General features: G+C 28.5%; 8 protein-coding genes and 4 long non-coding RNA genes across 13 annotated transcripts; 10 read left to right on the plus strand and 2 right to left on the minus strand.

Annotated features, from left to right (window-relative positions):
- Positions 1 to 20,770: 20,770 nt before the first annotated feature.
- Positions 20,771 to 23,080, plus strand: LOC146722571 (uncharacterized). Its single transcript, XR_014925066.1, has 3 exons — positions 20,771 to 21,073; positions 21,281 to 22,571; positions 22,731 to 23,080. It is a non-coding gene; the product is annotated as an uncharacterized LOC146722571 (long non-coding RNA).
- A 9,176-nt stretch (positions 23,081 to 32,256) lies between these two features.
- Positions 32,257 to 35,261, plus strand: LOC114928728 (cuticle protein 19-like). Of its 2 annotated transcripts, XM_029300018.2 has the most exons (3): positions 32,257 to 32,449; positions 32,963 to 33,203; positions 35,105 to 35,261. In XM_029300018.2, the coding sequence occupies exons 1-3, from the start codon at positions 32,438 to 32,440 to the stop codon at positions 35,245 to 35,247; spliced, it is 396 nt and encodes a 131-aa protein (XP_029155851.2). In that variant the 5' UTR covers positions 32,257 to 32,437; the 3' UTR covers positions 35,248 to 35,261. The 2 variants fall into 2 exon arrangements, 1 of the variants encoding a protein (XP_029155851.2); XR_014925069.1 differs by lacking the exons at positions 32,257 to 32,449; positions 32,963 to 33,203 and adding an exon at positions 33,414 to 33,473 and having other exon boundaries at positions 35,105 to 35,163.
- Positions 35,262 to 50,669: 15,408 nt separating this feature from the next.
- Positions 50,670 to 54,862, plus strand: LOC146722572 (uncharacterized). The gene is made up of 3 exons (XR_014925077.1): positions 50,670 to 50,813; positions 53,873 to 53,994; positions 54,228 to 54,862. It is a non-coding gene; the product is annotated as an uncharacterized LOC146722572 (long non-coding RNA).
- A 4,937-nt stretch (positions 54,863 to 59,799) lies between these two features.
- On the minus strand, positions 59,800 to 63,407 carry LOC146722573 (uncharacterized). Its single transcript, XR_014925080.1, has 2 exons — positions 63,070 to 63,407; positions 59,800 to 60,213 (listed from the first exon to the last, which is right to left on the minus strand). It is a non-coding gene; the product is annotated as an uncharacterized LOC146722573 (long non-coding RNA).
- On the plus strand, positions 60,075 to 62,792 carry LOC114929318 (odorant receptor 10). Its single transcript, XM_029300838.2, has 5 exons — positions 60,075 to 60,307; positions 60,505 to 60,604; positions 60,701 to 60,802; positions 61,023 to 61,181; positions 62,028 to 62,792. Exons 1-5 carry the CDS (start codon positions 60,141 to 60,143, stop codon positions 62,082 to 62,084), a joined length of 585 nt encoding a protein of 194 aa, XP_029156671.2. The 5' UTR covers positions 60,075 to 60,140; the 3' UTR covers positions 62,085 to 62,792.
- A 666-nt stretch (positions 63,408 to 64,073) lies between the features above and the next one.
- On the plus strand, positions 64,074 to 68,144 carry LOC114929320 (odorant receptor 30a-like). The gene is made up of 6 exons (XM_029300852.2): positions 64,074 to 64,488; positions 65,957 to 66,363; positions 67,274 to 67,373; positions 67,529 to 67,630; positions 67,756 to 67,908; positions 67,992 to 68,144. The coding sequence occupies exons 1-6, from the start codon at positions 64,189 to 64,191 to the stop codon at positions 68,046 to 68,048; spliced, it is 1,119 nt and encodes a 372-aa protein (XP_029156685.2). The 5' UTR covers positions 64,074 to 64,188; the 3' UTR covers positions 68,049 to 68,144.
- A 3,208-nt stretch (positions 68,145 to 71,352) lies between these two features.
- Positions 71,353 to 81,638, plus strand: LOC114931285 (odorant receptor 10-like). Its single transcript, XM_029303289.2, has 6 exons — positions 71,353 to 71,598; positions 71,974 to 72,383; positions 72,905 to 73,004; positions 80,520 to 80,621; positions 81,109 to 81,267; positions 81,582 to 81,638. Exons 1-6 carry the CDS (start codon positions 71,512 to 71,514, stop codon positions 81,636 to 81,638), a joined length of 915 nt encoding a protein of 304 aa, XP_029159122.2. The 5' UTR covers positions 71,353 to 71,511.
- A 7,792-nt stretch (positions 81,639 to 89,430) lies between these two features.
- On the plus strand, positions 89,431 to 94,285 carry LOC114929336 (odorant receptor 4-like). The gene is made up of 6 exons (XM_029300876.2): positions 89,431 to 89,810; positions 91,930 to 92,336; positions 93,281 to 93,380; positions 93,570 to 93,671; positions 93,751 to 93,909; positions 94,135 to 94,285. The coding sequence occupies exons 1-6, from the start codon at positions 89,502 to 89,504 to the stop codon at positions 94,201 to 94,203; spliced, it is 1,146 nt and encodes a 381-aa protein (XP_029156709.1). The 5' UTR covers positions 89,431 to 89,501; the 3' UTR covers positions 94,204 to 94,285.
- A 396-nt stretch (positions 94,286 to 94,681) lies between these two features.
- Positions 94,682 to 99,444, minus strand: LOC146722574 (uncharacterized). The gene is made up of 4 exons (XR_014925079.1): positions 99,206 to 99,444; positions 98,967 to 99,045; positions 98,689 to 98,876; positions 94,682 to 95,225 (listed from the first exon to the last, which is right to left on the minus strand). It is a non-coding gene; the product is annotated as an uncharacterized LOC146722574 (long non-coding RNA).
- Positions 97,705 to 100,711, plus strand: LOC114931372 (odorant receptor 10-like). The gene is made up of 6 exons (XM_085484364.1): positions 97,705 to 98,444; positions 98,561 to 98,970; positions 99,216 to 99,315; positions 100,042 to 100,143; positions 100,228 to 100,386; positions 100,640 to 100,711. The coding sequence occupies exons 1-6, from the start codon at positions 98,151 to 98,153 to the stop codon at positions 100,700 to 100,702; spliced, it is 1,128 nt and encodes a 375-aa protein (XP_085340490.1). The 5' UTR covers positions 97,705 to 98,150; the 3' UTR covers positions 100,703 to 100,711.
- Positions 100,712 to 102,568: 1,857 nt separating this feature from the next.
- Positions 102,569 to 112,232, plus strand: LOC114931440 (uncharacterized). The gene is made up of 12 exons (XM_029303513.2): positions 102,569 to 102,961; positions 103,078 to 103,490; positions 103,768 to 103,867; positions 105,880 to 105,981; positions 106,065 to 106,223; positions 106,449 to 106,503; positions 109,043 to 109,362; positions 110,075 to 110,484; positions 110,780 to 110,876; positions 111,592 to 111,693; positions 111,757 to 111,915; positions 112,160 to 112,232. The coding sequence occupies exons 1-12, from the start codon at positions 102,668 to 102,670 to the stop codon at positions 112,214 to 112,216; spliced, it is 2,268 nt and encodes a 755-aa protein (XP_029159346.2). The 5' UTR covers positions 102,569 to 102,667; the 3' UTR covers positions 112,217 to 112,232.
- Positions 112,233 to 114,068: 1,836 nt separating this feature from the next.
- LOC114930964 (odorant receptor 10-like) lies at positions 114,069 to 121,526 on the plus strand. Its single transcript, XM_029302884.1, has 6 exons — positions 114,069 to 114,430; positions 114,800 to 115,212; positions 119,007 to 119,106; positions 120,306 to 120,407; positions 120,740 to 120,898; positions 121,285 to 121,526. Exons 1-6 carry the CDS (start codon positions 114,137 to 114,139, stop codon positions 121,339 to 121,341), a joined length of 1,125 nt encoding a protein of 374 aa, XP_029158717.1. The 5' UTR covers positions 114,069 to 114,136; the 3' UTR covers positions 121,342 to 121,526.
- Positions 121,527 to 122,589: the final 1,063 nt, after the last annotated feature.

A 122,589-nucleotide genomic window follows, 5' to 3' on the forward strand; every position in this document is an offset into this window, starting at 1 on the left:
GACCGATCGTTCGAGCAATAAGATAATCTATTCTCCCATTATAGCATCGAGGGAGCCGCTTAAGGGGAATCGTATAATAAATCTTATTGTTGGACATTACAATTTGAAATGACAGAGAAAGAAAAACAAGTTAATAAAAGCTATCTTTCTTTTCAATTATCTTGCGATATTGCAGTTTATTAAGAAATAATCTTTTCTAAAACTAAAACAAACAAGAGAGATCAATTTTCGCGTAATTTTTTATACTGGATACAATTCCGATATTCAAAAACTTTATTACATCAAAATATTAAACAAGTTTCATTCTATTTAAAAAATGTAGGGAAAATTGAGCATATTATTAAAACTATTATTATTTAATCTCTAAATAAAAATTAATAAAATTTTTGGAATTAAATATATATAGTCTATAAATTAAACCATTAATAGATCACACATAATCTATAGAATATTTCTTCCAATTATTTATTCAAAGAGACGTAAAAATTTTTAGGTCATTTAAATACTACTATTCTGATGTCAAAACCAATTTAAAATAGCAAAATCGATATCTATAAAAAGCAGCTGTTGAGAGTAAATTATTTAAAAATACTTCTTTCGATTTTTCTCAGTTTCCTCAAAATAAAAACGTAATAAAAAATTTCTGTTTGCAAAACCCAAATTATATTAAGTATCAAAAAAAAAAAAAATAAAATAATTCTTTTCTTGTATCTTTCTTTTCTTATTGAATCATGAATTATATTTCTAATTATAAATATTACATATTTTTATATATTTTTATAAATTATTACAATCGCACACATATTTCATTTGACACAAATTCTCAAATTTCGGTCACGACATATTTATAGTATAGTCTAATTATTTGAATCGATTATGAAACTATCGCGTGCCTATATTTGTTTTCGAGAATATTTGTAAAAGGCAGGTATATAAAAAGAAAAGAGCGCTGACTCAAAGATATTATATAGTCATTGCTTTATCACAGAAATTAACTGCTTAACCGTGTAACTATTTCTGTACTAACAGTGCATAATTTTCATAATGCATTAGCGAGATTTCCATCGGAGGCGCGATGCACCAAGTGCAAAACTGTAATCAACGGGCGGACTGCCGTGCGGTCGGCGGACGTGCAAACACGGATGCACTTCCGGTGTACCACGACGGCCGTTTCCTACTGACTGCGAATGTCGGTCTAAGCGTACAAATCTCGAAGAGTACGCAGCCGTTTACGTATACAAACAGCAATGATTCATCGAAAGTTTACAACTTTATTTTACGTCGATCATTTTCTCGCGATCGTTCCTTTCATTATTATTTAGCAAAGCATTATATTATTTTTAAAAATATTTATTTAAATATACCTACTAATTAAATAGACATTTAAATTTACTCGAGATTTTTTAATATACCTGTATGTAATAAATACAAAAATCACATTTTTTAATGAAACCATTTTCGAATAACACATTAAGTTTACTTGAACTCTTCAATTTTAACTAATACTGAAAGCACGTGATTGAAATATTTTTAAAAATATTTATTTAAATATACTAATTAAATAGACATTTAAATTTACTCGAGATTTTTTAATATATGTAATAAATACAAAAATCACATTTTTTAATGAAACCATTTTCGAATAACACATTAAACATTTACTTGAACTCTTCAATTTTAACTAATACTGAAAGCACGTGATTAAAATATTTTTAAAAATATTTATTTAAATATACTAATTAAATAGACATTTAAATTTATTCGAGATTTTTAAATATATGTAATAAATACAAAAATCACATTTTTTAATGAAACCATTTTCGAATAACACATTAAACATTTACTTGAACTCTTCAATTTTAACTAATACTGAAAGCACGTGATTGAATTTGGAATATTCCGTCCTAATATTGCTCCTACAGTCTTAGGTAGACGATGATGTATTACTTCATTTTCTCGTAAGGTAACGCTTTGAATAAAACATTCCGATATCTTTCAAATCGAATTATACGTTGGGAGAATAAGAAAAACATAAATAACGCGTTGCGATAAAAATTCAATGATCATCTCTCATTTCTCACATGAGAGGATGGAATCAGCGTTGAATCTATCTCGAACTTTTGAGACAGAGAGAAAGTCCCATATCAGTTTCAATCAGACGTCGCGACGTTAAATCATATTCTAACAATACATATCTGACGTTTACGTTTGCGTTTGCTGCGGTATTGCGGCTACTCTATATTATGAAGGACTCCCGGATCGATAACGTTCAGCATGAAATTTAGCCTTGTCAGTGCCGATATTATAGTGCGTCAACGTGGACGGCAACCAGAAATTAGTGTGTGAAATCGACTGTTTAAGAAACAGCAATCATTTCATACGTGAATGGCAAAATCGCAAGAGGCGATTAATGAATACGCCAAACGTGTACCGAATATTTGAAACTTAATGAACGTGAAATTAGTTGGGTTCAATCGTATACCCTTCCCGATTCGGCGATTATGCTCGTTCTATTTCACGGCGAGTAATAACCGTGGCAATTCTACTAATTACGACTCTGGTGACGTTTGCTTAAATGTGTACTTAGGGCACAAGTCCCATGCCACGGATAATGTACCTCGGCATAATTACGCTCCCGCGGTAATTGCGGCGGACTCTAAAACCAATAATTCATACGCTCTATCTGCGAGAAGGAAGAGCGGCGAAAATGTTACCGATCGCGAACCGGAGTGAAATATCGCGCCGAAGGGGCGTAATAGCGACAACGACGGTGGCGGGTTAACAAATACGTAAATCCTATCCTTGTAACACCTCGTAAATCTGGCGTTAATTTCTCTCGCGAAATTGGCGCTCCGCCAAAAATGCAAAAAGTTCGGTCGCTTGAATAAAGTCGGCATCACTCTCCCAATTCTCTCTCTTCCGGATCGAAGGCAGCGAGAGAGAGAGAAGAGTAACCATTTTCTTCGGCCGCGAAAACACGGCTTTCCGATCCGCGAATTCTCTACAAGTTACAACATTTTTCGATAAGAGGCCACCCATAAATCAAACCTGGCGTCAAAAGGATTCGCGACGCGTTTCATCTCGCGTTCGATCGCGATTCGCGCTCGCGTTATTATTCGGCGTCCGTAATGACGCGTTTCGACGCTTGTTATTGTTGTTGCGCTTTCGTTAAAATGCACGTCGTCGCCTGATCCGTCGTAACGATCGTTAGCGCCCGCGCATCGCATTCCGTTTAAACGCCTTTTAATGTGCGCGCGAATTCCGCCCGCATGAAAATTCAGAGCGGCCGAACGATAAATATCACCTCTCCAGAGAGAGAGACAGCTCTCACTTTTCATCAGTTTATTACACGCATTAAATGCATTTTTTCGACGACAATAATATGCGATATGCGGTCGCGATGAAGGAAAGTTTTTTCGGGGTCTTATTTGCCTCGCATATTTCATCGAAATTCAATATTATTAGAACGAATGCACTTTTATCATGCATTGCTAAAATAATTAAATATATTATACATTATTTCATGTTTGTGCTCAATTGTCACATCATTTGGACGTGAAAAAGACGCAAAAGTTGTCAAACACATGTCGCGTTCTATGCTGTAATAATATACAATTTTATATATTTTTTTAATTACATATCATTGAAATCATAAATCACTATTTTGTTTATGTTCATTATATAATAAAGATTAAAAAAAAAACACATATCATATAAACATTTCCCAGACCCAGAATATTAACCAGATCGCAACTTTTATCCTTGATCCTATCACTTAAGTTGATTGACTGCAACGACGCGATTCCTTCGGCACGATACGGTCTAGTTTCGAAGCGATATTGTCTACGATCGCCGGAGTTATATCCGTTTCTTCCAACAGTTCCTTAAGTTTTAATGGTCGCAATTGCAACTACTTCAATTTTGTACGTACATATGAAAGCAAAAAGAAATTGCCATTGCTCCTATACACTTCATTAAATGAATGTGCGGTGGCTTTCTGAGCTATTAACATAATATCGTATAAAATCGCATTCGGAGAAGAATCGATACATACGATTTCCGCATTTCAAGTTACGCCTCGAATCCAAAAGATACAGACGGTAAGCCGCAGAGATAAGGATTTGACACGTGACTAAGAGGATTTATCGCTTCGGAATCTTTCGATAACAAAATCTTTCTTAACATCAACAAAACTGTATATCACATGCCATGAGTTAGTTTCGGAAGTTAAGTAGCAAGCCGGAATTAAAGACGTGACTTCATATCGCGAACGATTATTCATGAACTTGAGGGGATGAATTGATATATTTAATAAACAATATTAAGAATATCTCTGTGATATGCATCTTTGAATGTATACTTTTAGTTTAAAAATTTTAAATAATATAATATTTTCTTTTCTTTTTTACAAATTATTTTTTCAATAACTACTAATCTCAATATATATATATATATATATAATATATAGGAGATACATTGCATCGGTAACCAATAAATATTGGCTAAAGTATGAAAAGGTATCGCGTTCTTTCTATCGAATTATTTTAATTTTTTTATCAAAGAGAATATTGCATTTTTATATTAAGTATTAATATTCAATTACGCTGGAATATTCTATATATATATATATGTATGTATATATGTATGTACTGCATTTTATATTATAATATTACATAACATTATATGTATATTAATATTTTACCTCGCAACTAGAAATCAAAGCGAGCACAGTGTTTGCAAATGATTGAGATGTACAAGAATTCGAAAAGATTGATAATAAGGAATTCACGATTGGATTTCTAAAGGAGACTCGAGATTTGCTCTTTTACCTTGCATCTTTTCCAAGTTCCGGATATACCTATCTACCTAGCTAGTTGACTGAAGCTCGGTGGACGAAGTTCTCCAGAAGTTTGAACTTCGACGGAGGGCAGCCGGGCATCTTGAGGCGAGGAAGGAGTCTCGTTGGGGATTTAAAGTTATTATCTGTTGGTAGCAGAAGGCTGAGAGCTGCCCCTTTTTAACCCCATCCCGCCTGACAAAGTATTTATTCTGCGTTTCGCAATGGCGCGCGACTCCTATTGAAACCAGTTCCACGCAAACTTATAATCGTTTTTAGCTTTTTCACTGTCCAGGATAAATGGATAGAAAAGCATCTGGTACAATGTTAGATTAAGGTTTTTAAGCTATGAATCTACTCTTGCATGTATAAGCGTACTTGATGCCTCATAAAAGTGCTACATGGATGATAAAACTGTGAAAACATTAAATGTAAGTAATAAGTCAACATTAATGTTGATATAATATTTCACACATCAATTACTTATTATTACTTGATGGAAGATTATTATTAATATTATACATGTATAAATGTTTATTCTGTAATGTAAAAATGTTATACCTTTAAAGAATTAAAAAGCTGTATAGAAATGTTTATTTTATAAAAGTAATATTTGTATTTTTGTAGGCGAAAAATATTTTTATTTTAATTACACAAAAATTTAAATTTTATTACATTAATTTTAATTATGACACGCGTGTACGTGTTTATAACGTAAAAAATGAAGATATTATCCAACACAATATTTATTAATTGTTTGTATAATATTCATGAGCGCTTTCTCTCTTTCTCTCTCTCTCTCTCTCTTTGCATGTAATATTTAAAAATTAAATCACTTCTTGATAAAAGTAATATAAAAAATTGCATTAATAAAAATATATTTATTTTCCAAAAAGAGAATGAAACATTTTTATTCATATGTTACATATTACAAAAATCTAACTGATTATGTTCGTTATTTGTAAAACGAATATATCTAATTAATGGGCTATATATAGGAAACCGGTAGACGATGATAATTACTATTCATAAAGGAGCATCGTTGTTACAAAGACCCCGAAGGAAATTTAGGCTGACGATAGTCGCGTTTCACCGAGGCTTCGGTGAAACTGACTTCTAACTTCACGCTCCCCTTTTAATAATTGCAGCACAGCATCAGCCATAGGTGTCGTCTTGCACTCAGCATCTAATTGCATTGCGCCCCATCGGTATTAATTTACAGAGCTATAGACGACTGTGTCGGGCCTTTGACCTTTTGAACAATATATATGTATATCTCTTCTCTAATTTCCCCTTTCTAAAATATGATAAAGAAATTATATTATTTTTACAATGTACATATAGGTATGTATATTTTCCGACAAAAAAATTGAATTTAATAATACGAAGCATATAAAATATCGAGTTGATTCTGTAATATTTAGAGATAAAACAATAAGAGTAAAATACAGAATGAAATGTGTGTCAATAAACTCGAAAAATTATAAAAATTACAATGTTTTATTGTCGACAGACAGGGGCTTAAGTTAGCACTCTCGTACAAGTAAATAAATTAATATTGGGATATCAGTTTTAGCACCCAGTAATTTCCCATGTGACATTTCATGTGTGTGTGTGTGTGTGTGTGGTTATAAATACGCTTACGGTAATTATTATTGCAACGGCTGCGTTGCAATATATGTCGGTTTATGTATAAAGCATTACAGATAACCAGAGTGGAAGATTAATTAATCGTGTGCAAATATAATAAAGTTAAAGTCACATTGAAGGATAATTGTTAAGATATTTATTGAAACCTGAACGCTTTAGAGAGATTCAATAGAAATTAATCGATTAAAATACTTAAATAACTATATTGACGATAATAATTAGTTTTCTATTCAATAAGAATATAATAAATAAATAATGCGTAAAAATAAGTATTATACTTACAATGATTTTATAAAGCATGAAAGTTTGTAATATTGTACGAAGAATTTTTTCGACGTATACTTAAATATGCGTTTAATATATCGCTTTTATTTAATATAAATAAAATCTAACTGATTAGACACAGTATCAGTTGTTATTTTTAGAAATCAAAACCGAATGCTAACATCATTGTCAGCTAATATAATCATTTGCATCGAAAAAATGTATATAAAATGTAGAGTCACAATATTCACATACTCATCAAAATATTCTTGATTTGATTTAATAATATAATACAAAAAGCTTTTTCTTTGTCAATTGATAAATTTGTGGATTTTTTCTTCTAGTCAACTTTACTATTCAATACAAGCCTTAATCGGGCTGTTATATAATGTTTGTTATATCATAATAACGATCTAATAATATCTTTGACTAGAGAACTGTTTTTCTACAATAATGATAATCTGCCTTCTTCTCCAATCTTTCAAGTTTCCAATAAAAGCGAGATTATATATATATATATATAAAACAACAAAAAACAATTTATACTTCTGCTCACAGTTTCTATCTTTATATCATTGATTAAAAGGTATTGATTTGAAGATAATATTTTTAAAATTTTTATCTTATACATTAAATTATATTTAAAAATTCTATAAATCTTGAGGAAAAAAAAGAAAAAGAAATTAATGAGTTATTTTATTTATATTTTATAATGCAATATTAAATATAATCAAGTATAATAATATTAAATAGTAATAATTTTTCAATTTTTCCAAACATCTTTTAATGATTCAATTATTGCAAATTGTATGCATTTTAAAACAGAGTTTTTATATCATATTTTCAATAGCAATTAATACGTTTGTTCAACAATTTGCTAAAAAATTCATTACTAATATTTTAACTTTAATATGTTAGCGGTCGTAAATAAATCGTTGATTAGCATTTTAAACATATGATGTTTTCTTATTAACTATTATTGTGTAGTCTGTAATACATATACAAACTACATTATGCAAAAGCTATATGCTTAAATAATGTTTGTGTTTGTGTTATTTTTAAATTAAATCTCAGGAAACTTGCTTTATTGTGAAAACTTCAATAATATTATATAACAGTAGTGAATCTTAAATGCTGTGCTCTTTATCTCTCTCTTAACTCTATTCAGACAAGATAGCATATTTACTCTATTTTTATTGCACTTCGATTAGTAATAAAGATTTACTGCCTTCTTTACGAATGCAATTCGTATGTAGATCATAGAAGCCAGAAAAAAACAATAAATTAAAATGTGCAATTTCACTAAGTGCTTCTTTCGCTCATCGCGTCTCATCGCGGCAAATATTCAGCCTTTCCTTTGTCGTTTCACTAAAGATTGACACAAATGTCGTTATATTTGAATTTTTATTCAAATAGCAGAACATTTTGCAAATGTGAAATATAACTATTATATAGACAGAGAAAAAAAAGAGAAGATCAAGGAAATTTTTATAATTTAATAAAATCTTAATTTAGCAGCTTTTTTTACATTTTGCATAGATTGCATCAGTGCATTAAAAAAGTGCGAAATATCCATTAACACATTACACAACTAGCATACAAATCATTTTTTCTGTCAATATTGCTCAAAGATAAATCTTAGGATTTATTTTGTCAATAAACATTTCATTCCTTTATACGGCGTTTTTATCCGTGAGTTTGCTAGTGATGAATCTATCTCGCAAATATTCCGCATGCACCGCGTTCACCTATGTAATTAAATCTTGTCAATCTACGCGCATCTCATCAAATATTTAATTCAAATATTAATCTCGCAGAGCTTTGATGATATCTGTTGATGGTATCAATAACGCATGTTTTGCCAATAATAAAAATATAATGCAATAGGCGATCTTTGAAATTCAATATTATTTATTTGTAAACAGTAATGGAAAATAAAAATATAAAAAATATTAAGTATAAATATAATAACTTATATGTGGAATAGCAAACAAGAGCTTAAAAACTTTAATGTAGAAAGCTATTTACTTTTTGTAATTAATTTTTTTACTAAGTTATTTTCAAGCTTTATTATGGAGAGGAATTTTAATTATGACTGCTTTATCTATAAACATCTCATAATATTAAAGATTTGTAATAAACAAAATATGTATAATAAAACCAATTATTTCCAGATATTAATTATCTATTAAAAATATTAATCTGTTTGTGTTTATAATATTTAAATATGTAGAAACAAGAATTTTTTTAACTTATACTTATAAAAAATTATGTTGTGTCACTATATTAATTTATATTATTTTATTTTATATCTTTCTTATATTTACTTCTTATTTAAAAGACTTTCATGTTGTAAAAATGGCGCGCAATAACTAGTTTATTTTATTATTTTTTTATTTCCAAACAAACAGAAAGTACAATATTATACTGAACATAGGAAGATAGAATCATATCAAGACATAAAAATATTTCACATTAGAAAATACTCGCATACACAAGACAAGTTTAATAGCTTTTATTTTGACATCTAGTTTCATTTGTAGGTATTCGCAAAAAAAATCAATTTAAGAAAGAGAAAGCAGTATCCGTATGCAAATACGACGGTATAATCCCGTTCTGATTAACAAACTTTTTAATACTTTTGTCAAAATACGGTGCATAAACGGCTCTTTAATCTCCGTGGAAATCTACAGGCAGAGAGATCCAACTTCCGTACCGGAACAAAACAGATCGCTCTCGGGAACAGTATATGCAACCGCCCTCAACACGTTTTCGAGTGCATCGCCGTGCATCGCTCGTGACTACATTTTCCTTAACCCAGAACGGACGTTTCTCGTCTTCGCGAACAATCGTGGCGTGGCGAATTCACGTATACGTTCGTTGTGGATTTGTCCGGGCAGCGAATAACAAATAAGAGCTGATCTTTCGCTCGTCGACAGTCATTCCGTATTTTGTCGGTATATATACATCTTCCCCATTGCATTCTCCATAAGATAGTATCTTGAGCCCCGGTATTTTCCAGTACAGCGGCAGCAGCAAAGACCCGAAGATTTCGAGTACTCCTTCCAAAAGCCCTTAGACCTTTCAGCCGATCTCCTTACGCTCTCGTCTTTATGTGCCTCCTTAAGCATTGTCAAGATGCTATCCGAGAGAAAACGAAGCCATATCAGAAATCAAACCAAAAAATCAATCTGAGCTTCAGCATATTTTCAGATCGACAGACTGAAATTGCTTTTATTATAGACTGGAACGAAAAACTCGATTACTTTTTTTAATTATAATTGCGAAGCATATTAAGTTCTTAGTTAATTTTGATAATGCAACTTATAAGGAAAAAATCGTATTCTTATATTATAAAAATAAAAACTATTAAGTTTGATTGAGAAAGCAGTAAACTGAATAGTAATCAATGAAAATCACGAGTGTTTATTACATATATCGCTTAATAAACCTATTTTAATATGTAACGGAAGAAAAATTTAATATCATTTTAATATGTAAAAAAAAATAAATTTTATATTATTTTAATATGTAAAAAAATAAATAAATTTAATATCATTTTAATATGTAAAAACTTTAACACGTAATAAGGAATAAGAAAAGGTGACGTTAATAAATAGCTAAGAATTTCAATAGCGAATAGAAACAGATTAAGTAATTGTTACTTGCCAACATGATTATCGCTTCTAATTTAATCACCGAAATTCTGGCAATGAGCAGTCTTTGTGATCCACACTAGGTAAATAATGAAGTAATCTGCGCGTACATACAGAGAGTAATTACCAGCGGCATTACTCTGCGGCTACCTTTGCGGTGTGTTTATGATAGCGGTATGCAGGATTAGTTCTTCGTCATTTACATCTCATAGCTCGTACGGGTAAACGCAAAGTTATCGTGAGCTGAAGGGTAGTAACGATCAGCTTGTAATCAGCAAATTTGCGGCCAAGCCTTATCTACCTATACATTGCCCATACAGTTTGCTCACTGAATCGCGGTATCATTCTAAACGCATTTATGCTATCCAGAAAATCTTGTGTCGCGGAAATTACGGTGACGCAATCATAATTGTTACACATGACTCCGTTACATGTATATGTGACACATAGCGTTTATAAGTATCTGTAATTTATATATGTGGGCTTTCTTTCTCTCTCTCTTCTGAGAACCATTTATTTTATTCGAACACTCTGTAATTGATTCCGAATATGTCTGTTGATAAATAATTTATATGCTAAATTTTGAATCAAGTATTTAGTTGTTTTAATCTGGTTAGGTTATTATTATTCCAACAATGAATTACAAAACAGTTCTCATTAACTATATTACTATATTACTGTAGGTATATGATAAAATATATTTGTATTTTCAATATGTTTATATATTGTACAATAAGAGATTACACGTGTATAAGTAAATATCAAATTAATTCCATTAAGTAATATTAAATATTAAATTCATAATTTAATTCTATTAAGTAATATTAAATAATATTGATATAAGTTATGAATTACTAGGCCAAAATTCTAGAATTTTATCGTCTCGACATATAGATGTAAGTGACCACTATTTATTTAAAAATCAAATATCAAATATTCAGGCTAACATATTAATTATTTCACAGCTCATTACATATTATTATTACATTATGGATTACAAAAGTAGACGTTTATTTAAAAAGACCTATAGAAATCTGATGTTTGTGTTTAGGCGTCTTTTTTATTATAAGTCTATATATTTTACATGTATGACATAAGTTCCGTCTTTTCAAATTATTTGATTTATGGATTTGTTAGCAAAGCGATATTTATATTGATAATTATCATTTTGATTGTATCATTTTCAAGATTTAAAATAAATTGTTAACACCAAACTAATCAGCTCGTTAAGTTGGCCTAGTAATTCATAACTTATTTTAATTTTGTACAAGCCGAATTTTAATTCTCATTATATATATTTAAATAATATTGATTTATTGCATATAATAGGTTATTTATATTTTATATTAATTTGCCTAACTAAGTTTGCGGAATTAATAATTAAAAGATAATTACTGCAAAACCGTTTATTGACTGACAAGTGAATAATCAACTTCAGAGTTGTTGCGTCATGTATTATTCCTTTATAATATATGTAAAAATTATGAGAGATTTTATAAAATCAAAAACGATCCGGCTACATCGATGCGAAATACTGTCTTGACTCTTGAATAGGTAAACGAGCCGACCATGGATAAGACCTTTCGGGAATAAAACCAAAGAAACCTCGACGACAATCGAGCGAGAGGATATGAACCGTTGGAAACTTATTCAGAGAAATCACGGAATGGAGTAACGAAAGTTTTACGGCCGAGTTCTATAGATAGCTGAAAATTAAATCCCACTGAGAGGTGGAAAATGTTCGATCTTATAATGCGCTACGGTGGCAATGGGCATACAATCGTTTATCATTATCATTTCTTATCTCTTTACACAAGTTGAAATGCATTGATAATAATTCAATGTTTTGATTAATTGTGCGTTTAAAAATATATATCATACATAAAAAGTGATTACATAGAAATAAGTGACAAAAAATAAGTGGTAAGCGATAAAATAATCTTATTTAATTTATCACTATTTATTTGTATAGCAATACTTTATGAATATACACATTTGACGTATATGCATCTATTTTCGAAAAAAATCAAATATTACATATACAAAACAATATAATATATTAATACACATATATATGTAATTTTATTTTCTTAATATACATATGTATCTCATTTATCATAATTTCTCACAAAGGATATTTTGTTTCTATAGTATTATTGTTAATACGTTAAGCTTATTAATTGAGTTTTATAAATTAAATAAATGAATAAGCTCGTTAATTTATAAATTAGAGATAATAAACGATCACATACGGATCACATCGTACTGGCTTAACCAACGTTTCACTATGATTTAACTAATTATGACTGAAGAGACGCAAGAGTAAGCGTCGAAACGTCTCATTGTATCATTGTAAAGTAGATTTATATGATTTTGATGTAAAGTTTGGAAATATATATGTTTGACATCAATTCACATAGCTTGTAATAGGCTCATGTTATTTTATTATCTCTAATTTATAATTGAGTTTTAGTTTAAAAATACAAAACGCAGCTTTAAATTTAATTCTGTTACATTATGTAGGTCATTGTAAAATATATGAAAATGTAAAAGGCAATTACACGCGTAAGTCATAAATTACGAAAAGAATATTAAACTATGTAAAGCCCTGTTCAAAGTAGATATATATATACATATATATATATATATATATATATCATTATGTATATATATACGCATGCAAATTTGTCCAATATAAAATATAAATCCCGCATATAGGTATATATTCTCGCGAAAAGTCAGGCAGGATTAATACGTAGGTGTGTAACACTTGACGAATACAAAGGAAACAATTGAAGTAAATATTTGATGCAGTCTCACATATAATATTTATTGCGTCTTTTTGCGCTGAACACTTGAGCTTAAATAGATCCGCACAGAATACAGCCAAGACAGGCGCAAGACACCTTTTCTCTTGGTCGCTAAATAAAACCAAGCGTGTCAAGTGCGGTATAAGAAGCGGCATGAGATGACATGCAGAGCAACACGGTGGAAATAACAACCTTTGGGCTGCCTTCATACTCGCAATGTACATTGTTGGGCACGATTCTGCCATGTCATATGAATTTAAATGAAAAAGTTACATATAAGTAGAAAACCGCTTTCTAACGAGGTTTTAATTAAAGTATTGATGTGTTATGAGCTATAATTGATTGCAAAAATGCCTCGGGTTGATATGAATAAAAAAGATTTTCTTATCCATTTATTTTAATTAAAAAAAAAACAAAGAAATTAATCCTATTTATAATAGCAGAAAGTGTATACGTTTTAATTAAAACATTTTTTTATATTAAAATTATGAGAAATATCTTGATCAAATTAAATAAATCTAGATAATCCATATTATATATTGCATAGTGACAAAAAGGTAAAATAACCATTTGTATTTTTGTGTGTTTGATTTAATGATAATACACATCTATTTAATTTATAAAAAAAATAAAAATAAATCTTGTTTATGCAAAATACAAATAATATGCTAAAGAAAAAAAATATCCTGCCCATATGTTTGACCCAAATATTCATTTTAATTTTGGAGAAGTTTAGGAAAATGTTTTTCTTCATTTCACTTAAAAATAAGTGAAAGAACTAAATAATATACGTCAGAATTATTGTCGTGCGACGATTTGATTGATTTACATAACATAACAGTGAAACAATAAATATATTCTACGTCGACGGCGCATAATCCAACGCGATGCGTTTGCGAATCGATCGTTAACGAGTACCGCGGATAAAAACTAGCCGAAAGAGAAAACGAATCGTACAGGAGAACGTGAGCAAGCGATACGGCGGCGTCGGCAATAAACCACAAATCATTGTTTTATGAATATTCAGAACTGGCCGCGAAAATAACGTCGGTTGCGGAAGATCGATCGGCATTTCCTTCCTTCCTCCATCCTTATGCCGTCGTTTTAAGCTCGCCTTATGCAAATTCATCCCCGCGTGCAATACCCTTTCTGCAATACTTCGCGAATCCATCCTTTCCACTACGAATGCGTGCACGCGTATGATTTTCAATAGCCGTGAATGAATGCGAACGAATGAGCAATGATGCCGGGCTGTCTTTCTTTCCTTTTATCCATCCTTTTTGTGCAAAAGTCCCGGCCACGTTAAAAAGATCAGAAGAAAAATGGTGGGTAACAATCTTCTCTCTCTTTTTCTCTCGTGACCCACCGAATAGCAGAGAAAACCCCAGTAAGGTATATTCGACGGAAGAGTAAGAATCTCACGGTTTTTTTTCTTGAATTTACTCGCTATACCCTGAGAATGAAATTACCGAAGTCCATTGCAAACTTTTCGTTGACTGCTAACGATAAATTCGCTTTTTGCAAACGTTCCATCGGGAAAATTCGCCGCATACGACTAATTCGTACAGTCATACATCATGGCGTGATTTCTTAGTGCGTATATCTAAAAGAAGATTTGCATTTACGTATTGCACAATTGTAATAAGAAAGTGATATAATAAAATTTTGTAAAATTTATAGTAGGTATTATTATATCAATGTCCAAGCAATCAAAAATATAGTTAGAAAGTATTATATGTAAAATTGCAAAATGCATTAAATATTATAATAGTTGTGTTTTAGTATTTTAATCAAGCTTATAAAATTATGGACAAAGTGTATAAAAATTGGAGATAATTATGGGAAAACAATAAGAAATTACGATTCAGTTTTTCTGAAATGTCTCTTTATTTTTGATTTTTTTATACCTATATAATCTAGTTAAATTAGATTTTCTAAATCTTGAATAATTAAAGTGCCATTCGAAGGTTTTCAAAGCGTCATTACATTAATTTTTCGTTAAATTCGCGCTTTTAAGATATCCGAATGGCAGCGCTGCTGTAATAAACTAAAAAACCAGATACACAATTCTTATATGCAATGTTCATGAAACGAACTTGGCAGTTTTTTTATTTTGCGCTGAAAATGTGAAATGTGAAATCTCTCCGGCATATTTTTGCGCTGGTGAACGTAATTTAATTACTGCTACGGAGGTAGCCTGATATTTGTGAATGCAGATAATTAAAAACCGTGCTTGCCATTATTTTAATAACTCGTATAAAGCTGAGCGCTCTGAAGAAGAAAGGTGGATGCAAAGTGCGTTACGTCAGCGCGTTATTTTTCAATCTTACTAGCTGATTAGCATTCGTATGGGCGAATCGTAAAACTCAAGAATTGATCCCTGATATATTCTTGACTTACTCACACTCGCGATAGACGATATCACTTTTATACTTTTGCGATATAATTTCCACGGTCGTGGAACAATAAATTTAAGTTACGATTTTTGACAGCTGCTAATCTGCCATAGTCTACTTAAATTTCTCTTTACGGGTAAATTTTTATCGTACCTTTTTCCGTATATAAAATACTATTGAAAACGATTAATACAATAAAAGTGATTTGCAAAGAAAAAGAAGATACAATAATTCCACATACTGTTATATCGCAGATAATACATATAATATTTATTAAATTTATACATTTGCGGATAATAATTAAATTTACAATAGTCTTTAAAATTGATGCGTTAATAATACATTTCTTAATAAAATTGAAATTAATTTTTATATTAAGAAGAAAAATTAATAATCAGCTATTGTTGCGCGACGTTCTCAATTATATCAAGTATTTAATTTCTGCCGAATACTACTTTTGCCAAAATAGAAGTTGCCACGAAAGCAATTGTTAAAAATGTTCTCTTTATTACTTATTTTTTGTTTCAAAGTCCCATAGAAAATATATATAAATAAAAAAAAATAACCACACAATTAAATACATAATATTACAATTTTGTTCGAGAGAGATTCCAAGTCTTCGACTAGTCTCTGTATCATAACCGGATGAAACCTAATTTCAGTATATTCAGATATACATATATTAAATATACACGTGACAATGAATTCTGTATGCCCGGACACTCGGATCTGGCTTGGATTTTCGGATCTGTTCGCGGGACAAATATACGAGATCCCCGATAAAGTAATAGTTCTATAGGGTAACCGCGGCAAAGAAAACAGGAGATGCTCGCGGGAATATTCTTACCAGAGTTCGTAGTCCCTTTGATCGTGCGGGAATCTTCCCGCGGATCTCGATGGCGGGAAAGAAAACGCGAGTATCCGATCCTCCTTAAGTATCCCCCGAGGCGGAGCGAACAAACTTACGATATTTTCCCGTCGACCGAGGGATCATAGGTTACGCAAATAACGCTTGGTATTTTGCGCGAGCGGACACAAGCGTCACTTGAGCGTCGCTCGACTTCCTCTTATCCGGCGCGTATCACTCAACTTTGCTCACGAGCAGTCTGTAAACTTGCTCGCAAACTTCACCGCGTCGGACACGAAGATCTTCAGAAGAAGAACGAGAGAAGGTTACTAGCAATGTGCGTTTAATAGGGATTTCTGTATATGAGTAAAATTCTAAAACCGTAAACATTCGCGCATAAAGGGACCAATTTTACGGAAGATTCGAGTAATTGGATTTAAAATCAAATTGAATACTTGTGGTTGAGGTGGTATTTAAAATAGGAACGATATATTTAATTCGACCCAAACTAGACAAGAAAATTTTTATTTAAAAAATATTGTAGGCCAACTAAACGAGCGATTAAATAAGATCTAAAGATTTATTAATAATTAAATAATTAAATTCTCATTCCGTTAGAGAAACAATATACAGCGTAAACGTTTCGACTGCACTACAGTCTTTTTCAATACATAAAAATCAAATATTAAAATACAAAGTTGGTTAAACATTAAAATACAAAGTTAAACGATTCTTCGCTGATGACCAATAGATGAGTAAGACGATTGGTCTGAGATTCCAAGTTTTGCGACATTTAATCATGATTATCGTATTAACAAGTTCTTCTTCTCGACGTTTCAAGTGTGTGTTGCGCAGTCTAAATAAAATTTTTATTTTATTTCCACAACGTTTCGACCATCTGTTTTTGGTCCTTTTCAAGTGAAAAATTCCTTGATAAAAGCGCAGTTAGTTGTCATGATTATTAAACAATAATTGGATTTATTTCCGTATCGCGATTTACCTCGATAAATTTAATTCGCGAATCTGATAGGTTATAGGTGAACCGATAATAAAAATAACAAAAACGTCACCTTTGAGATCGCGACCGCGTTCGATAGAGATAGCTGCGAGAAAGTAATTAATTTATCGCACTGGCTATAAATCTTACGTACACCTCTCCATGTGTCCGTGATAATACGTTGCTGGGGAATTAACGGAGTTTATAGCCGAACGTCGAGTTTTCACGGTAAATTGTACGAGAGTGAAGCAGGTGAAACGTTTCCGACGAAAGCCACGCAGCATATATGTATATTCGCAGGGCAGAATATGCTCTAATTATACACCGTCGCAACGCAATTATCTCGCGTATGATGAAGCTGTTACCGGCACGGCGAACCGGCAGAAATAATCTTTGCCGTTGATAAAACTCTTTCGTTGTCGCGTGTTTTTTTAATCCAAAATCGATTCGAGTTGGATTCGAATTCGTTAAAAATTGTTCATTGAAACTTTTGTAAATATTATCGTGTCCTTTACTATTCCTCCATAGTGCTTTCAGAATGTTAAATGCATATTTTTTTTAATATTCCGCAGAAATTAAATCTTTAAATCAATAAATTATAACTCGTAAAAGAAATAATTTAATTGTAAAATTACATCGTTTAAAATCGATGCGCAAATTTATACGTATTATGTTACATATCAGACATATCGAATAATTTCCAATTATTCCTTCAATTTCTTATAGCAAGAAATAAATCGCGACTTTAACTTCAGCAAAGAATTGTAAGTAGCATATGGTAATCGACCTTGATATTGTAAGTAAAAGCGCGTCATTTTGTTATCGTTTTGTCAGTCGAGGTCCGACACTCGAGCAGTGAAGACGTATAGTGTCAACACTTTGCATACTGTCAAATTCTTTTTCCACGATTGCGGTCGATGTGGAAAAACTATTTTATATGGGAAAGTAATTAATAAGTTATTAATTTCGCGTAATATTGCGATCTCGTAATTTCTTCGAGATCGTACTTGCAAAGTCGACACAAAAGAGTAGACGTGTGCGCGTAATAGAAAATACATTTAACTTTTTAAAACAGAATTAATATGTATAGGTATCTTAATAATAAATATGTTAATGAAGATCAACAAAATTAAAATGTCGTTTGCGCGTGCGGTTTCTTTTATGTAAAAATTGATTTAATGTTAATATTCTTTGAGTTTGTTCAAGAATACAAATCTGTCAGTGAAAATTACAAACTTATACTTTCATGTGCATCTTGGTTTGACAATATTAGTATTGAAAACATTATGCAAGTTCTTCGTGTTTCCAGCTAATGCAAATGCTGATTTACATTACATCTCCATAAATTCGCATAACAAATATGCAAATAACTATAAAATTAGCTTGTTTAATCATAACTCGCATTAAAGTGCTTAATACTACATATATATGAATTTATTTCTTTTTATCATGCAATGATGTCAGAAAATCATATTAACAGAAGAAAACATAATGTTAAATATGCGGTTTGCATTAATCCTAGTGACAGAATGATCGCGACCTAATCCGAATTACAGCCCCGTAAATTGCGTAAAAAGCTTTTCTGTGATGTGCGAGTGCACGTTAGCTCTGAAAGCGCAGAATGTGTCACGTTACATATTTTTCAGTCGCAGAGTGGTTTTGTTCATTCTGCGGAGAATCCTCGTTTTTATTATCATTTATACTGACTATGTCTATATACGCATGTCATATCGCGCTTGACAGAATAACACAAGCAGAAATGTGGACAGTGAGGGATAAGCTTGACATTATATAATTAAAAAATGTCGTCGCATTATTAAGATTGAAAACAACTCAGCTTATTCTCTTATGCACATTTCAACAAAATAAATGGATAAGAAAAGAAAAATGCGAGATCCTAAATTAATTTTTACTAAAGATAAATATTTATTTAATGATAGGAATAAATACATAAGTATGCAGAGAAAATGCGTATTATTAAAAGTCATTTTTATTACTTGTAATAGAAAAATAATTTATTAATAACTTTACGTAAATTATACATAGAAACGTGATAATATAATATAATTTATCGACTTATTGTTGGCCTCTAAACGAAGATTATAATCTTATGTTAATGCGGATCAACATTCATATAATATACCTACCGCAAAGCCTCTCTAACTCATACTAAAAATTTAAGCATGTTGAGCTTTATCATGTAACGTAATAAAAGGCTTAAGCTTTAAAGGTAAGAGATCTTGAAAAGCTCCGGTAAAGCCAATGCTCTCTCTAAGAAACTTTGAGATCTTTTTATAATATCTTATTTATTCCTAAAAAGGATAACTCGTAATTGTGCTTCTCTGTTAATTATAAATTTCTATTCTATCAAAATAACATTATTCTTTTTTCCTCGCGAAAAATAATTTAAAAAATTTAAGCTAAATGTAAGATAATTACCGTTACAAACACTATTAAAATCCATAAGGAAACTTTTATCGTATGTAAATAAAAGAAATGCACATAAATTTAATGCTAAATATATGTCTTTGATTAAAGATAAAGGTTCTAATATGCTAGCTATTAAATGATAATTTTAAGTCAATGAAAGCTGAGAAGCACAGGATGATAATGCATAATAGTTTTTTCCAGATAATTAATTCTAAAATTAATTGTATGCATAAGCAAACTTTTTTTGGTCGACTATTTGACAGAAATTGTGAATCTTTAATGTAAAAGTTCTAATTACCCCATCCCCAAATAATCTCAAGAGATGAGTTCAGAAATATTGAAGCAAGAAAAATATCGAGGATTAAAGCCGGATCTTCCATTTACACACCAATTGTTGATCACAGAATTCAATTTCTAGAATTTCTGAAAAACAACTATTGTGCATTGTCCTCCATACTTTGACTTTTATCGATTTATAACAATTATTTGATATCCATTTTCTTGCAATTGTGTAACCAAATTTTCCGCAAAATAAAATAAAAAGTGTCTTTTAAATTGTACAGCAAATTCTCGAAAATGTGCTTACTAAGAACTATCGTTGATAAATTTTCGGGGTAATTATATAGGAATTTTATAAACGTCGTTAAAGTTTACGTTTTAACTTTAAAGTGCAGTAAATATTGTGTATATATATATATATATATACACAATATTTACTGCACTTTAAAGTTAAAACGTAAACTTTAACGACGTTTATAAAATTCCTATATAATTACCCCGAAAATTTATCAACGATAGTTCTTAGTAAGCACATTTTCGAGAATTTGAATATATATATATATATATATATATATATATATATATATATATATATCAGCATCCTCTCGAAAAGCGCCAACTCTGATCGATACATGCCAACATCGTCGTCCCGGATCGACAAACCACCGTCCCCTTGGGCGCTTTTTCCATCCTTTCTGCTGCATCCGATCGTCGTAAAGCGACGACCAACTCGCTCAAAGGAATCCGGAGAACCATTAACCGATGCAAAGAGGCGACAATAGCCGTACCGAAGCGACAAAGGCGGTCGCACGCGTTCTTCCTCCATCCCTCCTTCCATCATTCATCCCTTCTTCTTTTTTTTTTTTTCATTTTGCTTCAAGGCGACAATAATGGGAACACACAAGATGTAAGATTTTTCGATAGAAAAATAGAATCTAAGATTTTATTTCAAGAGGATTTCATTTTTCGATATGTCACGAATAATAATTCAAAATTTTGATACATATTACTTGTATATATATATATATATATATATAGAATATTTTATATAAATTATTATCTCTTTTCCCCCGAGTATCTGAAATATTTAAGTAAAATATTTTTTATATTACAGCTCGTTAAAAAATTTTATATTTATGAATAAAAGAAAGTTGAATATAAAAATGATCACGAAGAAATATAAACATAAACAATGGATCTTCTATTCCATGCTTCTGAAATCAAGCACTGAAATATTTCTTATATAAAAAATACAAAGGTAAGATGAATCCAATTTAAGTTGAATTTAATAAAATGAGGAATGCAAAATAAGGCAAATAATTAATAAATTTAACATTATTTCTACTATTTGTCTAACATTACAGTAAAAAATTATTAGACAAATTGACAGCAGGCAAATGAACAAAAGTAGTTAACGCAAGTTGAAGTTTTCGCTCTTCCTTTTTTGTTTCTTACCTTTTTTCATTTTCCTGTCGGAGTTGCGCCAAGAGCAAAGGCCTGGGACCCGTTGACCGGCCCGCCGGCAGCGAGAGGATGAGTATCAATTACACGAGTACCTCGCGTTAGAGTTTTCCGGAAATTCACGTAGTAAGTCAAGCCCGGGGACACTGAAACTCCGGTGGGCGAACAATGCCGAGCAGGCCGCGGGAGCTTTCGCATTTGCATATGAATTGACGGAGTCCCTGCAGGTCGACGATGGTAGGTCTTGTAGCTTCTAGCACCTCCGGTCGACGAAGGTGGACGCATACGACCAGGTGGTTAACAGGCTCGGCTACTGGATAGTTCGAATTACCCTGAGGACGTCGGTTAGATGGCTGGATATTCGCTTGACGTTCGACGTTCAACCCAAGTACACTTATCTTTGGAAATAGCAATCTGAGTGTGCGATAAACGTCCAACGCATTTACAATCAAAATTGTTCAATTGGAAAATTAAATGTGCAATTTTATACAAGCGAATTTTTCTTTATATTTCTTCTAATCAATTTATTTTTTATATGTATATTGTGTATATATATAAATTCTATTTTGTTTTATTAAATTTGTCGCTTTTCTTCATTTTCATGATCTTTTAATAATTCGATTAATTAATTTTAGTAAAAAAATTCGATCCTAAACGTTGATGTCTTTTTTACTTAAATAAGAGATCACACACACATACATATAGATGTATGTATATGACAGCGTTTTCGAAATAACAATTTAATTGTCATCATGACTAGCAAATAAAACAGATATATATTCGATATGCTAATCTTCCGAGAGCAATAACGATGGAAATTATTTAAATCAACAGATGGGCGATCTCAGTTCAAAATCTCAATCTGTAATAGTTCTGGGATTTGAGGAACCAGATGATAACATCAAACGCATCAAACAAGAAAGGAATTTCGTAATTGCAGCTAAGTGAGTTACTTACTTAGTTTTGATTATGAGAAAACTAGTTGGAACCATAAATTTATTTAAGCAAGTCTTCTTCCTCTTATCGCTTAATTCTTTATTTTATAATGTATAAAAAAAACTTTACTTGAACTTAAATTTATTTTTATTTCTTTTGTTCCACAGATATTTTAAATTAAATATGATATATATTGATATCATAAATTGATATAAATATATTTTTATCAAACACTATAACAGGATACATGCATAATCTTTATAATTCATAATTCATCTTGATAATTTTATTAATAATCTTAAAATAATTAATAACTAGATTTTCATAATTAATAAAGATACTTTGCTATTATTTAATCTCCGTAATTCGCTAAAAAAGGTTAAAGAAAAAAATTCTGATAGAAGAACTGTCAATATACGTATAAACTGATTTAACATGATTTAACGCAAATGTAGAAACAAAATTGAATTTTATTGTAAACTAATCTAAATGAACACAAATAAAGTATTACCAATTTTGATAAAAGGCAATATATTATGTATTAATTATATCGATTTTTACGTATATAGAATATATATCTTCCCTCTACTTAAAATTTTTGTTGGAATTGAATTTAAAATCGATGTCACATGAAACTCGTGTATTTAATTTCCATTGATTATACTCACGACACTATTACGACGTCTTTAAATTACGCCCGATTAATTAAGGTGCAATTACGATTTCGTCTACACCGAGAACTGTCATGAAATTGCATCTTGGATGCTCTCTCTCTCTCTCTTTCGGCTAAGCGATTCTCCTCCAGGGCATAACGTAGGTTTATTTAGGATATATGGAGCACGCGCGCAGAGGGTCTGGGTGTTTGCGATTTTGCGAGCATAAACCAATTACACGTTACGGATACGTGGACCGCAGGAGTAACCCTGATAGTAACTCGACTGAGACACGCAGACTCTCCGATCGATTTCATCCTGACATGTATACCTACGTCAGTCGCGAATAATATTACCCTGCAACGTATCCGCGACAATTAGAACAACATATGGAATTCGATAAATGTTTCTTCATTCGAAATGGGAGCAATGCGTTCTATCGACATAATTCGTCCGTTGTCAATGCAGAAGACATAGTTATGGCATTAGACATATTGATCGATAGTTCCAGTATATTATATTTCTCGTTGAGAAATCAATAAATTATCGCAATTACGATATATGTATAATAAAAAAAAAAACGTTATGTAATAAAACGAGAATAAAAATGAAAAGAGAATATTTTTATTCTAGACAAAGTTCATTCAAAAGAGAGAAAGAGAAAAAAATTCTATTTTTAATATTTCCTCAAGAAGAGTCTACAAATTTTATGCTAAAAGTTATTTATGTAGTAAGTATGATCTAATTAATTTTATATTAATAATTTCTCGATGCAGACTCGATATTTCAGCAGTTCACAGTAAAGGTTAAAGTTTAAAATTAACTCTTCATATATCGATTACATACCCCAATACTTTCATTCTTGTATATGATCGTATCAAAATTTTACGTTATAATTCTGTACTAAATTCACGATACATTTTACTTAAAATAAATGTTAAATATATATACACTTTTATATTATTTACAAAATATTGGAAAAAATTGAAAGTCTTTTTTTAGTTCTTTGCAGAAGCATATGATAATATCAATTAATAGACATCGAATGAAAAATATTCGCTTTTCTGATTAATAAATACACTTGTCAACAAATTAGCTGGGAGCGGCTTCTCTGTCGTTTTAATCACTCGCTATCTGCGTTAAATTCACACACTTTCCCAAAGAATGGGAAGATCAGCGAACAATGAAATACCGCTTCGGGAATGCACTGCATACGTAGAAGTCGGAGGGAAATTAGTTTCATTGTTGCAGTTACTTGTTTAAAAGGAATGCTAATTGCTCCCAAGTGTAACCGATCTCCAAACACACGAAACTTCCTGGAATCTTGTTGGATATGCATATACCATATCCGGGGGTAACGTTGCCGCTACGATCGGAAACTGATGGATAAATATGGTTGCCGCAGGCTGCACGTGTCTAGCAAATTCTGTAGACTTTTTGGCAGTTTTGGGAAAATTGATTGGAATTTGCACTCGATGCGACTTGCACTTTAAAAGCGATACATAATTGTTTCGAGAGACGTAACGCGGACAGATCCGACGGGAACTTCGTCATTCATTATTCTGATACGGTTGTATAATGCCTGAGAAATCCAGACAGTTATTACAGTAGCGTCGCGAGGACTTCCTTGTCCCGCCGGATTTCGAGATTCAGCGAATTACGGCAGCGCGCGGAATGGATTTACAATGTTTAATTTACTATTCAGGCTGGGCGGGATTAAAGGTGCCACCGGAAAATTATCATAAAATAGACGGAATAATAACATCACAATTTCGTTATTTAAAAATAATGAAATTGACAGTCTATTAGCTATAAGGGTAAGGTAAACAGTTTTTTCACCAAGTTAAAACTAGCTAAATTCTTAAATCTCCGCATTTCTTCAAATGCATCATCATAACGTTGTTTATCAAAAATACGAAGATTTAAGAATTTAGCTAGTTTTAACTTGGTAAAAAAAATGTTATTATATATATTGTGTATGTATTTATATATATTTAAAAAAATGAAGTCACGAAGCATAATAAATTTGTCAATCTGTTTACCGAATATACTAAAAAAAAATGTATGTGTGTGTGTCTCATTTCTTATTTCGTTTGATTAAATATTCAAGCTTTAAACGTTTAAGATTATGGTGTTAAAGGCACAAGTAATAAATAAAGTCGCCAAGTGTAAATTAAAATAATCACGACGCCCTTATCTCTGCTGCACGTAAGTAAATTATAAATTCAATCCCGCCGTCGTTATATAACGAAAGAAAATGCAAATTTGTTGTAGCAATGCTTGCGGTGGCACCTCGCAGTATGCTCGATCAATCATGCACTTGCCACCTTGTCCCACCTTATGCGCGTTACTCTTCTGAGAGTAATTAATATAAGAAACAGGCAGAGAGATAACGCTTAAGCGGCAAACGAGCCGCAATTAAGACGGGACGATGTAAATCAGATAACGGTTTGGGTATAATGCCTTTCGAGGAGGAGTGCCGATGCGACTCGACGCATTAGATCGTCAACACGAGGTATTAACCTTTCGCCATCGAATCGCAGCACTCGCCTGAGAGTGCTGCTTACACAAAGGATGGTAATCCTCGCGACGGGTATTCCTAAACCTACATTAACTTTAGCGACGCTGTGAAAACCAATTAACCCGACGGGGCCCGGTGTGACCTCGGCCGTGTCATCACCACCGTAATCGGGACACTTGGAAAATTAGCAAGGTTCCCGGAAAATGCTCTTGGTCATTAGCGGAAGCGTCTCGCTACAGACATCGTGAGACTCCACTTCCAAGTACACTCCAAGTATACTTGAAGGTAAACTTTCTGGAAATAATGTGAAAGCAACTTTACAAGGAAATCTTCGAATTTCGATTAGGAGAGGAAGAGGAAATTTCTATTGCGACATCGAATTAATTTTTCTTCCCTTATACGAGCCTGAAACTGAATGTTACACGCTCGCTTTCCGTATGTCAAACCGATATTTTTATAAAATTATCGATTGGTTGAGTATAAGGTTTCGGAACCGACAAGATCCGATTTATTTCTTATTTACATTAACATTTCTAGCAAATCAAAATTAATATTGGACGCTAGTGGTGAAAATAAACTTGGCAAAATTTATTTCGACGTAACTAGCAATTTTATTCGATACTTTCACGACGTTTCGACCATTTGGTTGTGGTCCTTATCAAGGGAGAATTTCATCAATTAAAATGAGATTAACGCAACATAAAACCGATCTTATTTAAAATTAATAGTTAAAAGATGAACACGTCCCATCGCTATGATATTTCGTCAACGACCGTTCTCTCATTTTAATTGATGGAATTCTCACTTGATAAGGACCACAACCAAATGGTCGAAACGACGTGAAAGTATTGAATAAAATTGCTAGTTACGTCGAAATCAATTTTGCCAAGTTTATTTCTAGCAAATATTCTTTCTCTCATATACGAATAATATTTCCTACCTGCAGCGTTCGTTAACGCAGGTAGAGACGAATGGAGCCATCGCGAAATATGCAAACATCTAGTTACGAAACACGCAGGCAATTTAAGCCAAGTCTTTGCATGATTCGCACACGAAGAGATATATTCAGCAATTCACTCTGCTCGAATCCGTAACGTCTTCCCGTGATATTTCTATCGAATTTTCGCGTCTCTTCTCATGTTTCCAAACATATCCGACCCGCATCTGTATGTACGATACGGAGCTCACAGCCTCCCATCTCACCCTCTTCTTTGCCTCCTGCTCTTGGCGCGTTTCTATCTCCGCGCAATTACGCGAAAACTTTCGGGAGCGAATATCTGCCGGCAACTCTGCGGCGTGCACGAGGATGCTTGAGTTGTTTTGGGATTCCGAGCCGCAAATAGGGGTCAAGGAGGTGTCCTGAGCCGAGCTCGAACCACGCTGCATCGCGTTACATCTTCTGATATCGAGGCAAAATCCTGACCTATAAATAGATGAGCGTCCTCGAAAGCTCGACGGAGATGACGACGTATGGAGAGGATCGCTGGTTGAGAGAAAGAGAGAAAGAGAACGACTCGAAATTCGTGGACAAACAGAACTATTCGTCTTTCTCTGGGCGGAACAATTTCCTTGGAATTTATCCCGGAGACACTCAACTGCAGTTACACCGGCGTGCGGAATAGTTACGATGCCTTAGCGCGTGCGCAGCCGTGGATAAAAGGAGGAATCTCGACGTCGCGTAATCTCCGGGATTTATCCCGGGGGAAGTTTCTTACGGCTTCGTGTTGCCACGAATTCATCGGCCTCTGTAACTTCTTTGTCGTTCGGTCTTCTCAAGAATGCGTGCATTTGATATGAGGAAGATGTAGACAGCTTATTGTTAGTCGAAAAGCCATTTTGTCTGACAAGCAAAAGATTTCGTTCCCAGTCGGATAGGAAGATTTTCAAAGGAAACATTAAAAATCGCAGTGATAAGAAAGTGTAACACACAAGTGTAAGCTTGAGAAATTTTAATTTACTGTCAATACAAATATAATATACGTATATTATAAAGATTACATTGAATATAAAGTTTACGAAAAATCCGATAAGACAGCAACATTTTTAGAACGAGAAGTATTTAAATTATTATTTTAATATTAATTAATTAGTATTTTAATATTATATATATATATTTGTATTTTAAAATATATTTAATATGTATTATGTATTATAGGTAAATAATTCTGTTTAATAGTTAATGCATAATTTTTATTCATTTCATAATACGATAGTTGCGCAAGTCATCCGAATCTGTTTCACTAAGAGTATCATTATTTCTTGAAAATTTTAACGAGTATTCATTAAAACACCCGATACTTTAAATTCCGCACAAAAATACACAACGCAAGCACGACAATGGTCATTAATAATTCTGTCAATAACAGTCCGTAGTTTATTAAAAAATATTATAAAATTGAATATTGTGAAGAGATAAAAGGACGGTTTATTAAGTGAGTTGCATGGAAGAGTGGTCATTGTATAACACACACACACACACATATATATATATATATATATATATATATATATACGCAGACAAACTTGTTGCAATATTAGGGAGAAGCAAAAAAGCGAAATAAAATATACAGCTGAAAATGCGGGCGCACGAGCGGCAATAGATTTATTTTTGAAGGGAAAGGGATGAAATAAAATAAAATATGGTGATTTATCGTCTAACGTACAGGCGCACGTCAATTTGTTCCGCTTCCACGCGTGAACTGTCTCGTGTCGTGAGAATCTATCCCGCAGGATGCAGAAAACACGGATTGCATGGTCCACGCGATGTGCTCGTGCAATGGAATTACAAAATATGTCTGCACATTGCACACACGTGAGTGTGCGGTTGACGTGTCTGCACCGAAGATACGCCAATAATTGTCTGCCAAATGATATGACAATTATCGGGATCGATAGACAAGACCTCCCTGCTCGTACGGTACCATGAAATCGCACCAAATGACACCGTTAATACATTTTGCTTAAAAATGAAATATTAGTTTAGTTTTACTTTCTGTTGAAATAAATTAGTAGCGAAGTTTTGTACGATAATAAATCTGATTGTTATTTTAGTACAATATTTTATCATTTTAACATATAAATATATATATTTATTTATTTATTCTTCTCTTATAATCTGATTATTTATAATTGTTTGTGTGTATAATTTAATACTTTACAATCGTTTATTAACATTACAAAAAATATTTTTAATATAATATTAAATATGGACAATAATTTTATAATTTAAATTTAAGTAAAATTCTACTGTTATTTCTAAAATTAAAAAATATGAAAAAATTAAGATATTATTCGAAAAAGACATCTACATATATCAATTTAAATTCAGACATAAACTAGTGGAATTTTTCTTTCGCGTGCTTCCTATTTCATGTCAGTAACAAATCATATTTTCTACAATTCAATCTTGAGCCTAATGCATTGCCGTTATTTTGCAATGCAACTTGATAATTTCAAGAAACTATAAAATTCGAGAATTACACACATAATTCGCAATCGCAAATTGTCATAGTTTTTGTTCTGAAACATTGACTATTTTTATAATATTGTTTTGTTTTATGCCTCTGATATAAATTACTATACTTAGCAAGCATTAATTATTTCAGAATTAAACTTTTATGTAAATTATTGTAATATATTTGTTACCAATATTCTAAAGATTTTTTCATTTGAATAATGTTATATATGTATACAATAAAGCTATATGTGCAGTAAAATAATTATAGTTGAAAATAAGAAGTTTCCAATGAATTTACCTTAATGAAAAAACAATAGCTGACAAAATCATGTTGCTCGGTTAAGTAAACTGCTTCAACAGAAAATGATTTCCCTTGACATTTTCTTTAATAAAAACTATTATTATAAAATAATGTAGTAGAAATAAGCAAACACTTGTACCGCGTATATCAAATATTTGTACAAGAAATGCATATAATGCAATATTCAATATAAATGTATATATGATATACAGGTAATGAATTTACAATATAATACAATATATATTATAATAATAATTAATAATCTAATTAACATATTACGTACATATTATATTTAAATACAAAAATAGCAAACAAAATACAAAATTATAATTCGTAAAAGCGACATCAATAACCTTCTAATTGTGCTAATAAAAGTAATAGAAACAATTATTTTATATACATGTTTAATAAAAGAAGAATTTACAATAATTAAAAATAATATATAAAAAATATATAACATATTCACTAAATTTATTGTACATTTAGAATTAATTATTATACCCGTATTTTGAAAACAAGAAAAATTGTCAAAGAAGTACACTTTTTAACATATATGGTATTTGATAGAAATATATTTCTTTATAATGATGATAAATGATAGCATTTTTTTATATGATTTACATTATATTCCTTATTTATGTGTATAATTTACTCCAGAGGTAAAGAATAAACTTCGAGTGTAAAGGTTTGTAAAAAGAGAACTCGTCGGTGCACTTCGTCATTTCCTTTATACGGGCTGTAAGAGTCATCATGGTAGACGAGAAATTGAGGACGAAGAAGCTGCCGGTGCTGCTGTGTCGCAGAGCGCGCTCGCAATTAGGACGAAGACGAAGACTTCAGGCTACTCATTAACTCCGGCATGAACTGGCGAGCGAAGCGCATCAGTCGAGCTAAAGTCGAAGAAGTAACAAGCCGGCATCCCGCGCCGTCATTCGCGCACCGTTCCTTTTATTTCGCCGGAGTGTCGCCGGCAAATCTTATTTAAGGCAGATTTATCGCCGGCTCGGCACCGAGATCGAGGTGGGATATTACACCGGACCCGGATGCGCCATTCACAATGCGACTTCTCGACTCAAAAAGTGTCATAATTCAAAACCTGAGCGCCTCTTCGAGCACTTCCGCCGCTCCAGCACATCGTGTGCCAGAATCTGGTCCTTTCGTCGTCCTCTCCCTGCTTCGACCTACCTCTCTTTCATCTACCCCATCTTCTTCTAACATTTTACCCACTCTTTCGTATAGCATGGAAAGAGCAAATGAAGTCTTGAGTTTTTTTCTTAATATACGCGAGAACCATTTGAGTTAGTATCAAGAAGTCGGGAAATTTTTTAGCACATCTCTATTTTATCCGCACGATATTGCGCTGAAAATTTTCAACATTCAAATTTTATCAAGAGAAAAAGCATTCAATTTGCTCGATAATCTTTTTTAAAAATTACAAGTTCTAACAATATATAAAACCCTTTATATTTTTAGTCACATTAATTATTCATTGATGAAAGACTCGTATAAATTAACGAAATTAAAAGAAATAAATATTGTAGGTCTGAGATTTCAAGTTTTGCGACGTTTAATCATGCTGTGGAGATTTTACGCGAATTAATTAATATCAGAGAAAATTGAAAAATCTTGCAACTTACATTATTGTTTTAACAAGTTCTTCTTCTCGAAATTTCAAGTGTGTGTTGCGAAGTCTAGATAACAAATGTCAAGGTAGAGAGCGTGATGTACATATTTATTACCAATGTTTTTCTAAACTATAATTCAGCTAATTTTTTAAGTATGTCAAAATAACTACTATCTAGCAATTCAGTGTCTTTGTTTAAATTAATTCCATTTTTCTGTTCTTTAATATGGATCATTTCAGATATTAGCCTTTTATGGTAATTCTTTTCATGATTCATAATCTTAGTGTTATCCCAGTCAAATGTATGCTGTTCATTTAGAATGTGTTCCGTGACAACCGAATGCTTAGCAGAGTCTAATTTAATATTATTTTTATGTTCTTTAAGTCTCGTTCCTAACTGTCTTTTTGTCTGTCTGACATATGTGGCGTCACAATCATTACAATTCAATCTATAAATAACATTAAAATTCTTGGGACAATCGTTTCTGTCTTTTTGAACCCTTATGAATTGTTTCTCTAATGGAATGAGAATTTAATTATTAATAAATCTTTATATCTTATGTAAATTTTGCTCGTTAAATTGGCCTACAATATTTATTTCTTTCAATCACATTAATTATTATTCGATGAAATGTTATCTTATTTATATCGTCGACGTAAATATATAGTTCTTGCTGTCAAAGTACAACAAGCACTTCCAATTGATCTGACATAAAAGTGATGCTGCTCGACTTCTTTGTCCCGGTCTTCTCTGCCGCTACGTCATCTACGTCGATTCGATTCCCGGATATATCAAACGAGAAACTTGCGTAAGGAAGAACGCATTAAGAGAAATGGACCGTGGGAGGTAATGTTTTTCGGCGCACCGGAAGAAAATCCAGCATCGTGACGTGAGCGTTGTCGCATGGCGTGACGGAGTTCGATGCTATCGATCGCGGCCATCCTGATCGATACGCGCGCGTCGCCGAGGAACGAAAGAAACGAACGGGTCCGGCGATCCATTTTTTCGCTCTCCTTCCGCAACGAGCGGGCTCCATTAGTCCGAGATTGGCTAATGCGCTCGAACGAGCACCGCGACACTTTTTGTGCCGGCTGGACCGGTTGAATAATTGTGTTTTGCAACGTTCGCGGGAGCGCTTAGCTGAACTCCCTCGGGCATGAATCCAAAGAAGAATTAAGCAAAGGGGAAACTTGTGAAAAGCAAACCTATAAAAGGAACAATGGCACCGGCCGAATCGCGCAGTTTTTGGGACGATCGCAGGTCACGCGGATCGATTAGGCCTTTGCGCAAAGGAGGACACGAACGCTAATTAACGCCATGATTTCCGAAGTGAGTGTATATCGCGTGTTATACCCCGATCAATCCTGAACCACTCGTCAACTTTAACACTACTTCGTACAGAAGCAATTACTTGTATTAGTATATTTTGATCGTTTCATTGTTTAACGTTGCGATTAAATTGAAGCATGCAATTTTTATCTTTTCGTTCTTATATCATATGTCTAAAATGCTATTAGAGAATTTTTACGCTTTTACTTTATTTACAAAACTTTACGAAGGATATAATTGAACAATTATTTGATACAAGTAAATAAGAGTTTCAAAAGGAAGTTTGTATTATATATTTTGTCAGCTACAACCACATTCCATTACATTTTCATAACTAAATTTTATTATAGATTCTGTTCATTCAAGTTGTTTTATTTTTTTTGTTTTAGCTTTTTTGTTATTTTAACGTATCCTTATACCCTAACACGTTTGAATTCCATTCTATATTTCAATGCTAATATTCGCTTAATGAAAAGGAATTTGATTAATTGAGTTAACGTATCTATTGTTAAGCTCGTTCTATCCATATTGGTGCTTTCGAGCTTGCTTTTGATTAATGCAAAACCGGACGGATATGCACACTCCTTCCAACATTTTCACGGGCCAGTGATGGGCGACGAGCACGAAGTCAGCTGGAACGACGATCACGGACATCACCATGAGGACTACGTCGCTCATCCCCATTATGCCTTTTCGTACGGGGTCGAGGACCACCATACAGGCGATTATCACGGTCAAAAGGAGCATAGGAACGGTAAGATACGCAGTTTGAATGGAGATTAATCTCCTCTGCTTTAGGAGGATCCTTCTCGTCTTCTCGTATGTATCGCGAGCGGGAAGAATAAGAATAACCTACTTACGTACGCGGAATCGCGATGCCATGCTCCGAGGGAGAAAAAGCTGACAAATGTACCGAGGTGAACGTAGGACAGACTGATTGTGCGAATAAAAGTGGCAACGTGACCTTTGCTTGAGCAATTTTATAATGTTGCTCTTAGAATACTCAATGGAAAGCCGCGACACGGTAATTCTTTTAACTTGACTTACATGCGCTTTATCACTCGTCGAGCGATGTTAACAATATTTTATTAGTAATGTATGCAATTTTAGAAACGATTTTTTTCAAGAAATAAGAAAACTTGGACGTGGTTTTATTTTAATTAAAAATTTCAATATTCCGATGTTATTAAAAAAAAAAAATTATGAAATTGTTCTCGAAATATGATTTAATTTTCTTTTTTATTTCAATATTTTATGTTCCAAATAAAAAAGTATTATATAAATTTTTCTTGCAAATATGTATTTAAATTAAAATTTAAAAAATTGCTTGAATTTTCTTTTTAATTTATTTCAATCGCATTTATTGATAAATACTTAAAAATTTCCATTAATTAATCTCCACACTCTCTCCTTCATCTTTTAATCCGTATATCTCATTATAAAAATCGCAAAATGAACTTATTATTTTATGAATAAATTTTGTAAAGGTAAGACAAAAATTTTCGTAATGCAAAAGCAAATATCGTTTTTAGTGATTCAGTTTTTCACTGATATAATTTTGTAATAATATTTCTACAAAGCACGGCTCTTTTTTATACAAAACGAGATCATCGAGCGTCGTCAAGTTTTAAATGGAGCGAGAGATTTCGTATCAACGCGTCGAGAGAAAAGTTAGGAACGATAAAAGTGCTGCAAAAAACCATGCTTTAGTATTCCTGTCTTCAAAGGCAGACGCGCATTGGTTGAGAAATTTATAAACATATAAAGCTTATTGTTAGATAGCAGCTATTAATATTAGAATCTCTGAGCAATTACGAGAGAATGTACTGTTCCCACCCTCTCTCGCGGAAATATTAAATAAAATAACTAAGATTATATATATATATAAACAAATTCTCTTGCATTTTATCAAATCGAAATTTTAATTTAAGTTTAATTAATGTGCATTTTTTAAATTTGCCGCAACTATCACGTAACAGATTATAAAGAATTAATATTTTGATAGAGTAGAAATCCACAATTCGATGGTGGTTAAATGAACATAAATACATTAAATTGTAATTTATCAATTATTACACTTTATGAATAAACCTTGTTTAAATAATTACAGTGATTTAATGTTTTATGAGAGAAATATACATATTTCTACATTTAAATATTAATTGTATTAAATATAATATTTACGTAAAATGAAACACAAATAAAACATAAAGTATAAAAGATAAAGAATCAAAAGAAGAAGAATATTATATAATATAACTATTGTTATTGATTATTTTAACTTTTTTAATAAAACATAAAATAAAATATTCAAAGAAATAATCTTGAAATATATTATTAATACATTTTGCATTTCTCAATAATACATTTATCCAGATAATTGTTTCACTTTTTCCTCTCTTTTTCTCTGTAAGATTTTTTTATTTTTTTCAAATGAAAATATTTTAAATTTATATAATCGTGTGAAAAAAACATTAGCGAGATGTAATTATAGATTTTTGATAAGAGTGTGTAAGAAATGTTTTATGTTTCCGTATTGTACTCGCATAAATCTCAATTCGTCTCCATAAAAAAGAACGATAACGCGTGTCTCAAATATACCAACTTCGCGTGAAGTAGCGCGAGACAAATAACTTATACGTCGACATTTTGCAGGCCCAGAAGTGTTCGGGGAATATACTGTGAAGGAACCAGATGGCAATATCAGAACAGTGAAGTATCAGGCGGGAGACGACGGATTTCATGCTCAAGTGTACAACAGCCATCGACGCGATCATCATGATCACGATGATTATTAGTCTGTACAATTGAATACTATCTGCCAAACTTTGCTTTTTGTATTCTGAGTAAACTTAATTGTATTATATTCATTTTATTTAATATAATCGTTAAACATCTTACATTTATATGTTCCATTTTTTTAAAGAATAATAAAGTATTTTAATTTTTCGTTTCCATCTTTTTTAATGAAGATTCACGGCTATTTTCACGATAGCGTCATTGTCATAAATTGCCATTCAATATCGCTTTGAAGTTGTTGCGAAAGTTGATCAGTCGCACAATTATTGAATTAAATTCTTCTTTGGAAGAAATAATTATTTCTTCCGAGGAAATTTAGCCAATTGTAGCCGACAATATTGAATTCTTATTATTATGATTCAATTTCTAGATGAAACTGTTTAAAGTTTTTCAAAGAAACAATTTTTTTTTTACAAAAATGCATAATTTATTTCCTGTATTTATAATATTCTATATTAGATTCCCTCTGATTATAAAACCTGAGCTCTACATTATTGTTAGACAATATTTCATTAAAACAATATGCAATACTGTTTTGATAGAATTAACTAGATTTATAAATTATAAAAGTTTTCAATTACATAAATAATAAAAATCTTATATTTATAGAAACTCCGAAACTCTATTAATATATCTTATGCTTTCGAATGCAAATTAACACACAATAGACCAATAATTATTTTTTAATAAATATCATCAGCAAACATATATTTTAAAAATTGAATATGTTTACTGATGATATTTGTTAAAAAATAATTATTGGTCTATTGTGTTCATTTGCATATATATGGTAAATGTGTCGAAAGCATGAGATATATTAATAGAGTTTCGGAGTTTCTATAAATATAAGATTTTTATTATTTATGTAATTAAAAACTTTTATAATTTATAAATCTAGTTAATTCTATCAAATTATAAATAATTATTAATTTAATGGAACAGAACAGGAAGAAACTTTGAGAGATACAACCATTTCAGCTTACTTGTTTCAACGCTCATATAACTCGAGCGCTACTCGTAAATGATTGCAACGTACCACAATGAAAGCATATCGCAAATAGGCATTTGGCAAATAGACATAATACTCGAAATTGAATTTATAACATGGCTTATGCACACTACATGGTATTTGCTCCAAATTATTTTCTATTCTCAGAAATTCATAACTGCAATAAAAAAACCAATATGCGAAAATAGCTAAAAGTTCTAAAAAAATATAATGTATTTTTAAAGTGGCAATTTGCTTGAGCTATTGTTGTTTCTACATTTTATAACTATTAATTAACTATTGTATAATGTAATATCTTTATCTAACAATAAGAGAAAAACACATCTCACAAACGTTATTATTTAATATTAATTAATCATCCTTTTCTTTTTTGGATAAAATTATATCCGCAGAATGTTAAGAAATAAATAATATTATAACATTTTCAACAATTGTTTATACAATATGCAAAAATATATCAAAATATCTTGAAAAATATAGCGTATATGTATGCACGAATATATGTACTGTGTTCGGGAAAATACATTACGTGTATAATGTGTCTCGCATAATTTTATCTCACATATATAAAGCTTATAGATCGCATCTTTTCAAAATACAATAAAGGTCCGTACATGTCGATATTCAATTTTCGATGTCTCCACATGTAATTTACATTCGGTGCGCACGACCGCTCGAACGATAAATCACTAAACACGACTGGGAAGAGTCACGTGATAAACACCTGATAACGCACTTTCAGTAACATGTATGTACAATATCATAGAAAATAGTAAACTTGCTAAGCTTGACACATAGTATATCTCGTTAATTGACGGTATCCTGTGTTAAACATCATAAATTGAATTCCGAGCTAGTGAGACAAGCTTAATTGCATTTCGATACAATAGTCTGTAATCGACACATATATCTCTATTGCGTATGTCAATGGCCGTACAATATCCTGACAAACTTATGATGAGCTATTTTCACTTGCGATTGCGTCGATTATTTATTATTATTATTACACAGAATAGTTTTCTTGAAAAAAAAAAAAGATTATTATATGAGACCTTCAGGGAGATATTTAATTATTCGGAATTATGTAATTAACAGAATAATGCAAAGTGTGGATGTAGCAATAAGACTAGTGGAAAAACTTGTTATCGCAACTCTTTATATCGAGATTCCTTATTCCGCATTCTACAATCAGAATGACCTAAACCTCTACTTTCAAACGCTGGATCGATAGTATAAATGAACACTGTTGTGTCAATATTGCAGTCGAATTTTTATATTTGTAATTCGTTTAGTTTTGACATCATCTCTCCTTGTTCTTAATACAATATTTTAATATTTAATATTTTTTCTCGTTCTTATTTCAATGCACATACGCAGCGTATAAATATTGTTTTAACGTACACGTGATTAAATGTGTGGCAAATATGAAGTAATGTAAAAGTAACGTAGAACGGAAGAATATGTCAACGATATGGAAATTAACACGTCGACTTCCATGCAGTAGTTGTCTATTCAGGCCATTACTTATAAATGTGTTCAGTTTGTATTAATTAAAATAATAGCTTTGCAACGTGATTCACTGATGGATCACGTACAGACTTTAAAAACTTGAATACTCGTGATTCCTATAGATAGATTACATAAATTCAGTGCGTATAGAATAGCATGATATAAGTAAATATGTTAAAAAAGTTGATAATACAAAGTGTTAAAAATATAAAAATGTGTATTAGAAGAAAAGGGTATACAATAATAACAGGTGCGTTAAAAATGCAGAGAGATTAGATGTTTTATTATAACAGTAGCAGTATTACTTTCATAATTAACCTTGATTAGTATAACGTTGAAAAACCGATAGAACTGGCAGAGCTACTTATTCAGTATTTTTTTATAAATTTCGCCGTTCGCAAGTTTCCATGTAATGGGTATTTAAATCCGAAAACTCGCTCGCGCTGTAGAAAAGCCGTGTAATTTCCAGTCCCTTGGAGAGAAAGTACACGCGCACGTTTTATATTCATAAATGCGTCTCCGTCCGATTACTGAATCGCGAAAGTTAAATGGCGTTATTCAACGCGACGAGCATCGCGACGGTTACGAAGAGTAACTCCTACCTGCTTTATGATGTTTCCGGAGTTGAGTTATAGCGAGGTTACAAGATCCGGAGCTATAAAAAATAACAATGTTACCGCACGTTGTATAGGGAAAAGAAAAGGGATAATACGACGAAAGAAACATTTTATCGAAGAAGTTTGAAGATTACCGCAGCTCTTTTTCAGTACGAAGTATTAAATATTCATACTTATAATTTCTTTTATTCAAAATGATGTAAGGTATCCGAAATATTGTATGTAATATATTTATATTCTTGTACACATATTATAGTATAATGTATGAATGACATTTTCAGAGAGAAACGTCAAATGAAAACATTTTTCAAAAATATTTCAAGGTATTTTATTAAATTTTAAGAGCAATTCTTGTAATATTTTTTTGTTTAAATTAAAACGCATTTGCATTTACATTTTGTAAGGCAATATTTACTACAATGTATAAGAAACATAAAATAACGATTAGTAAATGTCATTATGTAAGTTGATTTTAAATATAAAGTTATTTAAAATTTTAAAAGTTTTCAATTAAGTATGCTATTCTTACTTATCTGTTCTAATAACTGTTGTTTTCTAACATAGAATGTAACTATAAAAGAAAGAAAATGCAGGCATTGATCATTTTATTATATAATAATTAAATTATAATAATTTTCACAAATATGTGAATGCGACAAAAAATTACAGATGCTGTTATAATATTTATTATTGGTATCAGAATTATTTCTATCTGAGAATAAACTGGGAAAAAAACGAGATATAACTTGTCAGTTATTTAATACGCTACAAACTAACTGTGTGTTGTTAATTCACCATTCTTATGAAATATTCCAACTCGGACAAAGAAAGTATCGCAGATTCTTCTTTATAATTTCAATGTTTTGTCAGAGAATGAATGGAAACTCGATGAATATAAATACTGACTTACGTAAAGTGTCGCACGGTTCTCTACCTCATGCTTTGCCGTAAAAGTCACGCTAAGATGCATCTCCGGTATGTATCAATTATACTTCCCTTCCTTTTTCTCGAATACCATCGCATTCTCGAATCGTGATCGCATTACACATAAACGCGAACAGCCGAAAGTCACGGGCCTCTTCACTAGTAACCGCAAATTACGTTAGTAAACGAAATTCCCGTGCGAACGGGAAGTTTCCGCACGCCAGAACTTCCACGCTACTGCGTTCTTCGAGTCCTTTTTCGCTTCGAGGCTGGTCGACTATACGGAAGATAAATCTTTATTTAAAGTTTTCGCGATGCGCTGCTCCATAAGAAAACGTTGCACAGGTATTTTAAATGTTATCTTAACTGTCTTTACATCACTGCAAAAAAAAAACTATTTCAGTTTACTTTTTCCTCTCCTATTCTTTCGTGTTGATATTCTTCCTGAAGAAGATAGAACAAAATTTCTTATAAAAACGAATATTAAACACATTTTTTTATAGCTAAAACTTAATATTAAATCATTTTTTTTGTTATTAAAATAGTTTGCATTAAATTATAAATTAGTATAATATTTTTTTAATATTATAATTATAAAATAAAAATTGTATACTAATAATAAATTATTAAAGTATTAAATAAGATTTTAAACAATACAGCAGCCTATTAGCAAACTGTCTTTAGCCTATTGTATCCGAGATAAATGGGATAACATATTTCTTGATAATCTTTTACCAAGGCTAATTTACAAATAAAAACATTATAGTATAATAACATGTTTCTACATTATGTATCGACATTAATTATAATAGCTTTAAATAAAAATCAATATTTTATATATATCCCAATCATTTTAAATTAACATATTATACACGAATACGCACAGGGAAGATAGTATTCAACACTCCATTTCACTTTCCGATATATGGTATTATTTATAACATTGCCGCTTGGCAGTTTCAAAATTATTAGTTTCATTCTCTTTTATTTGTTTCTCTGTAGATATTTATAAATTAATTTAATTAATTAAGTGATATGCATATGTTCGGACGATAAAACGTGTAAACGTGATTTGCATTATATGTATGTATACATATATGTATAAAATTCGATAACTTATTATTAGTTTATTTTAAAATGCTGTGATAACGAATGTGTTTTTAGATTACTCAGAAAGAAGTTTGGAAGTTCACCTCGACCTTACAATTGGATCGATTTGTAGGTCAAAACGCGCGAAAGTTGACATCAAAATGAAATTTACTCATCGCCGATATTGTATCGCCGATGAATTGTACTCTTTGCGACGTTTACGCAAAGGAAATGCAGCGCGAGAACAGGAAGAAACTCCACTTTCGAAAATTACTTCTGGAACGTAAGGATTGTTTACTGGAATTGTTTACGCGACGGACTGATATATGTGCATGTGTGCGCGCAGACGTTCCAATCCTTCTTCGCGATCAATCGTGTCATGTAAATATACATATACACGCACAAATATTGTATGAAACTTCTTCAGACATTTATAAACCTGATTTGTATCTGTGGTCGCACTTTTCTTCGAACACGACTACACCTAAGATTTAATTTTCAGTTTGAAGTTCCATTGAACTTCTTAATCACAAAACAACTATGAATTTACGTCAACTGTGAAAATAATAAATTTTCTACTTTGAATTAAATTTAGCAATATATATATGTAATGTCTTTTTATAATAATTTATAGAGAAACTTGTCAAACACTTAGTTTAAGTTTCTTCTATGACTTTTTTGTCGAAGAAAAATTTATTTATAAAATATAATTAAAATCCATTTATACATAATATATTGTACATATATGAAATAAAAAATATATTTATAAAATACAAAAGAAAATAGAAAATCATTTAATTGCTGAAGAGGAACATATCTTAAGAGTTTAAGAGTTTAATAATATATGTCGATTTTTTTCATAGTTTTTGCCAAACAAGAAGAAAAGCAATAAATACAGACAGTTTTGGACATTACACAAAATAGTTTCGTCGCCTATCATAAGAAACTTGGTCGATCATTTATCCCTTCGGCTCGAACTCCGTATCGGGTCGCCAGTAAAATGTGGATCCGAATGAAAAGTACATAGACTATGCGAACTAATGGTGGGATCCGACTTGACTCGAGAAGATTAAACGAAGACCGAAAGAGACTCGGAAGTAGAACGAGAGTGGAAGCCAGCCCGCAAAGTGAAACAAATCGCCGTAAAGAAGGCCAGGCGTGCTAACATAGCTGTTGATTTTTCCTCTAATGCCGCCATAAAAGGGACAGAGTCCTTACCAACTTTTTTTACTTGACCTCCCTATTTTCTCCATTGTATTTATTATTTTAAAGGAAATTTTTCAAAAAGAACATCGTAAAAATTTGCAACAACAAATTATCAAAATCAAAGCACAATTATCAAATAAAATAATTTATTATCTTCATGTGCGTGTACATATGTATATTTGTTTATATTGTTGTGTTCTAATATATGTATACATATATTTAATAAAATTGTTATTTAGTCAAGATGCATTGTATTCTAATAAAATTAAATTTTTTGGCATATATATTAAAATTATTGTGAATAGTTATGTAAATTTGTACTACAACCTTTAACTAGAAAAAATGTAAAAAATAACACCAATATATTTATATTTATATGTAACAGAAATATTAGAATATTTAAAATCTAAAAGGTTTAAATTTTTGATAAAACGTGAGCTGTTCTATCTTCTTAAGTTCCTTTCTTTTAAAGTTGATCTTGCATACTCGTACATTCGCAATTTTATGAGTAATTACTTCTTCATTACTAGTTTATGTTGAACGCCATAATTATACTTGCTTGTCGTCATCAGAATAAATTGTTAACTATTACGAGACACTTTTCCCGAAGAATAATCAAATGTTTATTGCAAATTAGTCAAAATCGGGCAACCTATTTTACATTCTTTATCTTAGTTCAGTAAACGTCGGCGATTTGCTAGTCTCGTAAAACTCCTAATTACAGAATACTTTATCTTATGTTTACAGCAGCTGGCATAGCCGGAACCTTTTCCTTCCCAAAAAGCAATTAAAAGTTTTCGGCGTGTTTTAATGTTTGCTGGAATGAATGAAAACTATATACATTAAATTAAAGTTTATAAACTGACTAGTAGAAAGACTGCTATTTTAAATTGCATACTTCTTAAATTGTAGAAACATGATTAAGAAACACAATATAAAATGATCAGTTAGTTATGTAAACGTAATCGCGCTACTGCCCGCGAAGATTTCGCGGGCTTATTAACTATCGAAAATATTTATATCGCGGCAAGAAAGATTTAATTTGACACTATATGCAAAGCGCGTGCGCAAATGCGCACTAAAACGCACCGACGTATAAAAACGGCGATTAAAATTATTTATGTTCGGCGACGGCAACGTTTTCGTTCTGCGCGCTCACGAAATTTGCATTTTATCGTTCGTCGCTTTTGTTTGTAGTATTATCGCATGTTGAACGTGTCAAGCTGATGTATTTTATTACGATTTATCGTAAATCCGACGACAGTGCTCTTTTACTTTCTGTTGTCCTTTTTCACGCAACAAATAAAATTGCAAGTTTTACTCGTAATTAACAGAAATTATTTTTCAAAATTAAAATTAATTGATATAAGAAAAATGAATATGAAAAGAATTTCAGAAAAGCAGAATTTCTACACAATTGTTATTTTTTTAAATAATCCGTATTAACTATATCTTTCATTAAATTAAAAAATATAATGTTATTTTTTTATTCACTATTTTATAATTATATAGCTTTAAATATTTTATCACAAGTTTTTAATACATATATGTCAAAATAAACATTTTTATTTGATATTAGATTTGATCAGTAGATTATAGAATAATTAATAGAATCATACCCTTAACAGATTTTGAAAAAAAATTGTAAGATTAAAAAAAGTATAAGTTATCAGTTTAAAAAATAGTAGGAGCTGTCTGTCACAAAATAGACACTTTATATATATTTCAGCATATAACTGTGTCGATGTTAATAAGCTTCACAAAATTGAACATGACGCTTCAACGTGTTACTTCTATCATACAGTATGACAGCTTCCGTTCAAAGCAGATGTTCCGATGCATTAAAAGATCTGGCTGTACGACAGCGACGATTATTCGATGGATGGCGGAATCGGAAGTCCAAGATCTTAATCTGTCTTTAATATCCTGCGTCTGAGAGGACCGCCGCGCTACGATCGCCATTCGATTTGCAGGCCGAAGGAAAACTGGTTGCTTTCAACCGCACAGCTCTCGAATGGACATCGCTCATTTTCTCACAAAGATAAGAAAGAGAAATCGCGGAGGACGAAGCTTCCGGCGAGAATAACCTCGCCGAACGGAAACGAAATATCGATCAAGTGTAATGCGCCAGGAATTAATGAGTTTCTATGAGTTCTGATTGCATCGCATCGACAAAAATTGATTGCTCTCTCTTGGCTCTTCTGCGCGACGATAACAGATCTATTTTCGTGAACATGAAATATCCTAATCTCTACAACGCAAAAAAAATTAGGAACTAAATGCCGCATAACTTCGCACTTTAATACTAATAAGTAATTTTTATATCTAATCCGTATAAGTAATTGAGATGCTTTTGAGAAGATTTTTTTAATATAGAATAAGCGATGGAAAGGTAACAAAAGGTTCGTGGAAATATTGCTTTAATGAATTAAATAAAGAATAATATTTCAATAAACATAAAATATTGAAAGATATTATAAAGTTTATTTTTATTGAACAATTATTTTAATTAGGTAATTAGGTAATTACATGGAAAATACAAATCAAACAATCTTTTGATATCTTAAAAAAGTTCAACTAAAGAAATATATCTTGAAATTTTCGAGTTTGGTATAAAGTGACATATTTTGAAAAATTAATGATAAGGGAATAGTGATAGAGAAAAATTCCTCGCTGTAAGTATATACTAGTTTTCTTTTAAACAGAAAACTATATATCATAAAACTTGACATTTCGCTTCTTTTTCGGTGCTATGATCTACAACAGACTTTACGATTTGTCCTGGTCTTACTTAGAAAGCACAGCTAAAATTTATCTTGAAAACTCTTATGTGTCTCATCTTTAAAAAATAAGATGATTTGGATATGAAAAACACTAACAAGAAAAGACAAAATAATGAGATATCGATCCGAATGCAATGGAAAATTAGTTGTTATTTATATTACTTGATCTTTTGACATCAGCTTAAAGCAATTTAAAATCAGTTATTTAAATGTACAAGATATATTTATAATAAATGAAATAAGTTATAACTTATATGCGCGCAGTTGTGGACAATTTTATATTATATAAATTTTTTAAATTGTAAATCACACAAACACAAAATATTTATAACAGTTGAAAATCTTTTATGTTTATGATGCAGTTAAAAGTAAATATATGTTTACAATTATGAACACAATTTCACATATCGAAATAAATATTTTGCAAATTTGTGCAAATATTGTAATGCATAATACGCAAACGAAATGGCTTGAACAATATAAAATACGTTATGTTAAGTGAGATCTGAACAGCTTTGAAAACACGGATTTAGAATTTTAAAGCTACTTTACGGACAGATTTTAATTCCTAAAGCGCCTTAAACTGTCCTTGGGGCTATTTAAACTTGCAAATCCGTTCATTTGAGTTAGATTCTGATAGTGCTTGCTTCCTTTTAAAAATGCCCTTCCTCTCAGAACTACAAGCAACGACGGTGTATTGCATTCCGTTTGCAACTGCGATTAAAGCAATTATTGATTTCGTATTCACATCGAATTATTCGAAATATTACCGAATCATTCGAGAAATTTGCCGCATTGATTATTCGCGGTTGCAATCAATATGTGACTAACATAGCAAATTCGTAATATTTCTACCATGTTTAAGACATACTAATCAGCTTATTAAATAGTAAGTATTTCTCTCTCTATTGCATATTTTTACAAAATTTTTTCAAATTTAAAAGAAAAAAGTTATTATTCTTTTTTAATGTTGAAAACAATGCTAGTCTTTTGATTGGTTTGTTATACATTATTTTTTAAAAACTTAAAAATAATAAATTGTGTATTTATAAAAGATATATTTTAACATATTTTATACCATGCTAAACAAATATATATATATATATTAGAAAATACATATTTAATTTAAAGAATTTATTTTTATATTGGAAAATACATATTTAATTTGAAGAATAATATGTGAAAAGAATAAACATAGATCTCTCTATCTCTGCTTACAAGATGATATAGACAATTTGAATAGGAAATTAATAGATATTGATATTTGAAATTTTGAACTTCTCTATAATGTTGACATTAGTGCTCTCTTTCTCTCTGTTTCTAAAAAATGTTTACTACGCTAAAAATACTATGCAGAAATCAATTATCTCCTAGATCTCATGAATTGAAGAAGAGTTAATGGTAATGTATAAATTTCCTTCGAGAATACTCGAAGAATTTTATTATTGCGAGCAAATGCGTATGTGCTTTTTATGATTTTACTGCAGTATTTTTCACTAGTCTGACCCGATCCGTTTCACGAAATAACAATATTTTCCGGCGAGATCACGAGAAAAAGAAGAAAAAGGAAAATAAGGTATTTCCTAGGATCTCTGTATGTCTTAATTTAATTTTTACTCGTGCAAATGCCTTCCGGGTAAGGAATCCATAGGGAAATAGTCTTTCATATTGTCTACCTATTCTTTTTCTCACCAGTCACTTATTTATCTACATGCAATTCTTCGATTCTCCATTATTTTGTGAAAGTAACATACATAGAGCATGCTATACGCGTAACATTTATATGTACTTCAGTTGTTTTATTAAATATTCTAATTAATTTTTAATTAATAGAAAGCCAAAACATGCCGCAAAGGAATTTGGCTACTGCTCGTTTAATCAATAAAAGCAACATGTCCACGAATAAACTTGGTACGCTTTATATTAAAAAAGCTATCAAAATACGCAAAACCTGCAAATAATAGCCTTTCAATATTATTGTAAACTCAAGAGGTAATGTATCACAATTTTTTTCAATTTTCGAAAGCAATGACGTTAAACTCGCGCACCAAACAAATAAAATTGCGCACTATTAAGTCCTTTAATATGTCGATATTTGAATTATCACAAAATCTTCGCTCAATGAATTTTCATCGACACGAAATATACAGCACATATCGAGATAATCAATTGACATTACGAAAAAAAAATAACAAATTTTAATACTTTCGCGTAATCAACTTTACATAACATTTATAAGAATAAGAGAAGAGACATAAAGCACGTGTTAAAATGTTGCTAAAATTTTAATGTTCTAGCTGGAAAATATGCGAGAAGAATATAAAAAGATTTAAGAAAGGAAAACAGATAGGTCTTCAAAGCAAAGCGAAGATTTGAGATTGCAAGAGTTTTTTTATTACTAATACGTTCATCGCAAACGTTTCGGTCTACTTTTTTGGAATTATCCTCAGCACGAAAAATTTACAAAAAAAAAACAATTTAGGTCATATCGACAAATAGTATATAAAATTACGAAAAACAAGTCAACATTGTGATAACAGTATGAAGTTATAAAATAAAAAATTTTTCAGAATGTATTGAAAGTAAAAGTAGAGATGAAAAGTGAAGAAATAAAGAGAATATTCGATACATGTCAAAATTAAATCACCAACATTTGTCAACAAGTACATTGAACCCGGAGACGTCTCTCAAATATATAAAGGTAATATGTCAAATCCAAACAATATATATGTTTGGCGTGACTCAATATAACTTATTCACCCTACAATTTCGACAAATTCTCGATAATAAATATGTATGTGTCAGCTAAATCTTCGGTGTCTGTCTGCCTGTTTAAACGATTTATTTCTTTTTAATGTATATCATTTCGGACATTAACCTTTCATTCAACAACCGTTCCTCATCTAAAATTTTAATATCTTCCCATTTGAAATCGTGACCCGTCTCTGCTCTATGGTCCGTAATGACTGATTTGTTTTCCGTATTACGTCTTATATGATTTCTATGCTCTTTTATTCTCGTTCGTAATATAAAAAGAATTACACATTAATATGCAGAAGGATTCTCGTAAATCTCGCGCAGGAAAACTTTAGAGCAAAATATAAAGCACGAAGCAAAATTTAAAAAAAAATGTTATATGAATGAGCTTTATTTTCTGAGTATATGATAACAAATTCAATAAAAATCCTTAAAGCACTCACTTTTTGCTTTAAATACAAGTCTACAAACACGTTTTTCTGTGAGAATTCAAAATAGCACAATTATTTTAGATTTTACACTTAATTATTTTAGATTTTACCTCTATAGTATTCTGCATTTATAATAAAAAAATTGCACATAAAAATATATTCTATACTGATATTTTGATATTTGATATTTTTGGTTTTTGATATTTTGGACAATTTGATATTTTCCTACGTAATGTTACAATGATATGATTGCGAAGGAAAAATAAATTATTAAAAAAGCATGCAAGAATTTAAATTTTGAATCATTATCTCAATCATTAATTTCTCGTGGGGCTGTGCTTTCTCTAAACAATTAAACAGGATACAGAGTCATTTTGCGTTAAAACCCCTTCATGAACCATGAGTGGACGCAGCGGCCATATAACATCCCTTAATACGATCAACTATGCATAATACCTTAAAAGACACTGTTAGGCGCGGTTACGCCGACAGTCTGGGTTAGCTAACTCTAAGTTAGCGACTCGTTGCGTTCCTGCTCCTCCTCTCTCTCTTCTCTCTCCTCTTTCTGGATTATAGTGCTATTCTATAATATAGACTGAGAAAGAAAATTTAGTTGAACTGGGTTAGCGTTAAACCACGTCAGTACCATCGGCTCTTAATGGCGCATCGAGGATGCGGCACTTGCAGTATAACGCCGCATTGATTACAAAAGCTAAAGGGGCTTGCGCTACATCGATATAATCGATATTCAACGGATAATCTCGTGGCTTGAACGAGTATCAATTAAAGCTAGTTTAATAAATTGAATTAAGAACTGTCTCTTATTACACGGAAATAAAATCTATAATAGATTAATAGATAAAAAAAAAAGAATTATTGAAAATCTTATATATTTCAAAATAAAAGTAATAAAAAGAAAAAATTTTAGAATAAGATACAATTTACGTGGTACATTTAATTTATTAAAATATTAATAATAAATATCAACAATAATTCATATATTGTACATTTTTTTATTTATTAAAATATTATATTAATTTGTAAATATAAAATTTATATATACAAAATATATATCATATGTCTACATTTTTGCAAAAGAAAAATTAATTAAATATTTATCTTACAATTAGATACAAGTATGAGTAAATTACACTATATTCATAATAAAATTAATTAACACTTTGTATAAAATAACAGAAAAAGATATAAGAAAGATAAAATTATTTAACATATTATTGTTTCTTTAAAAAGTGTGTCTTTTTATAACAAAATAATTATAGAATTATATATATATATATATATATATATATATATATATATATATTGTATATATAATTCTATAATTATTTTGTTATAAAAATACATACTTTTTAAAGAAACAATAATTTGTTAAATAATTATATATATATATGCAAATTATAGTTACTTTCAAATGTCTATTTTTCTGCACATAAGCGAGTAATCTTACGAGAAACTTCATTTTTTTATGGGATTAGAGCAAAATTGCGAGAAAATTTTTTTTTTTTCTTTTAGCGAATCATTTCTATTATTACTTGATGCAAGAGCCTTGTACGTAATTTTTTTTCTGAATCCGCAAGTTCCATCCACACCTACAATATTCCAGAAATTCGGAATAGCACAGTTCAAGGATTTTAATAAAATTTTATATATATAAAATTTTTATTTTTAACATATATGCACAATAACATATATATCTTTTAAATTAATAGAGAAAAAATATAAAGAAAATCAATATAAGTCTCGTTTCCTATCTCTCTTACCTCTTATCTCTTCGATAATCCAAGGTTTTAGTTTTATCTTTGATATCAAATCTCTTTAAACAAGTTTAAAAGATTTTAAGCATAATATAATTATAAATAAAATATTATTGTCTACACAAATATTTTAGTTTGACTTTTATTTTAAATTTTGATCATTAACAACCGTTATAAACAATATTACAATAAAATACATTACAGATATTTATTTTATAATACATTTAATAAGGTAAACCGTATTTCGAGAAACAAGAGAGCATGCGGCGATGATCGTGAATCAAATACGCGTTTAATCGACAGTACGTTTGATAAGCGGTGTAAACGATGCATTGGTTTAACGTCAAATATCGATTATCAAATATATCGATTGTCTCGCATCTCTTACCACTAGCTCACCATCAATATTGATTTTGATGGTTGATTCTTACATGATTAAATGATATTTTCTGTAACATCAATCAAGTCCACGTTAAATCTCTCAATTAAAAGCGTACTATTATTCATTGATCCCTTTTGATCTTTTCAGAATATTTTTGGGTATCTTTAATTATTTATAACATATAAATTACATGTACAAATATTGAGATTATAATGTAAAGTTCTTCGACTTCAAATAATATTTGCATGAATTTTTACGCGCATATAAAATCACGTATCAATCGTTTTATGCAGTCGCACTAATAGCGGATTTATCAATAAGCCATTGAAGTTTATATCGTTTTAATTTATCTTAATTATATTTTGTCTAATTTTTTTAGTTGATTACATTTTATAATATGTATATGTATATATATATATATATATATATATATATATATATATACAATTTTTATTTTTAACATATATGCACAATAACATATATATCTTTTAAATTAATAGAGAAAAAATATAAAGAAAATCAATATAAGTCTCTTCTAAAAAATTATAAATTATTACTAATTCATTTATTTAATAATTAGTGCAATAATTTGTTAATAATTATTATAAAGTTTATTAACAAAATTATTAAATTAATTATTAGCTTTATTATAATATTAAAAATTATTATTTACTTTATTAATAATAAATAAATACTTAATTTTATTCTGTAAAGAAAAGTTTTTGGACAAAGATGAAATATGTTAGAGTTGCAAATTTCCTAAACACTGTACATACATACATACATTCACAATTGGTCACATCTGTGCTTAGAGCACACATAGGTGTTACACGTTCAATGTGGCAGATAAGATAAGCATAGAGGATTGTAATACAAGCGATAAAGGCCGACGAACAATTCGTCAATCGCACGCGTTATCTTTGCCATGAGTCAGCTGAAGTAGATAATACTACAACGCAGGTAAAACTGCGCCATACTCCGTCATTCGCAGCGTTGACAACAAAAATGTTTTCGCGAGGTCTGCTGCTGATACTGCTCTTCAGCATCCTTTACTCTCACTGCTATGCGCAAGTATCCAAAAAGGTATGTGCTCGTCAAGTTCTAACATTCAAGCTGTAAAACTCGGTTATCGCTGTAAACTCTTTTTCCATTAAATCCCGTGAATTTTATGAATAGTCGTGCATATTTTATATTCTAAATTATTATAATATGCAACGAAAGATAACATGCTCAACAATTTTATGTCGGAAAATATAAAATGTTATTTAATCTTTAAGCTTGCATAAAAAATATTTTATGTGTATATATAATAAAAATATTACATTACATATGTAAAAACTTATTTACAACATAATTATCAGAGAATTCATACACACGCAATGTGTATACATTATTGTTAGTATAAATTTTACTTACTTCATGTCTTTTATATAACTGATAAAATCAATTCTTGATAACAATAAAAAAAAAACGGTATTATATATAGTATGTGTATGTGTAAAAATGTTAATTTACAATATTTCAAAGTTTATTTTACGCTTATGTAAATTGAATCCATTTAGAAATGATTAATCAAAGAACCAGATGGTGTTAAGAGAGATTAGCGATTCCAAAGGAGGGTCGAAATTGGGAGCTTGTAGTTATTTCGTCTAAGTTTTCGGTATTGAGCGTGCGCTTAAGAGGGAAGTTTGTACATTTTCATCGACTGCATAAGTATTCTCTCTCGCGTTAGGTCGTAAAGTTTAGCGACAGGCGTGGTGCAAAGTCGATGCGCGCGGTCGTCGCGCGATTAACCCGTTCACGTGGCCGATATTGCATTTTCGGGTCAAATAATGATAACGAGCCAAGTTAAACAATAAGCAGTTCCTCGGAAGGACGATGCTGTCGGCAAAAGTTTTAATGAGGATCGAAAGACAAGTCGCTCGATTTCCTGTCTGACATGAACAACCTCGATCTCCTGCCTCAGTCAACTAGATACGAATTTCAAGCGTCGGCAATTAGTTATACTAAATAGGCGTATAGATTAGACACAGACGGAAGTAGATCAAGTTTCGCAATGCAATTGCAAAATTAATTTTACTTCGAGTTTTTTCTTTAATGCGTAGCATTAATTAATTTCGGTTTACAACGATAATTATATGCGTACGAATCACCTTTTCAAATTCATTAATTTGAAAAGATTAATTTCGTTGATCTGCAAAGATTTTATTTTTTAATATATATAATCAATAAAATTGTGTATAGATTTATGCAACAAATAAATAAATATACATTTCACATTTGTTAACTAAAATTTTTTATGGACAAATAATAATAATAATAATAAAAACAATGTTTTTCATAAAATATCAATGAACATAGAAAAAAAAGATGCAAGCTATAATTATATTTTAAAAATACTTATAAATTCTGTTTTATAAAAAATAAACATATTAATGATAATAATTACTCATTTTAAAAAGAAAAAATGATCTTGTTACATAACATTAAAACGTCATACTATACAATAACATTAAACATGATTCAAAATACACATATTGTATAGGTATATATGTATATCCGTATTTATTGAACTGTGAACGATAATATCTATATTATAGGTTTTGATGCGATAGGTATAAAAACACATTTTAAACGCACATTGATAAAAAAAACATTTTATCTTTGAAAGATAAAACTTCAAATTTTTACTAAAAAAATATTAAACAACAAAAAACTGTAAAAATATAAAAAATGTAGTTTTGCAAGGTAAATTTACACCATTGTGTATATATTTTTTATTATATCATCATGATATAATTATCTTAAAGTCAAATAATAGTCTTATTTTTTTAAATTAAGTAAATTTGTTATAATACATCAATGTATTCTAGTCAGCAATACATCGACGTATAATTTATGTAACTCTATATACATAATTTAAAAAAAAATCAAACTCTTAATCTCCAAAAAAAAGCAGAATGATTTATAACGAGCAATATAAAAAATTTATTTTAAAATAAACTATCTATTCTACATATAACTGTGGCTAAAAAATGTATTTAATATCTTAGTACAAATCCTCCAGTACTGTATCATGATTGCATAAGAGTTAAATAACACCGGTGTAATAGGTACTCTGCACTCTCATCTTTCATTTCGTTTATAATACTTACGAAACTGCTTTTCACCTTCCCCACTTACTATTTCCTTCCTTGTAACTTAAAGGATTTGCCAGGACAAGCGACCATTTAAATACTCGGCGGCAGAAGATTTAACTTTCTTTCCTTTAATTAATTCCCCGCTGAGTCTTCGGATCGGAATAATTACCTGAAAAAGAAAAACAAAGCTTATATAAAAGATTCTCTGTAATAGTGTTTCAATACATTTTTATGCTTTAGATAATATCACGGTAAATATTTGTTTCTATATATTTTGATCATTTATCATATTCCAAGTACTACAAAAATTTCTCTATTTTATTTGGTTTTCCGTATTCAGTTGAATAGAACAAAGAGTGAGCTTTATGATGGGGCTACAAAAGAGTGAAAAGGGAACAGGAGGTATAGAAGAGGAAGGTCGCGCTCGAGGGAACACGCATCCAAAACTAGATTATAAAGTTTCATTATGTTATCACTGCTTAAAGGATTAACGCCTTCTTGCGAAACGCCCGTTGAGAATTCTAATCAGTCTCACTGGTTTGCACAAAATCGATGTAGAATTGAATGAAGTGGCAAACTAATTAGCCGCATTTTCGAATCACGTATATGAATTATTTTTATTTCAAAGGTTTCAATAAAATTTTACCTTGTATATTATATAAAATATTTTTAAAAACTCACAAATTTTATTTTAATATCAAATTATTAATGATAAATTGAAGAAAACTTTTTCTTAATACAGTATAGTCTTTTAAACAACAATAGAACATTTTAAAACTTCAGAAAACCATCAAAATTCTATTTTAATGAGTCTTTCAGAAAACCTATAATAGATTATTTTCATATATACAATTATATGATTATTTACTTAAAACAGACAATATTTATCATGCACATTGTAGCTGTTTTGAGAATCAATATTTTTACATATGCGTCTATTTGTATATCTACTTGTTTTATGTTATTTTTTTAATACTTATTTGTGTTACATCTTTTTAACAGAAGATTATTACAACGCAAAACGAAATAAAAACTACAATGAACGATTCGATGATCTTATCGCTTGTCATGGTTTGCACTACGTTCTTCGTTCTGATTGTCCTAATTCCTACGGTGTTATATAAGTAAGTATTTTACTGCATATTATGAAAATATATTCAGTATTATTTTATAAATTGCATAAAATCGTTTTGTGTTAAATATTTTATACCATTAATAATTCTCTAGTATATCTGTTTAAATAAAATTACATTCTTATATTTATAATATTTGTATTATTTAAAGGCATATTATTTTATGATAAAAATATATGCATATATAATGCAAAATATTTATATATAAAAATAATTGTTTACAGTAGGTACTGCTCTACGCAAATGATTATTGATGAACAATGACCAACCAATAAAATATTATTAATATATGCGGGTAATATTGTAGACCGCAATCACCTTAAATTACACTATTAAATATAAGCATTCTGTCATATATCAAGATTGAAAATAAATTGAAAATTATCGAACTTTTCATCATAGAACTACCGTACACCTCCGTTAATCCGCATATTCATTTAATAAATATGCATAAATTAACAATAGTATTCGCATGAACTAGTATGAATTTCATAATTAATTCGTCGGTCCAATTTTATAACTCGTTATTAACGAAATCACGCCAACAGACTACTCTGCTAAATTCTAATTTGATCAAATGCGAAATATAACCGAGGCTAATGCGTTTTGTAACATTTTATACCTTAACGTTTGGTAAACTCGCACGAAGTAATGAATTATTTTTAATATGTTTAATGTATAAATAGCATGTGTTATCTGCTCAACTGCATATATGTGTGTGTGTGTGTGTGTGTATCGACATATATTTGAATATATCTAATGTAGTTATGTTATAATATTTTATCAGTGACAAAATCATTATATTGTTAATATTTGTGTAATATTGTTTCTTTATTTATAAAATGTTATTTAATCTCAATCGCAAGGAGTTTTTGTCTTCCTTAAAGATTTTCTGTTTCCTATTGTTCTATTGTTCAATTAATTAAGTTCTATTAATTAATTCCTATTTTTTATTGAAGTTTAAAACGTTTTTTGGAAGTGATTAAAGCCATTTTTATGATCTCTCGTATTTAACTAGTAATGTATATAGATGTAAATTAAAAGTAAAAATAGATTATTAACATTATTAGAACTAAATTTACTATTATATAGAACAACATACGTTTTATATATTATAAATAAATGTTTATTATTATTGATAAAAAATATAGAACATTGTATAGATAGTAAAGAAATCAATTCAATTTAACTTATTTATCTGATATTATTAATATTAAAGATATTATTTATGTTAAAGAAATAAACAATAAAATTTCAAAAAAACTTAAATTATTATATTGTACAATTTAACTCTTTTATCAACTATATTTTCTTTACATATGCTGCCATCTTACACTCATTTCATCTACTAAAACGATTCACGATATGTAAATGATTGTATAGATACTGAATTTTATTATTATTTTAACTTAGTTTACATATAACTATAATTTATAATTTATAATTTTGGCGTTTGTGTTCAATGAAATGCTACTACATAATTGTTGATGTATTTCAAAATAGAGTAATTTAAAAAAATATCACAAAATTTATATAAATATACTTTGAAGTTTATAAATAGCAAAAAAATTTTCCCATTCCAGATAAAACTGTTGTAAATCTTAATATAGCTGTAACCTGTTATAATTATATAAAATAAAAAATATTAAATATTCTATACAGAAAAATTGTTGACACAGAAATAACGTATATATATCTCCATTGATTATCTCTATTACATTCTATCTACTTATCTGATAATTTCCCGTGCTAAAGTACATATGTATATTTATACTAAAATTTAAAATAATTTTTCGTTGACAAAAATAAGGAATTTGTACTTATATCCATTTAAAATATGCCTAATCTGTAAAGCTTAAATAAATAAATAAATAAATTTGAAAAAATTAATTTACTAGAAAATGTCTATAAAATCTTTTCGCAATAAAGTTTTTACTTAAAAATATTTCCAAATAAATTTTTATTGAAATTTTTTTACTAAGAATTAAAAGTTTTATATTTATATTTAGAATAGATGTTTTTTATTTAATCCTAAATTAGTATTTTTTTATTTAGTTTTATATCTTATTCCTATATATATTTCTAATATACATATATTAATATTACTGTGTATATTGATAAATCAATAATATATCAACTGAAAATAAAGAAGAAATAAATTTACAATTTACTCGAAATCTGAACAATTAATTTTATTTTAACGAATAGATTGTAAATTATTTAAGTATAATCTTTAATATTTCGATCATTCATTCTATCATATCGAATTTTATGATAAGAGCAAATCAGAAAAGATAAAATGTTGGAGTTGCGAAACGTACGAACATAGGTGGCTGATATTTCAAATTCAAACATTCGCTGACGTTGAACGATAATGAAACTACGCTCGCGCTATGTTCGGCCGGACGGTCTCGATAATTTCACTCAAATAGAGTACTTTATCAACTTGGATAACCGTGTCGTGTTTGTCAATGCGCGATTGCAGAATAATAATGCGGCGCAACAAAGTGTGCAATATACACACATGTTGCACTAAGAAGAGCATGTGAAATGCGATATAATAGAACTGCATATGTTTCATTCATTGTTATACACGTACATATGTAAATCGGCGGATGCTCGTCTCAAATAGGTTCGATTTAGACATATTTAGAAAGTACTTTTTTTACTTTAAAAAAAATAATTTTTTCTACACGATTTTTGAAAATTTATATAAAAGTAACTGATTTTTTACAGCAATATAATTACTGAATCAAAAAGATGATTAATTAAAAAAGTTAAAAAAGCTTGTAGTTCAAAATTCCATATATTTTTTCTTTGTTTATTGATTTATTCCTGAATATTTTTAAATATATAAAACATTTTATATGTATGCGCAATTATTTAAAAAAAATTTTTTATTATTCTTAATTTACAGATAAATCAATAAAACACCATTAATTCTAAACGTACTTTTATTTAATTTTATTTAGCTAATAGTAAAAAAATCAAAACATAAGTTGCTTAAAAAAATAATTTCACGAAGTGTGACAAAATAATGTCACTCGTAAAGTGTCATAACGTGAACACGAAACAGTCAACGTAAACGCGAGAAAATATGCATAAAGCTCTTCCCTCAGTGTGCATAGTAATATAAAGTTTAATATCATTTCAAACTTTCACGGGTTATGATCAGAACTACTCGGTATGTGCCAAATGCGCAAGCAAATGCGCGCATTCTCGACGATGCATTGCAAATTTGAAACGCTTCTTTAAGGTATGAAGCACAGTCGGGTTTTACGTTGTACAAAAGAGTTTATTTGAGAATTTCAAGGATACAAAGAGTAACTCTTCGAAACAAATCCATTATGTTTGCATCGTAATTTTGATGACAACGAAGCCCGAAATGAAATCGCAACAAAATATTTGGTGACAGCACAACGCACTAATTAACGGAAGTCATGAAAGTTATAGGAATATTTTTTTTCCAAAAAAGACGAAAGCATATTTATATATTAAAAAAAATGTTTTTGAAATTTTTGTCGAGAATAATCGTGAGTTGTAAATTAAATATATGTTACAAAAATTGATTATTTGCGAATTTTATTTATTACACGAATTCGTATTATTCTAACATTTATTTTAATCGTTTAATGGTAAAAATCAACATCAGAAATAGTTACCGGCAGGTTTAATATTATCTATCGTTGATATTATAATAAAACATTTTATACAAAAAATATGTATAGAAATATAAAAATTTTAATAATAAAATTATTATATTAAACTATTTTTATAAGGCTTAGACAATCATAAATTATTTATTATTTTATATATTCGTTTCTTCTATAAGAAAGCAATGATAATTAAATTATATATATAAATTATCAGATCAAATTAGCTGATATACTAAAAAAGTGATGACAGGGAAGATTCTAAAACTATGCCGTTATTTATCATAAGACTATTTACCAAGCCTCGTTAAGTATCGCTACCTGCATTTACTTCAGAGAGTGTGAGAAACTGCATGCGGTCACACTTTTCCACACAGTCGGTGAAATTGCTTTGTTCTCTTATCTTCAGTTACATATCAGTATTATAAAAATATTAATATAATATATAATAATTAATATTACAGAGCACAAAAATACACATCTCATATATGGGCATAATTAATATATTTTATATTCTATATGTATACATATATTATTATTCTATATATAATATTATATAATTGTATATTTTATATACTTTATATTTTATATATATATATATATATATATTATTAATTATATATATAGCACGCATTATTTTTTTTATTTTATTACATTTATTATATTGAAAACTTGCTATTAGTAATAAACGTATTAATATGTTGTTTTGGATATATACATAATTTTAATTCGCCGAATTTCTATTGTGTACTTAATTTTGATTCGCCGAATTTATATTATGCACATAATTTTAATTTTTGAATTTCCATTATATATGTACTTAATTTCTAATTCTAATTCTCGAATTTCTATTATATACATAATTTTAATTCTATATTTTCACTATGTATTACATATTTTAATTCGCCCAATTTCCATAATGTACATAATGTCCATAATGAATATTAAGAGCCTATTAATGTTTACAGTACAATGCTAGAATAGAAAAAATTATTTGTAGCTAATAAAAGGTATTAAATCCATATATTTGTGACATATGTGGGGTATATGTTTCTCATTCATAATTTATAAGTACGAAGACGCATCAAATAACAATTTTAAGTATCAAAAAACATGGCTAAATAATTTTGTATAGCCTTTAAAATGTAAATATACAAATTATAATAAAATTATAATACTTAACGAGGCTTGATAAGCGTTCTATGAAAAATATCGAGATAGCCACTTTGCTAAAAATGATGACTTTTTTGTTAATAGTTTCACATGTAAACATATACATTTTTTATCTTCTAGCAATAACATTTCAAAGTAGCAATTTTGTATATGTTTATTGGATTTCTTTGAAGTATTAAATTATCTATTTAATCTTCAAATAATGTCTCTTTAATGTCTTTTGCAATTAATACTCATTTTTACGTTTAAATCATTAAGGCGAAATTATGTTTGCTGGAATAATTTATTAATTGCCACTATGGAACGTAAAACATGGTCACGATAAGAAATAGTCTTCCTAATGGAGCAATTAATTTACAATTTCATTCATTTCATCTATAATTTCACCTTTCTACGCCAGGAAGACTTTCAAACACTTTTGATCTTTGCGTTTTAATATCTTCGAATGATGGCACAGTTACGTCCGACGATTCATCAAATATTTCGTTTTATACAAATAAGCAATATTATAGCGAATACGTGGCCGAATGATCCTGAAGGAAAATTAATTTTTATTCTGCAACAAATTGAGTGGAGTTTTAGCGTCTTCAACATAACTGTTATAGAAATATCATTGATGTGTAATGTATTTTATAAATGGGACGATGTAACAACAATGATGAAGAGTTTGTCGCAATTTTTCGCTGGGATAGAGTCGCTACTCAATCTTATCATATTCAAATTGAAAAGCACGGATATACAGGTATTCTACATTGCATTGCATTAACTATTATTCTCGTAAATTGTCGTGGAACAAAGTATTTTTCGTGTATAGTGATGTACTTGCATAATGCATTCAACGTCACATTATATTATCAGTGATATTTAAATGCGTAAATAAAATTGATCAAGATATACGATAAATAAAATCTGATGAACTGTCAGTGCTTTAATTATTATTAACATTCAGAGAGAGAGACATTTACAAATATTTCAAACAAAAAATTATATTGTTTAGCTTTGTCATTATTTATATTACAGAATTGAAAATATTTTCCAATTTATTAATAAAGCCAATTTGTTAATTTTTAGAATCTTCTAAACGAAGTAAAGGATTTTTTTCGCACTTCTAACGACAATGAAAGAGCTATTCTACAAAAATATGTGGAGCGTTATTTCTACTTTTTCACATTTGTTCTAATATGCCACTGCTTAGTCATTATCGCTTTCTCTTGCGGTCCTATTTTTCTTTCGACGAAGTTTCCTCTTGAAGTATGGTATCCATTTCTTACTGAATCACCGACTGTGATATATATCCTCTACATCTTACACATGCACATTATCATAAAAGCTGGTTTTAATTTCATTGTGAACTTTACATTTGCCATGTTTTTTATGTATTCATCTGCAAGATTAGAGATGTTATGTTTAAAAATTCAAAATGCGAAGAATAAAAGACAGATAATTTTATGTATTAAGGACCATCAGAAAATAATCAAGTAAGTAATTAAAAATCTAAAATATTTCTTTAAGTAATTGTAAAAAAATCTAAAAAATCTAATAAAATTTGTAGATTTTTTTATATATCTTTGACCATTGTAAATTTAATAATATACTTAATTTATTAAAATATTTTAATATATTTTAGCATAATAAATAGTATGTAATAAAATAATAATTTATTTTTCGTAATTAGATTCGTGAATAAAACAAACTATACTGTGCAATATAGTCTTTACAAAACCAACATTGTGATGGCATCAATTATTATTTTTGGTGCTTTTCCAATTATTTGTGTATGTTATATTCTCTTTTTGACTTTTAATTATTTTTTATTCATCATTTACGTCGATATTTTCATATTCTAATCTAATTTTATTATTTAATAATAGAAACAACCATTATGGGTATCATCTCAATTCATTTTTATGGTGATCTGCGGATATCAAAGATTATATGTTACTGCCTGGACAGCAGATGATTTAAAGGAAAACGTAATTAACAAAAATTAAACATCTTTCTTTTTTTCTTTCTTTCTTTCTTTAGTAAATTAATTATAAATTATAAATAACATACTTGGGGCGTATATGTAACATGAATATAAAAGTTATTATAATTATTTTGGCAAAAAAACAAAATTAATAATTATTTATTAAAATAATGAAAAATTAATAAAATTATTATATACTTATTAATGATACTATTATATTCCAGAGTAAGCAAGTTGCAATAGAAATATATAATATACCATGGGTTGGAAACTCACAATATAATACTAAGGATATACATTTTATGATTCAAAGAAGTCAAATATCACTCAAAATCAGCATAAGAGGTTTTCTCCCAACATTATCCCTTGAATATTTCGCTAAGGTATGTATCATATTTTAAGTTCTTTTTTTACCTAATACTAATTGTTCCATATGAAATGTCCAATTTTGCAATATAAGCTATGTATGTAAAGTTTTTTTTTTCAATAAAAATATTTATTATATACCTCAAAATTTAAAAACTTTAAAGGCGTATGCAGATAGTGATGTGTCGATTTCAACAAAAATTGATTTTTCGTTGGAATTAAATAATTGTGCACGGAACACGAATTTTGGTTGGTACTCTGCCAAAAGACTTATTTAAAAAATCATTCCAATTCGAGATTTGTAATTCCGATGACAATCCTCTCTGACCCCCCTAAAAAAATGTAGACCAGAAAAATATTGGTTTGAAATCACTGAATCGGAAATGCGCATTTTTTAAAATTTAATATATCCGTCACGATCATTTGTGAGGCTTTTATTTTCAGATTTTAAGTTTTTATACTAGTGTGTTTGTTGATAGAGTTTTCACCGAATACGGCATTAATGTTTCGAGCAGCTGCTGAAACATTATGGCCACTTCTCAACTCATACAAAAAAGTACGCGAAAATCACACATTTGTTTATATTCATCATCATAAAAATACATTTGAAATCAATTAAAAAAGAATAAAATAAAATATAAAAAGACAAATTTTAAGCTTTAAAATAATATATAAAACATGTACAAATATAAAAACTTTTTTATTAAAAAAAAAACTTTAAAAAGTTTACATTGCAAATTTGGACATTTCATATAAAACGATGTAATAATATATATACTATACATATATATATAAATATAATTACTTTGAATAATAATCGCGGAGATAAAAAAAATAAAAAATTATAATTTGCTTTTTTATAGTATCTCGTGACGATGTTATCTTATTTCACAACAATGAGAGCAATAATTGGTGATTAACATCAAAGAATGCGATTTAACTATGTGATATCTTCCTTATAATATCTGTTTAATAATTCATGCGCAATATAAATAGCAACTTTGTTTAAAATAGTTTTGTTTAATGCTAGATTGTAAAATAATATAATCAAATCATTATTGATAAAATAGCACAAGCAATTATTAAAATAATATTAATTTAATTATTGTAAAAAGAAAAGTTCTACCTATGTGATTGTGTGGATGTATAAAGATTTGTTTTATAAAAAATGTGTTTTATGCCACGATGCTGATTGATTGTCTTGATTAACATTATGTGTTATATTAATAGCATCAAGCAACTGTCATTGTGAAAGTTAACAGTTTAACAATTATAAAATAAAAAATAAGAATAATAATAAAGCTGGTGACAGAATTTTATTATCAAGACAATGAATTTTATTATCAAGAAACTGTAAGTTAATTCCGAATTGATTTAATATTGTGTTTTTTGATAATCTTAAATAAAGTTATAATATATATACACGTATCTTTTTAAAAATATTTACAGTATCTCTTAGCGAAAATTGAAATCTATCTAAAGACTGCCAATAAGAATGACTTAAATATTCGACAGAAACATGTGAATAGTTATACGTTATTAGAAGTATTGCAACATAATTTGGAAAAAACAAAAAGCAAAAATTTTATACGTGCATGTATTAAAGAGCATCAAGATATTATCAAGTAAATAGCGTTTTTACTTTAATGTTAATAATTTATGAAATAATATTTCTATTTTATTGTATTTAACGTAAATTTTAACATTATATGTTTAAATACGTTATATAATGTTAACACACTTTAGTACTATACACTTGTGTGTGTATACACTGACAGAAATATTTATAGAAAAGCACTCTTAATTTAAAAATAGTTATTACATATCTATTAATTCCTAATAAAAATAATAACTTTATTGCATATATACGTATACGTGAGACTATCGAAAATGTTTTACACTTACCTTATAGAGCATACTTTGTTTATAATTTGCCACTATCCATTTATCTACAAATTTGCCTTCACCCATTCGAAAGTTCCGTATTGTTATTTTACACGCAGCAATCCCAGCATTTCTATCATACATTTATTTAACGCTCTCTAAAAATATTTTTGCTGTAACATGTAAAATATCCTTTATAAATCGGTCTCACGATTTCTTGTCCCATTTCGAAAACCATTATCCCTTAAACCCTTTTTGTTTGACGAATATAGTATGTAGTATAGTGGATACGACAACGAGCATGTTGATTGCCGCACGTTGATCATTTTTGTCAAAATCAGAAAAATTGTGCGAAATCGAAAACATGTCCGCACGATTAGACAGTCAATGCAGATTTCTATTGCGTCTTAAGGTGGTTTATCGCGAAAGACCGAGACTGTAGCACAATCATATATGACTGCTTTTCCATGACAATGCACACACTCGGTGCGCGATATCATCGTTATAAAACGCTCTTGCACGTGCAAGCTCGTTCCTGTACGCATCTTTGTTTCTGAATAACAGCCATTGACCTACTTGCCCCATAGCTCAACTAGTCCCAGTCTACCCTAATATATATTTCTAATATAAATATTTCTGTAAATTTTGTTAAAGAAAAAGAAATCTTTTTAATGGAGATGTGATAATGTCCGTCTGTACTTTATCTATAAACGAAATTTTGTATACCCTATATTATAACTTCAGCATATTAAACTTAATCAATAATCAATATAACAGTTCACACAGCGCTTAAAGAAAATAGAGAAAAAATAAAGACAATTTTAAAAAAATTAGTTTCTATCGATTTCGTGCTTTAAAATTCATAAATCTGATTGTTTCTTGGAGCTGCAATTTAATCTTACAATTATCTTATAGGTAGCTTTGTATCTTCTAGAAAAAAAAACAAAATGTGCTAAACTACTGAACTCCTATCTATACATTAATTATTTATAACATATAATAATCTTGAATCCTTTATACTTTCAATTGCGTTCCAATAAACTTATTATTTTTAAATTTGCATGTATATTGAATGTTTAACGATAATAGCAGGTCGAACACATAGCTTGGATTGTATTCAAGAATTAACTGCACGCGAAAATGGTACGTTTTCGCTTGAAACCTCAACAACTGCTTGGGCTTCTTGACCTATTAGGAGTTTTATCCACTACATCACCAAAACCGATATCGCAATACGGAAGATTTTACAATATTTTTCGAAATATTTTTTGGTGTCTCACCTTTAGCAATCTGATATTTCAATTAATCGGCGAAATACTTTTCGTTTATGAAAATCCAAATGACGTCATTACGGCACTGAAAACTATTTTAATAGCTGCTTGCGTTACTGATGGAGCATTAAATCTTATAATATGCTACATTCAAAGAGATGAACTTCAGGTATGATAGCTACTGTTATTATAAATCAAATCTGAAAAAATAAAAATGTGTTATAAAATGCAATAATTAAAAAATATATGCTACAATTTTTTGAAAATAATAAATAAGTTTTTACATTAACAAAATTTTTATATAATTTATCTTCTAAAGAACTAATGTTTTAATATGTGTAAAATTTATTGTATTTCTCTCTAAAAAAAGACATGCAAAGTCGATTATCGCAAATATTGTTGCTTCTTTTCCGCGATGCTAATTGATTGTCTTGATTAACATTGTGTGTTATATTAATAACATCAAGCAACTGTCATCATGAAGGTTAACAGTTTAACAATTATAAAATAAAAAATAAGAATAATAACATCAACGTTTGCGAAACGCGCGATTGTGTTGTCTGGAACATAACAAAAATTCAGAAATTAAAATTATGCATAATTATACATAAATTTAAATTCAACGAATTAAAATTATAGTCATATTCATAGCATCAAGAAACTGTCATTGCAAGGATTAACAATTTGACAGTTATAAAATAAATAATATAGAAGAAACACCAAAGGCGCGCGCGAAATGCGCTTGTGTAGTCTAATTTATTATAATACATGTGTATTCCAGTTTAATATATTTAATTATCACTTTTTCTTATATATATATATAAATAATTATTTTATCAATTATTTTAATGAATTTATTAGTTATTATTTTAAAGTACTTTTTTAAAACAGTCATTAATAATTGTTATTTTATATTATACTGTTTGCCTCAGTGAAATCTATTTACAAAAACGCTTTAGAAATACAGGATATTCTATTATATTAGAAATATTTTGATAAATCTGTCATTTTTTGAGGTATGAAAAAATATTTCTGGAAAAAAGAAAGAAATTGCATTATACTTAAGTAAGCAATTTAATAATATGAAAAAATGTCTCAAAGTTTTCTCTCAAGATTATTCCGAAATCATTATTACTCTAAAAATTAAATTACAAGTTTTTGATTCCATCGAATCATAGCAGGCCTTATCATAATTTTAGTACAAAAAAATAAGAAAAATTAAAATAAACTCAAAAAAGCAGTAATTAAGAAATTCTAATAATTTATTTTATAATATATATATATATATATATATATATAAAATAATACTTGAATATCTGAGTGCACTTTTATAATGACACATAAATAATCACAAAGTGATTTTTATTATTTCCTAATTCAAATTAAAATATATGTATTTTAAATACGTTCGTTTATTTATTTATATATACATATACATATATATATATAGATATATATATATATATATATATATATATATATATATATATTCTTTTTCCTACGACATATTTTTATATTTCTAACACAAGAAAAATATTTAAAATATTTTTGATAAATGGAATAAATTATATCTTTAATTTTATTTATTAATTTGTGCAAAAGAATATATACACGTGTTTGTTTTAAATCATTTACAGTATCTATTAGAGAAAATTGAAAACTTTATACAGACAACCGATAAGAATGACTTAAATATTCTACAGAAACATATGAATCGTTATACGTTCACATTGGTAGCGAATGCTTTTTTCTTCTTGACTTCTGGATTGATCATCTTTGTTCGTCCCTTTATCACAAAAGAGCGTTTTCCTGTTGACGTGTGGTATCCCTTTTTGGATACACCATTTAGAACATTTTTAATCTATGTTTCGCAAATTGTTGCCGGATCGGAATGTGCCATTTACGGCTTGAGTACTGATATCTCTATCGCCATGTTTTTCTGGTATTCCACCGCTAGACTAGAAATATTACAACATAATTTGGAAAGTACAAAAAGCAAAAATTTTATACGCGCATGTATTAAAGAGCATCAAGATATCATCAAGTGAGTAGCGTATTTACTTTAATATTAATAATTTATGAAATAATATTTATATTTTACTGTATTTAACGTAAATTTAACATTATATGTTTCAACGTTATATAATGTTAACATACTTCAGTACTATTCATTTGTATGTGCGTTTACATTGATAAAAATATTTATAGAGAAGCAGTCCTAACTTAAAAATAGATATTACATATCTATTAATTCCTAATAAAAAGAATAAACTATTTTATACGTATACATGAGGCTATCGAAAATCTTTCAGACTTACCCTATAAAACATGCAGAGCATACTTTATTTACAATTTGCCATCATTCATTTATCTACAATTTGCCTTTACTCATTCGAAAATTCCTTATTATCACTTTACACAGCAATTCCAGCGTTTCTGCTATATCTTTAACGCTCTCTAGAAATATTTTTGCTGTAGCATGTAAAATATCTTTTATAAATCGATTTCGCGATTTCTCGTACCATTTCGAAAAACATTATTCTTTAAACCTTTTCTTTTTGGAAATAAAAAGAAGTTACAAGGGGCCAAATATCTAACGAATATATGGAGGATGCGACAACGAGTATGTTGTTGATTGCCGCACATTGATCGTTTTTGTCAAAATTAGAGAAATTGTGCGAAATCGAGAACTTGTCCGCACGATCTGATAATCAATGCAAATTTCTACAGCATTTTGAGATGGTTGAGTTCGTCGCGAAAGATGGAAAATGTGACACAACCCGACCGTAATGACTGCTTCTCCATGACAATGTACACACCATCGTTAAAACGTAATAATTATAGAGTAAATCCGAAAAGTTGTCGATAGCCTTACATATTTAATACAATATAATAATTTTTATGTAATTACGTAAATTATATTTGTATATTTTCATTTATTGTTGAAATATTAGATTTGTCGAACTGACTCAAACTACAGTACAATATTTAATTCTGAAACTCAATGTTACCATGGGCACAGCTGTAGTTTGTAGCCTGTTTCCACTAATTATTGTAAGTTTATTAATTTAAAATATTTTTATTTAAAGCGCGTTTATCTATATTTATTAATGTCTTTGTTATTTGAATTACATTTTTAAAATAAACACTTAAAAATAAAAAATTAATATTACATACTTTAAAACATTAAAAATTATTTGATTTTAAAGAATCAACCTTTGGCTGTAAAAGGTCAATTTATATTTACATTTCTTTGTGCGTGCGAAAGATTTTACATCAGCGCCTGGTCAGCTAATGATTTAAGCGACATGGTAAATGTTTTATTAAATATATCTGATTATTCTGATAAAAAATAAAAAAATTATAAAAAAATAAAAAGATGTTAAAAAAATAATATATGTAGTTATCAAATTAAATTATTTTGCAAAAATTTTAGAGCGGAAAATTAGCAAACAGAGTTTCGATGAAAGACTATATAACACCAGAAACTGTGAATGATATTTTGTTCATAATACTGAGAAGTCAAAAACCTCTTACAATATCAATGGCAAGTTTTCTTCCCGTTCTCTCTGTAGAATATTTTGGAAACGTAAGAGAAATTTATCATTTGCACGTAAAAATCATTACATACATGTAAACAAATAAATAATTAACTTCTATAATTTCTTGCAGTTTATAACAAAGGCGTTTTCTTATTTTACGGCAATGAAAAGTATGATGGATATCTAACTCTACATATATATAGCTCACTACTCTTTAATGCATATATGTGTGGGTATATGTTTATTGTATATATGTCGGAATTTTAATATATGTGACCGATATTAGGAAGGTATATAAATTTGTTTGAATCTTTGTATGAAAAAATGCAAAAAGAAATATAATTCAGATAATTAATACAATGCTCGTTTTCTAACTCGCGCGCCCGGAATATCTCTTCCGACGTCTGCTTTGCGTCTTGTCTCGGTGACTCGTTTTAAGCTCTGTTTCGCCTTTTTCGCACGCTTTGGCCTTTTCTCCTTTCGTTCTCGGTTGAGTCGTAAATCTTTTTCCATTCTGCTATCACGTGCGAGAGGCATGTCAATACAATGCTCCGATCTTTCGCACCGCGCTAACACAAATATCGAGCTCTCGAATAACAACAACGAAGACACGCAACATCTGAGTCGGTTACCGGTTAAAATTTAATTACAACGGTTAGGATTTAATTTGTCCCTATATATATATATATATATATATATATATATATATGTAAAATAAGTATAAAAATTTTTCCTTAATGGATAAAAGTCGACCAAACTGGCAATCATTTATTATAAATAATTAGTTAAAATACAACGTTTCGGCTGTCATTGCAACCCTTTTCAAGTAAATCTATAAAAAGTTACATAAAAATAATTATAATTTTAATACATTTCATCGCAACAAATAATTATAAATTCATATACAAAAATATGTTACATACCAAACGTAAATGCATAATAAATTAATACAGTAAATCAAATTCACAGCATACCACCGACAATATTCACATTGTTTTAATGAACAATGTAGAATTGACAGAAGTAAGCAAGAAATAAATAGATGTTAACAGTTAGCAAGAATCTTAGTCATTACGCGTTAAGAAAATCGAGACAAAACTAATGTGTCTTTTGCAATCTAAAATCTCATAACAAAGTCAAATAAATAAATAAATAGGTAAAAATAAAAATAATTTAAATAGCGTCAAGAACACGATCATAAATCCCACTAAAATTTTCCGTATCTTTCTGTAAATTAATGCTTTTACTTTGTTTTTTTATATAAAACATTTCTGCAATTTCTCTTTTTCTTGTTTGTTTTTCTTGATGCAAGATCACCGGAGAAAATTATAATTATTTTTATGTAACTTTTTATATATTTACTTGAAAAGGGCTGCAATGACAGCCGAAACGTTGTATTTTAACTAATTATTTATAATAAATGATTGCCAGTTTGGTCGACTTTTACTATTGAGAAAAGATTTTTATTAATTATTACTGGCGAACCTTAAGGATTATTATCTAAAATAAGTATATTTATTCGTGATTCAGTATTGTCAGGCTGTATTATCGTGTACGTCGAACGAATATAAACACGAGTGAGAGTGAGAGAGAGAGAGAGAGAGAGAGAGAGAGTATGAGTGAGAGAAATAAAGGCCCGAATGTTTCTATATATTTCCGTTTATGTCTCACGACTTTACTCGATGAAAACGACAAAAATAATCGATTATTCCCGAATAACCAGATCCAGAACACGTATCCTCGTATTCTTCCGCCAAAAAGTGAGCTGACTGGTCTCACTCGTGCATGAACCGTCGTATCCCACGCACGCGTTTTGTCTCTTGTATTAAATAAAGTTTAATCTGCTATTCAAATCTTTCTTGTTTTATTAATCCCATCAATATATGTATATACAGAGTTGGGAACATTACTCTGTAAAAGTAACGCGTTACCGTTAGTGTTACTTTTTGTAAAAAATAATATATATTCCTTATATGTATATTTTCGAAAATTTTGCTGTAGAAAAATATTTTTTTTTACAGAAAGTATGATCATATTTGTCTATACTTACATAGATAAACATACGTTTATCTATAAACGAAATTTTGCATATCCTGTATTATGTCAGCTTTATTATAATAGAACTTAATCAAATAATCAATAGCAATTCACGCAGCACTTAAAAAAATAGAGAGCAAATATAGAAAATTTTTAAAAATTATACAAATTTATTAATATTTCGATTTAACTGGCTAGTACAAATTATTACAACACTACGTTTCGACCCTCAGGTACGGGTCTTTATCAAGTGTAATTTTCAAAATGTTGATTCGAAAGCAGTAATATTACTAATATCATTAATTTTATCGGTATTTTAAAAAATTAGTTTCTATATATTTTATGTTTTAAAATTCATAAATTTGATTATTTCTTGGAGCTACAATTTATTAATTTCTCAAAGATCTACGGAACTACGGAAGTTATGACAGAATCTACGTTTGTTAATATTTTTTTATTCAGAATTACCAAATGGGAAAAAAATCTATTTTTTTATATAACAATCTACACCTTAGTTGATTTTTTTCATTATTTTGTGCAAAAAAGTATTAAGGCACAATTATCAAAAATGAATACTTCACAATTTATGCAATATTACGTTAAATTAAAGCAAAATATATCTCGTAAACTATTCACTTTTTCGTCCTACCCTAACTTTTTGTATAAAATATTGCGAGAAATCAATATATAAAAAATGGATAAGGTGTTCCCTTTTAAAAGAATAAAAATAAGTAAAAAGTAAAAAAATAAATATGATCTTCAAATCTTCTAAACATCTCTACCTAAGAAAAAATGTTCACTCTCACAAGATATCCCCTTCGATACCATGCAACTTTACCTTTGAGCATTTTTTCCTATCTCAAAAACTACGAGAGTTATTCCGGTGACCTGTCTTAGATGACTCACCCTGTATATCGTGCACATTTTACATTTTCACTGATATGTTTCATTAATACGTCGGATATGCCTCTCAAAACAACTTAAGCAAATTATAAGTTTTGTTAAATAGCAGAGTATCTGCGAAACAATATAGTGCGTGACCGTTAGAACTATCAAATATAGATTTGACGAAAGCTAAATTACCTACGTTTAGAAGCTATCAGCTACGTTTAGAAGCTTTGTAATTTCCTCACTTCCATTTGTATCATATTTCACTTCCTCTATCATTTGTAAAACTTTAAGTAATTTCTTCTTAATCACCTTGCGTGCAATAAATAATGGAGCACATTGTATGGAATGAATAATGGAGCATCGATTTATGTTAGTATCGCTTACTACAGCAATAATGTATAGTATTTCATTCAGAATAGAGAAGATACGTGTATATCCGAATAATTAGAATATATACTATAGATCGGTGTAAATATATATCCGCATATACAAGGAATCATTCTCAGTAATCTGAGATGGTGGTGCTAATCCGTATGCATCAGATACTTCGCGTACTTGAAATTTGCGGAACGTTCACAAGCACCTGGCCGCCTGAATCCACAGCCGGAAAGCGAGAAATCTTCATTCGAGATCTCGGTTGGACTTTGGCAATTTTGAATGTATTGAGCTCGTTTCCACCGTTGATTCTTGGTGCATGGTATTCTAGAAACAATATTATTCCAATGATGAAGTCACTGTCTGAATTAACAGCACTGATGGAAGTACTGTTCAATTTGATCCTGTGTAGAATAGGAAGATCGCAATTACAGGTTTGATTCTCTGTTACCCTATAATATTAATAAGACTCTGTACACAATATTAAAATCACATAAGTATGTTATGAAAACAGATTTGCTATGTTAAGTAAGACAAATTACTGATCTTGTAAAGAATATAATATAATATAATATAGATATATGACACAGCACATTTAAAAAGTTAACAATAATAATAAAATTATAGCATTAAGAAAATGTGTATATGTATATTTTTATATGTACATTTTTATACGAATAAAATCCGAGATTTTACTAATAAATTATTGTTTCGAAAAATAATGTGACATATGGCAAAATTAAAATAAAAAATAATTTTTTTTTAATTGTTATAATTAAAATGTTTCTCGATATTCCATATGCATATAGGAGCTTTTAGCAAAGCTAAAAAACTTCTTCAAACATTCCGAGTTGCATGAGAGGCATATTATACAGAAATATATAAACCGTTACTCGGGATTTTACGCCTTTGTTGGAATATCTTATATCATGGCAGCAATCACTTTTTCCTGTGGTCCTTTGTTCTTGTCGATAAATCTTCCAATGGAATCCGCATGGTATCCGTTTTCTACCGAAACTCCTTACACTAGATGTATTCTTTACGTTATGCAAGTATTCGCCATTTTACAAACGGGATTTTGTATCACGGTGGATTTCATGATTGCAATGTTCTTCTGGTATTCTTCTGCAAGGCTGGAAATGCTGGCACAGGAACTGCAACAAATAACACATGAAAATGATTTAAAAACGTGTATCCAAAAACATCAAGAAATAATAAAGTAAGAAATTAATTTTTTCGAATATATAAATACATATATTTATATCGTTAAACTTTTATCATGTCATACTGCACTTTATCATGTCATTATGAATTATCTATTAAGCATGAATTACACACACATAACAAATTTTTCTTTAAATTATCTAATTATTATCTTATAATAAAACATATTATTATTTTTATATTGGTCAACTGACAAGAAGTTTTATTCGCATAATATGTTCACAGTTTTTAAGTACACTTGATAAGGGAAAACCCATAGTCAAAGCGTTGTGGTGATTATTAAATATTTATTAGCCAGTATAAAAATAATATGTTTTATATATTAACTGACAAGAAGTTTCATTTGCATAATATATTTACGGTTTTTAATTTTAAATACACTTGATAAGAACCAAAATAGTCAAAACGTTGTGATGATTATTAAATATTTATTAACCAATATTGGTCGTAAAAATTATTTATTCATATATATATATATATATATATATATATAGTCGAAATTAATGTCAATGTTAGTTTTGTAGGTGAAGTTCAATATACAGTTCGATATTTAATTTGCAAATCAAATATTACAATGGCCTGCGCTGTAATTTGTGGAGCTTTTCCTTTACTTTATGTAAGTAATTATACTATTGCTTATTTAAATATTTTGCTTCTGTTCTCAAAAAATTCAATTATTACAGAAATAAAATTTAATTAGAAAAAACTTACAATATTTTTATTATTGTTCTTTTCTTCTTTTCTTTTTCACTTTATCATACACTAGCTTTTCACCAAAAACACTTTTCAAATAATTTAAAAAATGTATAATATATTATCATATTATTCATCCTGGATATTTTATTTCACGCCGCGTTTCGCATAAACTTAAATATTTATTAAAACATTTTTTATCTTATTAATATTTTTTGTTATATTAGTTTCTACACAATTTTATGTGTTTTAACTTTTAAATCTTTATTTGATTAATATATACAAAACAATTTTATTTTTTTTTAGTATTTAATTATTATTAAAATTAATTATATCCTTTTTTAAATGTTACTTATATATTATATAACCAGATATTTTTTATTTACGTTTAATGTGCCCACCGCTAACCCGCTATTATTATATCTTATATTTTACTATATTTTATAAAATACAACACACAATTTTTCAGAAATCATCTTTTTGTTCTAACGTAAGTGTGGGTGAGTGCGTTGATGGGGGTATAAAAGTTAAATTAAAAACCATATAATAGCCATCCCCGAAAAATTAGCAAAATTTTTGTATAGATTTCGTAAAAATTGATCAATAAATGTGTAAATGCATGGGTGGATACGTAGGTGCGTGGATGAGAATGCAAAACTAAAAAAAACCACATAGTAGCCATCCCCAAAAAATTTGCAAAGTTTTGGTATTAATTTCGTAAAAATTGATCAATAAATGTGTAAGTCAGTGCCGGTCCTGGGTGCTTGGCCGCCCCTGTGCAGACCCATTTTTCGCCGCCCCTTTATTCCGTAAAAATTTGGGACAATTCAAAAATATTCGTACTATATAGAATAAATGAATAATTTCATTTGTAAAATATGTATTGTGTATTTTATTTTAATTATTATTTATAAAGGAAATGACAAACAAATTGTTAATGATACATATCTTTTAAAACATTCTAAAAGTAAATAACAAAATTACTGTAACGTTTTTAAATTAACTCTTCTGGCTTTTAGAGACGCAAATTCGTCTATTATTTTTGACAAGTCTATACTTTCTGATATTTCATGTTCTATAGAAATAAGTGCAAGACTGCTTAGTTTTTCCTGGGACATCGTAGATCGGAGATAATTTTTAATTATTTTAAGTTTCGAGAAACTTCTTTCGCCAGACGCAACGGAAACTGGCAGTGTTAAAAAAATTCTCAATGCAATAGTAAGATTTGGGAAACAAGATAACAAATCAGCATCTACGATTCTTTGTAAAACTTGAAAGGGATTGTTCGATAACGATGCGTCAGGAAAAATTTCCCGGTACGACATTATTTCATGATATAACTGAATACCATCAAAATCCCTTTTTAACACATTATTTTCATTTGATTGGAATTTTACATCCAAATCCATACATGATTTCATTAAGGCGTCATTATCCATTTTTTTGAAATCATATAAAAAGCTAAACAGAGATTCACATTCATTTATTAATTCAAACCTTTGATCAAGAGAATTGCTTATGTGATCTAAAATGAGAAAATAAAAATGTATTTTAAAGCGTTGTTTAGGATCTACAACCGAATCAGCTTTGCTTTCGTTGAAAAATTGACGTGGCTTTTTTATATGGCGAATTATAGGAAATTCTGGTTGTACGTTAATTTTTTCAGCTTTTGTAACGGCATTACTAATGAACGTATTAAAATATTCATCGTTTCTTTTTTTAATAATGTAATTTTTGAGATTTTGTAAAGCATGAACACATTCGGCTAAGCTTATTTTTGGGTTTTGAAGCATTTTACTAACAATATCTATTTTTGAAAGCAAATCGTGCCAAATAATTATAGAACATATAAATTTGAAAGAAGATATCTTTTGTGCCAATGAATGAGCCATATTTTTTGTTTTTACGTCTCGAGTTGGATCATTCGTTAATTCAGTTAAACTGTCAATGATGTTCTTTAGATTAAGGCGTAATGGTCTTATAGCTTTAATTCTGCTTTCCCATCTTGTCTCACTAAGACTTTTAAGTGTTAAATTTGTAATGTGTTTCTTTAAAAGATCCCATCGATATGTGGAAGCAGAAAAAAAGTTATATACTTCCTGAATAATTTCAAAAAAATCAAATATTTCCCCGCTACTATTTGCTGCATCACTTACGACCAAATTCAAAGTATGAGCATTACAAGGAACAAAGAGTGCTCTTGGATTGATGTCTAAGATGCGCTTTTGAAGGCCAATATTTTTACCTCTCATATTGGATCCGTTGTCGTAACCTTGTCCTCTAATATTTTGAACATCTAACTCATAATTTGATAATTTTTCTAATAGGAAGTTATACAATCCTTCACCAGTAGTATCTGTGACAGGATAAAAATCCAAAAAAAACTCGTGTATGTCAACTTCTTTATTTGACATATTTATATTTACACACCTTACAATAAATGTAATTTGTTCGGTATGGCTAACATCTGGTGTACAGTCAAGTATAATAGAAAAATATTTAGAAGATTGCACAATCCGCATTATTTCTTTTTTAATACCTCCAGCTAATAAGTGTATTATTTCGTTTTGGAAATGATTTCCTAAGTAATGTGGCATATGAGTTTTAAGTTCTTTTGACTTTTTAACATTATTTAAGTGATCTAACATAACAGATTGTCGAAAAATAAATGTGACATATGGCCAAAATTAAAATAAAAAGTAATTTTTTTTTTAATTGTTATAATTAAATTTGTGTTCTCGATATTCCAATGGCATATAGGAGCTTTTAGCAAAGCTCAAAAACCTTCTCAAAATTCCGAGTTTGCATGAGAGGCATATTATACAGAAATATATAACCGTTACTCGGGTTTTACGCCTTTGGTTGGAATATCTAATCATGGCAGCAATCACTTTTTCCTGTGGTCCTTTGTCGTGGCGATATAAAATCTTCCAATGAATCCGCATGGTCCAGGTACTTTCCTACCGAAACTCCTCCAACTAGATGTATTCTTTAGTATGCAACGTTATTCGCCATTTTACCAACCGGGATTTGTACAAGGGGATTTCATGGAGGCAATGGTCTTATGGTATTCTCTGCAAGGATGGAAATGATGGCACAGGAAACTGCACAATAAACAGGAAAATTGATTTTAAAAACGTGTATCCAAAAACATCAAGAAATAATTAAAGAAGAAAGTAATTTGCGAATTATATATATACCTGTATTATTGATATCGTTAAACATGTTATCATGTTCATACTGCACTTTATTTTTTGCCACCCATTTTTGTCTTATGAATTATTATTAAGCATGAATACCACACACAAACAAATTTCTTCTTTTAAGATCTATTATTATCGATAGATAAGTAAACATATATTTTATATCTGAGTCAACTGAAAAGAAGTTTTGTTCGCATTAATATGTTTCACAGTTGTAAGTAAACTTGATAAGGGGAAAACCCATGTCAAAGCGTTGTGGTGATTATTAAATATTTATTAGGCCAGTATAAAAAATAATAGTTTTCATATATAACTGACAAGAATTTCATGGGATTAATATAGTGACGGTTTTTAATTTAAATTACACTGATAAGAACCAAATTAAAACGGGTGATGAGTATTAAATATTTATTCGCCAATCTGGTCGTAAAAAATATTTTCAATATACTATATAATATATAGTCGAAATTAATGTCAATGTTAGTTTGTAGGTAAGTTCAATATACAGTTCGATAGTTTAATTGCAGTGCCGGTCCTGGGTGCTTGGCCGCCCCTGTGCAGACCCATTTTTCGCCGCCCCTTTATTCCGTAAAAATTTGGGACAATTCAAAAATATTCGTACTATATAGAATAAATGAATAATTTCATTTGTAAAATATGTATTGTGTATTTTATTTTAATTATTATTTATAAAGGAAATGACAAACAAATTGTTAATGATACATATCTTTTAAAACATTCTAAAAGTAAATAACAAAATTACTGTAACGTTTTTAAATTAACTCTTCTGGCTTTTAGAGACGCAAATTCGTCTATTATTTTTGACAAGTCTATACTTTCTGATATTTCATGTTCTATAGAAATAAGTGCAAGACTGCTTAGTTTTTCCTGGGACATCGTAGATCGGAGATAATTTTTAATTATTTTAAGTTTCGAGAAACTTCTTTCGCCAGACGCAACGGAAACTGGCAGTGTTAAAAAAATTCTCAATGCAATAGTAAGATTTGGGAAACAAGATAACAAATCAGCATCTACGATTCTTTGTAAAACTTGAAAGGGATTGTTCGATAACGATGCGTCAGGAAAAATTTCCCGGTACGACATTATTTCATGATATAACTGAATACCATCAAAATCCCTTTTTAACACATTATTTTCATTTGATTGGAATTTTACATCCAAATCCATACATGATTTCATTAAGGCGTCATTATCCATTTTTTTGAAATCATATAAAAAGCTAAACAGAGATTCACATTCATTTATTAATTCAAACCTTTGATCAAGAGAATTGCTTATGTGATCTAAAATGAGAAAATAAAAATGTATTTTAAAGCGTTGTTTAGGATCTACAACCGAATCAGCTTTGCTTTCGTTGAAAAATTGACGTGGCTTTTTTATATGGCGAATTATAGGAAATTCTGGTTGTACGTTAATTTTTTCAGCTTCTGTAACGGCATTACTAATGAACGTATTAAAATATTCATCGTTTCTTTTTTTAATAATGTAATTTTTGAGATTTTGTAAAGCATGAACACATTCGGCTAAGCTTATTTTTGGGTTTTGAAGCATTTTACTAACAATATCTATTTTTGAAAGCAAATTGTGCCAAATAATTATAGAACATATAAATTTGAAAGAAGATATCTTTTGTGCCAATGAATGAGCCATATTTTTTGTTTTTACGTCTCGAGTTGGATCATTCGTTAATTCAGTTAAACTGTCAATGATGTTCTTTAGATTAAGGCGTAATGGTCTTATAGCTTTAATTCTGCTTTCCCATCTTGTCTCACTAAGACTTTTGAGTGTTAAATTTGTAATGTGTTTCTTTAAAAGATCCCATCGATATGTGGAAGCAGAAAAAAAGTTATATACTTCCTGAATAATTTCAAAAAAATCAAATATTTCCCCGCTACTATTTGCTGCATCACTTACGACCAAATTCAAAGTATGAGCATTACAAGGAACAAAGAGTGCTCTTGGATTGATGTCTAAGATGCGCTTTTGAAGGCCAATATTTTTACCTCTCATATTGGATCCGTTGTCGTAACCTTGTCCTCTAATATTTTGAACATCTAACTCATAATTTGATAATTTTTCTAATAGGAAGTTATACAATCCTTCACCAGTAGTATCTGTGACAGGATAAAAATCCAAAAAAAACTCGTGTATGTCAACTTCTTTATTTGACATATTTATATTTACACACCTTACAATAAATGTAATTTGTTCGGTATGGCTAACATCTGGTGTACAGTCAAGTATAATAGAAAAATATTTAGAAGATTGCACAATCCGCATTATTTCTTTTTTAATACCTCCAGCTAATAAGTGTACTATTTCGTTTTGGAAATGATTTCCTAAGTAATGTGGCATATGAGTTTTAAGTTCTTTTGACTTTTTAACATTATTTAAGTGATCTAACATAACAGAATCGAATTTAGCAATCATCTCAACAGCCTTTAAAAAATTACCATTATTTCGTTCGTATACTTGCGAATTTGTTCCTCTAAAAGCCAGACATTGACCAGCTAAAAATTGTACAATTGCAATCATTCTTTTAATTATAGCTCTCCAGCGCTCCTTTTCAATGTCAAATAAATTTTTTTCTACCTTGTCAATTGTGCATTTTTTATCTAGTCGTAATTTTAATTCACACCACTTCTTTACACATTGAATATGTTGAATACTAGTTTCATGTTTATTGAAATATTCAGAACAATGCCGCCAATCAGAATATCCATCATTAATTATTTTTATGTTTTCTCTGCTAAATAACTTACAAGGAAAACAGAAAACACGGTTTAATTTTATAGAATAAACAAGCCAATTTCTTTTAACTTTTTCTCCGTTTTCCATAATTTTGTTAAAATATAAAATATTAAACTTTCTACCAGTTTTTTCATCTACAGGAAATTTATAATTATTATCTATATGAACAGGCCCTATTTCTACTAATGTTTCGATACATTTGTTTGGTATGATATTAGGCCAAGTACCTGGGTCATTTAAATCTAACATAGATATGGAATCATCTTCATTTCCAAGAACTTCGTATTTTACTTGATCTTGAATTTCATCCTTTTCTGAAGATGCTTCTACGTCAGTATCCATTTTTCCATCGACATCCGTATCTGGTACTGTGTTTTCAGTTTGAGGAACAGGAAAATCAACATCAGCTGTTATTGGAACATTTTCGGGATTTTCAAATAATAAAACTGATGAAGAATTTTCTTGATCAGATTCAAGAAATTTTTCTAGAGCTCCTTTTAATTGCTGCTGTTCGTTTGCTTTTTTTGCTCGCTTCTTTTTGTAAAACGCTCCAGATTGTCTCTTGGCTTTTCTATCTGCCATTCTAATAATAACAAAATTATAAATATTTATAAAAATTATAAATATTGCGTTGATTTGGAAAACAAAATTTTTAATTTATCATTACTTACTTTTGCTTTATGTTGTATCGATATTCACTATTCACTACTTTTTGCTTCCACTGTATAAATATAATATCTCGCCCGATAGAAATGTCAAATTGCAGACGCAAACAGCAGAAGCTCGCGCTTTTATGTATGTCGTGGAGCAGATTAGCACATACGCCAAGCGTGCTGTTCTGCTGTTTGCTGTTACAATTTGGCATCTCCGCTGTCGGGGAATTCTCGGCATCACTGCATTAAACAAAACATAATCGCTTGCCCAGTAATCAGTAATATAGACTCTGCTGGAGACTTTATATATATTATTGATTAGAGAGAGAGAGAGGCAAATTGATGAGAGAGAATGCTCTTATTATAATTAATGTATATATTTTTATTGGAATTTATACTATATTCTATTGATTATTTTTACACATTATTATTGTTTTACAAATTGTGATTTTGTTTTCAATTTTTGTAAAACATTAAGACTCCGAGGGCGGCCTTTCGGCCGCCCCTCTAAATCGGCCGCCCACGTGCGGGGCACGCGTTTGCCCTCCGCTAGAACCGGCCCTGTGTGTAAGTGCGTGAGTGGGTGCGTGAGTCAATAAAAAAAACCACATAGTACGATGTTTTGGAACATTTTGAACCCATTAACATAAAAATCTAAATAAAAATTATGTTCTGCATGCATTTGTTGTTTTATAACTTTTGCAACTTTTGATTTAGTGATTGATGAACACACATTTAAAACATAAAATTTTATTTTAAAATAATAAAAAAGAAATACATTTAAATAATCATATATTGTATCTAATTTAGAAACAACCTCTGGTTGGAACGGCACAATTTATCTGCATGGTGGTGGGCGGATGTGAGAGACTTTATATTACAGCTTGGCCAGCAGATGATTTAGCTGAAGTTGTAAGTTATTATTGTTATTAAGAAATAAAAGGTTTAGGCTAGATCTGCAACAGGCGTAGTAAGTTCTAAGCTTTAAGAAATTCACCAATCACAGTCAAGAATGAGGGAAATAATCGACTGTAATTAATCAATTTCTTAAAACTTAGAGCTTACTATACCTATTGCAGACCCGGCTTTATTTGTAATACATTTTTTAAGCTTTCTCTTTACTATAATAGAAAATAACACAAATTGACTATCGTTGTTTGTACGTTGCAATAGTTAAACACTTTTCTTTATTAACATACATTCCATTTTTTATTACTTTTAAAGTATGCTACAAAAAATATAATAGAGTGCATTAATATTAAATATTTTATATAAGAATTAAAATTAACAGTTTTTAAGATATATGTATATCTAATATAATAATGTGTACAAATTGTATAGACTATAGACTTTACATCTCTATATTGCATTATTTACTTATCTCCACAATATATTTTAGAGTCAACAAATTGCTTGGTCTGCATATAGTATACCCTGGTTCGAAAAATCGCATAAAACAATCACTAATATATCTATCCTTATACAAAGAAGCAAAAAACCACTTTTGATATCTATGGGCGGTATGTTTCCAGTGCTGTCAATACAATATTATGCTAATGTAAGATCATTTATTATATTATATAATTAAATATTTTTTAACATGTCAAAATTTTTATTACTAACACATATATTTCTTAATAATATATTTGTTTAAATAAATATGTTAAAATATTTATTCATCATACACAATTGAATGTTCGCATTTTTACAGAAAAAAATACGAGAGAAAGAAAGAAAAATGTAAAATATAATTTTCAATTATTTTTCTGTATAATAAAAATAATGCACAATTATTATTTAAAAAATTAAATTTAATTTTTTGCTTATTATATGTATTTTATAAAATAAAATATAAGTGTTTTATTTTTACAGTTTATAAAAACGATTTCATCTTATTTCATGACAATAAGAGCTGCAATTCCTGAATAAACAGTGATCTAAGCACTATTTTGTGAAAAATATAAAAACATTAAATTTAACAAAAAAATATATATATATATATATATATTATGATTAAATCTTAAATTTATATTATTCTAAACATATTATATATTCTAAACATATTATATTATTATTTTATATAATAAAAATTAATTGAAATAAAATTATAATTATTATTAACATACTAATACTTGTGTAACACATTAACCTCACAATCAAATTGTTTAAATGTAATATAGTCAGAAAATATATTTTGTTCTACACTTTTAGTATGGTAGTTGAAATTTTTTATTAGAATTTTATTACAATTTTTTTCGTATTTGCTCTGAAACTCTTGATCTTCATGCATCAATCGAATTACAGTCATTATAACTTTTCCAACCAGTCTCCAATAACTCGTCTAAGAGTCTTGACGTGTTGTCAAACCGACACTATGTTCGTTCTTGACATCTTAAAATTATAATTTTATTTTTATTTTTACAAATCACTTGATAAGGACTCAAAGAAGGGTCGAAACGTTGTGATTGAATAAATAATATTTGTCAGTACGTCGAGAGAAGATTTTTACCTTTTTTTTTAAATTCTGTCTGGCGATTCTCAAATATCTACGTTTTTATATATTATAACTTTTGTTCTACTATAGAATATATCTAATGACACCCATACCATTGAAGAACGCAGATCATTTCACTCCTACGGTTTTAGATATTTTCCTTTATTTCGATTTTCTGAAATTATTTTAATTTATATCATTATAAAACCATTTTATCTATTTTCAATCTTTCATATACTACATCTTTCAGAGTTGATGCTACGTGAACAATAAATTATGAATGAAACAATTTACTATTTTTCACAGTTCTACATTCAAATAGTGCTTCAAGTCTGTAATCAAACGAAACAATAAATAAAATAGCGATTTAGGTATATTATTTTAAAATTATAAAAATTACAGAGTAGTACGAGCAAAAAGCGAACCAACAACAATTTGTAGATATTTATTGAAATTATCGAGAGATTGATACGTGCTATATATTGCACGTATTCACCTTTATTTTCCACGATCACGAGAGTAAAAACCTAGTAATTACCATGAGGGATCAAGTTCTAGCCGAATAAATAAATAATGCGCTATTGATTGCGCAGCGTTTAGCTTCCAACTCCCATTTCTTTTTCCTCGATATTTCTTTAATATTTTTATACGGTTTATGCCTTGTAATTACCCAGAATTCTATACAACAAAAACTGATGCCACGATATAGTATTCTATCACCTGAAGTTCGAACAGTTGCTTTATATACTCCGAGTCGGAACCTTTGCCAACACGTGGCTGCCAAATCCGGTTAGTGAAAAAAAAAACTCCTTTCTTCGCACATTATATTACTATATTTGCTACTTTTACGTACAGTGCGACAGTGTGAATATCAATGTTAATGTATACATGCAAAATGCAAAACAAAGATATCAGTATAACTATCATGAAAGATCAAACGCTAGCTGACAAATAATTAATACGCTATTAAAAATTGCACCATTTTGCACCCAGGTGCTCTTCTTATATTTTTGTAATACGCTGTTTAATGTTTGATAGTTACTGAGAATATTCTATACAACAAATATCGATGGCACGATGGCATTTATTCATGTGAAGTTTCAACAGATGCTTTACTTCATCCAAGTATGCGGGACCATTATAAACACGTGACCGCCGCATTCGAATATGAAAAAAAATAAGCTTCTTCTTCGTAATATTTATTACTATGTGTGTATGTTTGTGATAATATTGACGTGGACAGGAGTATGTATACAGGCTTACCAGAATAAAAATAGGGATGTCAACATATTAATGATTAATATGGCTAATGTATCAGCTGGATTGGAAGGTATTATCAATCCAATTCTATGCACAATGAAGAGAAGACAATTACAGGTAATGATATTTATCATTAATATTCTTCTATATATATGCTAATAATTTTTAATAGTTATTTTTCGATCATTTATTTTGCCATAATTAAAATTGTAAATAATTAAAAACATAGGCGATATATATTAAATATTTGAATGATTGTTTAATGCTATTTTAAGTTTGGTGTAAGCATTCAAATGTATATACAAAGTACCTTAACATTATTGACATATTATGCAATTTAGCAGCGCCAAGTTTTTTTAACAAAAATTTTTCTATTTTTTTTAGTTAAAATATTTCTAAAGACCAAATGTGACGAGTGATTATATGGTTGACAATAATATCAAATAAAATATATATTTTTTATTTTATATCATACTCTTTAATTCAAATAAGATATTATTGTCAATCATAAATCGCTCGTCACATTTGATCTTTTTATATAATTTGCTGCGTTACAATATATGAGCCATATGTTTAATTAATTGTTGTTTGTAAAATATTTCTATGAAAAAATTATTTAATAAAATAATAATAATAAAAGATTTTATAGTATAAAGATTTTTATTTGTCGCAATTTTTTGATATCATTATTTTTTTTAGAAATATTTAACCATTTTGTACAAAAAAAATATTGTATAAAATTCAAATGACATTATTTTTAGAGCAGTTTTTTATAGTAATTTAAAAACACTGTTTTTTGTATAACACTTTTTTAAATAAGCGCGTAAACTTGTCGCCTTTTTTTTACCTTTTTTTAAAAAGGTAAATTTTTTTATGGGTATTATTCTTTTTTGTAGTATATATTTATCATTTACACATTTTAAAATAAAGAAACAAAGAACCCATCCCCGTCATATTTCCGCCGCATCCGAATATAAAAAAAAATAAGCTTCTTCTTCGTAATATTTATTGCTATGTGTGTATGTTTGTCCTAATATTGACGTGGACAGGAGTATTTATATTAATATAATCTTACATAAACTATAAAATATCTCGTAAAATATACATTTCTCGATTATCTTACCTCAGTACTTTTGTGCACAAAATCAAATTTAAAATTTGCAATCAGCAGATACATGTATAAAATTTATGAAACAAAAAAAGATAACATTTATATAGAAATTGTTTTACCAGTGCCACAACATTTGTCAGCCTCACGCAAGTTTGCCATGCCCAAACTTTTTAAAACTTCTAAAACGTCTAAAAACTTGAAAAATCTACATCAAAATCACTCTTGCGTCTATATAAAAGGCGTTCGGCGTTTACTATAAAATTGACCAAACACAGGTCTAAATTTGACTAGACTTTTGATTGGTCTCACACTTCACCATGCGGTACTGTTGAAATTATTCTCATTTGCAAACTGAGAATAAAACGTGACAATTTTGCAGGTGATGTCTATTAGAATGTCGTGGTAGCTACTGAAGTGAAGTGAGAAAGACAATCATGCAAATGTTTTAGTTGAAATTTCTACCAAGACTAATTATGCACTTCATAATTTATTATTTATTAAAGTTTGTGTGCAGCTGTTGTGTTTGCGTGCATGTATGCGTGTGTGTTTTATTTTGCTTATAATTTCTCGTAGTATTTCACTTATCAAAATCATTAAAATTTTATATAACACTTACAGCGTTGCTGCTGTATCAATAAATTATTATATGGAACAATTTTCTAATTTTGTAGTTTTTCATTTTAAAAGTGCTTCAATAATAAACATTAATAATCTAGGGAGCAATAAATGAAAGAGCAATTTATGCTTATTATAAAATTATAAAATTATAAAGATATTAAGGTAGTAGAAACAAATAGCTGATCAACAATAGTATAGATAATTATTATAATTATCGAGAGATTTATGCGTGCCATATATCGCACGTGTTTCAACTTTATTTTTCGCGATCATAGGAATAGATACTAGTAATTATCACGAGAGATCAAACGCTAGCCGACAAATAATTAATGCGCTATTAATTGCACCATTTCGCTCCCAACTACTCTATCTTTCCCTTCCTATATCCTTCTACCAAGGCTAATTACACACTTCAATAATTTAATATTTAGTAAAGATTTGTGTGTGGCTATGTTTGTATTCGCCTTTATTTTCCACGTACATAGGAGTAAAACACCTAGCAATTAATATGAGGGATTAAATGCTAGGCGAATAAATAAATAATGCGCTAATAATTGCGCAGCGTTCCAACTCCCATTTCCTTTTCTTCGATACTTCTTTAATGTTTCTATGCGGTTTATGCCTTGTAATTACTCAGAATTCTATACAACAGAAATTGATGCCACGATATAGTATTCTATCACCTGAAGTTCGAACAGTTGCTTTATATACTCCGAGTCGGAACCTTTACCAACACGTGGCTGCCAAATCCGGTTAGTGAAAGAAAAAACTCGTTTCTTCGCACATTATATTACTATATTTGCTACTTTTACGTACAGTGCGACAGTGCGAATACCAATGTTAATGTATACATACAAAAATCGAAACATGATATCAGTATAATTATAATGAAAGATCAAACGCTAGCTGACCAATAATTAATACGCTATTGATAATTGCACTATTTTGCACCCAGTTGCCCTTTCTATTTTTTTGTAATACGCTATTTAATGTTTGATAGTTACTGAGAATATTCTATACAACAAATATCGATGGCACGATGGCATTTATTCATGTGAAGTTTCAACAGATGTTTTACTTCATCCGAGTATGCGGGACCATTACAAACACGTGGCCGTCGCATCCGAATATAAAAAAAAAATAAGCTTCTTCTTCGTAATATTTATTGCTATGTGTGTATGTTTGTCCTAATATTGACGTGGACAGTATTTATACAGACTTAGAAGAATAAAAACAGTGATGTCAACATATTAATGGCGAATATAGCTAATGCATCAGCTGGATTGGAAAGTGTTATCAATCCAATTCTATGCACAATGAAGAGAAGACAATTACAGGTAATGATATTTATCAATTCTTAATATTCTTCCTATATATGCAAATAATTTTTAATAACTATTTTTCGATCATTTATTTTGCTATAATTAATATCGTTAATAATTGAAAACATAGGCGATATAAATTAAATATTTAAAATATTTAAAATATTATTCTCTTCTTATATTTCTGTGATGCGCTGCTTAATGCTTTGTAGTTACTATATATATATATATATATATATATATATATATATATATATATCCACCTTACTTCCCATAATTATGGAAGATTAAATACTAGTAATTACCATAAAGGCTAGCAAATAAATAATTAACGCACTATTGATTGCACTTTGTCTTCAACTGCCATTTTTCCTACAATATAATATTTCTTTGATGCTCTGCTTAATTTCTCATATAATTACCCATAATATATTCTATACAACAAAAATTGATATCATAATATTATATTTATATTTATCTGAAGCTCTTCAACAGATTTTACCTTCTCCAAATCTGGACTATTACCAACACGTGGTCACCGAATATAAAAAAAAGCAAGCAACAAGTTTTTTATTAATGTACTATTGTCTTCATATTCGCGACGGTATATGGATAGTGATGCTAATAAGTGCACACAAAAATCAAAACAATAATGTTGGCGAGTTAATAAAGAACGTATCTCATATGACATCTATAATGAAAGTTATTATCAATTCTATGCTGTAAATTAATTAATAACAATTAACATACGACAGTCACAGGTAACGATATTTAAATTATTATCCAAAGATAGTGTTTTGATGTAATAATTTTTAATAACTATATTTTTGAGATAATTTTTTCTACTTTTTTAATCAAAGTTGTTAATAATTAATATTTGAACAAAAAATGAAAAAAAGTTAATATGAAGTAAAAATTTACAAGTAAAATGTGATCTTCTTTCGATACATGTCTATGTTTGTTATCGATAAGTAAAGTTTAGCGTTTGCCGATATATTCTAATCTACAATGAGTCAGTTATCTTCAAAGTTCAAAATGTTTAATGTAAAATTAATTGTATAATATTTTTTACACATACATAGATTAATATTTATTAAGCAGCTTCGCTTTTTATATTACATAAAATTAAAATAAATTATGGATTAAAAATTTACAATATAATTTATATTATATGTATATGTATATAAATTATATATATAAATTTATATATATACAGGGTGTCCGGTAACTAATGGACCAGTGATTAAGGGCGGATTCTCTGGCCAATTTGAAGACGATTTTTCCTTAGCAAAAATGTTGAGAAGTCAATAATTTTCGAGTTATAAGCGATTGAAAAAAAATGGGTTTTTTGAAAACTAAACGTTTTGGAGTTAAAAGTCTAACATAATTACATTCTTCAGTTAATTTCAGGTAGAGTTTACTATAATAAAATTTTAATTTGAGGCTTAGTTATAAAGATACATAATGACAAATATTGGAAAGTTGTAAAAAATGATGACCTTTTTCGACATTTTCGCTGAGAAAAAATCGTTCCCAAATTGACCAAAGAATCCATTTGTAATCGTTGGTCCGTTAGTTACCGGACACCCTGTATATATTATAAATTTTATTTACACTTATATATACATATATATGTGTGTGTATATTGTGTGTATATATACACATACATATAAGTATAAATAAAACGTGTATAATAACTTATAAATAGTATTAAAAATAAAAATCAAACATCACAGTCTTGTTAACAGTTTTTAAAAATAATTTCTTGGTTTGTATTAAATTTTTTTTAAAATATAAAATTATTTTTTTTAAATAGACGTCAGATATAAATAGAATTTAATGGCTTTGAAATGCTTGAAATGGCTATTATTAATTCTTTGTCATTATTATTATTGTTACGGAAAAATTATTTTTAATATCTATATATATAATAATTGTTTATAATATTTAAAAAATTTTTAGCTTCTTAGAATAATTATTTTTTAATTTTTTATGATTTTGGATTTATCGTTACTCATTTAACATATTATTCTTCAATATTTTATTATTTACAAAAACATACATATTTAGTTGTTTTTGTAAAAATAAAAATAAGAATCTTCTTCAGTAACTTAATAAAATAAGAAATTTATAACAATTCAAAATTATGTCAAACCGATATAAATAAATAATGATTAATATTTTATTTTAAAAAATGTTTAATATTTTAACAATTAATACAAACCAGAATATTCCATTATTATGTTGAAAGATATAATTTAATTGCTAATTCACTGCAATATGTACTAATACTAAATAGATGTCCGCTTGTTTATCACAGATCAAATATCATGGCAAAGTGAGAGAAAATATATATGCTTCAATAAAAAGACACACAGTACTTCCTAACAATCGAATAACTACTAACGCCTTGCATAATATTTAATGAATTAAGTGCGGAAGTTGCACGATAGTTATCAAATATCACAACTGTATATACTAGTGTCTTATCTGCTTCGTTGTAACTCGTTATTATCTTTACATATAGATGCAATGCTAACCAAGGATATAATTATGCAAGTACCTAAGGGGATACTTTATTCATTAACAGCTTTCCATAACGAGCCTTACATGAAGTTACAGCATGTTTCAAAATCAACGTATAACATTTAATTTAATTTTCTTATAATAAACAAAAATTTAGAAGTCATTTCTATATTAAATTTTGACTTATTTCGATAAGTTGATAATTAACGTATGACTCAAATATATAATAATGACCATAAGATATTATAAAATTTTAGAACAGTTATTGTTTATGTGAATCTACCTGTAACTTACCTTGTGAATAATCCTCGTTGCACTCTATCTATTATTTGCTTTCACAATGCGCAAATGCAAAATGTTACAGTGAAGGAAATCCATTGGCATAAGAGAGTGAAGGGTGCAAGGAGAATTTATAACGTATAGCCAATGGAGTCTCTGTGCTGATAACGTATTTACAACGTATGTACGCCGACCATACCATGATATCGAAGATTACGCCCGTTAAAGCTATACGCTTTATAAGAATCAGCGTGGCATTGGTGTGCGCCTGGCCACCGTCACCAAAATTAACAAAATCTTTTACCTTTTTCAAAGCTAGCTGGTGTATGTGTTACTTCAGCAGTATCTTACTATTACTTCCGCTGCTGAGGTCAATTTATGAGTATCGTGACGATCCTGTGATTTTAGCAAAGTCAGTTTGTCTCTCTTGTGCGGTGCTTCAAGTCACGATCAAAATGATGGTGTGTCTTGTACAGTATACTTCTTTTCAAGTATGTATATAAAATTTGATGAGTCTTATCGAAATAAAATTTAACGTATGTATATGCGCGGAAAGAATAAATATATATAATAATTGTTATGTATGCAATTTTATATACGAATTTATTTATAATAACATTATAAAATATACATAATAATATATTGTATGTATAATGCACAAACAAGTTTACAAATCTGATTGTATTTTAGAAAGATTTCTGTAATTTTTATGAGAAATTTGATGCAAGCATTATAAATAATTACAAACAAATATACATAAATAGTTTCTAAAATTTAGTCGAAATAACATTAAAATAAAATGGATAATTATTTAATAACATGAACTTTATAAATAATATTATTCTTGACTTTATTATAAAAGAGTGATCGTAAAAATCGTCCTTTTCGTGGACCTCGAGTTTTGATACGATTTGGTGGTAAATGATTGTATATCATCAAACATTCATCCTCTAAAAAATTCAAATTGAGCATACCTTTTATTGCTAAGATATTTCAATTCAAAATTTTTAAAGGATGAATACCAATATGTTCGGTATAGAATAGTCGGGAATGTCCCGTCGTATATTATCGTGGAAGGATTGCCTCACGAAATACGATTGAGAATGTTTCTCTGCACTTGTTTATTATTTATTACAAAAAACTCGTAAGACAGCGGATACACTCGTTATTATAATGTAGAAAGCTCAACAAAGGGTACAACATATAATGATATGCGGTTATGGCGGTCGCACGTGCATAATATACAATCATTTATCACCAAAATCGTATAAAAACTCGAAGTCTACAAAGTCTACAGGCGCGATTTTAGGCCTGTTTTTGCAATCATTCTTTAGTCTTTGAAATAAGTATGTCATTTTAATTTTTGTATGTAATGTAATCTAAGCACGCGTTATGAAATATTAGGGTTATATTTGATTAAATTAGAGTTAGTTTCAATTAGATTTAAAAAACTAATAGAAAAGAGATAATATTTGTAAATAATTCCGTATGTTTATAATAAATATTTCCCTATGTTTTAAATATCAATAATAAAAAATTAATTGTTTAGTTTATATTATAATTATACGTATATGTATATATACTTATGTATATATATTATATTACTAGGCTACACGCAAGCGCGCTACACGTGTGTTTCTGATATTATTTCTATTATTTATTTTACAATTGTCAAATAGTTAATCTTTGCTTGATGCTATAAATATGACCATAATTTTAATTCCCAAATTTTTATTATGTACATAATTTTAAATCGCCGAATTTCTATTATGTACATAATTTTAATTCCCGAATTTCCATTATGTATATAATTATAATTTATTGAATTTCTATTATGTACATAATTTTTATTTGCCGAATTTCTATTGTATTGTTTGAGAACTATTTTGTACATGTATATGTATCTCTTTATATATTTCTTTCTCCTTTTGTTTAGTTTAACCGAATATAAAATTACGTGCGCGAAGCGAAGTTATGTTGTTCTTTGATAATAAAACCTAAACATTGTAACGCATGTATAAAATTATTATTGCAATGCATGCATAGAAATATAGCGCGCGGCTCGCGCGAGACTAATCTCGTGCGGGCGATTTTCGAGCGCGGAACAATGGTCACATGACCAGTAGTCACGTGACCAGTGCATCCACTGGTCACGTGATCTCGGCTTCGCGCTCGCGATACCTCGCACGAGAATCGAGAATCAGTTTCGCGCGAACCGCGCAACGTGACAGACGTATGGGGTATAGAGTCTTGCGCGAGTCTAATGAAAGCGTAAATATTTGATTACAAAAGATTCTTGTAGCAAATTTTATTTCTTTTTTTATATTTTCTGTTAAAGATTTAAATATTGAATTTTTATGCGTTGCACAATATTAAACAAAATTATATATATATGTATATATATATATTTTTTTTTTTAAGTTTTATTAAATCTGTTTTTAGCATACTTATTCTATGTAAGTCTAGTGTATTCTTCATTGAATAGAAATAAATTAATTGTTGTAAATATAAAAACTGATATTTATTGTACCAATTTGTATTTAAATATTTAATATTTATGTTTATATTTAATATTTATGTTAATACTATTTATAATGCTTATAATTTCAGGTGCTGTATCATGACATGGAAATGTTTTGCAAGCAAGCGGATGATAAGACAAGTATTACTTTGCAACGTTATGTTGACGATTACAAGTATACATATGGTACCTATACGTTATGGTGTTATCTGGCCGCTATTGGCGTCATTTGTGGACCGTTAATTCTTCCGCAACAATTTCCGACTGATGCAAAGTATCCATTTTCTGTGGAACAGCAACCAGTAAAAAGTATTATCTATTTACATCAGTCATTAGTCGGCTTACAAGTCTCGGCTGGAATGTGCATAGAATGCAGTATTGCGATGCTTTTATTCTATTCCGCAGCAAGATTAGAATTATTGATTCAAAAGATGCGCAATGTCGAAACTGAGTGCGAACTCGATGCATGCATCAAGTTGCACAATGAAATATTAAGGTGAGAATTGATTATTCATCAAATCTTGATTATTTATCAAGTCCTTATAAATAAATATGCATATGCATTTTACAATACATAATATACAATATATTATGTATATGATATGCCATGTTTTATAAACAAATGTTTTTAAAAAAGACGTTTTATACAAATGATTAAGTCATATGTATAAGGATATAACAATGATTATATAGGTCACGATAAAAGTAGAAAATTAATGAGAGGCAAAAATCCAACTAAAACTTTTTAATTAATATAAAGGCATTTCTGAACAAATCTTTGAGTTTCAACACACAAATGTGAATGACTAATTTAAGATTCTTTCTAAATATCTACAAGTGTTTACAATTATTTTACGCGGAAAGCTGATAAATATATTTTACTGCATCTTTCGATTCTTATTACTTTTTATGAACGTAAATAATTATATCGATCTAAAAACATTTTCTCTCTATACAAATTACTAAAATATAAAATATAATCTGAGGTGTGAGAAAAAAAATAAAAACAAATAACTAGATTTTGTTCCAAATAAAGCTTTTAAATTATTATTAAAATGCGTTTATTTTTAGCATATGACTTCTATATAATTATAATACTAATAGCAAACTTCCTTATTTTAGAATCGTTAGAACCCCCAACCCCCCAATTCATTTTACTTTGAATTTTCGTTCACTTTCATTTTCCGACTGTTTTATATATACATGCGTATGAAATGTTATATTTGAATACTTTCTTTCTTACTTTCAACATAATCAAATGGTCACATGGTCATAAATGTATAATAAAGGAACTGTAAAATCAACGCAAAAATACTGAGTTAGAAAACGATGACTAATTTAAAATAATGAGAAAAATTAACAAAAAACAGAATAGAAAAATTTTAAAGATTTTACTCCGTGCTAAATATTATTTTTTAATTAAATATAGACATTTTTCAGATACATCGACAAGATAATTCACGCTGTGTGGCCTTTGGTTTTGACTACAATAACAACAACAACTATGGGTGTTGTCTTTGGAAGTTTAAATATGGTTACTGTAAGCATCACGTCAATTATTTTATTTAACTTAAAATTTCTTGATTTCGGATAATCATTTATGACAAAAAGCTAAAAGGTCTTTTGATCAGTCATAAAACCATATTTAATTATTATTATATCATGTTATATTAAATTCCAACAAAGAAGAGATGTGTGTGTGTGTGTGTGGCTTATTTTTAATAAATAGGACCAACCAATAATAGTCAAGATTCAATATGCCATCGTAGTGTTTAGCGCTAGCGTTGAACTTTTTATGTGCGCTTTTCCAGCTGATAATTTAATGCATATGGTAATATTTTTTTATTAAAATTTGAATCGATTAAAATTTATATTAGACAGGAACAATAATAATTTATTTCTTTTCATAGAGTAACAAAATTTGTTTTGGAGCATATGAGTCGAAGTGGTTTCAAGGAAGTGTAAGCATGCAAAAAAAAGTCCTTCAAATCATTTTTAGATCACAGAAACCTGAAGTTATTCGAATTAATGGTATTCTTCCAGCTTTATCATTACGTTATTATGCAGGGGTAAATATCACGCATTACATGTTTTTATATATCTTATGATTTTAATGAAGTTTTAATGTCTTCTTAAATCATTATTTTCTAACACGTTTTATTAATTTGATACCAACTATTTTAAGCATTTTCTATATATGTATACATTGACAATTTTCTTATAGTTTTATTTTGTAAAAAAACATGTAATTATAATTATAGCTATAGAAAATAATAAAAAATTTTATGTTGCAGTTTTTGTATACATCCTGTTCATATTTTAATGCGGTACGTATAATGGTCAACGAAGATATTATAGATTAATCCGACGAAAAATGTTTCGAAACACGTGGTAAAGTATCTATATTTATTAAACTAGTATTTTAGTATTTTTTAAAAATTAAACATACACACATTATTTCTGTTAAATATATATATATATATATATATATATATATATATATATAAGAGTTATTAATAAAATGATACACACATATTATAAAATATATAAAAGATATATATTATATATTATATATATAATATATATATATATATATATATATATTCTATATTATATATTTTATTATATAAATTATAAATAATCCAATATTATAATATTGTATTATTGAATCAATATAATTTATTGTATTATATACAAGAATTAGTCTAAATAATAATTAAAGCAATTGTCTCAATATTACAATGCATCTCATAAAAATAAAAAAATGTAGTAATCACAAAAAATATCTTAATGCATATTTTAAAGCATGTATAATATTTATAACATTTTCTTATTGACAGCTTTAGGCGAAATAAAATAGATTTTATTTTGCTTAGGAAATATGTAAAGCCTCTTATTCCTTATCTATTTATTCACCAAATCATGATTTGTATAATTTCTTTTTATTCTCCTAATAAAATCATAGTTAAAAAAAATGTATTATAACATCTTTAAATTAGATTAAAATCGCAAATATTTCTTTCGATCATTTTCTACCGATCATTAAATGAACAAAAATGTACAAATACCATACACAGATACGTTACGTCAGTGCATTTTTCTCATAAATAGATGATTATGATGATGTAATCTGGATCCATCATTATTCACTATATACATTATTATTTATCACTTGGAAGGAAGTAAAACGTTACTCATTTATCTAAAAAATTGCATATTTTTGTTCAGGAAATTGCGAAAAATTGTATTTTTTAGAGCGATCTTGTAGAGTGTGATCGCTTTCCTAACATTCATAGTCCAGCTTTTGTCTATAGCATCCAACTGGCGAAAGAGAAATCATCGTCTCTCTAAAGGAACACTGTAGCTATCCGTAGCGATTTATAATCTGTAACAATCAACATTGCATCGATTAAGCAAAATTTCAACATTGCCATCGAATTTTATATTCTACTATTGTGTTAAAAATGACATAAAGTGTGAGATCTGAAGAAAAAAATAGTTGCCCGAAAAGCGGAAGACTCATATTCGCTTCCTTATTTTACTCGTATCATACATATTATTCTAATAGACAAATATCGTTTTCTAAAAGATTATTTGTTAGACTGAAAACCATGCAAATGTCATAAATATTGGTTACATAAATTCTTGTTTATTACTCGTTTCTCTTATTTAGAATTCAAACTTCGACATTTTTGAGCAATATACATATAGTTTATTTTATGTAAATAAAACACGAAATACTGTTCTTTGAAATACCATCATTCAGTCAGTATAACGAACCTTATACTTTCTACAGCTGTCCATTTCACATTTCATGAAGGGTGTGTGTATTAAAGTATAAAATATGAAAATGGATAATAGAGGTGTTGTGCTGTACACGCTTAGTTATAAATATAAACGCCTTCGCCTTGTGGCGTTTCTAAGCGAGAACGCCTTAATACAGTACCTACGATAAGAGCCAAGAAAAACGTAAAGAATGTGTTAAATAATTTACAATCATTATGGTTTTTTCCGAGAATACATCGTACTCTTGAGATATTATACCAGAATCTCTATTTATTAATTCTATACTGACTATTACTGCAGAAAAAGTCTCTATTTGTTGAACCTGCACACGCAACACCACTTCTTACCGCATAAAAACTTTATCAATATATATCCCAAAGTATAGGAAACGGAAATATGAAAGAATACATAATATACATACATCAACCTTCGCTTTGATTAAATACTTGTTTATCGTAATATCTTGAAAAATCCTTCGATCCATTACACATAACGATTTTGTGCTAAAACATCTATTCCAAATAATTATTAATTTTTACGATCTTATATATATCTAAGTATATATGATACGAAGTACATTAGTAATCATGCGAGGAAAATCGATGCTAAAAAAGATTATTTTTATTGTAAAATTAAGTTTGTTTCCAGTATTGTGTTGGCCGTTGCCAAAAGACGCGACGAAATTCAAAATGATTTGCAATTATATCATTATTTAGGAATTATTTTGGCAATAATTGCACAAGTATCATCGATATATACTATTTTAAATAATATTGACAATTTTGTACTTCTAGTAGACTTAATGTTTTTTCTAGTCATATTTGCGATAATCGACATTGCATTTCTTTTTAAAAAAGGAATAGCAAACAAATAAATGTCACAGAACATTTTGTACTAGCTAGCTTATAAAATCAAAAACAATTAAACACAGTATAATGATGGACTTTATCTCGTCCTGAAAACATCACGCAATGAGGAGTCAACCTCACTTTCCCTGAATAGTTGCACACGCTTGTGAAACCGTATAATTAAAGATTTCGTATTGAAAACATTAAACAAAATAAAATACAATAGATTTTGTTTCGCACAAAAAGTCGCAAAATGTAACGTTTTTTCCATATTTCTGTTCTTTAGATCATGTGCTCCGTGCAATTTCTTTCTATTTTCCTAATTAAAATTCTAGTTTAATATAAAGAACATAACGTGATCTTCGAAATTAAATCGAAATCGCAACTATATCTATCGTTTTCTAATGATTATCTATTTAATTAAAAATGTACAAAAACTGTACACAGATACATTAGTGTTTTTCTCGCGAATAGAAGATTGCTAGGAATATGTTTGAACCGCCCTTTAATACATAATTTTTATCTATTACTTGGAAATAAACAAAGTTCTTCATTTACTCCTAAGGATTACCGACTTTTTGTTCAGCAAATAACGAGGAATATTTTTTTAAAACGATCTTGTAAAGTGTGGTTACTTGTTTAGCATTTATAATCAAGATTTCAACAGACAAGAGATAAATCATTGTCTCTCTAATTACATTGTAACTATCTGTAGCGATTTTGTATTATCTGTAGTATTAAAAATGGCATAAGATGAAATGTCTGCCTGAAGATAAATAACTTGTGTCTTTGTGTGTTGTATTCTTCATTTTCAAATAATACTTGCCCAAATGCAAAAGATTCACATTCGATTTTGCTTTCAGTTACTAACATCCCAAATATTTTTCTAATTCACAAATATCTTTCCCTAAATATTATTTGTTAGACCGAAAAACATGCAAATGAGTTAAATATTGGTTACCTAAATTCTTGTTTATTCCTCGTTTTCTCATCTACAAATTTCGTCATTTTTGAGCAATACACATAGTTTATTTTGTGTAAACAAAACACGAAATACTGTTCTTCGAAATACCGTCATTTAGTCAGTATAACGAACCTTACTTCCTACAGCTGTCCGTTTCACATGAAGAGTGTGTGTATCAAAGTATAAAATATGTAAATGATAATAGAGGTGCTGTTATAAGTACACGCTCAGTTATAAGTAGAAACACCTTTGACCTGTAGCGTTTCTAAGAGAGAACGCCTTAATACAATACCTACAATAAGAGCCAAGAAAAACGTAAGAAATGTGTTAAATAATTTACAATCAATTATGGTTTTTTTCTCCGAGAATAAATAGTACTCTTCAGATATCATACCAGAATCGCTATTTACTTATTCTATACTGACTATTACTGCGAAAAAGTCTCTATTTGTTGAACCTGCGCACGCAAAACCACATCTCTTATCGCATGAGAATTTTATCAATAAGCATCTCAAAGTATGTGAAACGGAAATGTGCAAGAATACATAATATACGTACATCAATCCTTCCTTTGACTATATATTTGTTTATCGCAATATCTTGAGCACTCCTTCGACTCTTAACGATCTTGTGCTAAAACGTCTATTATAAATAATAATTAATATTTACGATCTTATATATAAATATATAAGATACGAAATACATTGTAGTCATGCGAGGAAAAGTAATGCTAAAAAAGATTATTTTTATTTTAAAGTTAAGTTTGCTTCCAGGTTTGTGTTGGCCGCTGTCAAAAGACACGACAAGATTAAAAATAATTTGCGTACAATTATATCATTATTTAGGAATTATTTTGGCAATAGGTGCAGAAGTATCAGTGATATATACTATCGTAACTCGTTTTGACGATTTTGTACTTTTAGTAGTGTTAACACTCTTTCTAAGCAGCATTATTCACAGCATTGGAAATTCTATCTTTCATATAATTTATAGACAACGTATACAAGTAATTACTGTATCTATGTGTACTTAATAAAAAAAGCTCAAATGTAAATTAATTAAAGGATCATATTTTGCTAATATGCACTATTTTATCAATAATATGTATCACACTATTTGCAGTATGTCACGTTTGAAATGATACATTTTTCTGAATCGATGCAACCACACGAAGATGTGATTATTCAACGATACATTGACAAATGTGTCATGATTTACGGTGTGTCTCTATTTACATTATATATAAGTACCTTAATATGCGTCATTGCAGTACCGTTAGTAATGGATCAACCGTTTCCAATGCCACTTGAATATCCATTCAATGTGTACGATCAGCCGCTAAGAACTATTATCTACTTACATCACGTTGTAGTCGGAATGCATGTAACAGGGCAATTATGTACCAATTTTTTAATGGGTCTTTTACTTTGGGTCATATCTGCAAGATTGGAAATATTGGCCAATGAACTGCGGAAAACTACAGATATTTACGATTTGGTCAAATGTATTAGAAAGCATCAGTACTTACTCAAGTAATACTTTTTTACTTTATGCAGTTGTGAACACTAATAATTGCCGACATTTTTACACTTAGCGATCATATTTCTCTGTAACATTTAAAAAACATATGTTGTTACTTGAACAACCAATTATATAGTTAAACATTACACTATTTTATGAAAATGTGGGAAAATTATATTATCGTATAAATTGTGTAATTTGAAAAATATTTAACACTATGTAAATTATATATAATGCTTAATAAACCTTTGTTTAGGTGTGCAACTGAAGTTACTTTTGCTGCTCGGCCTTTCGCATTTACAACTATATGTTGTAGTACAATTTGCACAATAATAATCCTTCTTTTATTTCTTACCGTAAGTACACGTTATATAAACAAAATTATTCTTTTATTTGGCAAATTATTGTCTCATTGACTTTTGTATACAATTATTTGCATACAATTATACATCATATAATTTTACATAAGAATTGAAAATATTGTATATGGCGACATGTGCTATAATATAAAAATAATTTGACTTTAACATTTATTTATATTTTTGTATAAACGAGCAGAACGTAACAATTTTTCGTTTTCTAATTATGTGTGTATGTTTGTGTGTAATCACCATTAAATATATAGAAAATAGAATATTTTTATTGATATGTAAAACATTTGAATCACTTAATATAAATTATAAAATTAAATTATGTACCATATAAAAGCAATGTAAACACGCGCGCGCGCGCGTGAGTGTGTGTGTGTGTGTGTGTGTATGTATTTATATATATATGTATATGTGTGTATATATATACATATATATATTAATCAATAATTTGAAAGCATTTAGAGCAATTCTACATTCTTAAATTCTTATTGCTTCTATTTAAGCTTTATTGACATTTAATGGCGTTAACATTTAAAAAAACTGTACAACTGTTTGACTATAAATAGATATAATCTTTATCTATTAATGCGTATAACAAACATAACTCAATTAATAATAAGTAATAAGACAAATAATATAAAAACCATAAATAAAGATATATCAATTTTTACTACTCTCTCTCTCTCTCTCTTTATCAAATTATTTAAACAGACTGAATCTATGACAATGATATACCAATATATTGGTTTAATTATATCCTCCTTGTCAGAAGTATTCATGTATACATGGCCAGCAGAAAATTTAATTCACAGAGTAAGTTATATTTATCGCTAAAAATTATTATAAATTATCATAAATTATTATGAATTATTATATATGTTTGTTATTTTTTTTCAGAGCCAAGATATCGGACAAACAGCATTTGATATGCCTTGGTACGATCAATCAATTAAATTACGTAAATGTCTACAAATTATTATACGAAGAAGTCAAAAGCCAATAACAGTTTCAATTCCTTGTGTTATGCCTGCATTATCTCTTAGCTACTTCACATCGGTGAGAAATATTTTGAATTGATTGAATTGATTAACTATATAGCTATCGTATATATCGATCGCGCGCCTGTTTTCTAGCTATCATCTTATACGATTCAATATTTATTGATATTTTATTTTATTAATAAATTTAATGATATGTGACTAACATAAACTATAACTATAAATATAAATATAAAAGCAAATGCAAATATTATTAACAATCTTTTTTTGGCATAATATTTTAGCCATTTATGTCGTTATATATGTTCCAGTACTTTTCGACTATAATCTCTTATTTCACAACGTTTCGAGTATTTTTAAACGATGAAAACTAAAAATGAACATTATAGAATACCAAAATAATGATTGTAATAGTTAATGTTTACACAAAAAAATCTATATTATGTCACATTAATTATGTAAATATAATTCCTCTGTACCAGCAAATTATATATTGTTTGATTTCAAAATTATTATAAATAAAATATTATTATTTTTAATATTTTATATAAGAATATTATATATAAGATTATGTATATATATATATATATATATATATATATATAAGATTAAATTTTGTATGTATATATATATATATACATATACAAAATATATATACATATACATATAATATATGTAAAACAGTCATTTTATCTATTTTGCATAATATTAATAATGCGTATTTTTGGATTTTATTATATTGAGAAAAAACAACTTTTATATAAAAAATTGATATATACATTGGTCAAAAAAATTATCGCAACACGCAATTAATATCAAAATTTCGTATAAATTCAAATAAGCGTATCTCCGCGAAAAATTATTGTATTTGAACATTTTTTTTGTTTTAAAGGGTGAAGTGTCTACTTTAAGAAACTTTCATTCGATTTTGATTTCATTCTCTTTCCCTCTCTTCACCTCTTTAAAAAGTAAAGTGTATTTTTTTCAAAAAATTGCAAAATTTGACGAACTCTACGGAGCGAAATAAACTTTTTTCACAAATCTTATCCAAATTTTCGTAAAATATGGATTTTTTCCTACAAATTAAAAAAAGCAAAGTTCGTACCATTTTTTGGCAGAGTTACAGCGATCACTTGTCTAGCATCTATAATAAGAAATCAACGGACGAGAGATAAATCATCGTCTCTCTAATTACATTGTAACTATCTGTAGCGATTTTGCAATAATCGACACTGCATCTATTCAGCGAAATTCGAACATGGATCTGAAATTATATATTTAACATGTCTCAGCCAGAAATAATAGTTAAATCAACGTCGAATTGATGTCGAATTAATGACGAATTGGTCGAATCGATATCGATGCGACGTCTTTTTGACCGATCATTTCTGACTGAGGTATATTTACAGTATTAAAAATGGCATAAGATAAAGTGTCTGTTTGAAGATAAATAATAACTTGTGAGGTCTTTGAAAATAAAGAATGATTGCCCAAATGCAAAAAATTCACATTCGATTTTGATTTCCGTTACTCACATCCCAATTATATTTCTAATCCACAAATATCGTTTTCTAAAGATTATTTGTTAGGCCGAAAAACATACAAATGTCTTAAATATCGGTTACATATATATATATACTTGCTTATTACTCGTTTCTCTTATGTAGAATTCAAATTTCGGCATTTGTGTACAATATATACAGACAGTTTATTTTGTGTAAATAAAACACGAAATACTGTTCTTTGAAATACTTACTTCCTACAGCTGTTCATTTCACATGAAGAGTGCGTGTATCAAAGTATAAAATATGTAAATGATAATAGAGGCGTTGTGCTGTACACGCTCGGTTATAAGCGGAAACGCCTTCGCCTTGTAAAGTTTCTAAACGAAAACGCATTATAATAAAGTACCTATATATTAAAAGCCAAGAAAAACGTAAAAAATGTGTTAAATGATTTACAATCATTTATGGTTTTTTTTTCTTCGATAATACATAATACTCTTGAGATATACTAGAATCTCTATTTATTTTTTTTTTATATTGACTATTCCTGCAAAAATGTCTCTATTTATTGAACCCAAACACGCAATACCATCTCTTATTGCATAAAAATTTTATCAATATGCATCCCAAAGTATGTGAAACGGAAATGTGCAAGAATACATAATATACGTACATCAATCCTTCCTTTGGCTATATATTTGTTTATCGCAATATCTTGAAAAATCCTTCTACCCATTACACATAACAATCTTGTGCTAAAACGTCTATTCAAAATAATTATTAACTTTTACGATCTTATATATAAGTATATAAGACACGAAGTACATTGTAGTCATGCGTGGACAATTGATGTTAAAAAAGATTATTTTTGTTTTAAAGTTAAGTTTGTTTCCAGTATTGTGTTGGCCGCTGCCAAAAGACGCAACGAGATTCAAAATAACTTGCGTGCAATTATATCATTTATTATTAATTATTTCGGCAATAATTGCAGAAATATCAATGATATATACTATTTATAATAATTATAACGATATTGTACTTCTAGTAGAGATAATACTTTATCTAAGCTGCACTGTTCACAGCACTGAAAATTATATCTTTCACACCATTTTTAGAAAACGTATACAAGTAATTATTCTATATCTATTTACATTTAATGACAAAATCTCAGATATAAATTAATCAAAGGATCAGATTTTGCTAATATGCACTATTTTATCAATAATGTGCATCACTGTTTGCAGTTCGTCACGTTTGAAATGATAGAATTTTCTGAATCGATCCAACCACACGAAGATGTGATTATTGAACGATACATTGACAAATGTGTCATGCTTTACGGTGTGTCTCTATTTCTGCTATATGTGAGTGGGTTTTGGCCCAGTTTAGTACCGTTTCTAACGGATCAACCGTTTCCAACGCCAATTCAATATCCTGAATCATTGAATGTGTACGATCAGCCGCTAAGAGTTATTATATATATACATCAAACTGCGATCGCAATACAAATAGCAGCGCAAATAAGTACCAATAGTTTAATGGGACTTTTACTTTGGATCACATCTGCAAGATTGGAAATGTTGGAAAATGAGCTGCAGAAAACTACAGATATTTACGATTTGGCCAAATGTATTAGAAAGCATCAGTACTTACTCAAGTAATACTTTTTTACTTTATGCAGTTGCAAACACTAATAATTGCCAATATTTTTACACTTAGCGATCATATTTCTCTGTAATATTTAAGAAACATATGTTATTACTTCTATATATAATATTGCACTATTTTATGAAAGTGTGGGAGAATATCGCAAATCATAAAATCTCTGTGCATACGAGAATATATTATCGTTATATTATTGTATAAATTGCATAATTTGAAAAATATTTAACACTAGGTAAATTATATATAATGCTTAATAAACCTTTGTTTAGGTGTGCAACTGAAGTTACTTTTGCTGCTCGGCCTTTCGTATTCTCAAGTATATGTTGTAGTACAATTTGCACAATTATTATCCTTCTTTTATTTCTTACCGTAAGTACATGTCACATACACAAAATTATTCTTTCATTTTGCAAATTATTTTCTCATTGACTTTTGTATACAATTATTTGCATATAATTATACATAATAGAATTTTACTTAAAAATTGAAAATATTGTATATGACGTTATGTGCTATATATAATATAAAAACAATTTGACTTAAATTATTTAACATTTATTTTTATTTTTGTATAAACAAGCAGAACGTAACAGTTTTTAATATTCTAATTATGTGTGTATGTTTATGTGTTATCATCATTAAATATATACAAGATAGAATATTTGTATTTATATATAAAAACATTTCAATCATATATATACTAGTATTTCGGACCGCGCTTTGCGCGATCCTCGTCTATATGAGCTCTAGCCTGTATAAAACTTGATTTAACACAGAAAATTATTTGTTCTGTCTATATAACCGCAAACTACTTCCACATTTCTGGACCGATTTTTGCTAAATTTTTATCAAAATGTTACAAATTTTTCGAGGATAACTACTATATTATTTTTTTCACTCCCTGATATTTTATTTCGCGCTGCGTTTTGCATAAATAAATATTGATTTACGTGATTTTCTCTAAACATTTGATGATATTTAAATGTTCCCTGCATTTCTAGAAAAAACCACTATGGTTTTTACATTATTCTAGATGTATGAGACCTAGAACAACTCGAATTTTACTTTCCGCTCGAGATAAAAAAATCGCACTTTTTGGGCATCCTCCTTTAAGATCATGTTGGATGATTATAAATCAGTTCCAAATGTAGAAAAAATAATTCTCAAATTTTTTCAGATTTTTATTTTCAGCCCTGAGTCTCCCTGTTTGCACATATGTTATTTAAATATTTATATAATATTTTTTAATAATTTGAAAAAAAATATTAATTTATTATACTTCAGTTCTAGATGGAGTCAGCTGCAAAAGTAGTGAACAAGATTATTCAATTTTTCGTAAAAGATAGTCACACAAAAATCGTATATAGGCTATTCCACACGAGTCATGGGTGTTTTTAATTCAGTTAATTATTTTTTATCTATTTTTCAAGCAATATAACAACGTATTTTATATTTCTTTTTATCTTTCTTGAACTTTTAATCGTCGTTATTTTTGATTATATAAGAAAAAGATGTGTAGGAAATTTCATTCCAGTGCTCAATGATTAAGCGCAAATTTTAGATAATTTTTTGTTTGTTTTAGAAAAACAATTCGAGGAAATTAATAATCAATGGTTAAGAAATTTTTAAAAAATCTAAAAAACTAAAAGTCGCAAAGTTTCAAGGAATATTATTGTATTGTATAATTGTATTTATTCAAAGTATAAAAAGAAAATCGATCATACAGAATAAAAATTGTTTCATAATCGTCTCTTTTTAATATAAAATAATAATTTAAATTTTTTCACTCGATTTGTGTGTATAGTGTATAGTATAACACACACAACTCGAGTGAAATACCTCATATACGATGTTTTACTATTTTCACGGCAATAAAACGTATTTCATAAAATGTCGCCATTTTGGACTAGAACTAACTTAAATAAATATTTTTTAAATAAAAAAAAAATTTACATGCCAACAGGGAGACTCAAGGTTCAAAATAAAAATCTGAAAAAAGAGATTTTTTTCACATTTAAAGCCAATTTACTACTATCCAACATTAAAATTCTGAAAAAACCCATTTAACGACTACCCTAATATATATATATATATATATATATATATATATATATATATATATATTAGTCAATAATTTGAAACCATTAGAGCAATTTTTCATTCTTAAATTCTTATTGCTTCTATATAAGTTTTATTGACATTTAATGTCGTTAACATTTAAAAAACTGTACAACTGTTTGACTATAAATAGATATAATCTTTATCTATTAATGCGTATAAGAAACATAACTCAATTAATAATAAGTCAAATAATATAAAAAACGTAAATAGAAATATATCAATTTTTACTATTCTCTCTCTTTACTAAATTATATAAACAGTCTCAATCTATGACACTGATATACCAATATACCGGTTTTGTCGGATACTGCTTGGCAGAAATATTCATGTATGCATGGCCAGCAGAAAATTTAATTCACAGAGTAAGTTATATTTATCGCTAAAAATTATTATAAATTATTATAAATTATTATGAATTATTATACATGTTTGTTATTTTTTTCAGAGCGAAGTTTTCGCACAAACAGCATATGATATACCTTGGTACGATCAATCAACTAAAATACGTAAATGTCTAGAAATTATTATATTAAGGAGTCAAAAACCAATAACAGTTTCAATACCTTGTGTTATGGCATCATTATCTCTTAGCTACTTTACATCGGTAAGAAATATTTTGAATTGATTGAATTGATTAACTATATAGCTATCGTATATATCGATCGCGCGCCTGTTTTCTAGCTATCATCTTATACGATTCAATATTTATTGATATTTTATTTTATTAATAGATTTTGATAATATGTGACTAACATAAACCATATGCAAATATTATTAACAATCTTTTTTAGCATAAAATCTTAGCTATTTATGTTGTTATATGTTCCAGTACTTTTCGACCATAGTCTCTTATTTTACGACGCTTCGAATATTTTTAAACAATTAAAACTAAAAGTAAACATAGCAAAAAATCAAAATAATTATTGTAGTAATTAATATTTACACAAAGAAAAATCTATTTTATGTCGCATTAATTATATAAATATAGTTTATCCACCAGCAAATTGTATTTGATTTCGAAATTATTTTTAGATAGATTTCTTATATATTAATTATATAAATATAGTTTCTCTATACCAGCAAATTAGGTATATTGTTTGATTTCAAAATTATTATAAATTAAATATTATTATTTTAAATATATTGGTATATTGTTTATAAAATATAGTTGAATACACTAATATATATATATATATATATATATATATATATATATATCATATATGTGTGTGTGTGTGTAAAATATAGTAATTTTCTCTATTATATAGAAAAAAAACAATTTATATATATACAATATACAATATATATAAAATTGATATATATTACTATAAAATGCAATTTTGCACAACTTACTCATGCAGCGATGAATTTGTGTATAGCTCACACCTTCCGCGGTTAAAAGACGCTTTACTGCTCGCCGTTCAGCTTGTTAATTGTTCACTTCATTTTGACTGTTTGGACGGTATACTGATACGTCTTGAGGGCACACTGCTACTCTCATCATATAGTCGCAATTCTACCGGATATGACACTATAGTGAAGTCACGTCTATTTCACATTAAAGATATTATTCCGTAATAAACTTATTCAGCTTTTGTTACATCCTTTGACTCATTTTCATTTAAATGACCTAATAATAAATATGTAACATACGATAAGTAAATACTGCATTGCATTAATCAAGCTGTACTAGATTATTCATCGATTATATTAACAAGTACATTGGAAATACATTCTGTAGCACATTACTTGTCTACTTTATTACATTAGTAGCCCAATTGTGACATCAATCATAGCAAACCGTTTCTTAGTTAAAAAATATCCAATTATATCAAAACTAAAAATTATTCTACATTCATAAACGTGCATACAAAATTATTCTACATTCATATTCAACGCAATTTAACAGAATAAAATATACAGACTCTATTTTGTACTGACAGCATATGACTTTGCCTGAATAGTTGCACACGTAAGTGGAAATCCTATAATTAAAGATATTTTATATTGAAAGAATTGAGCGTAGTAAAGTACAATAGATATTGCTTCACGCATAAAATCGCAAAATGCTACATCATTTCCATCTTTCTATTCACCAGATTATGTGTTTCGTGTAATTTCTTTTTATTCTTCTAACTAAAATTATAGTTTAATAAAAAAGAAAATATTTGACAAAATTCTTTATCTCCAAAATTTAATCAACATCGCAAATATTTCTATCGTTTTCTACTGATTATTTATTTGACTGTAGCATAAAAAATATACAAAAACTTTATACAGATATCTTAGTGCCTTTCTCGCGAAGAAATGATTATTATGAATATGTTTGGATCACTATTCCATTTTTATTTGTTACTTGAAGACAAGCTAAACGTAATTCATTTACTTCAAAAATAAACCATTGTCTCTCTTACATTGTAACTGTCTGTAGCGATTTTGTAGCAATCGCAACTACACATACTGATTGTGAGCGAAATTCTAACATAAGTTTGAAATTATAGATATATGTATTTACAGTGTTAAAAATGGTCTGTGCATAAAATAAAGCATATGATGATAAATAATAACTTGTGAGATCTTTGAAAATAAAGAAAAGTTGTCAATAATGCGAAATATTCAGATTTTCATTTCAGTTACTCACATCTCAAATTTTTTCTAATCCACAAATAGCGATTTTCTGAAGATTATTTGTTAGACTAAATAATATTCAATTGCCTTAAATATTGATTACACAAATTCTTGTTCATTATTTGTTTCTCTTCTCTAAAAATCTAATTTCTACATTGTTAAGCAATATACAGTTATTGTGTAAGAATAGAACACGAAATACTGTTCTTTGAAATACCGTCATTCATTATCACAAACCTTACTTCCTACATCTATCCGTTTCACATGAAAGGTGTGCATATCAAAGTATAAAATATGTAAGTGATAATATTATGTTGTACATGCCCAGTTATAAGGGGAAGCGTCTTCACCTTGTGGCGGGAACGCCTTAATACAGTACCTACGATAAGAGTTAAGAAAAGCGTGTAAGAAACGTGTTAAATAATTTACAATAATTTATAGCTTCGCGTTTCCGAGAATATGCGAATACAAAGTGCTTTCGAGATATCATACCAGAATCTCACTGCATTTTTTATCGACCATTACTATAAAAAATTTCTATTTGTTGAACCTGCACGCGCAACACCATCTCTTATCGCATAAGAATTTTATCAGTATATTATCGATATATCCCAAAGTATGTGAAACGGAAATGTGCAAGAATACATAATATAAGTACATCAATCTTCCCTTGGCTATATATTTGTTTGTCATAATATCTTTGCAAATTCTTCGACCTATTACACATAACAGTCTTTGTGCAGAAATTTCTATTTCAAAAAAATAATTATTAATTTTTACAATTTTATATATAAGTATATAAGATACGAAATACATTAGTCATGCGAGGAAAATTGATGTTAAGAAAGTTTATTTTTATTATAAAATTAAGTCTATTTCCAGCTTTAGCTTGGCCTCTGTCAAAAGACGTGACAAGATTGAAAAAGATTTGCGTGCAATTATATCATTATTTAGGAATTATTTTGGCAATAAGTGTCCAAGTATCATTGGTACATAATATTGTAAATCATTTTGACGATGTTGTACTTTTAGTAGTGTTAATACTTTTTCTAAGCGGCGTTACTCACAGCCTTGCAAATTTTATCTTTCATAGAATTTATAGTCAACGTATACAAGTAATTACTATATATTTATGTACATTTAATAAAAAAAATCTCACAAGTAAACCTACGAAAGTGTCACTCACCGATTTTAATAAAACTTGGCACATTTGTAGAACTATGAAAAATATTCAATACGTATTTTTTTTTATCGGTAAAGGTTCGCTCTGAAGGATTGAAACTCTTAAAGGAAGGTTTTATGCATGAATGTAACTGCTGATATTCATAGCGCAGCTTACGTTGTTAACATTGTTCCTGCATAAAATTTCGAAAATTTCATCTCAGAATTGTGATTAGCGATATCAAAAATCTTGAGAAACGCCGAAATTCAAATTTAACATTTTTTACAATATTTCCATACTCTACAAGACTTGTAAGGATATTCATAGTGCAGCTTACGTTGGTAACATTGTTCGTGCAATGTTCAAATTTTCGAAATTTTACGCAGGAACAATGTTACCAACGTAAGCTGCACTATGAATATCAGCAGTTACATTCATGCATAAAACCTTCCTTTAAGAGTTTCAATCCTTCAGAGCAAACCTTGGCCAATAAAAAAATACTTTATTAAGAATATTTTTCATAGTTCTACAAATGTGCCAAGTTTCATTAAAATCGGTGAGTGACACTTCCGTAGGTTTACTTGTCAGATGTAAATTAGCTAAAAAATCACGTGTTACTAATATAGGCACACTATTATGTCAATAATGTGTATCACTATTTGCAGTATGTCACGTTTGAAATGATACATTTTTCTGAATCGATCCAACCACACGAAGATGTGATTATTAAACAATATATTGATAGATTCATCGTTGTTTATGGTATGGATGTGTTATCGTTATATGTTAGTACGTTACTGGCCGTCATTGCAGTACCGTTTTTAATGGATCAACCGTTTCCAATGCCAATTGAATATCCATTTAATGTGTACAATCAGCCGCTAAGAACTATTATCTATTTATATCACTCTGTGGTCGGAATACATGTAGCAGCGCAAACAAGTACCAATATTTTAATGGGTCTTTTACTTTGGGTCATATCTGCAAGATTGGAAATATTGGCCAATGAACTGCGGAAAACTACAGATATTTACCATTTGGTCAAATGTATTAAAAAGCATCAATACTTACTCAAGTAATACTTATTGTTTACTTTATGCAATTGCAAACACTAATGATTGCCGATACTTTTACACTTAGCGATCATATTTCTCTGTAATATTTAAGAAACATATGTTGTTACTTGAACAACCAATTATATAGTTAAACATTACACTATTTTATGAAAATGTGAGAAAATATCACAAGTCATAAAATTCTTATGAATATGAGAATACCAAAGTTATATTATCGCATAAATTGCGTAATTTGAAAAATATTGAACACTATGTAAATTATACATATATAATGCCTAATAAACCATTGTTTAGGTGTGCAACTGAAATTAGTTTTGCTGTTCGGCCTTTCGCATTTACAACTATATGTTGTAGTACAATTGTCACAATAATAGTCCTTTTATTTCTTAGCGTAAGTACATGTCATATAAATAAAATGACTCTTTTATTTGGTAAATTATTGTCTCATTGACTTTTGTATACAATTATTTGCATATACGATTATACATAATAGAATTATACTTAAGAATTGAAAATATTATATATTACAACATGTGTTATATGCAATATAAAAATGATTTGATTTTAACTATTTAACATTTATTGCATTTTCATTTTTGTACAAGAGAGCAAAACGTAATAATTTTTAGTTTTCTAATTATGTGTGTATGTAATCAGCATAAAATTATATATTATAATATAAAATGTTTTTATTTTTATAGAAACATTTTAATTATTTAAGATATATTACAAAATTAAACGATATAACTGTTATATCATGTAACTGTTGTGTGTATATATATATATATATATATATATATATATATATATATTTATATCTTACAATTAGTAACAACAATTTGAAAGAGGCATTAGAGCAACTTTTCATTCTTAAATTCTCATTGCTTCTATATAAGCTTTATTGACAGTTAATATTTTTAATGCACACACACATCTAAAAAAAATGTAGCACTGTTTGACTACAAATCTAATAATTAATATAGATATAATCTTTATTTATTAATGAGTAAAAGAAATACAACACAATTAATATTAAATCAAATAATGTAAATTATAAATAGAGATATGTATATCTTTCTACCTATTTTACCAAATTTTTTAAACAGACTGACAATTTGACAATGATATATCAATATACTGGTTTAATTATAAGGACTTTGACAGAAATATTCATGTATACATGGCCAGCAGAAAGTTTAATTGAGACAGTAAGTTATATTTATCGCTAAAAATTATTATAAATTATTATTTATGTTTGTTATTTTTTTCAGAGTCAAGATGTGGCAGAAACAGTTTTTCAAATGCCTTGGTACGATCAATCAATCAAAATACGTAAAATTCTACAAATTATTATACAAAGAAGTCGAAAACCAATAACAATTTCAATACCTTGTGTTATGTCCGCATTATCTCTTAACTACTTCACATCGGTGAGAAAAATTTTGAATTAATGAAATTGATTAACTATAATTATCGTATATATAGATCGCGCGCATGTTTTCTAGCTATCGTCTTATACAATTCAATATTTATTAATATTTTATTTTATTAATAGATTTTGATGATATGTGACTAACATAAACCATGAATATAGATATAAAAATATATATATATATATTATTAACAATTTTTTTGTCATGAAATTTTAGCTTTTTATGTCGTTATATGTTCCAGTACTTTTCGACTATAGTCTCTTATTTCAAGATGCTTCGAATGTTTTTAAACGATTAAAACTAAAAGTAAACATAGCAAGAAATCAAAATAATTATTATAGTAATTATTGTAATATTTAATATTTACACAAAGAAAATCTATATTATGTCACATTAATTATATAAATATAGTTTTTCCACCAGCAAATTGTATTTGATTTCGAAATTATTTTTAGATAGATTTTTTATTATTATATATTAAATATTATCTGTTAAATATACAGTTATACATCCTATTTATCTTAGTATTAATAATGCGTATTTTTAGATTTTATTATATTGCAAAAATCTTTTTTACATATATGAAGTATATAATATATCTTTAACATTCAATAAATAAATACTGCATTGATTAAATGACAATAGGTGTGATTATTCAATTATTAAATGACAAGTATATTACAAATATATTCTATAGCATATATTTACTGTCTACTTGTTTGCGCTAGCAGCCTAATTTTAACACTAATTATAATGAATCCATTGTTTCTTACCTCAGTCAAATATCCGTTTATTGTACTATCAAAAAACTATATTCTACATGCTTCTAGTAAATAATGTAACTGCATTCCTAAAAACAAGTCAATGCTTACAAGGTAATAAAAACCGTATACTTGTCTTAAATTATTACGAATTATTTAATTTTTAAATAAAAGCGTACTTGATTATGAAAGTAATGGTAAATAATAAAAATATGTTAATATAAGAGTCTTTTAGTTATTTGTGGGTCACAATAAAAATTGTAACATATATTAATTTTAATTGAAAATATAACTGGCACATACACACACAAAGTCGAAGGATTAAATTAAAAAATGATAAATCCTATCTTCTCAAATTTAATTACGATACTAAATATATAAATCTTTTATCACATAGAATCGACACAAAATTTTTTTGTGAAAAATAAAAGTATAAATGTGTGTAAAAAAAATCAGCGACGTATATTTACGATAAAAATTATCGAATAATTTCAATTCTGTCAAAATCTGTCACTAAAAAATATGTTTTTCTGTTATAAAATTTTATGATAACAAAAGAAAACTTCGTAAAGATTCATCTCAAATTTTACATTTTTATAAATTTTTATACATTTTATAATTTTGTAATACATAACTTGATAATTGTGTAAATTATAGTTTAGTTTATATCCTGTAAACAGTTTATATCTTGTATTTCAATTATTTTTACATTGATAATTTTAAGAAATAAGAGATTACTTGTACTCACACACTTATCTTCCGTATTATTCAATTTTGCTTGACAATATTTATCACAATATTTTTATATTTCTATATATTATACATTATTTTTGTATAATAAAAATGCTATTTTCACGATGTTATTGCACAAAATATACACAATTTTATATTTATAAAATTTCTGTTACTGAGGAGATATGCACTAGAAAGAATGTGAACGTCTTCACGTGTCTTCATGAAGTTGAAGTTGTATCTACAATATGAAAAATATTCTCGTATTATGAATAAATTTCGTTCTTTAGCTTCTTAAATAAAATTGAAATTATAGATATTTGCAAATAGTTCATAATTATTGTGTAAAGAGACTCATTTCAATCGTGTCTAGGAATTTCTTCTTCTTTTTATATTATTATATAGCATTACTTTTGCATTTTATTCTTCCTTGAAATCTCCGTTATAAATTTAATACTCGCAGCATTTCTAAAACACAATCAAGAAAGTATATGTTACATGCAAAATATCTTTTTTTCTTATAGTATTGCGCATATAAATTTTATAGAACTTTTATATAGAACTATACTATTATACATTAAATATGCATGCGTAGTATAAACCGACAGAAGCTTGTAGCTTTGTTAGAGAGGGCATAACGAAAGTAACGATTGAGACGAAAACGATCGAGACAAAAGAATGATAGATCCCTCTCTATCGATTATTACACAAGCTTTGACGTAATTATGACTAAATTAACACCGCAAAAGGCAATCAGATACATGAAATTATTAACCGCTATAAACTGTACAGTTCCACTGCAAAATTCTACGAGATTTCAACTGATGCGTTTTAAAGTTCAACGTTGTATTGTGTGGATACATGCAGTGGTCACACTTGTGGCTATGATGTTTGCTTTTTTTTATAATATTCATAACTTTAGTTTACCAAGGCTAATACAGATATGTTCCGTAGCGACAGCTATTCTGCAAATTCCTTGGCAAATATTGTGTTTTACGCAACAATATAATCGATTGCAAGTAAAAAAATAATAACAAAATATAACTAATTAATTTTAAATAAATTTTTCCATCTATTTTTATTTAACTTTGTAACGTATTAACAAATAAATTAAATGTTGTATTTAACACATTTAAAAACATATTAACCACACAGCTTTAAATGCTATTTTATAAATAACTTTTTTATCATATAATAGTTCTCCATTTTGATAATATTCGAATAATAATATATATTTTTATAGACATTATTATATGTATATTAATTACCTGTTTGAAGTGCAGCATATATGTATAATTTAAACTTCGAATTTAATTATTACGTTAGTTATATCGTACAATTACTATATATTCTATATAATTTAATCAAAACGTCGAATTTAATTTCAGTATTTGATATTGGAAATGGAAGATCATTTCATTCGCGCAGAAGGACAAGAAAGAGAAATTTACCAACATTACATTGACAAAAATAAAGTATTATATGCTATTTCTACTGGATCAGTTCACGTTTCTGCAGTATTATTCTGGGTTCAACCGTTCGTAAATTCCGAGGAACAACCCTTTCCTTTGGACGCATTATATCCTTTCAACGTATACTATCAACCAATGCATACTATTATCTTTCTAAGTCAATGCATTGCTATTTATCAAGTCGCGGCGACTGTTTGTCACAATTGTCTTTTCGGTCTTCTTGTATGGTTTACCATTGCGCGTTTTGAAATATTGTCAAATAACTTTCGAAACGCCACCAACATTCGTGATATCATCACCTGTATATTGGAACACTTAAAACTGATAAGGTAATATAACAATGTTTTCCTTCTGTTCTACTTAATTTTCTTGATCTTTTGTTTTTTATATTTCTATTCTTATAAAGTAATATCCTGACATCAAATACAAAGAGCTTCAATAATACCTTCTCTTTCTAATTCAACATTCTTATGTCAGACTCATATAAATATTCAGACGTCAAGAATCATGTTGATCTTGAGAAAAAATGACAATTTCGCAAGCAATAACGATAAAATTCCCGTCAAGTCAGTGATTGTGTATAAAAAAAGTGAAAAAAATGTTTGTGATAACATTAATAAATATATTTAACAAATCAGTCAATTAATATACATATACACACTCTCATATATAATTATACAGAACATTTTTTTAAAAATGTGAATTTTTGACGTTTTGTAATATTCTGAATACATTGGCACTGAAAAAATTTTCTTACGGAACAAAGCTTCCTTTATGAGGAAAAAAATATTCAGCCTAATTTATTTTATTTCTTAAGGCAATCAGATGTATAATATATTTTTATATTAGGTGAATTAACTGAAAAATATTTATTAGCTAGTAATTAGCTAGTAACTTAAATATTTTTTAGCTAGTAATTTATTGAATACAAAAGATACACGCTTACATTATTTTTCTACATTATTTATTTATTTAACAAGAGTCTCAGAAAGTCAATTCTAAAAACGTGAAAATTATAAAAAGGAGCGAATTTATTAGGTTTGAATGAATAAAATTATAAATTTTCTATTAAATTCGTTCATTTTTGTAATTTTTATCCAGTTGTGATACAGAATCTATTTCCAGGTCTCACAAAGATGAAGAGGCTATTTCTAGAAATATCCAAGCATTTCCGAAATGTTGAAACATTTGCATTGCACGCCATGGAGACTACGTAGAAAAATAATATAAATGTGTAGCTCTGTGTTCAATAAATTACAAGATAAAAAATATTTTAGGTTTCCAGTTGTGACTCATCTAATAGATATCAACATAAAATATAAGTTAATCATTCACCGATCGATGTGCAACATCGATCTGTATGCATAAAAAAATATATTTATTAATTATTTAATTCATACAAATTTAATATATAAATTTTTAACAAAAAACAAAAAAAAATAAAATTTTCTACAACAATCTTGATCAAAATATCTGCGCTTCCATTATATTCGCGCGTCTGTACGCGTCAACTATGCTGCGCGATTCGCACGAAACTGATCAAGTGATCCTTAGTCTTGCGCTCGCGATATCTCGCATGAGAACCATCTGACAGCGACATTCAACTTCACAATCAATTATGAATCAGACTCGACGAAAGCAACTCTCTCTTTCTATCCTTTCCATCAAATTAATACACCCCATACATCTGTTGCGCTGCGCGGAATCGCGCGAGACTGATTTTCGTGCGGGGTATCGCGAGCGCGGAACCGATGATCACATGACCAGTGGTCACGTGTTCAGTGAATCCACTAGCCACGTGACCTCGGCTTCGCGCTTGCGATATCTCGCACGAGAATCAGTTTCGCGCGAACCGCGCAACGTGACGGATGTGTGGGGTATAGTCTCGCGTGAGTCTAATAAAAACGTAGATATTTGATCACAAAAGATTCTTGTAGAAAATTTTCTTTCTTAATTCGTATTTTCCGTTAGATTTAAGTATTGAATTTTTATGCGTTGCATAATTAATTAATATATTTTTATGCATTGATCGCAATAATTTTTGCATGCATGCGTCACAATTTTTGAGATTTTATTATCAAAGAATAATATTCTTCGCTCTGCGTACGTATTTATAGATATTTGGTTAGATTAAACGAAATTTTATATATATATATATATATATATATATATATATGTGTGTGTGTGTGTGTGTGTGTGTGTGTGTGTGTGTGTGTGTGTGTGTGTGTGTGTGTGTGTGTGTGCTACATAAATTTAGTATTTATAAGCAAATTTGTCAACACAGTAGGAGAAGTTACAAGTAAAAGTAATTATGTCAACTCATAAATCAAACTTATTGTCAGTTTTGTATCAAGTTTAATTATGGTAGCAGATTATTGTTAGTATAGTAAATTGATATAATAGATTCCAATTTGAGAAATACAATTCAATAACTTTCATTAAAAAATAATGCAGGTATAAATGATGCTATAGTATATTATATTAAACAGTTATATTTTAATTTTATATTTTATTATATATTTTATATTTTAATTTTAATTCGCAAATGTCTATTGCGTACATAATTTTAATTTGCTTTTAATTATTTATAATTATGTATAATTTTAATTTCTAATTTTTGTTATGTACCAGGCAACACAAACGCGCGCTTCATGAACGTTATATATTGATATTATTTTTATTTTTTATTTTATATCTGTCAAACTGTTAACCTTTAGAATGAGTTGCTTGATGCTATTAATATAACACACAATGTTAATCGAGACAACCAATCAGCATCGCGAAAAAGCAGTCATAATATTTACAATAATTGACATTGCATGCATTTTTTAGAAAGAAAATTTTATTTTCACAAGGTTAGTTTGCGAAAAACCCTTTATTTTCAATCGCTTATAACTCAAAAATTATTGATACCTTAACATTTTCACTAAGGAAAAATTGTCTCCAAATGATCGCAAGAATCTGCCACTAACGGATGATTTGATAGGGGTTTGGGATACCCTGTATAAAATATATAAATCACTTATTTTAAGGTTGCTCCGCCGTCACCGAATGCTTTTTCTCAAATTGTTAGGATTCATTACACACATATTCACTTATTCATTACACAATATTCACACATTGCAGTTACGAAAAATATCTAATCTAATCTAGTCTATATGATTAATATTATTAATGACTATTAGTTTAAATGATTAATAATTATTGGAAATAACGAGATAGACGTGAATGTATCAAAGCGTTAACTATATATCAAAATAATTTTGCGTAATTATATTTTAAATAGAAATAACAGATAATAAAAAATATAATAGAAAATATAAATTATTCTTATTATATAAATTTTTATTATTGCAATATATTTTTATAATATTTCTTCTTTGATTATTATTTTAATATTGTTTATATATATATATATATTAGTATACTATAATTTAAACTTTTATTTTTTTTAATTTAAATGTAATTTGTAAAAGTAATTTTTAATTATTATTTTTGAATGGAAAACGTAGCTTTTCACGAAGTATCACAGTATCAAATAATTCACGTAACGAAGACAAATAATACAATGTTAATTAACAATTCAAATTAAAAATTTGAAGTTTAGTGATAGAATTTTTTAATGCATTTATTTCGTATTGCGTTAAACATTTTGTGGAGGTCATTATTTTTATATAATGACCTCCACAAAATGTTTACCTATTCTATTAAATCGGGCGCGCGGGCACGCTTTATGTATATTAAAACTCTATAAGTCTCTTTTCGCAAAACACAATTTGCCAACCCACACAATGCGTTCGCAGAATACGCAGTTTGTTTAAATTATTTTCGTGTATTTGCAAATTATAAATGAATATCTATATAGTCGGTCATTTACATTTCAAAACATGATTGACAAGTATTATGATATCAAATGCGATTAGTCGTAATTTATTTAACTAATTATTTTCCTATTTTTATTACCCATTTTTATTTCCCATTTTATTACTTATTTTTATTATAATATTATATTATGTCTTTAAATGAGATTGTAATATATGGAAGAAAAAAGTACATCAAAGTATTATATAAGCAATTAATAATGCTTTTAAGAATAGTAATAATAAGCAAGAAATCATTTTAGATATACTCAAGATGTCATAGCATCCATGAGTACAGCAATATTAATAGTAATGATCATTTGTTCGTTGTCGATTATAGTTGGTGGTTTAGTAATTATTGGAGTAAGTAATTGTTTGCATTGTTTATTAATTAATATCTACATATTTTGCACTGTAATAATAAGACGATACTCTCTACACACACATAATTGTTCATCTTTTTTTAAACTTATTTGAAAAGAAATGAAGATATAATGTTCCATAAAATTTACCAAGTTGGAACAACCGGCCCTAAATATAATTCGTATTATTCATATACATATGGGGCATTCCATACTAAATCAACGACTTTTTTCCCCGACAATTTTTTTATTTTTTTGTATCTATTGAAAGTAGTTTCCATGAATTTTTTTAGATTTTTATATTTATTAATTATCGAGTTATATATTTTTAAATACATTGATTTTTTTGAATTTTAAAAATTTCAAATATTTATAACCTGAATAAAAATAAATACATTGTCATTAATAAGGTGGTCAATTTTTTGTCTTTACGTATTTTATTGGAAATTAGTACATAAAAACACTCGTATAATAATAATCCGCCATTCATTGACATGCCACACGTATATTAATAAAATCGTATATTAATAATTAAATTTATTAATTATTTAAACTATGTAAATTAACAACAAAAAGTGTTTTCATGCACTAATTTCCAATAAAAACATTTGATTGCATTAATATATTTTATTTTAAGAGTGTTCTTCTTAATCAGAGTTGCCTAAACAACTGACAAACACTATTTTCGAAAAAATAGAAAAAATCTATAAAAATTACAAATATTGGAATTTTTCCTGACTTTTCAAAATGAATGCTTATTAATTTTGTAAATATTAATTTTTTTTTAATTGAAATAATGTGTAAACAACCAAAAAAATTCGGTTTTTTTGAAAAAAAAAATTCGAAAAATGGCCTTAAAAATCGAAAATATTTGAATCCCCTTTTCGCCAAAAGCTCAACAATTTTCTTTTGAAATCTAAAATGTTATATATTTTTATGAAAAAAATCGAAGGGATCTCATTGAGAAAAACTAAATAATTTCGGTTAAAATTGACCAAAACAACATTAAATTTTCTTTTTTTAATTATTTCAATACTTTATTTAAAAAATACATACAAGAATTGTAGTATAATACATGTCATTTATATTATTTATTTATACATATACATATAACTTACATATATATTTAGGTGTACATATTACTCCTTACTATTTATATATAACTAATTAATAATTTATATATTACGCATTATTATATAGGACGCCGAAATAGCAGACAAAATCAATTTCGCAGTCATGTTTATTGCTGGACTTTTTCAAGTTTATATGTATGTTTTGCCATCCGATCACTTGATAAGCGCAGTAAGTCGCATCAAACAACATATCCTATATGTATATATACATATAGTAAGTTCAAGTAAAAGCATTAAATTTAAATTTGGATACATTTATGTGTATAAGTGTATATGGTAATACTTAAATAAAACAAAATGTATATTAATTAAATGAAAAAATATTTTAAAGTATTCTTTATGATTAATTATACTATAAAAAGATATAATTTTTTAAAATATTACATTATATGTATATTATATTTTTCGCATGACATTTCTCTCTATCATAATTTGATATATAGTTTTAAGTTTATTGATTAATATTAGCTCTCATTCTAAAATTTGCATATTAATTACTAGACTACAAATATTGCAAATGCAGTATATAACTCGGATTGGTTTAATCAAGAACTAGCTTTTCAAAGTAATGTGTTGTATGTCTTGTTCAGAAGCCAAACACCGTTAACCATCCAAGTTTCTTCTATGATACCAGCTTTATCATTAAATTACTTTTCATCGGTAAAATCTCATCAACCAAAATACTATTTATACACAATTATTATGAAAATATTTTGAGAACTTTTGATAATTCATATGTTTGATATTCATATTTTATTAAAACAATTATTTAAACAATAGACTTTATAAGAAATTAAAAACAAAAGTAAAAATATACTTATATTCTCAGATACTCTCAAATATTTTACACGTTTTTCTAGAACTATTTTGGAAATATTATTTTTTTTATAAGAAAACAAATATAATAAATATAATAAATTAAATATAAAATACATAGTGTATAATAAATAAAATTTTAAAAATATTTGTCAAAAATTTTATTATTATTCATGTATCTTTTATATAAAATTAAAAAAACACTAATATTCTTATTTTGTATATTTCAGTATGTATCATCAGCTTTCTCTTATTTAATGTCACTGCGAGTATTATTCCTAGAATGATGAAACTAAAATTTAAAAATATTAAATTTACATGGATTGCTCTAAATATTACAGAGAAATCACTATATTTTTCGGTAGAAATTATTTTAGCGTGTTATTAGCAAAAAAGCAAAAATTTACATCTATGTTAGTAAATGCTAATTTTTAAAATATGTGTCTCAGAAATAAAAAAAACTTCATACATATTAGTCGCATTATTTTTTATCCTTCTCAAATTTAAAGGCATTAGGCACATTTAATATTACTATTTACGTAAGTATAATACATATAGAAAGAACATAAGATAATTTATAATTAATTTAAGTAAAACATATCATATATAAACATAAATTCAATTTTTAATAACTATCAAAATATACTTCAACACATTTGGTGAAGCAAATAATTACTAATAACAAATTTTACATAACTTTTTATTAATTATTTAATTAAATGTATATAAAATACAATAAAATTATTTAATTCTTTAATGTTTTATAATATATTGCAAAATGTTAATCTACTCAAACATCAAAAACAAATATCATGTATACATATATTCTTATACCAAAAAATCTCGTACCAATAGTGCATACATCTGTCGACAAAATATTATATAAATAAATGTTATTTCAAAATTAATTTCAGAATCCAATTATATTATTTGCATTTTTTTTTAAGTATTTTGTATTTACATGTGTATATAATAAATATATATGTTTTTATTCTAATACATATGTATAAATACATATAAATACATAAAATAATCTAACTGAAAATGTCATGTTATATACGAGCTGTTAAAAATATATTTACTTATGTGCTGTATATATCACAAATACATCTTCACAATATTATTCAATTGACAGTTGCCGACGTTCGATCATGTCATCGATTTTGGAGCAATGGATCGGCGAAATGAAGAGTCACTGAATCAATCATTTTTGTGGTCTCTGTTGCAACGATGAGTTATCGCTTATCGTGGATGATTTGCGTATTTTATCAACCACACACGTTTCTAATATGGGTGGGTTTGGATAGAATTTCAGAGAGATTTTATCGTAATTTCTAGCACCAGGAAATGCGCCGTTTGACGGAAACATCCGTCAGAAACGGAGACGGAAAATTCTCCACTCCGTCTGAGACAATACTCATCGAGAGCATCTTGTTTGCACAACAAATCAGCTGTTTGTGCAAACAAGATATTTGGTGCATTAAAAGGAATTTTAGTAGATTCAACTAGTAATTTTGTTTCGTTCATTTTCAAAC

The sequence above is a fragment of the Nylanderia fulva genome, unplaced genomic scaffold (assembly GCF_048542155.1).
Source record: "Nylanderia fulva isolate GAGA-0341 unplaced genomic scaffold, ASM4854215v1 Scaffold3, whole genome shotgun sequence".
Taxonomy (NCBI): domain Eukaryota; kingdom Metazoa; phylum Arthropoda; class Insecta; order Hymenoptera; family Formicidae; genus Nylanderia; species Nylanderia fulva.

Bases quoted from the DNA above. Each gene is read 5' to 3' on its own strand.
- LOC114929336 (XM_029300876.2), top strand. From the start codon at position 89,502: ATGTACGCCGACCATACCATGATATCGAAGATTACGCCCGTTAAAGCT. The intron at 92,337-93,280 runs GTGAGAATTGAT...GACATTTTTCAG, and splicing joins TTGCACAATGAAATATTAAG to ATACATCGACAAGATAATTC. The intron at 93,672-93,750 runs GTAATATTTTTT...TTCTTTTCATAG, and splicing joins CTGATAATTTAATGCATATG to AGTAACAAAATTTGTTTTGG.
- LOC114931372 (XM_085484364.1), top strand. From the start codon at position 98,151: ATGCGAGGAAAAGTAATGCTAAAAAAGATTATTTTTATTTTAAAGTTA. The intron at 98,445-98,560 runs GTAATTACTGTA...CACTATTTGCAG, and splicing joins TTTATAGACAACGTATACAA to TATGTCACGTTTGAAATGAT. The intron at 98,971-99,215 runs GTAATACTTTTT...ACCTTTGTTTAG, and splicing joins AAGCATCAGTACTTACTCAA to GTGTGCAACTGAAGTTACTT.
- LOC114931285 (XM_029303289.2), top strand. From the start codon at position 71,512: ATGATGAAGTCACTGTCTGAATTAACAGCACTGATGGAAGTACTGTTC. The intron at 71,599-71,973 runs GTTTGATTCTCT...ATATGCATATAG, and splicing joins TAGGAAGATCGCAATTACAG to GAGCTTTTAGCAAAGCTAAA. The intron at 72,384-72,904 runs GTAAGAAATTAA...TGTCAATGTTAG, and splicing joins AAACATCAAGAAATAATAAA to TTTTGTAGGTGAAGTTCAAT.
- LOC114928728 (XM_029300018.2), top strand. The intron at 33,204-35,104 runs GTAAGATACGCA...GACATTTTGCAG, and splicing joins TCAAAAGGAGCATAGGAACG to GCCCAGAAGTGTTCGGGGAA.
- LOC114929318 (XM_029300838.2), top strand. From the start codon at position 60,141: ATGCACATTATCATAAAAGCTGGTTTTAATTTCATTGTGAACTTTACA. The intron at 60,605-60,700 runs GTATGTTATATT...ATTTAATAATAG, and splicing joins GTGCTTTTCCAATTATTTGT to AAACAACCATTATGGGTATC. The intron at 60,803-61,022 runs GTAATTAACAAA...ATTATATTCCAG, and splicing joins CAGATGATTTAAAGGAAAAC to AGTAAGCAAGTTGCAATAGA.
- LOC114929320 (XM_029300852.2), top strand. From the start codon at position 64,189: ATGGTACGTTTTCGCTTGAAACCTCAACAACTGCTTGGGCTTCTTGAC. The intron at 64,489-65,956 runs GTATGATAGCTA...AATCATTTACAG, and splicing joins TTCAAAGAGATGAACTTCAG to TATCTATTAGAGAAAATTGA. The intron at 66,364-67,273 runs GTGAGTAGCGTA...TTGAAATATTAG, and splicing joins GAGCATCAAGATATCATCAA to ATTTGTCGAACTGACTCAAA.
- LOC114931440 (XM_029303513.2), top strand. From the start codon at position 102,668: ATGCGTGGACAATTGATGTTAAAAAAGATTATTTTTGTTTTAAAGTTA. The intron at 102,962-103,077 runs GTAATTATTCTA...CACTGTTTGCAG, and splicing joins TTTTTAGAAAACGTATACAA to TTCGTCACGTTTGAAATGAT. The intron at 105,982-106,064 runs GTAAGTTATATT...TATTTTTTTCAG, and splicing joins CAGAAAATTTAATTCACAGA to AGCGAAGTTTTCGCACAAAC.
- LOC114930964 (XM_029302884.1), top strand. From the start codon at position 114,137: ATGACTAAATTAACACCGCAAAAGGCAATCAGATACATGAAATTATTA. The intron at 115,213-119,006 runs GTAATATAACAA...AAATCATTTTAG, and splicing joins GAACACTTAAAACTGATAAG to ATATACTCAAGATGTCATAG. The intron at 119,107-120,305 runs GTAAGTAATTGT...ATTATTATATAG, and splicing joins GTGGTTTAGTAATTATTGGA to GACGCCGAAATAGCAGACAA.